Below are 144,179 nucleotides of genomic sequence, written 5' to 3'. Positions count from 1 at the left end.
AACAGAGAGTCAGGGGAGGCTAGGAGAGCCATCCCACCTTGACGAAGGACTGATCTCTGCAGGAGAAAGGGGTAAGGAAAGAGAGTTGGGTAGGAAAAGTCTTAGATTCTCTTTCTCTGCTGTGGTTCTAAGAGAGTTTTAGCAAGGCAAATGGGGAGTCTTTAAGGCCCATTTTAAAGAAATGTGCCTGCCTTAATATCCCCGCCATGCTTAATGACTGGCTACAGCAAATAATTGGGAAACAAGAGCCTCATGCAAATGCAGTACTCGATTTGCAATGCAGTTCAGGCAGGCCATCAATTATGTCCCCCATGGTAGAAAATCTGAGCATATTTACATAGATGCCATAGATATATGGGCCCTGACTTAGGAACGTGGGATGCTACTTCAGTGGCACACCACTGCCCTTCAAGCATTCTGTAATAAGAGTCGGACATAACTGAGAGACTTCACTTTCACTTTTCACTTTCATGTACTGGAGAAGGAAATGGAAACCCACCCCAGTGTTCTTGCCTGGAGAATCCCAGGGATGGGGGAGCCTGGTGGGCTGCCGTCTCTGGGGTCACACAGAGTCGGACACGACTGAAGTGACTTAGCAGCAGCAGCAGCAGCAGTGTGCTTCCACCTCTATCTCCACAGGCTTGGCTCCCAAACTCAAAACTAGTCTATCATCACTGTGCATGCTTAGTCGCTCAGTTGTATCCAACGCTTTGCGACCCCATGGACTTTAGCCCACCAGGCTCCTCTATCCATGTGATTTTCCAGGTGAGAACACTCGAGTGGGTTGCCATTTCCTCTTCCAGGGGATCTTCCCAGTCCAGGGATCAAACCTGTACCTCCTGTGTGTCCTGCACTGCGGGCAGATTCTTTACCCACTGAGCCATGAGGGAAGCCCTTCTTCCATGGGTTGAGAACAGTGAGACAAACTAAGCTTGTATCCAGCACTAGACTCGTGTGATCTTCCCAACCCAGGGATCAAACCCAGGTCTCCCACACTGCAGGTGGATTCTTTACCAGCTGAGCCACAAGGGAAGCCCAAGAATACTGGGGTGGGTAGCCTATCCCTTCTCCAGCAGATCTTCCTGACCCAGGAATCGAACTGGGGTCTCCTGCATTGCAGGCAAATTTTTTACCAACTGACCTATCAGGGAAGCCATGTCAAATAAGTACTGACACACTTGATAAATTAAAACAGACTGCTATGTCAAGTAGTATAACTTACATAAATATAAACCTACATTGGAGCGAATCTAACATCCTCATTTACATTCATCATAAAACTTTATGCAACATAAACTGCAGTGTAAACAAGTAAATGTCTCATTTTACAATGATTTAAATTGTATTAACCAAAATTTGAAGCTTTACCCAAGAATTTAGCAGCCAGAACATTTGCCCAGTACACTCCAAAGAAGTTGCACGACCCTCCCTGCTAGGGGACCTTTGGATACTGCATGGCAGGCAGGGCCCATTTATTCAGGCAATGTGTCCTTCAATTAGAAGCAGGTGGATTTGGTAAAGACGCAACAACCCTAGGCTGTTCTAGTCTCATGAAGTAGTTAACTTATAACACCATGAATTATTTTACAACCCTTACATCTTGAACCACCTCATGAGAATTCTGTATTATTACCACTCTATAATGCCATTGTAAGAGAAATGAGGAAGCTCACCCTCTCAGTACACTCAAAAAAATGCACATCACTGTTATGATCCTGGATTAAAAAAGGGGATCTTTACCTCAGGGGTAAAGCAACAGTTAGAACTGTACATGGAACAACATACTGGTTCCAAATAGGGAAAGGAGTACGTCAAGGCTGTATATTGTCACCCTGCTTATTTAACTTATATGCAGAGTACATCATGAGAAATGCCAGGCTGGATGAAGCACAAGCTGGAATCAAGATGGCTAGGAGAAATATCAATAACCTCAGATATGTACATGACACCACCCTTATGGCAGAAAGTGAAGAACTAAAGAGCCTCTTGATGAAAGTGAAAGAGAAGAGTGAAAAAGTTGGCTTAAAGTTCAACATTCAGAAATCTAAGATCATGGCATCCAGTCCCATCACTTCATGGCAAATAGATGGGGAAACAGTGGAAACAGAGACAGACTTTATTTTGGGGGGCTCCAAAATCACTGCAGATGGTGACTGCAGCCATGAAATTAAAAGACACTTGGTCATTGGAAGAAAAGTTATGACCAACCTAGACAGCATATTCAAAAGCAGAGCCATTACTTTGCCAACAAAGGTCCATCTAGTCAAGGCTATGGTTTTTCCAGTGGTCACATACAGATGTGAGAGTTGGACTATAAAGATGAGCGCCAAAGAATTGATGCTTTTGAACTGTGGTGTTGGAGAAGACTCTTGAGAGTCTCCTGGACTTCAAGGAGATCAAGCCAGTCCATCCTAAAGGAAATCAGCCCTGAATAGTCATTGGAAGGACTGACGGTGAAGCTGAAACTCCAATATTTTGGCCACCTGATGGGAAGAACTGACTCACTGGAAAAGACCCTGATGCTGGGAAAGATCAAAGGCGGGAGGAGAAGGTGATGACAGAGGATGAGATGGTTGGATGGCATCAGCGACTCAATGGACATGAGATTGAGCAAGCTCTGGGAGTTGCTGACGGACAGGGAACCCTGGTGTGCTGTAGTCCATGGGGTTGCAAAGAGTCAGAAACGACTGAGTGACTGAACTGAACTGAAATTACTCAGGGAAAGAAGCAAGGAGTGCACATGGAGCTTGATGATGAGAAAACATCTTTTTGTCTCCTCCCCCCTACATTTTTAGCTCCAGTCTTTGATACAATTTAGGGAGAGAGACTACATCAGCAAAAAGCAGAACTGCTGTAGGCACTAGAAGATTACTATTAACATTGAATAGAAAAACAGGGACTTCACTGAAAAACACTTCTAAATTATTTTCAAAGTTCTAAATCTCTCATTTATCCACTTAAAAATGTATCTAATTAGGAGCCTAGAAAGGAGAAGAATGTCTTTGATCTCCATCCAACATTTCTCCAAAATACTCCACATTATAATATAGAATTTGCATAAATTTACTAATTTTCCCTCAGATAAAAAGATGGCTTAAATAACTATTAAACACCTCAAACAATTTCTATGTAAATGGTAGGTTTTTATCATAATTGAGAAATTTAGAAAAATTGAGGAAGCCAAAAATAATTTAAGTGAATCCAAATTTAACTTAATTAAATCGATATGAAGAAAAATAAAACAGCGGCTGCAGATTCATTATTAAAAGGGAAAGTTGGCAATTTTAAATGCATGCAATTATACTGAAATGCTAATTTAAATTTTATGTAAAATATTAATTTTAATGAGTATGGAATAAGTATTAATTCTCAAAATAATACCTGTATGCATATAACAACATTTAAAATTTTTATTAATTTTCAAAGAAACACTAATTGATAAAAAGCGTAGTTTCTTCTGCTCAACTGTTAAAGTTCTAATTCCAACAAACCATATAATTATGACAAGTTAAAATTCCATCTTTAAACTCTTCATAATCTTCTTTGGTAAACAGATCCAGAAATAGGTTAAACCTAAATACAAGATGACAAAATTGAATTCTTGTTAATATAAAATGTCGTAATTAGTAGTTACTGAAAAATTGTAACGTTTCTAATACAGCAAAGCAACAGTTAGCCACTCCCTGCACTTATTGTTTTGATAGCTTTTACCTTCTCTATGTGGGCTAATTTGCTCAGCAGTGTCCAACTCTCTGCGACCCCATGGACTGCAGTCTTCCAGGCTCCTTTCTGTCCATGGGGCTAACCCAGCAGGAATACTGGAGTGGGTATTCTCACCAAGGGATCTTCCCGACCTAGGGATCAAACCCAGGTCTCCTGCATTGCAGGCAGATTCTTTACCATCTGAGCCACCAGGGAAGCCCCCTTTTCTAGTTGACCATAAAAAGCTTCTGATGGGCTCAACTCATATTTTCTTCCCCTCCCCAGTTCCTGTCAATACCCTTGGTGACTTCAACAGTCCCAATTATAAGAACTGTGCCACAAAACACTATACCACAGGCCTTTATCACCAGGCCACTCCAGCCACTCACAAGCAAAGTCATTGCAAGGATGGCCACTGTCAACACTTGGAATTTTTGCTTTACTTCTAAGTGTTGGAACTCTGAACAGCATTTCATACCCCTATACTGTCACTGAACAAGGTCAATGCCCTCCTTGGAACTCAGCCCCTTTGAGATCAGTCCCTCGATCTCCTGCAAGCTTCATTTGTATCCCCTCTCTCAATCATTTCTCTCATCACTCCTAATTATGCCCCTAGGATCCCTCTTCGAGAGCCTGAGACTTCCTCTTCATCCTAGGCACTGCCCGACACTGTGTTCTCAGTCCTCTCCTCTCCCTCCACCCCCACAATGAGGTTTCATCTGCACCTACTGCCAGAACCGCATACACTTATTGCAGTGTAGGTATCACATGGGCTCCGACACTTCCAAATGCTTACAGTTTTCACCTGAGTACCTACTGCTTGAAATCCTACATGCCAAAATAAAACTAAGTAGGTTCATAAAACCAACTCTTTCAATTTATTTCTTACCTACTCATTGTCAAACCTTAGTATCATCTACATATTTCCCTACATCTAGTCATCTGTGTCCTCTCCACTTTTCAAGTGCATTTTACTTTTCCCTTGGTCTGCTATTACAATCCCTAGATTTTCTTTTTCACCTTCTGTCTTGCCTCCATTCCACGTTTTCACAAAATGACATCAGATTCTTTTTAAAATGCACACCTGATTAACCCACTGCTTTGAAATGTCCTATACTGACAATGTACAAGATATCTGCATAATTTCTTATTATCTTTCCATAAAACACTTACTAATTATAAAAGGAAGAACAGTAACTGTGTATAGTAGAGTTCTGGACATCTTAACCAACAGATCAAAGTTAACATCCTCAACAAGAGATAAATGAAAACCTCATCACTCCTGATGTGAAGTTCTGAGAAGAAAGTAACATTATTTATATAATGTACCAACCAAAAATGCAAAATGTGAATCAAATCAGGAGAATTATCAGCAAGTCCAGATGGATAGACTGAAAAATAATTGGCCTACACTCTTCAAAACTGTCAATATCATACAAGACAAAGAAAGACTGAAGAGTTGTTACAGATAAAGAATACTAATCTGCCTGCAGTTCAGGAGACCTGGGTTTGATTCCTGGGTTGAGAAGATCCCCTGGAGAAGGGAATGGCTACGCACTCCAAGAAACTTATGGACAGAGCAGTCTAATGGGCTATAGTCCATGGGGTTGCAAAGAGTTGGACACAACTGAGTGACTAATACATTACATTAAAGAGACATTACAATTAATATGATACATGACCTTTGATTCAGATCTTCTGTAACAAAAAAATCCCATTAAGGACATTAATGGCACAAGAAAAAATTGGAATACAGACTATAGATTTTATAAAAATTTTATATCAGTGTTAAATGCTCTGAATTTGATATTTCTAGTGTGGTTGTAAAAATAAAGATATCCTGGCTCTTAGGATATACACACTAAAGTATTAAGGGGCAAGGCTTTACACACATACACAGAGAAAGAGGAATGGGGAGCAGGATAATGACAAAGCACATGTGGCAAGATGTAAAAACTGGTGAACCCAAGCAAAGTGTATTCTGAAGGTCTTTGCATTCTTCTTGCAATTTGTATATACATTTGAAATCATTTAGAATAAATCTTTTAGAATTCATTAAGAAAACATTCCATGTTTCTTCATTGCCTACTGAATTAAGTACAGATCCTTGGCCAAGTATCCAGGTAAGTCCATTTGAAACAAAGTTTCAGTATACTGTATACCCTTCTTTACTATGACTACTTTCAATAAGTTTAATAAAACTGTACATTTATAAACACTTTCTTGGACTCCATGAATTTGCTGATGTCCATATACTCCCTTCTCCCACATTCTCACTTATAAAAGTCTAATTTCTCTTCACCAAAGCCCATCTTACTTACTTTTTCTACTACTTCCCAAACCCTACCAAACTGGGTGTAACCTATCCCTAAGAATTAAGAGTCCAGACGATAAGTAAACCAGGGCACAACTGGGAAAAAAAAAAAAAAACACTAAGGGGGATGACATGATCAGTTTAAGCCATGTAGCATTTAAAGTAAATGTAGAACAACCTAAATAAATTCAGAGGTACTTGACCAGCGGTCAGAAGTGAAATAGATATTTAAGGGTCATACACCCAGAAAGAGTAATTGAGCCACAAAACAGGTGAATTATCTCAGAATATGTATGTAAAGAGAGAATGTGAGTGCTTAGTCACTTCAGTCATGTTCAGCTCTGTGCAACCCCAGATGGATAGACTGAAAAATAATTGGCCTGCACTCTTCAAAATTGTCAATATCATAAAAGACAAAGAAAGACTGAAGAGGTGTTACAGATTAAAGAATACTAATCTGCCTGCAGTACCAGAGACCTGGGTTCCATTCCTGGGACTGTAGACCGCCAGGCTCCTCTCTCCATGGGATTCTCCAGGCAAGAACGCTGGAGTGGGTTTCTGTGCCGTTCTCCAGGAGATCTTCCTGACCCGGGACTGAGCCTGTGTCTCTTATGCCTCCCGCACTGGCAAGCAGGTTCTTTACCGCTGCCTAGTGCCACCCGAGAAGCCCATGAAGAGAGAAGAGGACCAACAGTTACTCCAAGGGCAGCATTTGTTATTAGATGGAAGCAAAAAGGACAAGTAAAAGATACACAGAAAATATAGTCAGAAAGGTAGAAAGAGAACCATGACACAGTCTTTAATGTCATAAGTAAGAAAAAAATTTTGAAGGAATAGTAGTAAGATAACATTAAATGTGACAGCATGTTCAAAAATAAAAGAGAACTAAGCAGATACATGAACAAAAATAAAAAACAAAAAAAGTTGGACCATGGTGAGAGCAGTTTCAATAGCACTATGAATATGAGGCCTGAATGAAGCTTATTAAATTTCAATCAACATTTAATGAATGCCTTCTAGGTGTCAAACACTGGATTTAAAAAAGAAAACAGGTTGGAATTAGGCAACTAAAGGTTGGAGATGGTAGAATGTAAAAGGCGAAGGGAAAAGTCTATACCTTTTAATTTTTATCTAAGTGTATTCTTACCAGAAGATGACAAGAAGATTCATTTTGTATCTTTTGAATCTAGGAACAAGATAAAGTATAAGGAAAATTCAAGTTGGTCTCTGGCACTGGTTTTTCCTTAATAAACATATATTAAGGAATAAGAATTATAATACATTTAAAAATATAATTATTAGCTTCTATAATCTTATTTAAAATTGTAATAAAATAATGAATTATAAAGATACTTTTCATTTATAACATGCAGCTTCTGGAAAACACAGCATATCAATTTAAGTTGCTAAATAATCTTTACAAGATCATTAAATCATCTGATGTTTAGTTGAGGGCCTATTGTTGTTTAGACCCTCAGTCATGTCTGACTCCTTTGTGACCCCATGGACTGTAGCCCACTGATCATGGGATTATCCAGACAAGAAATACTGGAGTGAGTTGCCATTTCCTTCTCCAGGAGATCTTCCCAACCTAGGGATCAAACCCACGTCTTCTGCTTGGCAGGTGGATTCTTTACCACTGAGCCACCTGGGCTCAGAAGGCCTACTGCTGAGGCACAAAAGAATTTAACGAATTCAAGGTAATGGCCAGAGCAAAATTAGATGTAATCTAGTGTATTTATTAGAGTAACTGGATCTGGATTAACAGAACAATGTCGATATTTTTGCACATTTCTCTGCCTATACAAGCATCCTTGTCACCTAAGAAACCACTGACAGCTTTTTCCTAATTCCCTCTCCTGCCTCATTCTCTTTTTTAACTGGATAAGCAAAGCAAAGCAGAGTATCAGTAATGTGAACATTAGTATAAATACCATTATTGCAAACAATTCATGCTATTATGAATGCAATATTACAAGAACAGTAATGAGTCTCCAGTGTTATATTGCTTACAACATTCTGTTTTAATTATTATCTTATGAAAATACTTTTCACAAAATCAAATTCTGCAGATTTACAGACTGTCAAAATAAAAGTTGTCACTGAGTAACTATACTAAAAACCTACAGAAACATTCAGCATGGTAATATATGTATTAGGACATGCATGTGAAGGAAAGAAAATCACTTATGATTAAGCAATTCATGTGGCATTGTTACATAAATTGTATCCAGCTTAACTGTTTGAGAATCCAGAACTTCCAATTACTTTAATAAACATACTAGATTACATCTAATTTTGCTTTGACCACAACATCAACTGATGTAGTTTTAAATATGGTTTAAATTATGAATTGTTTTCCAGGAATGAAATAATGACATCAAGGCTATAACTCAAGGGAAGAGTTTGCTAAATGCATTAAATTGGACTGCAGCATCATGAAAACGAAGTGACTGTATGAAGTAACACAGAATGTACACTATAATATAGTTAAAATGCTTTTCTCCATCTATATGGATGAGTTTTGTGACCCGGCTTTCCTGGAGGCTCAGACAGTAAAGAATCCATCTGCAATGCAGGATACCTGGGTTTGATCTCTGAGTTGGGAAGATCCCCTGGAAAAGGGAAGATCCCCTGGAGAAGGGAAGATCACCTGGAGGAGGAAATGGATACCCACTCCAGTATTCTGACCTGGAGAATTCCATGGACAGAGGAGCCTGGCAGGCTACAGTCCATGGAGTATCGAAGAGTTGGACAAGACTGAACAACTTTCACTCACTTACTCGCTCATTCAAATTCAGATTTAACAAAAATATTTCAGATTTAAGAGACAAACATGTTTCCTTGGCTCAGGAAGCTCAGTCAACATTCACTTTCTGCACTCCTCACTCAGTGCTTTACAATGCTCTGTACTTTTAATTATGATGAACAGTGATACAATGGTAGCCTCGAATCTACAGTGCTATGCACTGAATGTGACAATGAGGAAAACTACTGATCTAATGTGATCCAAGAGAAATAAAGTATTAGAGAAGCCAGCTCTCTTTAATACAATGAAAATTGTGTTTACTTACTTTCTCTAGACAACTGTTGGCATTTCAGCCTAAGTCTGTATTTCTCATTTTCTTCAAGCATTTTTGAAATGATTTTGTACACTCCATTCCATACTAAAACCTTCAAAAGATAAGCACAGTTAAGGAACACTGAGCAGAGAATGTGGACTACAGTGTGATGCAGACAACTAGAAGTAAGTCAACCGTGATGACTGAAAGTCACTCAGTCGTGTCCGACTCTTTGCAACCCCATGGACTATACAGTCCATGGAATTCTCTAGGCCAGAATACTGGAGTGGGTAGCCTTTCCCTTCTCCAGGGGATCTTCCCAACACAGGGATCGAACCCAGGTCTCCCGCATTGCAGGTGGATTCTTTATCAGCTGAGCCACAAGGGAAGCCCCAAGTCAACTGTGGTGCATGTCAATTTGATATCATTACAAAGCACTCAGAGATCTAAAAATTAAACAAAATTGCTTTCCCATATTCACTGAATTCTCTGGTATCTTTTTCTAACTTCTTAGTATTTCCTCTCTGTAGTATTTAAACTAACTGTCCTGGGGACTTCCCTGGTGGTCTAATGGTTAAGACTCCACAGGAGGCGGTTTGTTCCTTGGTTGGGGAACTAAGATCATACATGCTGCATGGCATAGCCAAAAAATTAAAAATAAATAATTGGGGAAATTTATAATAAATAAATAAACTTTCCTGGATGAAGGCAAGGTCTTTCAAAGGCAATGTCCAGTAAGTCCTATGGTTTCAACATACTCAATTTTGTTTTGAAAGGTAGTAAAAATAATAATTTCTATTCCTATGTATAAACCACTGGGCCATGATATGATTTTTTAGTGTATTTTATTATTCTAGTTAATACTTAAACATTTCTCCTAGGACATACCAAAGCAAACTTACCAGAGAGCATGAATATACTAGAATAGGAAGAATGGAGACCACAGAAGCAAACAGAGAAATCTAGGCTCAAATTCCAGCTTAACCACTTAACCAGTTGCTTAATATCAGGCAAGCGTTTTAATCTCATCTAGGAGTAACTTCATACATTGGATTATTAGAAATCATGAAAAATATACATACAGCATTTACACCTAGTGTCTGGCCCACAGTAGTTATAGGTAAACATTGGCTATTGTCCAAGAGGAATTGGTTCTTGGAAGAAAAACTTCTCAGTATACTGGGAAGATTAAATGCTCATTCAAAATACACTTGCTGAAAGAGTCAGTCACTTTGAATGCTATTCTATACCATATATGGATTAGAAATCAAAAAAACTTAAAACTCAGAAATAATATAATTTATGTGTCATTATCAACTAATGATTTCTTTAAAATGAAGTGTAAAACATACGGTGGTAAACAAAGATTAGTAGAATAACTGATCTTGAATATGTTTAAAACACTGAAGTCACCATGACATGTGGACAACTAGACAAGAAAAGGGTTCAGCATAAAGGTCCTTGCTTGTCAGATTTCCTGCTAGAAACAATGTATATCCCTTGTCCTTAAAAGAGCACTGTGACAACAACATAGATACCTTGTACTTTCCTGTGAAATCCATGTTATATTCTATAGAATATGTATTTTCATGCTTTGAAAAAGCTCACAGTTATACTTTGGTTAAAATATATTTTATATCTTCAAACACAGGAAGAGATATTCTTCATGGTTAATAAATATTTTCAAACCCAGTTTCATTTCTGATCATTAATTCTAGTTTTCTCATTTCATTAAACTTAATTTTTCAAAAGATGGAACTATTTTCAATGTCTTGAGTTTCTTCACACATTTGTATTTAAACAGGTTAATCTAAAATTCAAAATATCACTCATTCCCTGTGCAAAAATATACCTTTTTGTTCTTCTTCTTCATTATTTTGGAAGTTTCACTCAAAGGTATGGGGAAGTCAAACTCTTTAGCTAAATTCTTCTGGGTTAAACCTAATTTTTAAAAAAACAGAGAGAGAGAAACAAGGTAAAATATCAAGTCAGCACATACTTTACAAAATTCACTATCCTGATAATTAACAACTATAAATGTCTCAAGCTTTCTTTGGGGATTTTTACACTTGTTGATATATTTCAGATGACTAGATAATAGCAGTTTACCAATTAACTAATACTATACTGGAAAAAAATAAAACAAGAAAACTAAGGGTAAACTATCTAATGGTGCCTAGATCTCCTTCCCTTTCCAACTTGAAAGGTGAGCCCCAGAAGGGTTAGCAACAGAGTAAACAAATACCAGAAAACCACACCTTGCCCTAGGCATGCTCTCTCTCTCTCACACACACACACACACCAGTGAGGCAAATATCTACCTGCTTTCAAAACTCAGCTCATAGGTTTCTACAGCCTCTCCCCTCAAACACCCACAGCCCTTGCTTCCAGAAACACTTTGCTCAAGGTACTCAGCACAGTAGCATATATTTATAGTTTCCTTCACCATGCTGTGACCTTCTGGTGGGGCAGTGTCCCTGTGTGTAGCATTCATCTATCTATCCTACCAGACACACAGTAGGTTCTAATAAAGGTCTGTCAGAGTTATAAGCTTCCGGACTCTACTCAATAAACCATACTGCCTTCCCAAATATTAACCGTGAGAAGAAAGCCTAAGGGTTTGCGTATCCAAAGACAAAATCAAAGCACAATGAGCATGTGTTCCCTGAAAGTGCTTATGTTTGTTCTTTTGCCTGCAACACCCTGTATGTACCCCAACATTTCCCCGCTGTATTCCTGCCAGACCACCGCTCTCTACTTGGCCTTCTTCGACTCATCCAGTATTTAGCTTTCCAGGGGCAGAGGGCCTTCTCTGATTTCACAAAGCACCCTATGCTCAGTTACCACAGGATTTATCATGCTGTTTGCTTGAGAAATGTGTTCTATTCATTAGAAGTCCAGCAGTATAGAAATTAGATACACAATCAATATTCCATTTGTTGAGTGAAACAGAGTATGTTCTAAACTGGCATGCCCCATTTGTGAGGAACAGACCACTGATCCTGAGCCAGGCACAGATACAGCACTAATGAATATGAACTCACATGAAAAGAAACTCATTCCCTTTTGAATTCTTTTCCAATCTTCTGATTATATCAAGGAGAAAGTCAGAGTTTGGAACTGGTATGTCATTTAAACTTTTCTAAGACTTGCTCATCTCTCTTTATGACTGCAGCAACTTCCAGAAGACAACCTATTTGGCTAGAATTTAATAATATTGTTTTTCCTTTATTAGATTCTTTTTAGTTAATTTCTATTTATGGAAAATGATACATGCTTTCCACTGAGGTAATGATGTAAACTGTTCTAAAAAGAAATTCAGTTGAGAGGGAAAAATGCACCTATTTAAATAAATATATTAAGTAAATTATAGTACAGATGTACAGATATAACAGGAAAATAACAAGTTTGGGAAACTCTGCTCTTCATATACCCACATGTATCCTTCCCTCTAAGCACCTACATCCTTTGGAATACTGTACTTGTGTCTTTTCCAAACATTTTCTGTTTGTAAGCCTTACCTAACCTAGATATATATACTCCTTGAGGTCAAGATAGGCACCCTCATATCTATCTGTATTAGTTAGAAATATAAAATATGTCAAGGAGCATAGAGAAGAGAAAAAGAAAAAAAGGCAAAATCATTTCTTCTACTTATTTTGGGCACTTTACTGAGGCTATGGCTCCCCTGTATACCTAGATTTTATGCTTCAAATTTGAAGCTTCAACTTGTGCTTCAAATCTGTCTCTACTCTTTGAAAACACTCTGATCCAGTCTAAATATATTTTCCTCCTTCTCTAATCATTATCCATCACTGATCCTTATGGTACTTTGCTTACATGTTTTCCCCACCTATAATCCCCTATTATCTCAGGAACATGTGTAAATCTCACAGAGCCACATCCACCACCAAGAAACTTTCCTTAATTCCTTCATCCCCCAATTATTCACCACCTCCACAGCATTTATTTGTACCTCCACAATAACATTCATCACTCTCTACTATATATAAGTGAAAGTCAGTTGGGTCTGACTCTTTGAGACTCCATGGACTATAGAGTCCATGGAATTCTCCAGGCCAGAACACTGGAATGGGTAGCCTTTCCCTTTTCTAGGGGATCTTCCCAACCCAGGCATCGAACCCAGGTCTCCCCCACTGCAGGCAGATTCTTTACCAGCTGAGCTACCAGGGAAGCTCTACTATATAAAAATTATGGTTGTATCTCCCAAGTTCTGGATAATATAGAACCAGCTTGACTTATGAGTCTTGCCCGAAACATTAAGAAGAGTTACTGACTTGCCAGCCCCTGGATTTCTAAGAGGCTTCCCAAGTGGCACAGTGGTAAAAAAACCCACCTGCCAGTGCAGGAGACAGGAGACACGGTTTGATTCCTGTGTCAGGAAGATCCCCTGGAGGAGGAAATGGCAACCCACTCCAGAACTCTTGCCTGGAAAATTCCATGGACAGAGGAGCCGGGCAGGCTACAGTCCATGGGGTCGCAAAGAGTGGGACATGACTGAGCACACATGCCCGGATTTCTAAACTACAATACATCTCACACACAGCTTATACTGGAGAAGGCAATGGCAACCCACTCCAGTACTCTTGCCTGGAGAATCCCATGGACAGAGGAGCCTGGTGGGCTGCTGTTCATAGGGTCGCAGAGTCGGATATGACTGAAGTGACTTAGCATGCGTGCATGCATTGGAGAAGGCAATGGCAACCCACTCCAGTACGCTTGCCTGGAGAATCCCATGGACAGAGGAGCCTGGTGGGCTGTCATCTGTGGGGTTGCACAGAGTCGGACACGACTGAAGCAACTTAGGAGCAGCAACAGCTTATAAGCTTATCTTCCAGAAGTATATGTGTGTGTGTGTTAGTCGCTCAGTCATGTCCAACTCTTTGAGACCCCATGGACTGTATCCCACCAGGCTCCTCTGACCGTGGAATTCTCCAGGCAAGAATACCAGAGAGGGTAGACATTCTCATCTCTAGGGGCTCTTCCTGACCCAGGGATCAAACTCAAGTCTCCCCCATTGCATGCAGATTCTTTACCATCTGAGCCACAGGGAAGCCTATGTGTTTCTGATAACTTGACTCCACCATTCAAAAATCTTCAGTAATCATAAAATGAGTCTCCAAGGCATTCCACAATGTGGTACAAAATTTATTTCTCACTCATTCAATAAATATTTAGTGTCCAGACCCTGGGACAATCACCCTCTCTTTCCCCAAGCTACTTCTGCTGAGTGTGCCAACATTACTGGCATGTTACTCTCTCTGCCAAACCCTGTGCTATGCATTTTGCACGCATTACTTCACTTAATCTTCACAGTAACTCATTGAGGTAGGAACTATTATCCTGATTTTATAGAAAAAGAAACTGAACATCAGAACAGTTAACTAACTTAGCTAATATTACACTGCTAGTAAATGAGAGAACCAAGATTATGGCTTTCTGACTTCAAAGTCAATGCTCTTGAAGATACCTACCAACCCACTCACAATTTCTCCATTCATATACCTTGATTTCTTCTTTGTCTCCATTTTCCTGAACTATCAAAGACCTTCCAAGATGTCTCTCTCACAGCACTGATGCCTGCTAGCTTGTATTTCCATTATTCATGTAAAAGTCCCTTGAGAGTAAAACATTTGCCTGAGTCCTCTGTGTCACTAGCACCTAACCTAGTGTCTACAATATGGCAGATGTTAAATAAATGTTACTGAATAAAGCATTTACCTTTGTTCCTTGCAGAGAGCCAGGCCTAAGTATTCAATGAAGGCACACTTAATGTTAATATTAAAGACACCCAAGAATGAGTAAGACTTAAAACACTTAAGCACTCTCTGGCTTGACTGAAATATAAGTCTACCTCCTTCCCTTGATACTACTCTTGGTTTCAAAAGCACAGCAGAGTGGTCACCAAAGTTAGTGGCTTGATCATCGCCTCAGCTGCACAGCACGGAAACTTCAGACTTGGCCTTTTCCCTCTTCCAGCCAGGCATCAATCCTGCTCACTCCCCCTCCACTGCTACTGTCTTCGTTCAGGCCTTTTATACTTCCTTTTATCACCGCCTCAAAACTGGTCTCTGGCTTCCAATCTCTCCCACTCTCACTCACTCCCAGTTATCTTTCCCCCAGCTCTGACCATGTCATTCCTGCCACAAAGGAACAGCAAAAAATTTCAAAATTTCAGAACCAAACTTCAAAACAAAACCGAATTATCGTCATCTCCTACTCCAGCAGGGCAGCCAACTAGAGGAAAGCTATTCTAGCTCAGCACAAAGTTAAAAAAGCAGAGAGTTGGTTCCACAATCTGAGCTCTTTGCCATCCTGTCGTTTCTACCTAACTTATGTGGGGATCTCCAGTACTCATTCATGCATCCTTTCCCTTCTCCCATGAGCTTCTTCATCTGTTTTTCAATATTCTTCATTTCTAATCTACTACCTTACTGCTGGACTATTGTTTTTCTCTTTGATCTGCTGGTGCTAATGCAATACTGGATCCATTTTATTCTTTCCTCTCTTCCTGCTCTCTCCTTTTTAAAGTTGAAGAGCTCACCACTACCACCATACTCGTAATTTCTAGAATGAGTCTTTTGTCTGTTTCTATTATTCAAAGGAACTGGAAACCTAATGCTAAAATGTCTTACACTATTCCTAATTTTTTAGATCACCAGTTCAGGGGCCAAAAAATAAAACTCCAAAACAAAAAACCTGAGCACCTTTTAACAACGGGACCTTTGGAGGGATATGAAGTCTAAAATAGTGCCCCTGATGAAGAATCTCTGAAGGTTTCCCACCACAGCTGATTCTCAGGAGTCAATCAAGTTACATACAGTACAGTTTTATACTTCTAAATTATCAAAATTAATTTAGGTAAATTAAATTAGCAAAGTAAAATTAAGTCCTGAAAAAGGATAGCAAACAAATTATTCATGTATTTTTCAACTTGGGCTTTATTCTTGCCTGCCTTCAACTCTCCTCTAAACAGCATGAAATAAGTAAAGCTGTTCCTACTATTTCTCTTGTTCAAAACCTTTCAGTGCAGAACTTCTGGTAGCTACAGTGAATAGCAGGGGTAGGGGAGAGAGAGACAGGGTACAGTAATAAACATGCCAAAATTTCTCCCCAAAAAACTTGACAAGGATTCTTCACAAAACCATACCCCCAGCATTACTTGAAGAGAGAGAATGCTGAAAATACAAAATTAATATAAGTAAAATGAGAAAAAGCATTAAATCACAGCACTACGATCCTATTTGCTTAAACCTCACCCTAAGCAAGGCTTTGTGGCCAACAATGAAGAGAAAGGAGGGACACTAGAAGAGGCGCCTGCAAGAGAGCTGGAGCAAACAGATGAAATGCACCCTAAATCTCGAAATACTATTACAGAAGATAACCAGGCAGATCACAGCACAGACTACAGGAAAGAATTTCAATGTGTGATTTAAAAGGCCAGACACCACATAAAGGACCAAAAGCCTGCAATTTAATGGAACTGATTTGGTTAAAGCAGCAAGCATGAATTTAAAGGAAGAAACACAACTTAAAAGGCCAGTCCTCTCTCTTGGCTTTTGGAGAAAAAGAACCAGAAGCAGAGTTCATGAACTGGGTCACAAAATAAACATCAATAACATTCATAAAGTGGAGACATTACAAACAACATTCTGATCACAATGCAATAAAACTAGAGCTTACTAGGAGAAAAGAAAGAAAGAAAAAAAGAATAAGTCCTGGAAACTTTTAAAATCAAATCTATTAAGCAACTCTAGAGTGAAAGTGGTAATACAAACTGAAATTACAAAAATGAAAAATTTTTAAGTGACAATAAAAACATTATATATTAGAATCTATGGGATTTAAAGCAGTAATTAATTCCTGTCAAATAGGAAGTCTGGTTGTGGCTAAGTCATGTCCAGTTCTTACAACCCCATAGACTGTAGCCTGCCGGGCTCCTCTGTCCATGGGATTCTCCAGGCAAGAATACTGGAGTGGGTTGCCATTTCCTTCTCCAAGGGATCTTCCCAACCCAGGAATTGAACCTGGGTCTCCTGCATTGCACACAGATTCTTTATCAACTGAACTATGAGGGAAGCCCATTTATTAGAATCTATGGGATTTAAAGTAGTTAGAAAGAAAATTCAGGTGCTAAATACTTTTATTGACAAAAAGGAAGGAAAAATTAAATTTTTTGCTCAAAACAAAAGCATAAGGACAAAGTAAACCAAGAGAAAGTACACATAAGGAAATAATGAAGTTTTATCTTTATTGTTTATCTTTATTATTGAGAAAGAAATTAGAAAAATAAAACACCTAATTAACAAATCAAAATCCTCTGTTTTAAAAAATTAACAAAATAAAACACTGGTGAACTTGATCAAGAAAAAAAAAAACATATACATCAAAAAATGAAAAGGGGGAACTAACCATTGAAACACAAATAATTTTTAAAAATCAAAAGACGCTACTGAGCAGACCTCTATGCAAAGAAATAAAACAACGAAAGCAATAATCTCCTAGAAAAATACAGATTAGCAAAATTGGCCCAATCCAATTAGAAAATGTAAAGGCACTAATTTCCATAGAAGATACAGAGAAAATTATTAAGGAATTATCCCATAAAAACTAGACCTAGATGTTTTCACAAAAGAATTCTACCAAATCTTCAAATACCAAATATTCTCAGTGCTCTATAAACTATTCCAGAGCATTGAAAATAAAGGGAAAGTTCCTAATTCCTTTTATGAACTAAGTTTAACTATGATACCTAAACCAAATGAAATAAAGAAAGAAAAACTGTCTCAAATTCCAAAACAAAAATCCTAAACAAATTATTAGCAAACAGAATCCAACATCATATTAAGAAAAAAAATACATTATAACCAAGTGGGATTTATTTCAGGAAGACAAAGTTCGTTCAATCTTATGAAATCTATTATCACATACCATATTAATAAGTCTAAGGAAAAAATATTATCTCCAAAAATCTAAGAAAGTCTTCGACAAAATTCAACATTCATTCCTGGTAAAAACAATGAAGAAAATAAAAACTGAAGAATACATTTTAATGTTTTAAACATACAGGCCTTAGTCTTAAAGACAAGACTTCATTTAATGGGGAAAAACTAGAGGCATTTCCCCTAAGATCAGGAACAAGACAAGGATGCTTACTATCCCTACTACTATTCAACATTCTATTCATGGTATCAGCCAGAGCAATTAAACAATAATAATTTAATAATCAACTGCAGGCATAAAAATAGGTTAAAAATAAAGCTATATCTATTTACAAATAATATAATAGCATACCCAGAAAATCATTAAGCATTAATGACAAAACTAATTCAAATAATAAAAGAATTCAGTGAAGTACTTGGATCAAAAATTAACATACAAAAATCCACAGGCTCTGGCCTGGAAAATCCCATGGATGGAGGAGTCTGGTAGGCTGCAGTCCATGGAATCGCTAGGAGTCGGACACGACTGAGCGACTTCACTTTCACTTTTCACTTTCATGCATTAGAGAAGGAAATGGCAACCCACTCCAGTACTCTTTCCTGGAAAATCCCATGGATGGAGGAGCCTGGTAGGCTGCAGTCCATGGGGTCGCTAGGAGTCGGACACAACCGAGCGACTTTTCACTTTTCACTTTTATGCACTGGAGAAGGAAATGGCAACCCACTCCAGTGTTCTTGCCTGGAGAATCCCAGGGACAGGGGAGCCTGGTGGGCTACCGTCTATGGGGTCGTACAGAGTCCGACACGACTGAAGCGACTTAGCAGCAGCAGCAGCAGGGACTTCCCTGGTGGTACAGTGGATAGGAATCCACCTGCCAATGCAGGGGACACAGGTTTGACCCTTGATCCGGGAAGGTTCCACATGCTAAGCCCACAACTCCTGAAGCCTGAGTGCCTAGAGCCTGTGCTCCACAAGAGAAGCCGCCACAACGAGAAGCCCATACACTGCAAAGAAGAGTCCTCTCCACTCTCTGCAACTAGTGAAAGCCTGTGTGTAGCAACCGAAAAATTAAAAATCAATTAAAATCAATAGGTTACTTGAAAGAAGCAAATCACAAAAGTGCCCGTACTGCATGATTTCATATATACAAAATGCCCGGAATAGGTAAATCTGTGGAGACAGTAAATAGTTGAGTGCTCGCTTGGGGCTGGGGTTAGGTGCAGTGAGAAGAAATGGTGAGTGACAGTAAAGGGTACAGGGTTTGTTTGGGGGGAGGTAATAAAAATGTTCTAAATTGATTGTGATGATGGTAGCACAACACTATTTTAAAAATCACTGAATTACAGACTTTAAATGAGCAAACTCAGTCTACTGTGAATTATATCTCAATAAACTATTAATTTTTTTAAGTACAGCTAGAGGGATGGGCTGTCAAAAGAGACGCAGGACTTTTTGAGGTGATGTGCATGTTCTAGATTCTGACTATGGTGGTATACTACCCAGTGTATAACTCTCAACTCTCCTGAAACTTTTTGTTTTTTAATCAAGAGGCCTTATATACACAAACAACATTCAGAGGACATTATGGAAGAGGAAATCACATTCACGACCGAATATAAGATCAAATACCTAGGAAAAAATTTAACAAGATATATGAAAAACCTAAAGAAGAAAAAACGTTCGAATATAAAACACTCCTGAAGGACACAAAGTGAAGAGTAAGTTGCCCAATTACGTCTGATTCTTTGTAACCCCATGGACTATAGAGGCCATAGAATAATCCAGGCCAGCATACCGGAGAGGGTAGCCTTTCCCTTCTCCAGGGGATCTTCCCAACCCAGGGGTCGAATCCAGGTCTCCTGCATTGCAGGCAGATTCATTACCAGCTGAACCACAAGGTAAGCCCAAGAATACTGGAGTGGGTAGGCTTTCCCTTCTCCAAGGGATCTCCCCGACCCAGGAATCCAACCCAGGTCTCCTGCTTTTCAGGCGGATTCTTTACCAACTGAGCTATGAGGGAAGTCAGGTAGAATGAAAATATAAAGACATCCTCTCCTCTGCTTTCAAGGAGTAAGAGACAGCATTTTAAAGGTGTCGGTTCTCCTTCGGCTAACTCATAAATTCAATGAGTCCTAAAAGGAATACGGACACTTAGGCCAAGGCCCCCATCATCCTGAGAGACACTAGTAGCTCCTTCCAATAGCCTCCCCTCTCGGATTCGGATCTCAGGCTTATCTCAAATGACCTTCATTGCGCTTCTGCGGCTTCTCGGGGCAATCCCGAAGCGCAGTTCGGACTCGTCTCTTCGTCCCCAGACCGACAGGAGGGCTGTCCATGGCGAGTGGCCCACTGCCTGTGGTCTAACGGCCGCTAAGCAAAGCGACTAACCCGGAGCCGCCCACGGAGGGGCGGTGGGGGTGTGGCGGCGGCGGTGGGGGTGTGGCGGCGGGGGAGAGACTGAGAAGGCGACCGTTCAACTGACTCGAGCCCCTGGTAAGATGGCTGCTGAGACGGATGGAGAGGTCAGCTGACCCGCTGGCCCCGCCCGCCCAGCCAGCCGCTCTGCCGCCTCGCGCCGCCGGCATGCGCCTGCTCGGCTCGCTCGAGGAGGGCGCGGGGGAGGAGGCCGCGAGGGCCCCGGACCGGAAGCCAAGGGGCAGCTCCCCAGCACCTGGACTCCCTGGCGCTGCCGCCCGCGGCTTCTCCTGGCTGTGGCCGTGCTTGAGCCCGGCGTTCTTCGGGCCCTGAGCCCTGCGGCCGCCCAGCGCAAGGACGCCGCCACACTGGTGCGAGCCGAAGCGGGTCACGTAGACGAAGCGCGCCCGGTCCCGCTCCAGCTCCCGGCCTACCGCTGCCATCTCTGCCTTCGTCTCGCCTCAGGGTCCTCAGAGACCAGCCCTGCGAGTCTGGGGGTTGGACCACTGGGTGTATGAAGGAGGGGGAGCAGACCTGTTGGAACGGACCACTGTGTGTGCGGGGGTGGGGGGTGGTGTGAAGCGCTAGATCACTGTGCACCACACAGGAGAGGAGAGGCGAGCTTCGGAGCAGGACCCTGTTGAGTGACGGCACGTGGGTTGCGGAGGGATCAGGGAAGAGGAAGGGAGTGAAGAGAAACCAGAGAGCCTGGTCACTGGATGGGTAGCGGGAAAAGGGACGTTTGGAGCACTGTGCTGGGACAGGGGCCCAGGAGGGTCTTTGGTTGGGGGGTGATGGTATACCACTCATCTGAAAAGTGGTGTTAAGAGTTTGGAGACCACATCACTTGGGAGTGGGGAGCAGACCAGGCAGAGCGGACTTCTCTGAGGAAAAGAACTGAATCAAAAGTAGGGTTGGGGAAAGGAAAGTTACTAAATCAATGGGGCACCCCTCCCCATGGTCCGGTGTCGGGCAGATTTCAGAGTGAGGAGCTAGCCCTGGAGTTAACTGGTCTGGACTGTCAGCCAGATGAAGATGGGAGTCTTGGGGGAAGGGTGGAGCGGGGAGAGAATACTCTTTGATGCCAAAGGATTCTAGTGTGACCTTGGTCTGGCATGTGTTCTACTGGGCCATGAGCTTCAGGGGACCCTGTGCAGAGAGGTGATGGGCCTGAGGCCAGCATCTTAACTCAGGTAGTCCTGAGGCCCATCAGGGTTTAGCTTCTTCTGACCAGCTGGGTTATTTAGGCAAGCCACTTTCCCTGTCTGAGCTTCTGGTTTCCTCAGATGTAACTCAGGAAATCTGGTAAAGATATACCAAAATAAGGCATACTAAGCACCTGGCACATAGTAAGAGGTAATTCCTTTAATATAACAGTTCACATTTATTGCAGACATTTATTGGGACTTCCCTGGTGGCCCAGATGTTAAAGCATCTGCCTACAATGCGGGAGACCCGGGTTAATCCCTGGGTCGGGAAGATCCCCTGGAGAAGGAAATGACAACCCACTCCAGTATTCTTGCCTGGAAAATCCCATGAACAGAGGAGCCTGGTAGGCTACATTCCATGGGGTCGCAGAGAGTCGAACACAACTGAGCAACTTCACTTTCTTTCTTTCTTTCTTTCACATTTATTGAGTACATACCCTCTGAAGTATCAGTTCAGTCGTCAGTTGTGTCCTATCTTTGAGACCCCATGGACTGCAGCACACCAGGCATCCCTGTCCATCACCAAGTCCCAGAGCTTGCTCAAACTCCTGTCCATCGAGTCGGTGATGCCATCCAAACCATCTCATCATCTATCGTCGTCTTCTCCTCCTGCCTTCAATCTTTCCCAGCATCAGAGTCTTTTCCAAGGAGTCAGTTCTTCACATCAAGTGGCCACAGTATTGGAGTTTCAGCTTTAGCATCAGTCCGTCCAATGAATATTCAGGACTGATTTCCTTTAGGATGGATCTCCTTGCAGTCCAAGGGACTCTCAAGAGTCTTCTCCAACACCACAATTCAAAATCATCAATTCTTTGGCGCTCAGCTTTCTTTATAGTCCAATTCTCACATCCATACATGATTACTGGAAAAATCATACCTTTGACTAGATGGAACTTTGTTGGCAAAGTAACGTCTCTGCTTTTAATGTGCTGTCTAGGTTGGTCATAGCTTTTCTTCCAAGGAGCAAGCATCTTTTAGTTTCATGGATGCAAGCACCATCTGCAGTGATTTTGGAGCCCAAGAAAATAAAGTCTGTTACTGTTTCCATTGTTTTCCCATCTATTTGCCATGACGTCATGAGACCAGATGCCATGATCTTAGTTTTCTGAATGTTGAGTTTTAAGCCAACTTTTTCACTCTCCTGTTTCACTTTCATCAAGAGGCTCTTTAGTTCTTCTTCACTTTCTGCCATAAATGTGGTGTCATCTGCATATCTGAGGTTATTGATCTCTCTCCAGACAATCTTGATTCCAGCTTGTGTTTCTTCCAGCCCAGCATTTCTCATGATGTACTCTGCATATAAGTTAAATAAGCAGGAGACAATATACAGCCTTGTCGTACTCCTTTCCTGATTTGGAACCAGTCTGTTATTCCATGTCCAGTTCTAACTGTTGCCTCTTGACCTGCATACCGATTTCTAAGGAAGCAAGTCAGGTGGTCTGGTATTCCCATCTCTTTCAGAATTTTCCAGTTTGTTGTGATCCACACAGTCAAAGGCTTTGGCATAGTCAATAAGCAGAAGTAGATGTTTTTCTGGAACTCTCTTGCTTTTTCAATGATCTAATGGGTGTTGGCAATTTGATCTCTGGTTCCTCTGTCTTTTCTAAATTCAGCTTGAATCTGGAAGTTCACGGTTCACATACTGTTGAAGCCTGGCTTGGAGAACTTTGGGCATTACCTTGCTAGTGTGTGAGATGAGTGCAATTGTGCAGTAGTTTGAGCATTCTTTGGCATTGCCTTTCTTTGGGATTAGAATGAAAACTGGCCTTTTTCAGTCCTGTGGCCACTGCTGAGTTTTCCAAATTTGCTGGCATATTGAGTGCAGCACTTTCACAGCATCATCTTTTAGGATTTGAAATAGCTCACCTGGAATTCCATCACCTCCACTAGCTTTGTTCATAGTGATGCTTCCTGAGGCCCACTTGACTTTGCGTTCCAGGTTGTCTGTCTCTAGGTGAGTGATCACACCATCGTGGTTATCTGGGTCATGAAGATCCTTTTTGTATGGTTCTTCTGAGTAGTCTTGCCACCTCTTCTTAATATCTTCTGCTTCTGTTGAGTCCATACCATTTCTGTCCTTTATTGTGCCCATCTTTGCATGAAAAATTCCCTTGGTATCTTATTTTCTTGAAGAGATCTCTAGTCTTTCCCATTTTATTGTTTTCCTCTATTTCTTTGCATTGACCACTGAGGAAGTCTTTCTTATCTCTCCTTGCTATTCTTTGGAACTCTGCATTCAAATAGGTATATCTTTCCTTTTCTCCTTTGCTTTTCACTTTTCTTTTCAAGCTATTTGTAAGGCCTCCTCAGACACCATTTTGCCTTTTTGCATTTCTTTTTCTTGGGGATGGTCTTGATCCTTGCCTCCTGTACAATGTCACAAACCTCCATCCATAGTTCTTCAGGCAGTCTGTCTATCAGATTTAATCCTTTGAAACTATTTGTCACTGCCACTGTATAATCATAAGAGATTTGATTTAGGTCATACCTGAATGTTCTAGTGGGTTTCCCTACTTTTCTTCAGTTTAAGAAGAAAATGGTCTACTGGAGAAGGGAATGGCAAATCACTTTAGTATTCTCGCCTTGAGAACCCCATGAGCAATATGAAAAGGCAAAAAGATAGGAGACTAAAAGATGAACTCCCCAGGTCAGTAGGTGCCCAATATGCTACTGTAGATCAGTAGAGAAATAACTCCAGGAAGAATGAAGAGATGGAGCCAAAGCAAAAACAACACCCAGTTGTGGATGTGACTGGTGATGGAAGTAAAGTCCAATGCTGTAAAGAGCAATATTGCATAAGAACCGGGAATGTTAGGTCTATGAATTAAGGCAAATTGGAAGTGGTCAAACAGGAGATGGCAAGAGTGAACATTGACATTTTAGGAATCAGTGAACTAAAATGGACTGGAATGGGTGAATTTAACTCAGATGACCATTAAATCTACTACTGTGGGCAAGAATCCCTTAGAAGAAATGGAGTAACCATCATAGTCAACAAAAGAGTCCAAAATGCAGTACTTGGATGCAATCTCAAAAACAACAAAATGATCTCTGTTCGTTTCCAAGGCAAACCATTCAGTATCACAGTAATCCAAGTCTATGCCCCAGCCAGCAATGCTGAAGAAGCTGAAGTTGAACTTGTAGGTTCTATGAAGACCTACAAGAACTTCTAGAGCTAACACCCAAGAAAAGATGTCCTCTTCATTATAGGGGACTGGAATGCAAAAGTAGGAAGTCAAGAAATACCTGAAGTAGCAGGCAAATTTGGCCTTGGAGTACAGAATAAAGCAGGGCAATGGCTCATAGAATTTTGCCAAGAGAATGCACTGGTCATAGCAAACACCCTCTTCCAACAACATAAGAGAAGACTCTACACATGGACATCACCCAATGGTCAACACTGAAATCAGATTGATTATATTCTTTGCAGCCAAAGATGGAGAAGCTGTATACAGTCAGCAAAATCAAGACTGGGAGATGACTGTGGCTCAGATCATGAACTCCTTATTGCCAAATTCAGACTTATATTGAAGAAAGTAGGGAAAACCACTAGACCATTCAAGTGAAGTGAAGTGAAGTTGCTCAGTCGTGTCCGACTCTTTGCAACCCCATGGACTGTAGCCTACTACGCTCCGCTGTCCATGGGATTTTCCAGGCAAGAGTACTGGAGTGGGTTGCCATTTCCTTTTCCAGAGGATCTTCCTGACCCAGGGATAGAACCCAGGTCTCCCGCACTGTAGGCAGATGCTTTAACCCTCTGAGCCACCAGGGAAGTCCATTCAGGTATGACCTAAATCAAATCCTCTTATGTATACATGATAATAATTAATTTAAACTTTAAAAATAGCTTTACCATGAATCATCTCTTTAAATCCATGCAGCATTTTACAGCAGAGGAATGCGGGGGTTGGGGGGGGGTCCAAAATGTAGAGTGACTTCCCCAAAGTAAGAGACAGAGACATATACAATTTAACTTTTAAAAACTGGTTTATAAATATGTACAGAAAAAATCACCAGTCATCAGTAGATAAAATAGATAGATCTATAATCTATAGATAGATTTTCACATAGTGAATACACCTACATAATATCCACTGAGGTTCAGAAATGATGCACAGCAGAAACACTTCTTATCCTTACCCAGTCCCAGTAAGGACTTCTTTCTTGACTTCAGACAGCATCAATTAGGTTTGCCCATTGTGTTTGACTTCTTTCACTCGTTATGTTTATGAGATACAAGTTATTGCATAAGTTTATATGTCATTTTAATATACTATCATTGATTCATTCATTCCACTGTCGATGGACATTTGGTTGTTTCCAATTTAGGGTCATCATCAATTGTGCTGCTGGGAACATTATATATTGATATATATATAGTAGAATATATGTTATAGGATATATCTTAGTGTGGAATTGCTTAGTGTATTCATATGTTCAGCTTTAGCAGCTACTGACAGAGAGGAATCTGAAGTGGTTGTACCAATTTTCACTCCCACCAGCCAAGTTTGAGAATTCCAATTGCTCCACATGTTCATCATCCCTTGGGGTTGTCTATTTCATTTTAGCCATTCTAATGGATGTGTGTATTAGGACTCTGCAGAGGCAGAACCAATAGGGTGTGCATGTACATGTGTGTATGTGTGCAGACAAGTCCAAAATCTTCACGACAGGTCAACAGGCTGGAGACCCAGGGAATAGTTGATGCTGTAGTTCAAGCCTGAAGGCCATCTGCTAACAGAATCCTCCATTCTTCAAGAAAATTCATTCTTTTTCTATTTTTTCTATTAAGGCTTTCAACCGAGGCAATAATGAGTACCATCCATATTATGGAGAGTAATCTGTTTTACTCCAAATCTACTGGTTTAAAGAACTTCCCAGGTGGTGCTAGTGGTAAAGAACCTGCCTGCCAATGCAGAAGACATTAAGAGATTCGGGTTGGATCCTTAGGTCAGGAAGACCCCTGGAGGAGGGCATGGCAACCTTGCATTCCAGTATTCTTGCCTAGAGAATCCCATGGACAGAGGAGCCTGAAGGGCTTCAGTCCACAGGTCACAAAGGGTCCGACACAACTGAAGCAACTTATCATGCACTGGTTTAAATGTTGATCTCATCTAAAAAAATACCTTCACAGACACATCCAGAATGTTTGACCAAATATCTGGGTACTGTGGACTAGGCAAGTTGAGACATAAAATGAACCATTACAATGTGATATTGCTTTCTTGTAATTTGCATTTCCCTAATGATGTATGAAGCTGAGCTTATTGGCCCTTTGGGTATTATCTTTTGCATTTTAGTTTCTTGTCTATTTCTATATGGGGTTCTCATTCTCATTCGGGAGAAGGCAATGGCACCCCACTCCAGTACTGTTGCCCAGAGAATCCCATGGATGGAGAGGCCTGGTGGGCTGCAGTCCATGGGGTCGCTAAGAGTCAACACGACTGAGTGACTTCGCTTTCACTTTCCACTTTCATGCATTGGAGAAGGAAATGGCAACCCACTCCAGTGTTCTTGCCTGGAGAATCCCATGGACGGAGAAGCCTGGTAGGCTGCAGTACATGGGGTCACTAGGAGTCGGACACGACTGAAGCGACTTAGCAGCAGCATTCTCATTCATTAAGAGGAGTTCCTTATATATTCCATATATTTACTATTTGTTAGTTGTGTGTATCGGAGAAGGCAATGGCACCCCACTCCAGTACTCTTGCCTGACAAATCCCATGGACGGAGGAGCCTGGTAGGCTGCAGTCCATGGGGTCACTAGGAGTCGGACACAACTGAGCGACTTCACTTTCACCTTTCACTTTCACGCACTGGAGAAGGAAATGGCAACCCACTCCAGTGTTCTTGCCTGGAGAATCCCAAGGACAGAGGAGCCTTGTGGGCTGCCGTCTATGGGGTCGCACAGAGTCAGACATGACTGAAGCAACTTAGCAGCAGCAGCAGCAGTTGTATGTATTGCAAATTTCCTTCTCTTCTGTGCTTCACCTTTTTATTCTCTTTATATTATTTTCTTCCATAGAGAATTTACTTGTTTCTGGCATGCAGTTAAGGTAGGGGAAGTTCATCTTAATCCTATCAGGAATTGAATTTTCTATAGCTTGGCTTCAGTCTTTATACAGGTAAATGTATGTCTTGAAAGTGAAAGTGTTAGTTGCTCAGTCGTGTCTGACTCTTTGTGACCTCATGGACGATAGCCCCCTGGGCTCCTCTGTCTATGGAATTCTCCAGGCAAGAATACTGGAGTGGGTTGCCATTTCCTTCTCCAGGGGATCTTCCCAACCCACGGATCAAACCTGGGTCTCCTGCATTGCAGGCGGATTCTTTGCCATCTGAGCCACCAGGGAAGCCCCAAATGTATGTCTTATTTGGTCTTATTCTTTAGAATAAAGCTCTTCAGGTGTCCCAACTTAAAATCTAGTGCATTTACTAGGACCCTAGAGCTGACTGGCCCTGGACTCCAGATTTTATTCCTTTAGGCCATTAGACTGCCTGTAGTTCTGCTCAGCATCTTAGCCTCTAGGCTGCCACTCATAAACCAGCAACATCTGTTGCAGGAAAGCTATGCTGAATATGGAGTCATTGCAGTGCTTTTTTGTCCCTGGAACCTTGGGTCCTCAAAATCTTAGCACCTCACTAGCTTCCCAATTCTTTTGAACAGATTTGTTTCCTTTTTTCATTCAGTGTTTGATCTTTTTCTTGGTGGAAGAGACAACAAATCTAACACAAATCATTTCCCCCTGGCCAGAACAGGGGTGGGACAACTACAGGGAAGTCTGAAGTCACCGTGCCTTGTGAAGCTAACCACATGAAGCAGTCACGGAGCTCACGGTCACCGTCTCTGTCACCTGAGGCCTTCCCAGTGATCCGCTAGAGCTCAGCATGAGTGGACACTGATGAGACGACCAGCAGGATGACAGGAGTGCCGATGGGTGAAAGGGGTTTATACAGTCAGAACCTTCTCACCATTCAGCTCTCAGCCTACAGGCCCATTCTGAAAGAACCCACCCTGGGACCCTCTCTCCAAAGCAGTCCCTTTCCCCAGTCTCTGCCTTATACATGGTCTCTACCATTACCTGAAATTACCTTTTTCATATAGTGTTTACTTGTTTATTGAGTACCATACCCAAAATTGCTACACGACAATGAGAACCTTGGCCCCTTTCTTCCCGCATCGTGTTCTCAGGTGTGTAACAGTGCCTGCTGGGCACAGGCATTCCACATCCATTGGTTGTATTAATAAAGAATTCAGGCAGACCTTGGAGGTATTGTGGATTCGGTTCCAGACCAGACCACCGCAATAAAGCAAATACAGTGATAAAGTGAATCACATGAGTTTCCCAGCACATATGAAAGTTATGTTTACACTAAACTGTGGCTTATTAAGTATGCAATAGTCTTATATCTGAAAAAAAAAATGTGCATTAAAAATACTGTCTGAGATTTTCTTTTTTTTTTTAATTTTATTTTATTTTTAAACTTTACATAATTGTATTAGTTTTGCCAAATCTCAACAAGTTTTAGTAGTAATATCAAAGATCACTGATCACCATAACAAACACAGTAGTCATGAAAAAGTTTTAAATATGACGAGAATTACCCAAATGTGACACAGAGACAGGAAGTGAGCTAACGCTGTTGGCAAAAAGGGCATTGACAGACTTGTCTGAGCAGGGTTGCCACAGACCTTCGATTTGTAAAAAACGCAATGTCTGTGAAGTGCAATGAAATGAATTGGAATAAAATGACGTGCTTCTATAACCAAATGAATGGCCGGACAAATTATAAAACGACAAGAGCAGAAGGAATGAAAGGCAAAAAGTCCCGTGAGAACCATCTCTTTCACAAAAGACCTTTGCAAAGAGCACGTTTCCTCCTTTCCTGGCTTTTGCTCTTTCCCAGCCCCACCCCACTTGCATGCAGCTGCCTCTGTTTCTCCCGGAACTCACCTCCCTCAGAAAACCTCACCCTGCCCAAGAGGGGCTCATCCCTCTTTCTCTTCTTGTGTCTTTGATGTCCACCAGGCAGGTGATGGCCTTCTCTGCTCTGTCCACCTGATAGAGATGGTGGTGGTGGTGGGACTTGAGTCCTAAGAAGGAAGGTGGATTCCTTCCTTCCTGGGATTGGGAATGTCCCAATCCCAGTTGGGTCTCTCAGCACAGCAGTTTCTCTTTACTAAGTTACTTAGTGAAGATAAACCTTCATTTGCTGTGACTACATACAGGTCAAAACTCTGTGGAGGAGGTACTTCCCTGGCAGTGTAGTGGTTAAGACTGCACTTCCAGTGCAGGGAATGTGGGTTCAATCCCTGGCTGGGGAACTAAGATCCCAAGTGCCTCATGGCCAGAAAACAAAACTCAGTTGAGGAAAAGCTGGATGTTTCTCCTGCTAGCCTTAGAGGCCAGACCTCTAATTCTCTCCTGTTCACCATCACACCTTGTTGGCGCCATTTCAAAAGAAGCCATCCCTGATGTTATCCACTGGGTTTCCGAGGGCTGGCCCCAGTTTTCCATCAGTTCCGCTGGCTTTCTTTGACTTTAGTCTTCTGATAGCAGGTAGGGAGGGCGTGCTGACTTATCCCACTGATTACGTAGGCACATATCCTCCGACATACAGCTAGTAGTCAGCCCTCTGTACCAGGGTGTTCGCCTCTGCCATTCCACTGCCATGAAGGCACCTTACAAAGTGCAGTCCCTGTCATGGGTCCTTGGGGAGCTGACTCTTGCTTGCATTTTCATCCTCAGCTCCAGCCCTACCCAACCTCTGTCAGTTCCTCAAAGGCATTGAGTCTGATTTCTCTATGAGCCATTGCAAGCAGCGTTTGAACTGTTCAAATTCTCTTCTTCTTGCCTCAGTTGGCTACTCTTTCTCATCCTTCAGAACTCATCTTATAGGTTCCTTCTTCACAAAACATCCCCCTCAGCAGGTGACTTAGTTGCCCCTTATGTTCTCCTATGGCACTGAGGACCATTGTGGAATAAGGTTATTACAAATTAGAATCACCAGTTTACAGGTCTAACTCCCTAGCTAGACCCTGGACAGGGACCATATCTATTTGCTCTTCGAGCGGCTGTTAGTTGGCTCGTGCCTGTCTCCCTCCAGACAATGAACTTGATGAGACTAAGGCAGTGTTTCTGTTCACCTTCCTGCACCGCCGCATGCCCAGCATGTAGTAGGTGTGGTCAGTCCAAAGGTGCCCACAGCCCCACGTTTTCCTCCATACCAGCAACTAACTTTTACTGAATGTTTTCTATGTACCAGACTTCTGGTAAACATTTGCATGGGGTAACAGTTTATTTCTCACAGTCACTCTGTAAGATAGGATTATCAGGCCCACTTCACAGTTGAGGAAATGTAGACACAGGAGAGGTTTAGCAACTCAGCCAAACTGACAATATTAAAGTCCTAGTGAGTGAGTGACTGAAGTTGCTCAGTTATGTCCAACTCTTTGCAACCCCCATGGACTACAGCCCTCCAGGCTCCTCCGACCATAGGATTTTCCAGGCAAGAATACTGGAATGAGTTGCCATTTCCTTCTCCAGGGGATCTTCCCAACCCAGGGATGGAACCCAGGTCTCCCACACTGCAGGAAGACTCTACCGTCTGAGCCACCAGGGAATCCCATTAAAGTCCTACAGCAGAGATCAAACCTGGGCCATGTGGCTCCAGCACCCACGCCCTTTACCCCTCCTCAGGACTCTCCCTATCACGACTTCTCTCTGTGTGATGGCTGGCCTCTCCTCCACTCCAACACCTACCCCCCGCCCGTCCCCCACCCCCCACATCCCCAGAGCTTCTTCCCATGAAGACAACAACAGGAGAGGAACCAAATGGATGAAGGGCTAACTTTTAAAAGTAAGCAGCCTTTTTAGCTGCTCAGCTAACATTATCCACCAGGTGGCAGTCGCACCTCCCAGATAAAATCGTCTTTCCCTTTACTTCCCTCCACTTTGAGAAATAAAGAACTCCATTTTTATTTTTTGCCAAGGAATGAGTAGTCTGAATTCAAACCTCGACTCTTCTCAGTTGAGCTTTTTGAAAATGGCACTTGGAGAAAGTGTGTTTCCCATCCCTAGGCACCCTAGGGTGCATGGCCAGCACTGCTCAGCCAGGGCAGGAGGAGAAGTTCAGCACCTGCTTGGGGGGGGTGCCCTGCATAGGGAAGCCGGGAGCAATTGTGCAAGATGTCATTTCAGCACGAAAAAGAGATGATTTGCTCTTCCCTCCGCCACCTCTCATCAAACAGCTGCAGGAGCAGAAAACCAAAGGATGCATATTCCTAGTCATGAATTTCATTTGGCCAGCAGCAGGCACGGGGACATATGGTCCCCTGAGGAGATAACCGCAGATGACTGTCAGAAAAGGGCCTTTCCACCTGGTCTGTGCCTGAAATGTTCCTTTGCTCTCCAGGCTCTGCTGTGTGCTTCTGGCAGCTTCCACTGTGTTCCTGAGAGTGGGATGGGCTTGGGGGCTGGAATGGTCCTTGATGCCAAACCCGCCCTGACTTTCGAAAAGCTAACCACAGGACTTCAAGAAACAAAGAAACCCAGGCCAATACTATGGCAAGAGGAGGGATGCAAGAGAAAATATTTTTTTAAATGAAGAAATTGTGATATGTTTAAAATGTTTACATCAAACCAATAAATGGCATTAACCCCCAAAATACAATGTAACAGAATTATCCTTTTCTCCAGGAAATTCCAGGAATTATTTTTAAGACTGAATTCTTTGTGTGTTGTAAGCAGCAGGTATGATCATGGCACTCAAGCTTAAAGGTGTGTGATGGCTTGACCTGTTCCCATACCTGTCGCTGGATCTCTGCGGCCACTGTTTAATGTCAACTGTCTCCATTTGGAGCCCTCTGTGTCTGAAAGGACTTGGATCCCTGGGGGCCTAGACTAACATTGAATTTGTTGGGACAGAATGGATGGGAGGACCTCACCTTATAGGGAGAGGAGAGAGAAACTCTAGACTTGATAGTAGGGAAATTGAGCCTTTTCCCTTCCCTTGCCGCCTCACCACACTAACCCAATACACACACACACACACACACACACACACACACACCCCTCAGCTCCTGGTTTTTGAGCCCAATCCCTAAGATTAATTGAATTGCCTACGTCCTCCATCTATCTCATCTTCCTTTCATATACCCTCTCTGAATCAAAATAACGCTTAATCAGAATTAGAGCCTGTTCAATGCTGCTAAGTGCCACTCAGTACTTGTTAAAGCAGGATCTCCGTGCCCTTTCGAACAAGCCAAGCATTTCAATGAGACTTCAGAGGACAAGGAGGGGACTGGGGTAAAGATCATCCTTTGTAATCGATACCCTCTTTCTGAAGCTTCTGTGTCTCCCGGTAGGATTAGGACAGGTCTTGCTTCCCTCTCCTTTCATGAAGGTTTTATCTTTGCTGCTGTGTGGCCCAAGGAAATGGGGTTAGCACTGCAGGGTAAATTGTGTCTCCTCCCAAAAGAGTGCAGCATGTGGGGTTTTGCCAAAGCCCAAGTCCTCGTCTATCTTCCTCCCCACGTTTCCCCACACACACAGCCCTAACATGCCCCGCTCTGTCCCTTCTCCTGCGCTCATCCTAGCTCAAGCTGTTGTAGGGAAGAAAGTGGAGCCAGGGAGGATGGTCACACCCCAAGTCTCCGGCGAGTCCCTGGAATGGCCACTGAGCGTGGGTTCTTGGCTTCGCACAGGAAAGAATTCAGGAGTGAGCCAGAGTAATGCGAAAGGTTTATTTAGGGAGGTACACACTCCACAGAGTGGGGGCCATCTCAGGTGAGAGGCACCAGGGTATGGGGTTGTCAGCTTTTATAGGGTGGATAATTTCATAGGCTAAAGACTGGGAGGATTATCCCAACTATTTTGGGGAAGGATGGACACTTTCAGGAACTGGGCCAGCGCCCACTATTTGGCCTTTTATGGTCAGCCTCGGGACTGGCAAGGCACCTGTGGGTGTGTCACTTAGCTTGCTAATATGTTACAAAGAGTATACTGAGGCTTCAAGGCCTAGTGGAAGTCAGCTGTTTGCCCTCCTGGAGCAAGTTGGTTCTAACCAGTTTATGTAGTGTTCTTGATGGCTGTCATTCTTTTTAAAGGTTGTGCCCTATCACTGTCCTGTCTCAAAGGCTTTGTCACCCACCAACATCATTCACAGGCCCGCTGCCATCCCCTCCTAAATGGTTCTTCTGCTCCCATGCTTCCTCCCCTACAATCTGTTCTCCATGCAATTGCCAGTTCAGTTCAGTTGCTCAGTCATGTCCAACTCTTTGCGACCCCATGGACTGCAGCACACCAGGCCTCCCTGTCCATCACCAACTGCCGGAGTCCACCCAAACTCATGTCCATTGAGTCAGTGATGCCATCCAGCCATCTCATCCTCTGTCGTCCCCTTCTCCTCCTCCCCTCAATCTTTCCCAGCATCAGGGTCTTTTCCAAAGAGTCAGCTCTTCTCATCAGGTGGCCAAAGTATTGGAGTTTCAGCTTCAACATCAGTCCTTCCAATGAACACCCAGGACTGATCTCCTTTAGGATGGACTGGTTGGATCTCCTTGCAGTCCAAGGGACTCTCAAGAGTCTTCTCCAACACCACAGTTCAAAAGCAAGAATTCTTCGGCACTCAGGTTTCTTTATAGTCCAACTCTCACATCTATACATGACCACTGGAAAAACCAGAGCCTTGACTAGACACAGAGTGGTCACAAAATCAGTTCCTATCCCTCTACTTCAGCTACTCTTCAGTGGCTCTCCATTTAATTTAAAGATAAAATCCAAAGCCTGCGCCCTTGCTAGGAATGCCTTTCCTTATCTGGCCCCTTGACATCTCTGAACTCATCTCCTGACCCTTTTTCTCTTGTCACTAAGCCCAGCTGCACTACTCTGCCTTGGATATATCAAACCCAGTATTGCCTCAGGACCTTCGCATATGCTGTTTCCTTTGCCTAGAATATGTTTCCCTCAGATTTTGGCATGGTTTGTTTTTTCTTTCACTATTCACATCTCAGCTTAAATCTCACCTGTCAGAGATAACTTCTCTAATCTCCCAGTTCAAGTAGCCCCATTCTCAGTCTCCACCATATTATCATTTTGTTTTTCTCGTAGCACTAACAGCACTATTTTTTTCTGGTTTATGTATGCGTCTGCTTGTGGATTGTCTGATTTCATCTTCTGAACTATAACTGCCAACAGACAGGGACTTTGCTGGCTTTGCCTCTCCAATACTTTTAGAGCCTAGGACAGGGCAAACACTTGTATAAATGATTGAATGAATAAGAAAATTCCTTGATATGATTCTTCTTTGCAAATTTCCACCTTTGGTTAACAGAATGCAAGTTCAAAACTCAGGTTAGTGATTCTGTGAACAATAATAATCCCTTATCTTCGTAAGGCATTCTCTCTTAAGATCCACCCAACAACTTCCAACACTAGGTGTGGGCATCACATTTCACTAGGGCTCAGATCGCTGAAATGAGTCACCAAAATCACACAGACACACACACACACACACACACACAAACAGCTGAGGCCTCAAAATGTAGGTCTTTGTCTCTAGGATGTAAATGCCAAGAGGACAGAGATTTTGTGTCTTATCCCCAGGTGGTGCAGTGGTAAAGAATCCACCTGCCAATGCAGGAGACATGGGTTCCATCTCTGGGTTGGGAAGATCCCCTGGAGGAGGGCATGGCAACCCCCTCCAGTATTCTTGCCTGGAGAATCTCAGGGACAGAGGAGCCTGGCGGGCTACAGTCCATGGGGTTGCAAGGAGTCGGACACAACTGAGCACACATACACACATCCCCACAGTATCCTTAGAATAAATAATATGAAAATAATTGTTGAAGAAATAAATGAATGAACAAACTCATGGATAGCACTCTCTCTCTGGGGCTAAAGCAGATTCTCAGACACAGCAGCTCCCCTCCTCTCGCGGTATCTGAGTCGTCTGCTCTGGCATCAGAGGAGGCCAGGTCTTTCTTGTCCTCTACCCTCCCTTCCAGGTCCTGGATGCCCCCACTTCCAATCCGGGAGCTGCACCCACAACCCAGTCAGACTCTCTTCTGGCGCCCACACTCTCCCAGTCCTTGTTTCTCCCAGGTTTCTGCAGGGACTCGGTGTTGGCTTCTCCAGCGTGTTCAGAGAAGCTTGTTAGAAATGCAGTCTCGGGCTCTCTCGGGGCAGAACTAAAACCCGCATTTGAACAATATCCCCAGTTGAACCTGGCACCCACTGGCATTTGAGGACTCTGAGCTGCCTTTATCAAGCATTCCCATCTCTATCCTGCTTGGGAAATACCTGAGCCTTGAGGCCCCGCTGCAGCCCAGCCATCCTCTTGGCGGCAGTTTTGAGAGCTAGCCTTGGAAAGAGAACGAATGTCAGGATCCTATGAGTCACCCACTCGGCAAACATTTAACAAGCACTTACGGTATGGAAGGCTCAGACAAGTCCTGAGGACGCAAATAGGATTCGGGCAGCACTTGTCTGCCTCGCCTGAAAAAGCAAGTACACAAACTATATATCGAGATAATTAGACACTGTAATGAATGCCAGTCAGGAGAGCTTCTGACAACAAATCAAGTGTGATGACGATGAGTGCAGGAACACAGGGCGTTTAGAAAGAGTGATTCAGGAATTTATCTCAGAGGAGGTGATGTTTAATCTAAGCCCCAAAGGGTGAAGGAGGAACCAGTTCTGTTCTGAGCTGAGCTGAAGACAGGGAGAGGGTGGAGCAGGGCAGGCAGATAATTTCTTACTGGAGGTAAAAAGGAGTGGGAAGACCTGCCCCATGAAAGGTGGCTTGCCCTGGAGGAAAGAGAGGGGTCTGTCCTGTGCCGGGAAGGTGTGATGGAGAAGGGTTAGGAGAGGAAGTTGGGGTGGGAGTGGGGCTAGATCATTCAGGTCACCCACACCTGGGAAAATGTGCTGATTTTATTTCCAGGGCCTTGGGAAGCTGTTGGAAGGGTTTATCAAGGCTTGGCGAGGCCAGATTTCTGTTGTACTCTAGTTGCATCAGGCAGAGCACTAGGCTTTCACGGCACTTGATCCAGTCATTGTAGCTGAGGATCACTGTCCCCTCTGGGTGGGGTTGGGTGTAATATCACAGAGGGGAACGGACTTCCCCAAGATAGTTACTGGCCACAATGTCAATATCTATGACAATAACGGTCATGATAATAAGAGTCACTCATGTTTATAGTTTGTGGGTTTCTTTTTTTTTTTTTTTCATGATTGCCTCATTTAATCCTCACTTCAGTCTAATGATGGAGATGTTATTTGCCCCTTCTGATGGATGAGATGACCAATACTCAGAGGTTACCTAGTGTGGCTGAAATCACTCAGCCAGACGTGGCAAAGGGACAGAAATCCTGGGCTGGGGTGGGGTCTCACCGTTAATCTCACCCAAAGCCACACCATTAACCCTACGGATCCCAAGTGGTCTCTACTATCCCACACCGTGCCTGGGTCACATTTGCCTGAGATTTGCTATTTGTGGGGGCAAAAGGGAAATAACTGAGGAACTGAAAATCATATTTCCTCAAAGGCAGGATAATGGAGCAGTCACCTGGGAGACAAAAGGCCTACTTTCTAGCTCCCACTCCTCTTTTCCTGCTTCTTTCCCTAAACTGAAAGATTCCAGAAAACAAGTCCCAGCTCATGGCCCCTTGGAGTTTTGCTCACATTGGTAGCATAGGCTCAGCCCCTCTGCTACAGAGTATGGATTCCCCAACCCCCACCCAGTAGGAGGAAGAAAGCAGGAACTAGGCGATGTGGTGCTGGGCCTGGAGTCTCTGCTTTCTCCGTCACCATGGCAACTCTGTCAGGCTAGATCCTGTGGAAATGTGAGAATAAGCAGGAGGTGGGAAGACAGCATCAGAGGGTTCCCCCTGCTGCCAGTGACCCTGCCGCCCACTCCTGCCTCCCACCCAGCACAGGGACCTGCAATCTGTAACAGTGTAGATAGTCATTATTATGATACTACTAATCATACGTCATTATGTTGCTACTAATAACAGGTAAATGCATTGAGTACTTACTCTGTGATAGCACGGCAGTAACTCTTATCAGAAACAGACATGTATAACCCCAACTTTTGAGAATTATGGCGCTCCACTCTCCATATGTATTAATAATTTAAAGAAGAAACTATAATGATATAAAACAAGTATGTGTGCACTCTTAGTCACTCAGTCGTGTCTGACTTTCTGTGACCCTTAGGGCTGTAGTCTGCCAGGCTCCTCTGTCCCTGGGATTTTTCAGGCAAGAATACTGGAGTGGGTTGCTGTTTCCCCCTCCAGGACTGTGTGGATTGTGTTAGTCGCTCAGTCGTGTCCAACTCTTTGCAACCCCATGGACTGTAGCCCACCAGGCTTCTCTGTCCATAGAATCCTCCAGGCAAGAATACTGGAGTGGATTGCTATTCCCTTCTCCAGAGGAACTCCCCAACCCAGGGATCAAACCCTAGTCTCCTGCCTCACGGGCAGATTCTTTACCGTTTGAGCTACAGGGAAGTCTCCTCCTCCAGGGGATCTTCCCAACCCAGGGATTGAACCCAAGCCTCCTGTGTCTCCTGCATTGCAAGCACATTCTTTACTCGCTGAGCCATTGAGGAAAACAAGTATAAGGAAAGTCAAACAAGATTCCAATTTCCCCCCTTTATGGGTGACTACACTACAAAATTGCCTCACCCTAGGAAAAAGATGAGATTTTCATCAGGAGTGTGGGAGGCTGAATCCTGGTTAGGGTGTGGTGTGTGTTGAGGAGGTGCCATTGGCTTCTGGACACTACATTGCACTTGACAGCTGAATTCCGCTGTCCTTCTCTTCCTGTCCTTTCCTTCCATACCCTGTATGCGCCCCTTCACGTACCCGCTTCCCCACCACCTTCTGCTGCCCCTTGTAGGGGACTGTTGATCCTGTTTCAAGTAGGACACTTCAGGGCACTAAATTTGAGTCCCCATTTGCATCCCTTCCAATTGCAGAATTTTGCTTCTGGTCTTTGTTAGATTTGAAGACTTTGGGTGGCAAGTGAAAAGGAAGTTGCTGATGACTGTATTTGACTATTGCCTTAATGTCTCCCTCAGAAGGACCTTTTTGCCGCAAACCTATGTTCCAGAATTCTAAGTTGATTCTTCCAGGCTCCACAGCATCACATCTGTTCAGGAACAGCTGTTCAGGCTGCAGTAATGATCAAAGCTCTGCATTCCAGAGCTCTGGTGCTCTAAAAATGGCAAACACTTCTTCTTTCTTTCTTTCTATATATATATATATATATATATATATATATATATATATATATGAAACATAAATTCTCAGTAGAAATCTATTTTAATGATTCTGACATCTCAGCCCAGCCCAGAAGCAAAATATTCAAGTGCTGTTTTGAAATTTGACAGGACGCAGCAGTAAGAAAGCCTCTCCCTCTCTCCTTTGGATTTTCAAGACTATTTTGGTTCTGATGACAGAGATGGTGCAGAGTCTCAAAGGAAAAGATTCACAAGGAGGCTTGATTTCTATATAGAATGTGTTCAATTATAGCTCTATAGAAAGAAGTGAAACCCTTTCATTTTGGTGGAATTTTCTTTGAATTTGAAAAAATGATTTATAAATATATACAAGTATATCTTATCTGTGTTTGTCTGTCTGCGTACTTACCTATCCATTTATCCATTCATCCTTCATCCATTCATCCATGTGCCCCTCCATCCATCTACCCATTGAATCCATCCAGCCAGCCAGCTAACTAGAGATCCTTCCTTAGCACCCATGTGATTATGATTGGCTGGACCACTTCTTAGGCCCATGACAATTTAGCAGACAATGTAACAACCATAAAGAATAGCCATCACCTTATTGTTAAAGACATCCCTGTCAAACAAAATAAAATAACTTTTTTCATAGGAAGGACTGATGCTGAAGCTGAAGCTCCAATACTTTGGCTACCCGAAGTGGAAGAACTGACTCACTGGAAAAGATCCTGATGCCGGGAAAGACTGGGGGCAGGAGAAGGGGATGACAGAGGATGAGATGGTTGGATGGCATCACCGACTCACCAGACATGAGTTTGAGCAAGCTCCAGGAGTTGGTGATGGACAGGGAAGCTTGGTGTGCTGCAGTCCGTGGGGTTGCAGAGTTTGACACCACTGAGCGACTGAACTGAACTGATGTATCCTTTTAGTATAACTTCTTGGTGACTTCTTAGTCAACGCAGTGGGGAAGGTGGAGGATAAAGGTTTAATAAAATTTTTCTTGTTAGAAACTTACAGAGGGTGAAGTGAAACAGCATGTGTGTGTGAACCCTAACTTTGCAAACCGACTACCCTTTCTGAATGTTGGCCACCTTTAAAATGAGCATGCCAACAGCAGTTGCCTCGTCGGGCTGTGGGGGCAGGCAGGGAGGCATGATGCCTGCATCTGGTGAGCTCTCCATCTGTGTTAGTAGATGTTGTTATCGGTACATGACTATTATTCTCACACCTACGGATTGCTTGTGTTTCTGGGATTGGGACTTCACTGTGCTAGAGAAAAGGTCCTTCCCTTTTCCTTCTTTCCTGCCTTCAAACTGATATTTGTCTTTTCCTGGTAGTGAAGTCAAAGAGAAAAGATATGCTCTAAGGAATCTGGAGTTCTCTGACATAAAAGAAATGACAAGGTTTCAATTCCTTTGCCCCTACTCCTAGAAATGTATAACCCAGTCTGACTGCTGAATCAGACACACTTTTAAGGAAGGCCAGTGGGGCAGGCAAGAATTGTACATGGAGTCACCCATGCTTGACAGAAGAGATCTGGCTTCCTTCCCTGGCCTCTGCTACTCACCTATATGACCTTAAGCAGATCCTTTAACCAAGAAGTAGTGCTTGAGGAGCAAGTGGCCTCATGTCTGGATTCACAATCAAAACTCACCTTCTCTCTAGAGAACTGATTCATCATCCTCTCTATATACTTTCAAATATGAGAGCTTGCACCCAGATTATGTTTAGGAATGAAATTTTTTGTCTTAAAAACAAACCTAACAACAACAACAAAAAATTCTGTACATCGCTATTCTAGGAGCAATGAGCATTCAGTTGAGTTCAGTCGTTCAGTCATGTCTGACTCTGTGTGACCGCATGGACTGCAGCACACCAGGCTTCCCTGTCCATCACTAACTCTCAGAGCTTGCTCAAACTCATGTCCATTGAGTTGGTGATGCCATCCAACCATCTCATCATCCTCTGTTGTCCCCTTCTCCTCCCGCCTTCAATCTTTCCCAGCATCAGAGTCTTTTCTAAGGAGTCAGTTCTTCCCACATCAGGTGGCCAAAATATTGGAGCTTCAGCTTTAGCATCAGTCCTTCCAATGAATATTTAAAGACTGATTTCCTTTAAGATTGACTAATTTGATCTCTTAGCAGTCCAAGGGACTCTCAAGAGTCTTCTCCAACACCACAGTTCAAAAGCATCAATTTTTTGGTGCTCAGCTTTCTTTATAGTCCAACTCTCACATGCATACATGATCACTGGAAAAACCATAGCTTTGACTAGATAGACCTTTGTAGGCAAAGTAATGTCTCTGCTTTTTAATAAGCTGTCTAGGTTGGTCATAGCTTTTCTTCCAAGGAGCAAGCATCTTTTAATTTCATGGCTGTAGTCACCATCTGCAGTGATTTTGGAGCCCAAGAAAATAAAGTCTGTCACTGTTTCCATTGTTTCCCCATCTATTTGCCATGAAGTGATGGGACCAGATGAGGGTTACAGGGGAAGAACTGAGGATGTGGTAGGTGGGAACTGGAGTCCAGGCTTTACCACACACTAGCTGTGTAAGCTTCTAGGTCACCCAACCATTACAGGACAGAGTTTTCAGTATTTTGTTCAGTACCTCATGGGCGAGAAGTGGAAGTGTGTAACCTGCCAACATATGTAAGTGCCTGACCCATCACAATTGATGAGCAATTGCTAGTTTCCTCTTCCCAGAACCAACCATCATTGTTGTAGTCATGAGCCATTCCACATCCATTCCCCACCCATGCAGTTAGACACACAAGGGGCCACTTGACTTTTCCCTCCAATGAGAGGTGAATTATGCCTCGATTCGGTAAAATAAGAGGGCTCAGGTCTTTCCTGGATTCTATCTAAAACCTTATACTGCTTCACTGACGTATCACTGCCAGTTCTCTTCCTGGTAACAAGTTAAAGACGCTTGAGTTTGGTGGGGATCCTTCGTGGATATGTTTGGTTCTTTTCTTGTGTCTTTTGGTGTTGGGGGTGGGGCTAGAGAAATGTTGAAAATAGTCTTTTTAAAAATGGTGACATCTGCTTGACTGCATTGACATTTTGATGGTGTTAAGGCCCTGCTTACTGAAATAGAACGCCAATGAAAAGGATGAAGCAGGCGGAGGCTGAATTTCTGGCATGGTATTCACTGACTCACCACACTCTACCTCCCACCTATCCACAAGCAGGTTTTTACTGACACTTAGTCAGATTGTATGCAATAGAAAATACTGTGTGTTTGGGCACACACTGCATTTCGATGCTGCTGTTCATTTTTAACTTCTTTGAGACAAACTGTACTTGTCCAACTCTGGTCACCATAATGAATCACAGTGACACTTTTTTTCCCCCAGCCAGCCAACGACACCTGATTTGACTAGAAAAAGATTCGAAGTTAAAAAACACCAAAAAAGACTCAGGCATGCCAAAACAAAATGTTCTCTAATAAAAGAGGCTGGATGAGTGCTGCCAGATAAGGAGGTCATAGTGGGGCACAAATGTGCGTGTTCTGATTTCTCATTTATCTGAAGCTTGTGGTCCCTATTCTGAGCATGGGGTGGGAGTATGTGCTGACGGAAGTTGGCAAAGGACATTTTTAAAGGAGAGAAGTGATAGGCTTTCCCAGAAAGGCAGACAGCATCCCACAGAAGGCCGATTCAGAGCACAGGTTTTGTGGGTGACATGGTATTTGTGGCACTCATGAGACATAAGACTTGATCTGAGCCAGAGAGGAGCATAATCAAAATAGCTTTGCAAGCTGATAGTTCATGCTGCAGACTAATCTCCTCTTTTTCTCCTGGGGTGGGAACAGGGGGAGAAGGGGAGAAGGAGCTCAACTGGGAATGGGACAGGGGTTAGAGGTTAGGCAAGTACGTCGAGTCCCAGTTAAGTTCAGTGCAGAACGTGGTAACAGGCGAGGATAAGACTCGGCCAGGGCAGGAACAGGAGCCCTTGTAGAACGCCAAAGTGGGGTTCGAAGGCTGATGCCAGCAAACATAATAACATGTAAAGCAGGGTACCCCCAAATACCCAAGTGCCACGGGATCCTGTATTACCTGGAGACAGTGTTCCACAGTCTGAGCAATTTTAGGGGAAAAACATTTGAAACAAAGCAAATAGGTTTTCTTCACTGCAGAACTTCTGAAAGCCAACCCAACTGCCTATTTTCTAAGAAACAGGATGCTTTACTTTCTAAGCTAATTTAATAATTTTTTTTTTTTTGTCCTTTTCTCATGGTAAGGACTATCTTAGTGCTCTGAAGATCAGAATTTGGGAAACAAATATTAAAAGTTTTTTATTTTTCTATCAGTACATACTTCAGAAAAATAATCCCTGAAATGTGTTTGACTCACTTCATTGACATCTTCAATGCTCCTTAATTTTTATCATCAGGGATTTACTTTCGCAGACTTTTGAGCCAACTTTTAAGTATTTCTCAAACTTGAAAACAAAAATCCTAACAAAATGACTTATTTTCCTTCTGGACTGGGTGTGACTATAAACCTGTTACCAAAGAAGTTATGAAATAACTTCATTGTTAAGAACAGTTAAGAATGGAATAGAGCTTTCCTTGTTGGCTGGATTTAGGTAAGTGACCAGTGAATAATATAAGAAAATGCAACCCTTATAACCTTGCTCTTTCCAGATTCACCATTCTGAGACTTAGGACACCAGAAGTATTTCACCTATATATTATCTCAAGATATAGTTGTTACATAACTTATAGTTGATATAGCACTTGCCTAAGTTAAGTATTTCCTGAAATAAAGAAGCTAAATCTACCTATGTCTTCCCCCCTACCCCTACAGTGCTGACACCATGCCAGAAAGTCCAGGGATATTGCAGAGGTGGCAACCAAATGTCACCCACATTCTCCTACGTCGCTGGGGCTGTCTCAAGGGCACGTCACTGAATTCTGAACATACTGTCAGCCAAAGCTTCTGTGACCCAGTATTCTTGGGGGGTCCTACACACTGCTGGGTTTGGTTACTACTATCAAAAACCCCTATAGTTGAAAGAGTTGCATACTGGGAATATTTAGGCAATTTAGAAGCAAAAGACTCCCCGAGTCCATTTGTCTAAGGACAAGAACTGCTTCTTCCAGTCTTAAGAATACTATGCTCCAAGTAAGAAGGAGTAGAAATTAAATTTTACACAATGGGATATATTTTAGTATTAGGTTCTAGGTATGTGGGTTCAATCCCTTGGTCGGGAAGATCCCCTGGAGAAGGAAATGGCAACCCACTCAAGTATTCTAGCTGGGAAATCCCATGGTCAGAGGAGTCTGGTGGGCTACCAACCATGGGGTCACAAAGAGTCAGTGACTAAACAACAAAAACAAAACCTTTAAAAGCTTGAAAACGCAGTCTAACATATAAATGACTAAAACACCACAGTACTCAATGGTCCACATGATTTATGGACCAACCCAAAGATAATATTTTCAATTCACATGCTGTAGAGAATATAATCCCAGAGGCCACATCCTGTGGTGTGAGGATATACGGAGGAACTGGAGGGTTAACATTCAAGAGAGACTTGTTAACCCAGATCCTCTTGCTGGCATGGCCAGAAATCGAGGCTCTTCACTGACAAAGACTCAAAACTGACCCTCTCAGATACTGACTTTCCCTGTTAAGTAAACATGTGTTCCCCTACTTTCATCAGACAGTTGGCCTTAAGCAGATGACTGAACACTGGGGTCGCGGGCTCAGGCCTCACACACACACTGAAGACCACAGACAAAAAGACCTCTGCAGGGCAGCATGTGAAGTAACTGTGCAGGCCAAAGACAACAACCACTGCCATTCAGGTGTCTGCATAAGCAAGGCACATCTGCCAGGAGCACTTACATGACCAACATCTTTTCATTTCAGTTTCTTCTGCTTTGGCCAAAGAATATGTTCCAAATATTTTTTAAATGTTATATTCCCAACCCTGGAAGCACAATCTACTTATGTTGAAAATAAATAAGTATATTAAAAGAAAGCTGAGTTAAAAGTTTTATTCATTCAACATCTCACATTACAAATATTTAAAAATTATACGCATACTGGTATAAATAGTCATTTGCAAACTATTTAATAACATTAATTTTCCACTAGCACTTCAACAAATGAACTCTTTTAAAAAAGGAACTGTGTTATATAACTTAAGAGTAGAACATACAAAAATAGGAACTTAACGTGAAAATGACTTTAATAAAAAATGAATTACCCTTATTTAAAATGCTATAATAAATACTACAACCTCCCCATACACAGTAAAAACTATATGGAAATTCAGCCAAGTAGTACAATTAACTGACATACTTAAATAACTTTTCCTTCTGATAATATGAGCAATACACTGGAAAAAAAACATTAGGGATTAGTAAAAACTAGACACCCACTTGCTAAAAGTTTCACTTCCAAAAAATATAACAAAAATCTGATGAAAATTATAAAAACTAATTATACTTTAAATTTTAAAAATATAAAAAATAAAACAGTTGAATACAATATTGTCCCAATTCTTACAATGCTATCAATCACAGTAGCTTTAAAATAAGATAATAAAATAAAGCAAATGACCAAAACCTCTTTTATTCCATTTTTAAAAATAATCTCAAATTTACATTAGTAGAAAGATTGATTTCTGATTCTTTTCTTTAGAAACACCAGCAAGAAAGAGGATTACTCTTAACAGTAGAAAATGACATTTTTAAATGTCTGCAATTAAAAACAAAGAATTACACTGCAAAGATCTTTCAAAAGTTTGAAATAAGTATTGCACATAACTTGAAGTTAACTTGCCACAATTCATCACATTCAAGTTTTAAATCACCTTTTAACAGAAGATTCAACTCTTCAAAACAAAAAGGGTGAATTATCAAGTCTTTCCAACAGCACTCTCATAAAATGCTAAATTCATTCACTGCAAGTTTTATTTTGCATTCTGCAGAGGTCTGTGTATGGAGAAGTATATATATTATACCAAAGCGTGGGGACCAGAAGAGGAAGGGAGAGGGTTCCTTTACATAGAAAATAATCAGAAACACTTTATTTTACATTGCAAAAATAACCATGTAATTACTCTGTAACTACATTGTAAGTACATGGCTGGTGCCATGCTAGTGCGCTAGAACTACATGCTTGGTAAATTGAAGTGATACCCTAAAATCTGTAAACTAATTACATGTTAATTATGTTTTGAGTTACATGGTAACTCCCAACTACAATCCCATGTAATCTGAAGGACATGTAATCAATAAAGTTCAGAGTAATAGATAATAATTGTTTATGCCCTGTAAATTGAAGTGTAACCAAATAATCTGTAAACACGCTTGTCACACAATCACAAGTAAATATTAGTAGAATAACAATTTCTTACATTAGTCATGCATACTAACATTACACACCTGTCCCACGGCAGGCTATTTTTTTTCTTTATATATAATTTAAAAGAGCAGACATCTCTGAATCAAACACTTAACATCAATTTATTAATATTAAAAATGGCTAAACATTCACCAAAAATGTCTGCATTATGAATAATTTTAAAAACTTAGTAAGAAGCTGTAGACAATTTTGTTATTTTAAATTTCTACCCTATGCTTATGCATTTAATCTTTTTTTTTAGGAACTACAGTGTTATCTGTCATTTTCATGCGAATTTTTTTTCATTAATTTGTTACTTTACATAGACTATCTCTTAAATTATAGGTACACCAATAGCTGGTGTTGGGGAAGGATGTTTAAGCAACATGCTTTCTCTTCTCTGCAGACTCTAAAATAGCATTGCCAGTGCACAACATTCATAATTTAAAATGTATGCAGAGCACTGAAATGTATAAAAAGCAGAATATAAGAAAATAAAATTTATTAAAATTATTTATATTAAAAAATGAAGTATATGAAGATCTCTCAGTAATAAAAGTACAAAAAGCTACTCTTTGCAATATGAAAAATTGAGGTATTGCATAAAGAGATATCCCGTCAGTGAAAAGTGTGCCTAAAAATGTTCACTGTTGGAAAAACAAGATATACAAAAGTAGTGCATAACAAATATACATTATGTGCATGACAAAATAAGTTAGCTACAAAAACACTGTACCGAAATTCAGCAGGTCATGTACAAAGGGAAAAATTATTATTCAAAGCTAGTTCTCAAACAGTGTTATTTCTTGTTAGCTCATCACACCTGTTTACTGAGTAGGAACAGCACGACAGCACACCCCAAGCCACCTACAAGCATTGGAAAGAAGAAGAAGAGGCAAATGAGCATTCCAATTAGAATTATGTCACTCAGGAGAAAAGAAAAAGTCCCTGACCAGCTACACAAGAGCACCCTCCGTTCACATGACCGCTTTCAATATTTGCAGGGGATTCTTTAATAAGCAGCTCCCTTTCTTGTGTCTGACTGTTAGACAGCAAATGCCTCCATTTTGACCTTTGGAACTTAACAGGTATACAGTTCATTAAAGCCTGGATTAAAAATAAAGGATTGCTTTTCCTAAACATGATCAGTAGGGGTCATCAGTCAGGTGGTTTCACCGCAGTGCTAGGGCAAGTCTTTGGTTTTGAAGGATCCAAGATGGTACTGATAGGTAGCACAACTAGCAAGATTGCCATTAGATTTTTGTTTTTAATGTTTTGCACACTGATGATAATAATCCTTTTCATGGTGGATAGGGCATTTCATAAGAAAATGTCCATTAAAATAAAAGTTACTTCCAATGACCAGGGCTTCAAGAGACTATTTTTCAATTTACCCCTGAAGCATACTGTTCAACACATAATAACGCCTTTCAAAAGCTAGAGTTTTATTTATAATAAAGCATGCATTACTTGATGAAATTGGCACTTCAAACACTGACTATGTCCCATGCTAAATTCTGAAACTGTAATGTTATTTTATTTTATAGGAAGAGTAAGATAAACATACGTACCTTTGCACAGATTTACACAGTTACTTAGTTCAACAGTGCAAAACACTTTGCAACTACTTTTTGTTTTCATTTTCTATGTTACAACTAAATTACAGGATATCCAAAGTAACTTTAAATCTAAAAGTAAGCCAATCAGGAGCCAATTTGAATATTGGTTTTGTCTTCCAGTTTTGGCTACACATGGTAGTCTAACAAAATCAAAAATGATATCCTTGAGGTATCTCTTGATCTGTTTGCTTGCTTTTTTTTAATGTCAAAATGGAGAGCAAAGGCTGACACCTGATGAGTGTTAGGAAATTAGGATATAGAGTTTATATATAACATCAAAAATAAAATTTATACATTTGTTCTTTAGGAGAGGAAATGCTAGTTTTCCCACCAGTTGTCGTTAACTCTAGCTTTGGTAGGTTTCCTGGGGCTGTGACCGGATAAGTAAAAGTTTAAAAATAAATAAGTGCACTCCCCTCAGAAATAAATGTACCCAACTTTTACATTCTAAATTTAAAAACCTGTTTAAAAGAAAATAAATCTAGCTCTGCCTACTTTACTTTTTTTTTCTGATGTGGTAGTAACTTTGAGGCATAATGAAATGATATTCTGCCTCTAAACCCTTAAAATTAGTTATAATGCTGCTTCAATCTTGCTCATGCATTTGTGTTTGCTTTAACATGCTCTTTCCTGTTAATAATTGTTAACTTCCTCCACTGCTGTTGAAAGAACAGAAAGGGGATGGGAAAAAAAGGCAAAAAAGATGAAAGAAAAGAAAGAGAAAGGCAAAAGCACTTCCCTGGGGGAAACCCCGCATCAGGAGAGACTGATAGTGTTATTGTTACGTGGTTATTTTAATAAAAGTATTCTTATCTGTTATATTATCAACAATAATTTAATTAAAAACCCAAAATACTCTATTGTTTCATTTTTCTTTTAATAATTCTCTCTCTCCTCTAAGAAAATGCTGCAGGAAGTTTGGATCCTCTTAGTCTCCAGTGAAACAAGAGAATGAAACTTCCATGCAACATGATGGCAATACAAAAAAGGAGTTCATACATCTTGTTTTCAGTGACACGGGAATCTACAAAACACCTATATTATAGGTCATTCTCTCTGTTAGACTACTGTTAAGTTACAGACTGCACAAAAGGACATGCCAGCGTGAAGAGGTTGAGGAAGGGGGCAGAATTAACAGAAGAGTGCACTTATTCTGAGGCCTGAAAATGAGCACTGTAGTTATCCTTTAGTTCCAGCGGAATGAAATATGTCGAGGACGGTCACCACCTTCCTTCACCAGGGGCTTGTGGAATTCCCTGCCAGCACGAGAATGAATAGCAGCCCAGCAATATTCACAGTAATACTGCAGACAGGTAACATTAGCACAGAAAAATGGAGCAAATTTTCCCCCACAACGGGCCCCCTGACATTCATCACACAGCTGATCATCCAAGACATATGGCTTAACTTCCACCTGCAATCAAAAATAAAAGAAAGGCGTTGAACACTTCTCAGTGAATGGACCTAGCAACTCAGACTGTGTGTGTACATTTCCATCCACTGTCTGAATGAATCTGTGCCAAGGTGTCCAAAAGGAAGGGTCAATAACTACTCTACTGAAATTAAATTATCATCTTTTAAGCAACTAGCAAGTTTTTTATGCCCATTATTTTACATTTTTGTCTTATTAATTAAAGAGTTTTCAAATGAAAGACAAGGTTCCAGCATAAATTTAAAAGTGAAGCCAACTTAATGTTTAAGAACATTACAAGGTTAAACCCACGGGAGAGTTTTCATAGACACAAACCATCACTTTAATTAGTGGATCTGGATTCTCGTCATACGTGGAATTATAATTTGCACAAGACCAACTAAGAGATTCCCAGAGCCACAAAATACCACTTCAATGTACAAATCAGAGGGAAGCTGCCTGACTTCTACACCGTAAGCCTCTGAGCTGTAAGAAGGTCATGGTTTCTATTTACAGTGTACACATCTTGGGTTATAATCACAAACCTCCAACTCCAGGAAAACAAGACACAGCCATAGTACTCATAATCTAAAACCTTGCTTTGTTCTTTGTCAGGAAGAATGGTTTACTTCAGTCTAAAAGTCAGAGGTAAATTTATAAAACTGGGTCTGTTCCAGTGTTCAATAGGCCGATCTGTCATTTGAGCCTCTCAAGCATTAAAAATAACCTGGCTCTTAATTCTCCAGTGAGAAAAAGAGTTGGTTATTTTTAGTCTTGGAGAGACTCACGATTGAAACTCCCTTACACCAGGCTATCACTACCACTGCTGCCATCCATTTCTGACAAGGAATCCTGATGAAGGCAGACCATGAACAAAAAGAGGAGTGACACAGAAGGCCCGAAGAGCAGATGTAACAAGAAGATTAGGCTTCTGGCCCCGAGGCCATTCCATAACATCTACAGTGTGGCCAAAGAACTGGAGATCCTAGCGGAATACAAATTAAGTCTGAATTTCTAATGGCTAAACTTACAACTCCTAAACTGATGATGGAATGAAGCAATGAGGTGGGAGACACTGTTTACTCAAATGTACATATTTTTTAGTGCAAATAAAAATCAAGGAGGTATGTTAATACATACAGCAACTAATCCTGCCCCCTTCCTCCATGTTTATTAACAGATCTATACCTTTCCCTTTAACATGTTCACAGTATGATGACCACTAGGATGAGAAATTTTCAGCTACCACTTATGTGGAATGTACATGAAATGGATAATAAGCAGTAAACGTAAACCACTGCTGCTGCTGCTGCTGCTGCTGCTAAGTCGCTTCAGTCGTGTCCGACTCTGTGCGACCCTATGGACGGCAGCCCACCAGGCTCCTCTGTCCACAGGATTCTCCAGACAAGAATACTGGAGTGGGTTGCCATTTCCTTCTCCCATGTAAACCACTAGCGACTGACAGTTTTTACGTACTAAATTGAGAAAGTCACAATATGGTCAATCACTAAAGACTTTTGAGCATAGGGCTTTGGAGCGCTGGATATCTCAGTCAGCCCTAACCAAAGTACCAGTCTGGCATGAAATAAGGAGCTGACACCAGAATGAAAATCAACGCACTGCTTTCTTCAAGAAGGTCTTTCTGTGAAAAAGTCTCAAATGAACTAAACACTGTGCTCCCTAGTGCAGTGGATTTTTATCTCAACACAAACTCACAGCAAACCATTTACTGACAAGCAGTCGATTCACAGGCCACACTCCGTCCACCAGAACATAAACCCATGAGTACAGAGACTTCTTACCCTAGGCACTAAAGTATTTGTTGAATGAATGAAACACAAAGCTAAGAAATTTGTGAATGCAAAGAAGACATATAGGGAACACAGAGTCTCAAATACAATACATTAAAAAACAGAAGAGTTCTCTCTGAGGTTTTCTCCAGCTTTCTGATGCAGAGGATAAACACAACAAAGAGGAATTTAAAGTGTGAAAATAATTCTAATGAACTACCACCAAATTTCAGGTGGTAAAAGAGATTACAAATGGAAGAGATTACAAATTACTCCATTCTGAGTTCTTCTAATTAATCTGTTATAATGAAATATTATTTCTTAGACACAGTCCTTGAAGTGAATTATTCAATCATTTGTTACATAGTGAATAGGAAAATAGGGCTTGTTGAGGTATTCTTGATATCCCAGGTTTAAAAAAAAAAAGGTGAGGAGATGTCAAAGGCATTCAAGTCTATATACTTAATATAATGAAGTACAAAGGATCTGTTAAATATTTATTGAGTGACTAACTGAGTAAATGAATGGATGGAGGTGATAGCTTAGGAAAGATTAAGTAGACTCAAGCAAAGTGACTTTAGTATTTTGTTAGGCTACTCAGAACACTAAGAGACGAAAAAAATCCACAGGAAATTCTTAGATACGCTCTAGAACTTGCATCTAGTGGACCCAATGGGCGTAAGTCAGCTGTCACTTCACTGTCATGTAAAATTCACCCATTCCGAGCTTGGCAATGACACGGAGGGCCCTTCTGAGAACTCCCCAGAATGCAGTCCAGGACTTACCCGTTTATCTATCTCTCCATGCTGCAGCTGCACGAAGCGGGCACTGATAGCAGCTATGTAACTCTGTTGATTAGAGAATGCGACTCGCCCAGCTCCTTTGGGGTATTTCAGCTCAGGGTCGGTATCAATCCCAGCATAGCACACACCTCCGTACAGCCGGTCCATTATCATGGCGAGCTCCACTACATATGGAAGGAGTAGAGAGGACATTTGAGACCAGGAAACATCATTTTGCTCACCAAAGGTTTCATCGAAAGAAGCTCATCTATTCATCATTATAGTAATTATTAAAATGAAACTAGTTATTATAATCAGTTGTCCGTTGTGTTCATTTTAATCTACTGTGACTAAGGACAGGGACTCTGCTGAGTGTTTCACATATAATCTAAACAACCGTATGACGTACGTAGTGATTTCCTGGAGAAACTGAGGCACAGAGAGGATGATCAACCTAAGCAAGGTCACGGCAAGTAAAGTGGTTGTGCTGGACTCGGTACCCTGGTCTATCTGCTCCATACCACAATGCCACCGTAAATTTACCAGTTAACAATGTAATGCTTAATAATCATTTAACACTAGAAAGCTAACTGGTAGACTCTCTGGGAGTCCTTTGAGAAGATTTCCATTAAAACCCTTTACCTTTCCCTATAGTCTAGCTATTTGCCAAATTTAAATTTGAAGTAATAAATGAATCTTATTCTCCACGAAATGTTACAACTTTGAAATGGCATTCTTGTTCATTTTATGTTCTTCATCTCTCTGATAATATTAAAACTCATATTATTTGAAGTTAAGGATGAAATTTCTTCTGTGAGTACTGCTCTAAAAACATGATGCACTGCTGAGAACCTTGTTGTAAAGTTCAGTGCTCAGCAAGTAGCTGTTGAGCACATGGGGTCATGGGAACAAACAGTGAACATCTCGATACCTAGCCCATCCCGGAAGGGCTTTCTCTCTTGGATGATGATGAGAGTGATGAGCATGAGCATGACGGGACCCTGCACTAAGCACCGGGCATCTGCTACCTCATTTAATCCTCAGAACAACTCTACATAAAGGACATACTTTTAATTTCATTTGACAGATGAGGAAACTGAGAATTAGAGAAATCAATTTGTCCAAAGTTACTCAGCTGTTAAACTGGAACAGAACACATGAATTCAAGCTAAGACACTTGGAGTCCAGGACTCTCACTATTAAGACATTAACTCAAATGTTTATGGAAAACTTATCCTAAAAAAATCTTTATAAGCTATTTCTTATGCTAAAGGATAAACAGAGTTTTTGTTGCTCTGTTGAATCATACCAGCTCGCAATGGTCGGGGAACACCACCAACAAATATAGTTTTTCGTGGGTCAAGAGGCTGTGAACCATCCATCACGAAGTCACTGTCACTGAGATTCCAAGGTCGAATCTGTACCTAGGGAGCGTGCAAACCAAAGTGTCTCAGTCTCAACACAGGCAATTTATGTGGAAATCAAGTTTACAATTATTACAGAATATTTTACTTTACAAAGCTGTAATTTATATAATTAAAAATCAATAAAACTGGAAAACCAAAGAAGATTTAAAAGCATATCCCAACACTTCATTTACTTTTTAAAAGTAATCTAACCAAGGCTGGAAAGTTCAATTTAATTGCCTATTATAAACCAAACTGCTTAACAGTAATACGACCTTAATTATCTGTAAGTTAATTAACTATTTTACAGCTTATTTGGGCTTCTATCCTACCCAACCCCTCAGCAGCCATATAATTTAAATTTAGCATGGTATTTGATGTTGATTAGTATACAGTGCTAAGAAACTAGGGTTGTGTGTCCAAACCTATGTCCAGGAAATGCAAACTACTCCTGATATTAACAAATCTAGTGCATTGTAAAGCATTTCAAAATAAAAATATGGATACCTACAGTAAATGTTTTATGATAAAACACTTCAGTGTGTCCATTAAAACTAACCAATACTCTGGTTTCTCTTCAGGTCATATAAATCTTTTGCCTTTTTCAACACCAAGAATCAAGTACCTCTATTTAACTGTTTGCATTTATATAACCATTACAAATGCCCACACCAAAGGCTAAGGGGTTAACATCAGGGTATTCTCAACAGGTATACCAACCAGGTCCCAAGGCCCAAAGTTTTCAAAATTAAATACCTATGGGGACCAGCAGGGGACAAAAAAGTCAAATAGAGTCTAGCCACACAGAAAATTGGGGACAACCCCAAGACACCAAGAGGAGCTCCACAAATTACTGCTTGAGCTAAGCCTACTGGAGCCTCCATCCCAAAATGGACCCTACCACTAGGTACTGGTCAAGGGATAAAAGATTGTGGTTTGTCAGATTTGTCAAAATAGGCCAATTGCTATTGCTACTATTCCTAAAGACTGTGTGAGCATGTGCTCAAGTCATATCCAACTCTGTGACCCCATGGACAGTAGGCTGTCAGGCTCCTCTGTCCATGGCATTTTCTAGGCAAGAATACTGGAGTGGGTTGCCATTTCCTCCTCCAGGGGATCTTCCCAAAAGACTAAATTTTATAATAAAAACTCTTTCAAAAAGAAACAACATGTAATGTACATTTACGTATATACATAATTTATTTTATTAATACTTGGCAAGAGTACCATAGGCAGCAAGTTATTTGTATAACATAACTTGCTGCATATGGTACTGGGTAAAATCTTGACCAAAGAGAGGAAGGAGAAAGACAGGTATATTTGTGATTCTGAGTTCTATTATTCAGAGGAAATTCAGCTACTTTATATTTATCAAATGCATACTAGATGACATCTTTTAATAGAAAGATTCACCAATACTTTAGTTAACCAAAAACTCAATGTCAGAATAATGTGCACAAATATATAGAATGTCAAGGTTAGGAAAATGACAACAACAAAACTTTTTCATTTTGATTCTACTTACAAATGTTTCAATTAACAGATACATTAAGATGTCTGTGTATTTTTCGGGAAAAATGAACAGAGGCAAAAATGAGAAGCTATTTTCATACTAGACTGCACTTACTGGCTTGTCCTTGATAGTGGGACTTGATACACACAGGTAGAGTTTTCCATCTTCTTCAATACACGCATCAATGAGAGCCTGAACAGAGCTTTCATCTTGAAATAGCAGGAATGCATAGCCTAATAAAAACAATTTTGAAAGACTTTTATTTTTCCCATTTTTTTCATAATTCTTCAAGTGAAAGGAAGCATAAAAGTAAGGAAAAGGTTAGAAAAAAATTAAACAAATAAACAAAAACCCCTAAAACTTAATCTCACCCAAAGTCTGACAGTATCAACATTAAGTTCAATTTGGTATTATCTTGAAACCTCTTTTAGAGTAAAATCAAATTTGAATTAAAAGTATATATTAAGTAGAAATTTTAAAAACACATTTGGGAAAATGTTAGTTTAGCAACAAACAGTTGTACACTGAAGGCAAACACTTATGAAAAAAATATAAGGATAAACTACACATGTATTTGAATCCTTAGAAATTACCTTTAGGAGGAAAATAGGATTTGCTCTCTGCTTTATGAGGCCAATCCACAATCAAAGGGCCAAAGCGACGAAAACTGGCTGTGATCTCATCTAATGAACAACAAACCAAAAAAGTAGATGTAAATATTCTTATGACCATTTTGGGAAATAGTTTAGAAAAAACAGTCTCAAATCTACTATTTACAAGAACAGTACACCAAGAACCCCTGCATCTCTTCATCTGGATCCCCCCACTGTTAACATCTGTGCATTTGTCTTCCCCCTCTTCCCTTTTCTCCTTCTACTGATGCACGAGTCTACCAACTGGTCTACCATCTTTTTCTGATGTGATGCTCTAGTACCACAAAATACAACTACTGGTACCTGCTCAAAGCAAGGTCACTCCCTTATGTACCAACATACAACTCCCCTCCAATAAGGAAATCAACAGTGATACAACATTCTCCCAATTCACAGACTCCATCCAAATTTTTAACTGTCACAGTAATACTTCTCTTTTCCTTTCTGATCCAGAATCCTATCTAGAACCATGCTACATTTAGATGTCATGTTCTGAGGGTATCTATTTTTTTCAGTTTACAATAGTTCTTCATTCTTTCCTGTCTTTTCTATAACTGATAGCTTCAAAATATACAGGTCATTCCTTCTGTAGGATGGCTCTCAACCTAGGTCTGTACTTGTTTCCTCATGACCTATGTATTCCAACCAGGAATACTATCATAATGATGCTATGTCATCCTGTCCTTTCACAAGATATGTTAATCTTGATCTGCTAGTCGAGTTGATAAGTGTCTGTATTTTTCCACCAAAAGGAAACCATTTCCCTTTGGATATGATCAATATTTTGTGGGGGAATACTGTGTTAACCATCAATATCCTGTTCCCTCATTAGGCCTGGCATTTACTGAAGATTCCTGCCTATATCAACTACCACAATGATAACTGCCAAATGCTGGTTATCTATTTCTATCAACCCTTCTACATTTACTAGTTAGTATAATTCAGTAAGGAAGAGTGTTCCCCTCTCCTCCATTTATTTAGTCATGCATTTATTTATATCAGTGTGGACCTATTTTATTCAATGGACTATAACCTGATTCTGGAGAAGGAAGTGGCACCCCACTCCAGTACTCTTGCCTGGAAAATCCCATGGACAGAGGAGCCTGGTAGGCTACAGTCTATGGCGTCGCGAAGAGTCAGACACGACTGAGCGACTTCACGTTCCCTTTTCACTTTCATGCACTGGAGAAGGAAATGGCAACCCACTCCAGTGTTCTTGCCTGGAGGATCCCAGGGACAGGGGAGCCTGGTGGGCTGCCGTCTATGGGGTTGCACAGAGTTGGACACGACTGACGCGACTCAGAAGCAGCAGCAGCAGAACTTGATTCTCTTTCATTTATTCAGTTTGTCCTCAAAACTGCCCCTGATTCAGCCAGTGGAGGGGTTCCTGTGTCCTTTGACTTACCCCCTCCCCCCATCATTCTTCAAGTGCTTCCATACTATCTGACCCAAGAAGATACCCCAGGCTTTCATCTTGTTCTTTCTCTGGCCTAGCCCCAGAATCAGCCTTTTTCCCCCTCCAAGATATCCTGGTTCCTTTCAGTGACAAAAGATACTTAGAAACTCCGATTTGGGTATTCCCTATAGTCATTGTTAGCGGGTATTTATTATTTCTAAGTCTTCTCAGAGGACAAAGCTAGGAAATACATGAACATACACAGACATATTTATAACTGTTTCTGTATCTGTGTACATTTATAAAAATGAGTTCATATTGGTACTTGTAAGTCCATTCCAACATCTCATGTCATCTTCTAGCCTTTCCCCTTCTCCTGTTTGTAAATTCCCTTCTTACTATGAGAAACCAAGCTCTCACTATCCTCAATTTTTTGCTTCCTTGATCAACGTAGCCCATCTTTCAGCGAGCTGCCCTGGCAGACTCCTCTGCCCTCCACCTCTGCACATAGCCCGTGCTGCCCTGATCTACTGGTCCCACACACACTGCTGCCACGGCCTCGGCACAGGCCCCCTCCACGTGTATGTCTATGACACACCTCCACTTGGCACCCTCTTCCTGCTCACCAACCATCCTCCTTGGACATCAACACCTCTGAGTCTTACAAGGAAGGAAAAGGAAGGGGACATGGGATGGACGGAAGACTTAATCATATTTTACTATTAATGTAAATGACACCAGTCATGCTGTACTATATATGTGGACAATCAATGAACAGACTTTGCTGCTAAGTCACTTCATAGGAAAATAAATTTCCAAGGAACTTCTAAGAAAGAGTAGGTGAGCTGTGCAGAGAAGATCTGGGAGTAGGGTGGGACAGGGGAACAGAGAAGAGAGATGAGAAGCATTTTGAAATTCCAGTCTGCTAGGACTGTCTTCCCCTCCTCCAGATTGTGACGAAGTTGTCTGTATGAACTGCTACAGTGCCTGTGTCTACATTCAGCCCTGTGAGACCACTAAATAAGGGAGTGATATCAGTGTAACCTAGACATACTGGGTTCACAAATGACTCTTTGTAAGCAAGGTGGGCCAGCCTAGTAGGAGAACCATAATCTTCAGCAGAAGGGAAAAAGCCTCCAGCCTATGTGATGTGCAGGCAGGAACCTCCTCAGCTCTATTACAAGAAAATTAAAATGAGCACAGCAAGCAAGGCTCTCTAGTCAGAGGTGTCCCTGCAAGCTTTCAGGGCTAGCTCCCAAGAATTTGCACTCCTCAGGGCCCAGAGGTCCACTTTCATCTGTGTCGTCTCCAAGCTCGGAAGCCAGAATTTCTGCTCTATTGGTTTTGTGCTTTTCAATATTCTTTGAGGCAGCCTCTAGTAGGTCATATAGTAAGCTACTTGCCTAACTGTCCAAGTTATTTTTCAAAGTATTAATTCTCTTTTTGTTAGTGCTTCTGGTACAAAATTCATTAGGTTCTAAGTGATCTGCCTCTAGCCCCATCTGCCCCATAAACTCTGTGATTCTTAGCATATAATTCTACAGAACATAGTATTTTTCATAAATACATATTTCACATTTTAATATAAAGGCCTGTCCACCTAAACTGCTACTGACTTATCGACATATGTGGTATGAGGCTAAAACAGGATGACTAACACAATCCCCATTAATTCTGCTCAGTTTAAACCACTTCCTGTGATGATTTCTTGGTAATTTTCCAAAAAGATATAGGCTATCTGGGCAAGAGGAGAAGTTTATCCTAAGCAACGTCAGATAAAATTCAGTCTTCTTTTTTTTGTATAAAGCATATAGTTTCCTCACTGAAGTCCATCCAGGGCTCAAGTGTTAAGGATTTGACCTCTAAAGGGTCATAAAACCTAGAATCCATTATACTAAGGAAAGTGAGGATTCCAGCTAGAGAATGAGGAGGCTGCATCTGGGAGCTTACTGGACAACACCATGATGAACTGTTTAGCCCCAGATGAACACTCTGAACAGAAGATATGCTTTCTGAGGAGAGAATGGAGACTGAGTCAGCCTGGCCTGAAATCTCAGCACAGCTTCCTCCAGGACACTTTATTAAAGATTAAAAAATAAAATTCTGGTGTTTATTTCAATCTTTAGTTGTTTGGAAGCCATTTTGCCTCAACCTTCCAAAAGACTGAGCATTTTAAGGAAAATGTAGTGTCACAGTAAATTAAATCTCAATCTAAATGGGACATTATTAAACCTCATTATTAGACCTTGTAGGTTTTTAGAGAAAACTTTTCTATCCTCCATAACGTTTCTATTTCCATTCAGGAAACCAAGACAAAATAGATAAGGGAAAAAAGCAAGCAAGGATATATGGTTGCTATATGGTCTGCTACTTTGATTTCTGTCAGGGTCACTTAGACCCACAGTTAAATGAAATACTTCTGGATAACTAGTTCTCTGTCTTTTTGCACGATTGGCTTCTTATTCAGCCATCAGAGCTCAAGTATTACATCTGCAAAGAGGATTTATTTAGCCAACAAATATCACAAGTCTCTCTTTTGAGATTTTGACTATCACATCAATCTGCTTTCTTTTCAGGACTTATTCACTAATATTTTCACACTTATCTCCCTTCGCCCACTAGAATATCAACTCTGTGTGAGCAGGGGCTTTCTTTCACAATCTTATTTACTAAATAATCCTAAGTACAGTGCACAGCATTCAGAAAGCATTTGATGAGTGAAAAAATATTCAGAAAATGACACAATTCTTCAAGATTCCCTACAACTCTAGTTATATTTTTCAAAAATTCAGACTTAATCTAAGATTTTAAACTTTTAAATAATTAACTATACACTATATAGTTCATGGAATTCTCCAGGCCAAACTACTGGAGTAAGTAGCCTTTCCCTTCTCCAGGGGCTCTTCCCAACCCAGGGGTCGAACCCAGGTCTCCTGCATTGCAGGCAGATTCTTTACTAGCTGAGCCACAAGGAAAGCCCAAGAATACTGGAGTGGGTAGCCTAATCCTTTCTCCAGAGGGTCTTCCTGACCCAAAAATTGAACTGGGGTCTCCTGTGTTGCAGGCAGATTCTTTACCAACTGAGCTATGAGGGAAGCAGCAGTCATAAAAGGTAGGAAACAGGAAAATGTATAACTGAATTTAGCCAAGGCAGGACACACAGACAGTGCACTTAGCAGCTGTTTGCCCACAACAGAATCCTAGAGTTTTCCAAATAGGGTTTACGCTCTTTGATTTAGTCCAACCACTTGCCTCAGCTAGTTTCCAAAGTCCTACTCCCCTTCCTTTCGAGAACTGATTTTATACACTGTACTAGGAAGACAGGACAAGGGAACGATGTAATCACAACTGAACACCTGGAGCCAGATAATATTAGTATTATACTAACAGCAACATTACCTATGCATTACCTACTATGTGCCAGTCTGGGCACTGTGCTATGAACAGCTCTTTCTAAACATACCTTCATCGATGTCAGGAGGCAAGCCACCCACAAACACCTTGCGAGAGTATCGCTCCACTCTTTCTCCATTCTGGTGAGTGAAGCAGTGAGGCGAACCCAGACCACTGTGAAGAGGCTGATCCCCACGGCCATCATCCAAGAATCCATCTTCCATTGGAAATAGCGAGGACTGACCTGGAAGAGAAAGCAGGAAGAAAAAAAAAAAAGCTAACAGAAAATGCTCCTTGCCACTGATTATCTTAGACAAGAAACAAGGGAAACAGCAGATCCAGTATCGCTGCTGCTTTTGTATTTCTCACTGAATAATAAATCACTTAGATATGCTCTTGAATTTCCATCACCTTAAGGTCCCAACTGAGTCAGAGAGAAAGTACATGGTTAAATAGAGGGCTGCTCAACCATCCCACTGGGATCCAGAAACTTGAGAGAGGTGAAATGGAAGTACAGTAGAAGAGAGCAGTCTTTTGAAAGGCGTTGGCAGAGACTGCACTGCCTTGGCAGGGCCCCATGGCCACTGGCAATCTAGATACATACACTAAGTATTAAGTTTGACCATCAGATGCTAGATGACTTAAATTTCTTTAAGACATCATACAATATAGCCTGCCCAATTTCCTTTAAGACCGCCCCTAAAATGAACAAGTTGATTTTTAAAGTAAGCACTCATCTTGGTTTACCTTAACTAATGGAAGGTCATGAAAACCCATTTATGCTGTTTCCTAACTTCACTGGCTACTCTGACAGAATTTAAGATTTTTAGGTATGCTGAAGATAAATTTTCTTTTAGTTGAGTAATCATCAGCTGGTAAAGGTAGTATCTAATTCTAAAAACTAGTCATTAAATTTGCTGTTAGAAAATCCTATTATATAGAACATAAAAGCAGAAAAGATCAGAGATGCCAGTTGTGGTTAATATTCTTGCCATACTTACCTGCCAGCAAAATACAAACTTATAAATCATAAGCAAAACAGAGAGCTACAAAGAACTGTAGAATCTCTCAAAAACTGTTTTGCCACTTTTCAGGCTGCCAATTTACTTCTAGGTTCTGCATAAGGAATTTGTTAATGGATCCTGCAGAAATATATCTTAAGTGCTCTTCCTTCACTGAAACATTCCAATGTCTTTCTGTCACACCTGCCTTCCTTAACAGTATATTTATTACGAATTTACCCTATAAAATCACAGTTCAAAAGTTATATAATAAAGATAAAAAATGACTCTAAAATTGGATGTTATTTCTGGATTTTCAAAAGTCACTTTTATTTTAAAGCTACCTTATTTAACTGACTTTCTTATAAAAAGGCAAAACTAATACAGGAGGCAAAAATAAAGTTTATTCACGTACCTCTAAGAAATGATTCTTCAAAAAATTCTCTAAAATGTCTAGAGCTTTCCCCCCTAATGTTTGAAATTTATAGGATTAGGTGTCTACTTAATCTAATTTTAAACAAAACACAGAACTATGCTTAGTAATAAATAAATAAATTAAAAAATCTGAAAGTTGATATAAGGTATTCAAGCATAACTTGTACCTCCAATATAATCAGGTGTTTTGAGACTAGTTATACCATATTTTCCTTTTTAAATATTCTTAATTTTATTCTAAGATATTCCTTTCAGAAAGGAAAACAGAGAAACAAATCTTCAGATATAAATGAGTTTGAAATTATTTCAATTCAAATCCAAATCCTACCATTCCAACTCCCTCAAATTAGAATGTCTATGATGCTAACTATAACACATAAAGTATATATCGATCACAGCTACATATCACTCCCCCTCCCCGCTTCCCAATAAGGGTTAGAAATTGAGCAAACTTGGGTCCTCTCCAAATACAACTGATACATTCAAAAGTTAGAAATAATAATGTTACCTCTCCTCCGCCCATATGTCCTTGCTGCATGTCAAATGAGAAAACAAAAAAACAAAAAAAAAACCTTTCAAACATTGTCAAAAGAATCAACTGTGATTTCATCTACCAGCTTAAGAAACTGAAAAAACAAAACAAAACAAAAAAACAAAAAAACTGGCTATATTCCTTGTTTCCTGGTAAATATCTCAAAAAAATATGGAATTTTGATGCCGAGAGGTCAATGCATTCTTTAAGTTCTTCAAGGACACTGTAAAAATCTATCGAGCATTACTTGTATTAAGGGGAAGCCTTCTGCTGTAACTGTCACCCAAGGTCCAAACTAGTATGAAACTAAAGGAGTATATAACATAGTTTAAATCAAGTTCCACCATATTGATCTTAATTTCTCTCAGAATTTCCTGCTAACTAGCCATTTAATTCGTGACTTTTTTTTTTTATCACGACAGGATAAACAGCAATTCTGTACTATTTCTCAATTATTCCCTAATGAAGAAACTTATAACAAATGAAATCTTTAGGCAATTTATAAACTTCCTTTTAGCCAGTTTCTTGTCCCTAATTAAATCTTCCACCATGGCCCAGAAGTTGAAAAGTATTAAAAAGTTTGGCATTTTATCATGAAGTAGATTCCAACTAAGAAGAGAAGAAAAAGAATACAAAATAATATAGACATATGACTATAAGTATATATCTGAATACTTGGAAAATGGCAGCATAAATTTCAAATCAGGAAACTTGAGAAAATGTTTTCCTCAAATGAACTGAACTTGTATGTGTAGTTACTCTTAATTCCATTCAACATACACTTCCTGAATGCGTGACCTTGCTAAGCACTATAACACACTGCTCTGACTGCAGGGAACTTATAGGCTATTCAGCCAGATAAGCAAATAATGATAATCTGACTATTACAGCAATAAGCCTGTTAAGTGTTAGGTGCAATGGGAGCAGAGGAGGAGGAGAAACTGGTTCTGATTAAAGAGTCAGAGAGGAGTGGGTATGGCTCTGAGATAGATCTTAAAGGTAAAATAGAGAAAAGGCACTGCAGACCTGGCAATGGCACTTAGGGGTGCTATAATACTCAGGGAAAGATGCCCAGAACAGAAGCATATGGAACAAGTGAGGTCTTGGCTAGAGAGAAAATTTAAACAGGAAGCTGGGATAGGTTTTCCAGTTAGAAACTGTTTAAGAGATCATTATATAAACTGGTCAAGGTTTTCACTCTTAGCTCTCTAGATAAATGCTAAGTACAACTCAGTTATAACTGAGTTACAAATATAACTTAGAAGTACCATGTGCCTATTTTCCAAAATGAAATCATGTCTCATACTAAAATAATTTCTAACATTATTAGATAATATTGAATTTTACCAAAGTACTTGGACAAATGGATTAAAACCAATAAAATCTCCCTCTGCAGTTAGGTTTTTCACTTTAGTAATTCTTAAATTTGGGGTGAGGGTGGAGGTATTTTCTTCCTTAGTGAACTTGACAGAGGTTAGGAAGAGAAAGATATCACAGAAGTAGATGTTTGTTTAAGAATATTCTATTCATATGACTACTTCAAAGACAATGGAGTTTGGGGAAACGAATGATTTGAAAATCTTGGTTCTGTCAATCTTAAAAAGTTGATTGATACTGCTTGGATTTCTGAGAAAACGGTTATTTGAAAAAGAGTAGGCATTTAGAAGCTACAAAATGAACATTAAAAATTCTCACGGGCATGTTGCGTGCTAAGTTGTTTCAGTTGAATCCAACATTTTGGAACCGCGTGGACTGTAGCCCACCAGACTCCTCTGTCCATGGGATTTTCCAGGCAGGAATACTGGAGTGGGTTGCCATTTCCTTCTCCAGGGGATCTTCCTGACCCAGGGACCGAACCCATGTCTCTTACGTCTCCTGCATTGACAGGCGGGTTCCTTACCACTGGCCCCACCTGGGAAGTCCAAATAGTTTTCACTATTTCAAAAGTAAGTTTCAAGAACAGTAAAGCCTATACATCAAAAGCAAAAATTGAAGAATCTTAAAGTCTTCAAATGTATACTTTCAAACTTTCATTCTATACTACAAAATTAAGCTGGTTAACACAAAAGAATTCACTATTAAATTCAGAGATTAAATGCCAAAAACTATTTAGAAACATTTTCCCACATTTAGGATACAGGCATATAATGCTTAAAGCAACAAAAACTGCCCAATTAAATAAGCAAATCAATATAAACTAGTACCAAAAAATAAAAACAATGACATTCTGGAGCAAAGAAAATAAGAATGCTTAAATTTTTTATTTCCAATGATATACATTATTTTAATATATATTTGGATGTATGATATATATATATATATATTTGTGTACTTTCCTATATGTATATATAGGAAATCATAAGCGTATACTTCAATGAACTTTCCATAACATAAACACACCTATGTAACCAGAACTCAGGTACGAAAGGAACGGTAAGTGATGCCACTTCCTCTATGTATGAAAGAGGTACTAAAGCATTGTTTTCTCACTAGTTTCAAATTACACTTGGTGCAAACAGTATTATGATGAAATGCTTGTAACACATATCTTCATCAGTTTCCTGAGGAAAATGTCAGACAGATTTCCAATCTCAAGACTATCAAGCATTGCACATTATTTGACACTTTACAAACACTAGAGGTAGTGGCAGTTTAAAAAATCACTTAAATAGAACAGTCTTTTGGACTCTGTAGGAGAGGGAGAGGGTGGGATGATTTGAGAGAATGGCATTGAAACATGTATAATATCATATAAGAAACGAATCACCAGTCTAGGTTCGATGCAGGATACAGGATGCTTGGGGCTGGTGCACTTGGATGACCGAGAGGGATGGTACGGGGAGGGAGGTGGGAGGAGGGTTCAGGATGGGGAACACGTGTACACCTGTGGCGGATTCATGTTGATGTATGGCAAAACCAATACAATATTGTAAAGTAATTAGCCTCCAATTAAAATAAATAAATTTAAATTAAAAAAAACAATGTTTAAAGAAACCTGTATTTTGGAAAACTTCTAGCTAAGTCAGCAGAAATAAACTCTGCTTAGAATTTTCCTGTAATTACCAAAGAATATGCACTGTTAAGACTTCCTGACAGCTCAGCTAGTAAAAAATCCACCAGCAATGCAGGAGACCCAGGTTCGATCCCTGCGTTTGGAAGATCCCCTGGAGAAGGGAAAGGCTACCCACTCCAGTATTCTGGTCTGGAGAATCCCATGGAAAGAGAAGCCTGGCGATCTACAATCCATGGGGTCCAAAAGAGCTGGACACGACTGAGTGACTAGGCACAGCACAGCACATACACTGTGAGTTTTTAAAAGATCTATATTAGTATTGAATAAAAACCCTCTGGTTCCCATGAGAGTTAAGGTGAATACTATTTATATGTTTATCATTTATATTACTTGGTTTGATCTATATAATTTGGTGTTCAGTACTAAAATAATTCAAGAATGTTCTAAATGGGCTGGAAACATTATAGCTATAAATTTTTATAACTTTTGGGTGAATATTGCTATTAGATGTATTGATAAATACATTATTTCCAAAATATCTTTACAAGATTGCTTACAAATGCCCTATATTCATCAGTAAATTTTCTCTAGTAAAATATTTCAGTAGTCTGGCATTCTAGACTTGCAAAAATGTACAGAAAGACTCTTATGAGGTCTTTTTCAACACACATTTACTTATATATATATATATATATATAAAATAAAAAATGAAAATATTTATCTCTTAAAAAGTATCTTTTTCTTATTTGGTTGTAACATTTGTTAGAAAAGGAACAAATTAGATATAATAGTGGTATATTTACAAAATATATCACAAAAAATAGTTATTTTAAAAATACGGTACATATTCATGTGCTGATACTAAACATCTCTAAAATGTAGCTTGCATGAGGTACCTAAGTGTATATTGTATGATTCTTATTGTGTGAACTTAACAATAAAGGAAATAGAAATAGATACATGGGAATGTACTCAAATATTTTTTCTAGAAACCACCACAAGAACCTTTGGGGACAGGAACTAGAATGATAAAAGAAAAACTGATTCCACTTCTTATTTTATCCTTTTCTGTTGTATTCAAATTTACAATCTTATGTGCACTGAATTACCATATTTGTTAATGGATCCTTTTGAGTTTTCTTCTTGGTACTTATATTAAAAACAAGACTTAAACAGACATTTCTCCAAATTAGACATACAGATGGCTAATAAACATATGAAGAGATGGTCAACATCACTACTTCAACGCAAATTAAAACTACAGTGAGGTATCTCCTTCACCCCAGACAGGATGGCCATAATCAAAAAATCTACAAACAAGTGCTGGAGAGGGTGTGAAGAAAAGGGAACCCGCCTACACTGCTGGTAGAAATGTAAATTGATACAGCCACTATGCAAAACAGTATGGAAATTCCTTAAAAAACTAGGAATAAAACCACCATATCACCCAGCAATACCACTTCTAGGTATATGCCCTGAAGAAATCAAAACTGAAAAAGACACATGTACCCCAATGTTCACTGCAGCACTATTTACAATAGCCAAGACATAGAAGCAACCTAGATGTCCATCAACAAATGAATAGATAAAGAAATTCTGGTACATATACACAATATAATACTGCTCAGCCATCAAAACGAATACATTTGAGTCAGTTGTAATGAAGTGGATGAGCCTAGAGCCTATCATACAGAGTAAAGTAGTCAGAAAGAGAAAAACAAATATTGTATATTAACACATATACATGGAATCTAGAAGGATGGTACTAATGAATCTGTTTGCAGAGCAGCAATGGAGACACAGACATAGTGAAGAGACTTATGGACAAGGGTGGAGGAGAAGAGGGAGAGGGTGAGATGAATAGAAAGAGTACCATGGATGCATATACACCAACATATGTAAACATACAGCCAATGAGAATTTGCTGTATGGCTCAGGGGACTCACACGGGGGCTCTGTAGTAACCTAGAGGGGTGGGCATGGGTGGAAGCTGGGAGGGAGATTCAAGAGGGAGGGCACATATGTACACTATGGTTAATTCATGTTGATACATGACAGAAATCAAACCAATACTGCAAACCAAACATCAAGTAAAAATAAATAATTAAAAAAAAACAAATGATATATTAAAAGCATCCTTTCCTACATCTAATTCTGTAAATAGGACTTTAATAAAAAGGAAAGAATTTGAGCCAGTTGAACTGAGGTAACTGAACCTAGAGCCTGTTACACAGAGTGAAGTAAAAACAAATACCGTGTATTAATGCACATTTATGGAGTCTACAAATATGTTACTGATGAATCTATCTGCAGGGCAGGATAGAGACACAGATGTAGAGAACAGACTTGCGGACACAGCAGGGGAAGGAGAGGGCAGGACGAATTGAGAGTAGCATTGAAAGCGCACACATTACCATGTGTAAAACAGAGAGCTGGTGGGGAGCTGCTGATGCAGCACAGGCGCTCAGCTCAGTGCCCTGTGATGGCCTAGGTGGGTGGGATGGAATGCTGGTGGGGGCAGGCTCAAGACAGAGGAGATGTGTGCATACTTACGGCTGGCTGACGTTGTATGGCAGAAACCAACACAACATTGTAAAGCAATTTTCCTCCAATTAAAAATAAATTTAAAAAAAAGAATAGGACTTTAGGCTGTAAAGAATAAAATACGACTAGCTTTTGGTGGGCAGTGAAAGACCTGTGCTACTTATGCGGCCTCAGGCTGGTCTACCTCCATCTACCTCTCTCTGCCCGCTGTGAGAAGGCGGACAGCAGTGCTACTTGGAAAAACAAGGGGAGGTGGGTCGGATTCGAAGATGTTATCAACTAACTTGTTTTTCCAGTAGGACCAAAAAAAAAAAAAAAAGAGTATGGGGGAGAATCAGTCAGATTAGTAAGCCAGTTAAAGACAGAAATCAAAGACTGGATGCTGAGTCCATCTGTAAACAAGAGAATAAAGGTGCCAGAACCAAAAAGCAGACAATCATCACAAAGGCCAAAGTATATAATCCAACAAAGACGCAAAGAATCATTTCAAACGATTTTATAGATCATCCCCTAATTTCTTAATGGGTTCACTGTCACAAAATTATTTTAGATATATGCTTTATGGGCTTCCCTGGTAGCTCAGCTGGTAAAGAATCCGCCTGCAATTCCAGAGACCCCAGTTCGATTCCTGGGTCGGGAAGATCCCCTGGAGAAGGAATAGGCTACCCACTCCAGTATTCTTGGGCTTCAGTAGTGGCTCAGCTGGTAACGAATCCACCTGCAATGCAGGAGACCTGGGTTCGATCCCTGGGTTGGGAAGATCCCCTGGAGAAGGGAACGGCTACCCACTCCAGTATTCTGGCCTGGAGAATTTCATGGACTATACAGTCTATGGGGTCGCAAAGAGTCGGACACAACTGAGCAACTTTCACTTTCATACGATTTATAGAATTTCCTATGTCACATTGGCTTGTGTTTATACTAGCTTGCTATACTAATTCAAAGAATGTTGACAAGATATAATACAGATATGAGAGGATTGTTTAAATTGCCTTACAGAAGGGCAGAGATTGAATGTAATTCAGTTTCTGTATTTCACAAACCCTGTTTATTATTTATAAAAATGCAAAAATGAATAACAAAAGATACCACACATATATATGATGGTCTGACAGGTGCTCAGTAAATAATAATTTTCTTCCTTCCTCAAAAGTAACCTCATATGTATATATTCTTAGGCTGATCTTCAACAGTTACTTTCAGCTCTTCATTACTACTCCCAGGATAACAACTGTAGACCACTTTATAGAGTTTACAATAGGTTTTCATATTGTCTTTTTCATGAAAGGATCTTTCAACATGCTCTTTCCTGTAGCAACTATGAACCATATTACATACATTTTCAGCAAGTGACTATAATCTACATTTCTCCTGGGTAAATTATGCCCTCCCTTTTCATAGATTTCTGTCCCCTACCCTCCTTAAGCAAACAATCTTCTCCCTTTAAAAGAACTATAATTAAGAGGTATTTTTCTATGCTAACTTTTAAAAGATTTCTTACTAATCTCTTCTGAGACAAACAAGTACTTTAGCTAATGCTTCTATATGAGAGACATCCACAGAGGAAAGGAAATACATAGATACATGCATCTGTTCAAAACAAGTACTTTTTGAACTAAATACCAAACTAAATACTAAAGCTGTAAAGTGGGAGGTTGAAGAAAAAAGTACCACACACAAGCACTTTTATACAGAGGTGGTGGTAGTGGTTAAATGTTAGTTTTCTTGGATAAAATAAAATTTCAAGTTGGATAAAAGGAAAACTAATCATTCAATCTAATATCTAGCTCAGAGCTAAACCAAAACACACCAGAGAAATATGAGATGAATCGGCCTATGCTTAGCACTGCTTTCTGACTTAGCTGAGAAACTGTTTTAGGGTTGCTTTTCATAACTATAAAATGGATATTCTAACTATATTCCTACTACATAAGATTAACTAGGAAATGGTTATCTGTTAAGGGATGAATAGTGTTTCCTCCTCAAAATCCATATGCTAAAGTCCTGATCCTCAGAACCTCAGAATGTGGCTATTTGAAACAGGGGCTTTAAAGAGGTGGTTAAAGTTAAAAGAGGTCACCAGGCTGGCCGGGATCCAATATGACCAGTGTCCTTATAAGAGATTAGGACACAGACTTTCACAGAGGGGAAAACCATGTAAAGACAAGGAAAAGACAGCTCTCTACAAGCCAAGGAGGGGAGCCTCAGAAGAAACCAACCTTGCTCACCCTTTGATGTCAGACTTCAAGCTTCGAAGACTAGAAATAAATTTCAGTTTAAGCCATCCAGTCAGTGGTACCTGTTATGGCAGTCCTAGAGAACTAATTACAATATCCAAAATGTAGCCAGAAAGTTGCTTTGTTTTTTTAGTACATTTAAAATCCAAGAATCTCCCCCTAAGGATTCCCCTCAAAAAAAAATCTCTACAACTAGTAATACAACAATAGTAATTCCCTAGAATACACAATTAATATTGTTGAATTATACTGGCAATGTCTTTTAAAAGTCTTGAATGGTAATATGAAGGTAACTGCAATCTGAAAACTGATGATTGAGTATAGCCAGGGGAAAAAAGAAAGCAATCTGATCTGCTGGGTAAGCGAGCCCTTTTTTATCTTTGTACATGTAAATGCTGATATTATTCCAATATAACTGCTGAAGCTAGTAGACTAAGTATTTAGAATCTTTTCCTTTTTATTTATTTAGAATTTAAACCGCACTTCTTCCCCCAAACCTCTGATTGCTTGAAAATTTCAAAACAAGTTATACAATAAAAGTCACATTGAAATTCAAAAGTACATTTAAGAGAGGAAACAATTCTTTCATATTTTTATTCAAATAAAGCAAGAAATGGTTCTCAATTCAACAGAGGCTTGGAAGAAAAAGCTCTGAAAGTTATTAATTGAAGCAAAGTAAAGTAGCTATATAATCACCTTTCTAAAGGTTTTTAAAAGCCTGAATAGACTACTTGTGATGGACAGAAAAGAACAGCTCCTGCTGGTTCATTTAAGTTTCAACGTTGAATAATGAATACAAAACAACACAACATATTAGGCTTATTTTCAGCTTTAAGAAAAGGCTGAATGGATGTAAGATGTAAAGAGACTGCATTTAAAAGTAAATAAATTAAGTTTCAGGCTATCTATCCTAATAAGAGACAAATAAAGCATGTTCAATATTAGATAATTTTTTCAACTAATCATAATCTCTTGGTTTGTGTTTCTTTTTCCCCTTACAAATCTTTAGCACTAATATTCCCATAATGATCTTCTAATTAATTTAGTTTGACTACATGCCAGGTGCTATGCTAAATTATTTTACATGTACTCAATCTCCACCACAATCCTACAAGATGGGTATCATTTGTGATTTTTGAGTTTCTCTTCATTAAACACAAGTAATGCATTAAACTAGCTCTGCAATACAGGAGCCCCCAAAACCTGAGCTATAGTGAGAACAAAGTGCTACTAAGAATTATCATACGAATGCGACCACTTTATCTATAGAAGCAATCCACCATGGAAGATGTTTCAAAAATTTGACTGAAGAGAATGGGCAATTTATTACTGTGGTTTAGTTGCCCAGTCATATCCAACTCTTCTGCAACCCTGCCAGGTTCCTCTGACCGTGGGACTTCCCAAGCAAGAATACTGGAGTAGGTTGCCACTTCCTTCTCCAGGGGATCTTCCCGACCCAGGGATCAAACTCGAGTCTCCTGCATGCCTAAATCAAGGTGACTCAAGAACTGTCTTAACATCCCTCCACCTCCACCCTGCATTAATTTCAAGATTTTTAAACAACCTTCTATAATCTGGACTCTGCTGTCAGAGAGGGAATGGGTCTATCAGTAAACTCCAGTATCTAGAGATACTGGAAGCATTGCCAGATCATGAATGTATAAATTGGCATCCATACAAGTCAGCTTGTTATTAAGAACTAACACTTGCTCATACTGACAAAATCAAGTTCTGGGACCCTGCAAAGCTGAATACTGGATCCGAGACCATGGCAGCCACAGCCCCATACTCTGGGTCTTGCCTGAGGAGGCAGCAAGTTTCCCCTCTTTGACATCTCTTTGTTCTTTATCTTCCTATCTTTCAGTTTGAGCTAGTGCTAACCTCAGTCCGTTTACTTCTAGAATAAAATCTCCATGTATACAACAGTAAAAACCATCTAGTCTACTTCTAGAGGGTGTGGGCAGTAAAATTCAAAACATAAATATTTATTTTTCCTTTGCCAAGTGAGGGTCATTAAAAAATAATCTAATCTTGAAAGAAAGGATATTAAGGGGGGTGGGGGGTATAAAAGGAAAAAAATCTTATACTAGACTCTAAAAAATTAAGTGAATTTGGCTTCAAGGAAAACCCACCAGAGAATGTTTCTTTTTCTCAACTCAACAAAGATACCCCAGGGGCAAGTGACCTATTAATAATTTAGCAGGAATGAAACAATTGGGAGAACGAAGAGTTGATCCCTTTGCCTAGGACAGAACAACAGTATCTCAGATCTTGGTTGCCTGCAATTTCTAGCACCTGCCTCTGGAACTCATTCCACAGGAGAAGATGAAACCACACTACGAGGGCACCTCTTACATTACTCCGCCTTATCCTGACGCCACTCACCAGCTTTGGATTTCAGTCTATACACATTTATGCTAAAATACTGTATTTTGGCATTATTTCTGGCACTGTAGCATGTAAAGACCAAAGACTGATGAACAAGGGAGGTTTTTACAAGCCACATGGTCTCCAGAGGATTTAATGCATGCAGCAACTCTCATAAATCAAATCTCCTTCTAACTTTTCTTGGCTCTATAATCCTATAGTCTACAGAACACTGATTTTTAAACACTACAGAAAAAGAAATCCAGTTAAAAAAGTAAGTTTCAACTCCTCATTCATACTAGACCATGGACAAGGAGGAGGATTTTTTTTTTTTAGTTTTGCTTTGTTTAGGGAATGTGGAGAATATGGTTATTTGGTCAAGAATATTTCATAGAAGTGGTGGGACTTAAAATGAGTTTTAGCAACTCATTTAGCAACTCATTCATAGTGATGGCACTATGAATAACAAATTTGAAATCCATATACAATAGGAAAAGAGTGAAAAAGAAGTAAACAAGACTTCTGTATCCCACCCAATTAAACTATTGTCTTATAAAAAAGACTTTTTAAAAATTCTTTAATTCCTTTAATTCTTTAATTCCTTCTGTGAGTAGATGGCCCCTCCTTCCTTAATAAATATAGTCTGCTTCAGAATACACATATAAAAAGAGAACAGCTCAGTGGTAATATTTAGAATAGGCAAGGAGAATTTACTGAAGGCACTGCAAAGGCTAATAAAACTTCATTTTTCTTGTTGTCATTAGATAGCAAATAGTGAATGACCTTGTCCTTTGCAAAGTCAAGCCCTGTGGTCTTAGGCTGTTTTTTCTGATTTTAGATCTCTGATTACCTTCCCTTTCCTTTTCCAACTACACAGAAATGGTTTTCGTGTTGACATTTCAAAGGTCACGCTACAGAAGCAAACACTTGAATTAAGCCATTCTTTATGTGTCGTTATGGGATCCTCATTTATTTTCATTGTCACCAGTTTTAAGACAGCAAATTAGTTGGCTCTCATAGTTTAAAAAAAGTTTCTGCTCTAATTTGGAGGAACAGTAATTATTCACAAAATATCTGACAGATTAATAGCAACTTGCAGTTATCACTGCAGAGCAAACTAATGTCGTTTCTCCACCTGCTGAAGCACAGCTACTACATTTTCTAACCAGTACTAACTTGTTTCAATTCTCTGAATTTCACTAGGGTGAATCAATTATTATCACTTACCATTAATAAGCAGAGAGCTATCGGATCCTGGATATGAATAGTTTAGACGACCTAAGGGTAGAAGAAGGCCGTTACTATACTTTATTCATAGATGATTTAAATGTATTCAACAACAAAGCTGAATTAATTGCTTAATAGGTATTTTAAAAACCATATTATGGGAATAAAACTTAGCTGTGCTAATAAACACAAAGAGTTAGAGGACATATCAAACAGCATGTTCACAAACATTAAAAAAGGGAAAGCCTGAAAGTGGGAAAATAAAATATCCCTTATATTTCACTATTCAGTTATTCTAATTTCCAAATCCCCATCCAAAGTAATCTTTACACCATTATGTTCTCATATCAACTCCTAATAACAATCTTCATGTTTTTTCCCCATCAGTGTTCAAGTTTTCTTTCATGTGTAGTTCTTTACTGCTATTTAAAAGTATGTAGCTAGCAGTAGTATTTTTTATATGAATCATACCAAAGGTGCCAGTTTTATGCCCACATGTACAGCCATGCCAGTAGGTTTAAATTCCTATCTGGGGGAATAAGTACAGAAAGTAAAGGAACACATTTCACTGCACTTACACATGAAAAAAACAGCAAAGCACACAGCAAAACGCACAGAGGCAGAAGAGCATTCAATAAATGCTGGGTTAATTTTCTCTGAATTTGAACCTAAAATGGGCACGCAAGATACCCATGAGAAAAGGGCTTATGAAAGTCTAAAATTTGTGGAGGATGCACCATCTTCCACAAATAAAGGGCGGAATGCATTTCTACTCTGGAAGAGTTTCTACATGTAAGTTGAGGTATCCAGACTGCACATACTTAAGCCTAGATCTATGCTATAAATTATAAAACTCATTATTACAACATTTTTATGTCTCCATATTCCACATGCCCTTCGTAAGAATGGTAAAGAACCCTCAAGTCTTGTTCATTTAAGCAATGGAAAGGGGAACTTAACAGTTAATTACCTACCAGAGTTCAGCACTCTATGCATCAGGAGTAGTGTGAGAATATAAAATTGACTCAGAATTACAAACATTCCAATTAGGAAACAGCAGTTTAAACTCTGACCCCACAGAACCATAACAGACTCTCCAAGACAATAAAAACGGTGGGTAAGCAGAGCTTCTCCCATGACTGGAGCAAGCCTTTCAGGATGCCGGGAAGACTCCAGACCCCACCTAGTTCCGATGAACACTATGGGAGCCAGGGCTAGTATGTGGTCCTATCCACCACCAGCCACACATTTAAAATTATTTAGAAAGGAACTTTAGACCACAGCTATCCTTCAATCTCTCAAAATCCTCTTTCAAATAGTCTCCACAGAAATAAACTCATGCCATGAAAAGAGAAAAGTGTTGTCTGTTGCTAATAGCTTTAATTAATCCACATGTGAAACTTGGGAGTCTAATATGAAACAAAATCTGAAAATTTTTCTACAATTTAAAACCAAATACAAGGATTTTTTAAATTGTAAATTGCTTCACTTAAAATTTCAGTGTGTTCCTGTTTAGGGAAGAAAGGTAGGGATGGAGACCGGCAAGGAGGAGGTGAAAATTAACTTTGATATTTCAATTTCTTCCTAAAAATTGGCTTTGTTACTTAATGTTTATATACACAACCAAGGAGCTAAATCCAGTGAATTCCAGCTTAACTGCTTTAACTGCAAGCCCAGATCATATGACCTGTCACAAGAATATCTTTAAAAAAGCATAGACTTGAGATGCTGGAACAAGAACATGACCTTAACTGTTAAAAACTTGGGAGGGAGGGAATAGTGTTTCTAAATCACTTAACTCAGAGTAGCAGCTGATTTTCTGTGATGGAACACTTGGATTACTTTTGTAGCTGTAAAACCTTATAGTCAGTGAACTAATAGTTTTCACTTATACCATTTTTATCATAAAACACATTTTAAAAAGATGTTATAAATCAACACAGGAACAAAAATATTTAATGATATTAACTGAAGTTAAGTTTCTGCTATTTCGAAGAAGATATTGTTAATTTTTTTAAAAGGTAACATTAATGAAACCAAGGCTGTTCTATATGAACTATAATGCCTCTTATTCGATACTAAAAAAGGATAAATAACAATGAGAATCCAAAGATAAATTCCCAAACTAGCTGGCCCAATTTAACTAGTCAAGTTCCACCTTATCAGAAACTGACTTTTGGGGTACCTTTTAAGGAGAAAGAGATAAGAACAGTTCAACAAAACAGGCACAAAAACACCCCCTCACTCAGTTCTCTCAGTCTGCCTCGACACACACGTCCTGAGATGCCACCCTGCACTCACAAAGTAGGTATCCTTTGAGACTTTTTCTGTTCCTCAGACTTCTAAATACTGTAATTCTATCCTTTAGCTAAGACAATAGGGCACTGACAAAATTTGCAGTTTAACTCTGAAAGTGATACTTGACCTGTTCTTATGATAAGTCCTGTTGGTCTGAAATCCGTTATGCCCTCTGTATGGTAAATACACCTGCTAAATATTTTGTTAAACAAATAGCAATGCTTTCTATTTCAATTTTAAAATATTAGCAGTGACATGAGAAAACTTTTGGAAAAAACTTTCATAATGCTTCCCCACCCTACCTGCCCTATCCTATAAATTCTTTCTATAATTAAAATATTTAGAGTCATCCATTCATGACATCTAATATGAAGAACACAGACTCCTTCCTTTCTGCAAGTCCTCTGAAAACTCCCGTTATAAGTTCCATGTTACTCTAAAGTCTTCTACAAGCCTTTCACATTCTCCTTGTGCCCCTTTTATTTCTGCTCTACAGATGCCAATTTTCACCAGGAGTTTTGCGTTTTCTAGTCCATGGCTAGATTACTGACAACCCCCTCCGTCCCTTCAAGACCTCTTTGTTTCCACTGGAGAATATTTTCAAATCTTGTTTGTTTGTTTACTTGTCTTTTTTTCAATTATTTTCCCTAGGGCACCTTTCCCAAAAAAGAACCCCCCTTTTTAGATTAACTCACCAAATTTTATTTCTATCTATACTGCAATAGACAACCATCTTAGGTAATCATCTCAGCTACTTGCTAACTGTCTTATCTCTTAAGTAACAGCCCCCCTCTTTAAGATCTAAAGCTTCATTGCTGTTGTTGCTGCCATTGAACCTAGGTATCTTGAGTTTCCTGTTTGGGCACCAAATAAGTATTCAATGAGTTTACTCCACTGAACTTAAAACACCATCATTTCACAAATGAATACACTGAAGTAAAATAAAAATCACTGAGATATCTAAATATGAATATAACCCAGTGTTTTTGAGTTTTGTTTTTTGCTTTTTGATAACTCATTTACCTATAAACATAACCCAGGCTTTGGTACATTTAGAATTGAATTCCTCAAGGGAGAAGGAGAGCATTAGGACTTCTGGCAAGTGAATCTATTTCGTGGATAAAATTCAGTCTTTGAGGGTCTTAGTATTGATTATGTTATAAACACAAAGAAATACTGCCAGATCAGCAGTCCTAACCTTAAGGGACGCTATGACAGGAAAAGTAGTTGTCCCTGGAGGCCAGCTGTGGCATTTGGAGCCAGAAGCCTGGCATGCATCTTGCAGAAGGCATAGACTATATTTGGTGACATGACTCAACCTAGCCAAATATAGGCAACTGATACAGTGTGACTCTGGGGAACTACACTACCAAATTCTACAGCCTAGAAAAGATTCAGATTCCAAGTAGGCATTTGCGAGTTGGAAAGAACCAATATTTACCAACCAGAATGACTAAGAATTACTGGGGGGAGGAGGTGCTCAAAAGAACAGTATGCACTATCATAACTCTCATATTAAGACACTAGCTAAAGTAACCGAGTTAATAAGATCAAAGGAGGGAAAAAACTAGAAGGAAATACTCTAATAAATTAGTATCTCTTACTTTCAGAATTAGGTAAAATAAGTTATTTTCTAAAAACTAACCCAGATAGTATTGCTACTGATGACTCAGCAGGAAATGATATAATAAATGCTGCCATTTCAAACACACAAGCAATAAAAAATATCAAATGTTCTCTAGTGCTATTAGATTTCATGCTATGGCCTTCTCTTTCTCAGTCATGCAGCATTGTTGGGGGCATGGTAGGGCAAGGAATGATAACAGGGGACAGCTCTGCAAGGCTGTGTAAAATATAGCCATGCTGACCAAAAGAGTGACAAGCAGCCTGAAATGCTGAGTTAATTTTGTTAGATACTAACAAAAAGGGAGAGGTTTTCAGTGGACAGGCTTCCCTGATGGCTCAGATGGTAAAGTGTCTCCTTGCAATGTGGGAGACCTGGGTTCGATCCCTGGTTTGGGAAGATCCCCTGGAGAAGGAAATGGCAATCTACTCCAGAACTCTTGCCTAGAAAATCCCAGAGACGGAGGAGCTTGGTAGGCTACAGTCCATGGGGTTGCAAAGAGTCAGACATGACTTAGTGACTTCAAGTTTCTTTCTTTTCATTGAACATCATTAAAAATTTCTCACAGGGAAAGGATAAGCATGGACTTAGGTCCATTTCTAAGATAGATAAAAAGGTTTATGAACACAGCACAACACTCATACATATAAATACACATTATTTGTTGTTGTTTAACTAGAGATGTTTCTCCTGGTTCTGCTCTTACTGCCATAAATAATTGTTTAAAGGAGGTGCTGTTCCTGCCTTTCTACATTTGCTGTTTCTACCAATATTGTCAGATTTGCAGCAAGATGGCACTGTGGGGGCCTGCATGATGTAAGCAAGGTCCAAGAAATGATAAATTCAGTTTCTGAATACTAACTTTATACTAAAACAAATGCAGAATACATATAAATATGAACTAATAAAAATGTGCTCATTATGTTTTATCACTTAATGATACAAAGATCATTTTGTACTTTATTGTTGATATGTGGGAATCTTAATTCCCCGACCAGGGATTAGACCCGCTGTGATCCCCGGCATTTGAAATTTAGAGTTTTAACCACCAGATCCCCAGGCAAGTCCCCAGAGATGATCATTTTTAATAATTTCTTCCACTGACCTAAAAGTAACTCCACAAAGCATAATCAGTAACCTTATTCTACCCCATGACCTATCTGTGATACAATCAACTGCCAGTAAAGATGTTTCCGTGCAAAATTATGAAGGAGACACCAGCTGGGACTGACATCAACTGGATGGAGAGTCTTGCCCCCCTCCCCAAAAAGCCATTTAAACTACACACACACACACACACACACACACGCATACACGTAGAATCTAGACTACACAAAACCCCTTTCCAGGATAGATTTGACTTTCAGTTTAAAGGCTGGAGCTTGTAAAAAATACTTGAATTCTCTTAACTCACTGCCATTTCCCTTCTAGATACTCTAGATATTCAGAGCTACTGGCCCATTAACTTTCTCATCTGGGTCCCTTCCTCTGTCTGGAATGCCTTCCTTTCTCTCTGTCTCCAGTGTTTCACCACTCAAGCCCCCTCCCTTTTACCCAGGTGGCTTCTTTCTTAGGCCTCACATCCTATGGAAAGTACTTGCCCAAAGCCACCTGCTCCTTGGTTCAGACAGCCCTACTGGCTCCATGCAACACTCTTTACACTTACTATGCTATGCTATGCTAAGTCACTTCAGTTGTGTCCGACTCTGTGTGACCCCATAGACAGCAGCCCACCAGGCTCCCCCATCCCTGGGATTCTCCAGGCAAGAACACTGGAGTGGGTTGCCATTTCCTTCTCCAATGCAGGAAAGTGAAAAGTGAAAGTGAAGTCACTCAGTCGTGTCCAACTCTCAACGACCCCATGGACTGCAGCCCACCAGGCTCCTCCGTCCATGGGATTTTCCAGGCAAGAGTACTGGAGTAGGGTGCCATTGCCTTCTCTGTACACTTATTATAAACTGTATTTAAATCACCTATTTCTAAACTCTCTTCCTCTAGGACAACAAAATCTTTGAGGACAGGTTTTGGGTCTCACATCCCAGAGCTTAGAGCAGAGAAAGGCACTCGATAAATAGCTGTTGAATAAATAAAACAAAGCTAGCAGCTAGTGGTCTCTCTGGCATGAAACACGCAGTGCAAAGTGTGGAGCTGGACCAATCTCATCTAGTGAGGTAGGTTCAAGTTACTTAGTTCCTCTGAAGTAAAAACAGAGCTATTTCCACATACATGTGAGAAATTCATAATTTTTGCAAAATGCCCAGAAAAGTCCCCCTGGATAGAGTATGTGTTCAATTAACAGTAATTCCTTTCCCTTCAGTAACTTAAAAGCCAGAGACAACTAACAGTTTCCCACTTGTGAGAGAAACAAAGAGGAAGGATTCCTCCTTGCCAAGTAAGACCCAAACTGGAACCCTGAAGAAAGGAGTGGCCATCTGGGGGATTTTTCAGCTTCAGAGAAATGAGTTTGCTAATGTTCTAAGTTACAAACAGGGATATAATTCTTCTTTCAGGAGTTAAGAGAAAAAAAAGCTAACTCTTTTCTTTCATGATAGCCAAACTGGTAAAGTAGCATCAGTATTTTAGGAAATGAAAACTTTGGAAATTCAACTTAAAAATATTATTTTCAATAAAAGCCAAAGAGGAACTTCTTTTTGCACCAATAGCTCAGATTTCATTTTTCAATTGTGATATGGTAGCTGAAAATCAGAATACAGAGTGGCAAAAAAAAAGAGAGAAAATAACATTTTATCTTTAAGATAAGTAAAGTCAATGGGCTATGTTTCTACAGATTGAGGAAGGTTTCATAAGGATTGCTGTAACTCTAACTGAGGGCAGGGATAAAGGTGGAAGATCTAAAAGCATCTAAGAATTTCAGGCAGACGGGGATGTCTAGAGGCACCAGCAAAGAGCGGACCCAATTAAGGAATTCAAAAGATTTCCTACTGCCAGTAAACCTAACAACAAACCAGCAAGCAGGAAGGCTATTTTTATCCTTGCCAGAGGCCTTCTGACTCTGGATGCTACATTTAGAGGACAGAGCAACAAGATAACTTGCCTTAAGAGGATGTTATGATACCAGCGATTAATGGCAACTTTTCAAGCTTTAAAATATTAGGCATAGTTTTTATTCAAAGTAAATGAGCCAAAGCCAGTTAAAAAAAGAAAAGATAATATAATGGAAGGAAAAGTGGGAAAACAGACCAATGGGTATTAAAAAAGTTTTAAGCAATCTAGAAACAAAGCCAAGGCAGTTAAAATTAAAATTTAATTAATTAAAATTCTCCTATCTTGTAAAAATGTTGATTAAAACAAGCATGTGCTATAAGAGACCTATTTTAAAAGAACCAGTGGATTAAAATAAATAATTGTAGAACTGACCTGAAGGTAAAGATTTTGAGAAGTGGCTCTCTGCACTAACATGAAGATCAAGACAAATTTATGGAGTTCCTAGGAACTATAAAGTAAGTTGCTTGCAAATGATTGAGAACTTCAGAGACAAGCCACTCTTAACATTGGTTGCATGTGTGCTAAGTCACTTCAGTTGTGTTCGACTCTGTGACACTATGGTCTGCAGCCTGCAAGCTCCTCTGTCCGTGGGATTCTCCAGATAAGAATACTGGAGTGGGTTTTCATGCCCTCCTCCAGGGGATCTTCCCGATCCAGGGATCAAACCCAAGTCTCTTATGTCTTCTGCATTCGCAGGTGGGCTCTTTATCACTAGTGCTACCTGGGAAGCCCCTTAACACTGGTTACTGAAGTCCAAACCCCAAAAGCAATCAGCAAAGTCAGTAATTGGCATTCTGCATACACACCTATCAACAACACTAATCACTTACTTAATATAAATTCTGATGACTTGATTGAACTTTAACATTCACTTGAATTTCATATCTAATTTCATTTGTTATTTCTCAAAAGGCCCCGTTCTTATTTTCCTTTATTAATACTAAAGGCACTTAGTCTTCCTCTTATTCATTAGTCTTCAAAACTAAATAACAAACAGGCTGTTCGAAGATGTCTGCAAATTATCTGGAGGATAAGCTGCACGAGGTCAAGAGTCTTATTTTTTATTTCCTTATATACCCCAACAGGCTAAAATAGTGCTTGGCACTATCTGCTTGATAATATATTTGTTTTATGAACAGCCTCCCATAACTTTAGACTTTACATATATATTCTGAGTGATTCTCAAAGCCGTATGAGGGTGGGGTGAGGAGGGAAAGCCGTCTATCTGAATCACTTCTGGAATACACATGCTTAAGTCTCACGACAGACCTGGTGAATCAGAATGAGGAAAAAGAAAAAGCCAGCTTGGAAAAGTTCGCTCAGTGATTCCAGATCTTCACCCTCTGAAAGGTACCCTCCAATAAGAAATCAGTAGGTGTGCAAAATCTGAATCTTTTACAGAAGATTATGATAAAATACCAGAGAAGGCAATGGCACCCCACTCCAGTACTCTTGCCTGGAAAATCCCATGGACAGAGGAGCCTGGTGGGCTGCAGTCCATGGGATCGCTAAGAGTCGGACACGACTGAGCGACTTCACTTTCACTTTTCACTTTCCTGCATTGGAGAAGGAAATGGCAACCCACTCCAGTGTTCTTGCCTGGAGAATCCCAGGGAAGGGGGAGCCTGGTGGGCTGCTGTCTATGGGGTCGCACAGAGTCGGACACGACTGAAGTGACTTAGCAGCAGCAGCAGCAGCATGATAAAATACAGATTCTAAACTCTGTCCCCAGTTCCCTACATTAAGACACCTGAATGCCTAAAGTGTACTAAAATAAACATTTCTAATGTTTGTCTCCTCATAAATGCTGCACATAAATATCTATTGTGTGGCTACTGGACCATCAGCCAGAGGCTCTGTGTCCCATCCTGATTCTCCAGGCACCAGTTAGTCGACTGACTTCCAAAGCTATTATATCTCTCGGAACTATAGTCTCTTCAACCATAAATTGGAGACCACAAAACTCACGTGGAAGGTTATCTCAAGGATTTAAATTAGAGATAATTTTCAGAAGGGGCAAAGCATAAAAGTCAGAGAAATGATATCAGAAGTAATTACCCTTTCACTTGAAAGTTGTTGTTAACACTGCTTCCTATACAGAATGTCCAGGTCCACGTCAAAAGAGAAATATATAGACCAGCATCAAATGTGCACTGTGACCTACTACTACCCAATACACGGAATATGCTCAAATGTGTGTGGAGCTGGAATTTAAGCTGAAGCTAAAACGTAAAGTACTACGTGGCTTGAAGAAGGCCATCTCCCCCTCCTACAAGAGCTGCTGTGTTACCCCACACCAGGGGGCACCCCTATTGTGACAGGGCTCCCCATGACCCTGGCACTGTGCCAGTTGTAATCTGAACAGTCCACACCCCCAGCTATGCTTCAAAAAGCAAAAAGATGGTTACAGATGCCCCCAGAGTCAACATTCCAAAATGCTATTAATACTTGGTGGAGATGATAAGCTAGGATAAGGTAAGTGACTCCTCACTCCCCCTTTGTCCTCATCCTCACCATTTTCCTCTATGGAATTCCTTTTTTAGTTATGTTCTTTTTGGTAATGGGGAACATTCTAATGGCAGGAGTTTAAAGCTGAACAATTAGAGAAGTTCTCCACAGCAGTGTTTCATAACATTTCATAATTATTAAGACCTACACTAATCAAAATATTTCGCAGAGGCTCCCCACCATAACTGAAGCCCTCAAGCCCCACTCCAGTGGATATTACAAGTAAAACAACTACAAGAAAACCCTTTAATAATAAAAGGCTACTATGAATTCAGCAACACCTTTAAATGTATTTTCATTGTGTTACATCAGCATCTGCATGCTTTAAAAGATAATCATGCAACACACACATGACAAATCTATCATCTAACTGGAATGTTTGGTCCTAATAGGTTTCTGCTGCTGCTGCTACTGCTGCTAAGTCACTTCAGTCGTGTCCGACTCTGTGCGACCCCATAGACGGCAGCCCACCAGGCTCCCCCATCCCTGGGATTCTCCAGGCAAGAAGACTCGAGTGGGTTGCCATTTCCTTCTCCAATGCTGGATCCCATCAAATAATTACCATGTCTGAAGAGGCCCATGATCCACAAATTAAGAACAGAAACATTACATAAAGCCAAGTTTAAACAATTGCTTCCGAGACATAGCATTTTTAGGCCTATCTCAAAAAGAAAAAATGCACTCTAGAAACAAAGCCTCGACTCAACTGAGCAGATCTGACTGATTTCTGGTTATATCCTTTCTTACAAGCTGCTGCTGCTGCTGCTGCTGCTGCTGCGTGTCCGACTCTGTGCAACCCCACAGACGGGAGCCCACAAGGCTCCCCCGTCCCTGGGATTCTCCAGGCAAGAACACTGGAGTGGGTTACCATTTCCTTCTCCAATGCATGAAAGTGAAAAGTGAAAGTGAAGTCGCTCAGTCGTGTCCGACTCTTAGCGACCCCATGGACGGCAGCCTACCAGGCTCCTCTGCCCATGGGATTTTCCAGGCAAGAGTACTGGAGTGGGGTGCCATTGCCTTCTTACAAGCTACTCAATATTAAATGCTCACATGAAACCCATATGCTACTTTCAGTCATTAAACCTTCAACCTTGACATTTAGGAATACCATGCCAGAGACTGTGTGGAATTGCTGATAGTAACTTAAAGTTTACTAAGTTCAATCCCTGCACTTCCTCTTTTAAATGAAGACAGCAAGATCTAGAGAGAAGTGACCAACTTAAGCCATGTAACTGCTAATGGCAAAACCAGGTCTTAATACACTCCTCAATGCTTCTCTTTATTTCTTACACTTTGGGAAAGTCTATTATAAGCTAACAACTTCTGATCTTTTACAATAAAGACATCAAGTGGCCAATTTAAGTATCTCCATTTAATTAACCATGACAGACATTTATTATTTGGCATATTATAGCCAGTAGAAGTTAAGACTTTTTTTTAGATTCTTTATACAAATTAAGAGTAATTAATCATGGCTGCTCTTCAGAAGATCTGCACTTCAGTGCTGGTTCTCAAGAATTAAAAAAGGTTCCTCTAATTGGTTGATTCCTCCTTCTCTTTCCCAAAGTACAGCAACTGGCATCAGCTCAACCGGATACCAAAGAGATTATGGAACTACTTTCTGTTCAGAGTTTCACTAATGTTCTTAATTTAATGGTTACCAGGTAATAAGCAGAATGAAAAAGAGCCCTGCTTTTAGAACGGAGTGCACTGATGTGGGACTGAGCTCAGACTAAGTCTGTCAGACAAATCAGACAAAATAATGAAGCCCAGAGGCAGCCAGGCCATCTCCATACCTGACTTGAAAAGTAGTAACTAGTTTAAAAGTGAAAGAGGAAAGTGAAAGAGGAGAGTGAAAAAGTTGGCTTAAAACTCAACATTCAGAAAACTAAGATCATGGCATCTGGTCTCATCACTTCATGGCAAATAGATGGGGAAACAGTGGAAACAGTGACAGACTATTTTGTGTGGCTCCAAAATCACTGCAGATGGTGACTGAGGCCATGAAATTAAAAGATGCTTGCTCCTTGGAAGAAAAGCTATGACCAACCTAGACAGCATATTAGAAAACAGAGACATTACTTTGCCAACAAAGGTCTGTCTCAAGGCTATGGTTTTTCCAATAGTCATGTATGAATGTGAGAGTTGGACCATAAAGAAAGCTGAGCACCAAAGAATTGATGCTTTTGAACTGTGGTGTTGGAGAAGACTCTTGAGAGTCACTTGGACTGCAAGGAGATCCAACCAGTCCATCCTAAAGGAGATCAGTCCTGAATATTCATTGGAAGGACAGATGCTGAAGCTGAAACTCCAATATTTTGGCCACCTGATGTGAAGAACTGACTCATTTGAAAAGATCCTGAAGCTGGGAAAGGTTGAAAGCAGGAGGAGCAGGGGACAACAGAGGATGAGATGGTGGGATGGCATCACCGACTCAATGGACATGAGTTTGAATAAACTCCGGGAATCAGTGATGGACAGGGAGGCCTGGCGTGCTGCAGTCCATGGGGTTGCAGAGCCGGTCACTACTGAGCGACTGAACGTAACTGAACTAGTTTAAAACTAGTTTAAAGTTACTCCTTTTGCAAATTTTTACTGCAGAACAGCAACAAGTTCATCAACGCTTTTCTCTTTTCTTTCTTTTAAATTTGGTAGTGAGGAGAGTGGCAACATGAGGGGAAACAATAAGGATCAGCAAATAAAGAAATTCACAAATCAGGTATACACAACTGATAAATGAATCAACTGCCTACAATATTTAGGTTGAGATTCCATACGTGTCAGGAAGAAATTCCAACGTGGCACAGTTGTGCAACTGTTCTGCTTCCTGTTGTTAAATTGAATGCAAAGAGAATCTTGGATATTCTTATGAGAGCTATGAATCAAGTGGCATGGCCTCCCCTCCCTCAATGTCAGCAAATAACATATTCTAGGATTATATAACAGGATTAAGGAAAGTCTTAAACCTTCACAGACAACTCACCATTGTATTACTCCATAATCAAAAGGGCTTTCATTATGCAGATTTATAGCACATAGGGCTGTTCTAGTAGCTATCAGGAAATGAAATAGCAAGTCACCTCTCTATAGAATTTTACCATATAGAAGGAAAAAATAGAAAAATAGTAAGTGATACTATCAAAAGGTACAATATACTATTGTTAATTTAGACATGGTGCATGAACAAAATGGATCTCTATAAATGTTCTGGACCTCCTTCTACTTTTTATACTGTAGGGAGATCCCTAATATTTTGACAATGACAACCTGCTGACAAAGTCTGAAAACCTTACTACTTAAATGCTATTCAGATTTCACTTCTGAATGGAAAATAATATTATTATCTGTCCATATTGTAATATCTATATTTATTACGTTGTACATAGACGGAGGAGCCTGGTAGGCTACAGTCCATGGGGTCGCAAAGAGTCAGACACGACTGAGCACTTACTTACAAAATACTTAATGTGAAAATGTACAAGATTTTAGAAAAGCACTCATAAATTTGCTACCTGATTGCTGCTTGGGTTTTGATATGGTATTTCTAACTGTAAATTGTCACATATATTTATTTCTTTACCAATAAATATTACCAATTTATCAAGAAATTTACCAATTTCTTTACCAATAAATACTACCGATGTTTATTTCTTTACCAATCCCTGCCCTGAATGTGAGTCTAACAAAAGTAAATCACAACAGTCATAAAATATGTGAGCTTTAATACAGCTGCAAAGAAAAGAAAAAGCTGTATGAGTTAAAAGCATCTTTAGAAACAGTTAGGCTTTTTAACCTTTTAAATAACATAAAAAGTTTACTGTCACTTTCCCCTCTGGCCCCCTTTACCCTCACTTCTCATCCAGGTAAAAACAGAGTTACAATAATGTTTTAAGATGCCTACTCAATTTTCCTGGACTCAAATAAGATTCTTTGTATTCAGTATTCAGGATTAAGATATGGAGATTGCTTGAGTAATTATGGACCGATCATGGATGACATAAGACAAATTCCCCTTTTGTGACAACTACTTATATGATTTTCAGAACAAATAAGAACAAGGGTCAATATTTCATCACCAACACGTGTAGGGCAAAGGATCACTACTTTGTATTTACCAGCACATGTTATATAAAAAGTCCGGCAGATGAGAATCTGGCCAAGGAACAAGGGGCATTTAGTATGAACCAGGTTGGTTTCAGTTCAGAGCTTAGAATAAGGAAGACTTCAGTCTCAGGCTACCATCACATCAGTGTTCACAGACATCCCATTCTGTTCTCCCAGGCATTTCCCTTTCCCCTCCTTCCCTTGAAAATTTTAAAACAAAACAAACCTGAAACAACAGCAATCCTCCAACCTGGAAAAGTACGGTCACACAGTTTGAAACCCACACCTTTGTAAACTCTGCCTACACAGTGCTATGAGGAATCAAAAGAATCCTGAGCAACAGTGAACCAGAAAGGAGTGGGTCTGAAGTCAGAACTCAGCCTGCACCAGCGACAGACAATCATGGTCCACCACTCTAGTCCCCTCCTTCCTCACAAAGGAAGTTACCTCAACGCAGAAGCCCAGGTCCCATCCTTCAGCACAACTAAGCAAAAGAAAAAGACTGTTTAGGATGTTCCATTTCAGCAGTCAGGAACGGGAGGGTGTGGAAGGAAAGGAAATCACTTCGCTTCTCAACAGCCACACGCAAAGTTCATTATAACCAAGTTTATAAACTGCACTCTCTGCTGTGTGCCTTACTCCATTACTCATGAGGCTTCTAAGAGTAAGGAATTTTCTCCTCCCTAGGGCCCTCCACTACTCACTCCCCTGCTACGCTGCTTTGAATCATTTGGTATCATCCAAACAGAGCAAGAAAGAACCAGCCAGGTTTGCAGGGCAGCTGCCTGGAAGACTCTTGAGTCTTCAAGGCTTGTAGTATTTAAAGATGCTCCAATTCACCAGAAGACATTTGATACCACACAGTGGTAATTTGCTAGGAAAGAGAAATTTGACTATGAATCCAAACATAATTTAGTTGCTTTGCATTATCCGTGTCTTCTCTATGGTACTTTGTATCAAGGACCATTAAATATCCCTTGAAGAAAAATGTCCACCTAATCCTTTAAAAATGTGACTGGGGATTGGGTTGCATAGTAGTACATAGCTGTCTTTCCACAAATTGCCACTGATTTAAACAGAAAAAGATGAAATACTATAAGAAATTATATCCCTACACCACTATTTCAAATAAATCATTTTAATAGTATAGCAATAGAAATTACTTTGTAAAAGTCCCTTTTATATTTAAAACTATGTACTCTGAAACTCACATTTATAACTGAATATAAAATTTAGTCCTATTTTCAGAAACTCTGATGAAAGGTTCTAGAGCTTTCTCAGTGTACATAAAGTCATATACAATATCTGTTCAAAACATCTGTATCAGTATATAACACCTGTTCTTGAAAATACAGAACTACGTGACTGCAATTTTACGTATAGGAATATGAAAAGAACTGCTGATCCAAGGAAAATTTAAGGTTTTCTGGTTATTATTTATGATATCTTTTTAAAGTAGACTAACGTTACTCCTTCCACTGTTGTAGAGATACAGAATCTAAGTAATTATTCCAACAGTCACTCTCTCTCTCACAGTGACACAGAAAACCTTACTCAAAATTAGCAAAACTGGCTTTGTATACTAAACTTTCAACTGATTTTCATGATTTTCTCCTAGAGAGATTATTATAAATGGCTTTTCTTAGCAACAAAGAAAAGAGGCACAGATGGAATCATCACTTGCGCACTCGTTTAAGCATTTGTTTCAAACAAGTTCACACATATGAAAAATAGTTGGGGAAGAGCCCTCTAATTTAATGTGCAGATAAAGAAAACAATTCCCAAAAGTTATTTTAAAATGCAAGGTCACAATACCTTAAGCAGTCAGGAATTAAATACATAGCATTTGGGGGATAGGTCCAGCTCTTCAAATAAGTTCTTATTAAATGAAAACATGAAGCACGTAAGGCACGAAGGTTTAACTGTACAACACACTCCCACACTTACTCAACATATGCAATAGGTTTCTTGGGCACCATGGGAATATGTAAAAGACTGGCACTTTAAACAACTTGCATTTCTGAATTCGATCATCATTGCCCACATGCAAATTAAGTATTTTAAAATGCCTGAAACTCAGAGAGACTGGTTTAGATAACACTGAGCTCCCCCTTCCAAAACCTGGAAGCAAGATGCATTCTATAACAACATGAAGAGTAAAAGACTCTAATTTCATAATATATTGAGGAAAATTAAAACAGTATTCTGATTATAACTTAATTAATATCTGAAGAACAACTATATAATGTTTTGACAATTTACAGATTGCCTTTGTTCACTCAATAATTTTGCTGTTTCATTAGGCTTTCCAATGAAATGAAGCAAATTGGATATTAAGTTGTTTTAATATATAGGATTTAAAACACTCAACCACTAATATGAAACTATGGATTGTTCAACTGTGTGATATCTGGTAATTTTATTTCTGATAATTTGTCTCTTTATTCCAGTGCTGTCTCCCTCTGATTCCATTCCATAAACTGGTTTATGCATATATTCCTTTATTCCATTCATATACAGAAAAGAAAAAAAAAAAAGGCCCCTTAATTTTTAGAGGACTCTTCTACGTATACTGAAAATAATACCACTTCATGAATCTTTATTTCAAGCTATGCTTGAGAGACTGAAAGCAGATGCACTGGCACGTGATTTTAATCTATTTCATGCTGCTCCATTTCTAAACAGTAAGTACCAATTTCACAGGCAAGAGAAAACACAAATAGCACTAAGATACAATATTTCCCAAGGAAACATCTCAGCATCTACAATGGTAAAAGATTTTCCTGTCCAGGTGAAGGAATTACTTGATAAGCCTAATAATTATTGTAGCAATGCACAAGCTGCCATCTCGGAGATAACTCAAGAATTGGTGTACAGCACAGGCTCTTAGCTTATGAGACTGGGTGTACAACGAGGAAAATGAAATCGGTCTCCAGGGAAGAACTGTTACAGATTGTCACTGGTGTTAGTTATGGAGAAGGCAATACATAATTTCATGGGTAAAAATAACATACAGACATGCCAGCTGATCAGTGAAAGGACCTAGAGATAAGGCAGAGGGAGGACCTTTTCCTCTCAAAGAGGTAAACCTCTGTACATGGAGAAGATGATAAGAAGCCTTAAAATTCTTAGAAAAACTATTTTTAAATAAACCATAAAATTAAAAAAAAACAATGTAAATTATGAAATGAAAGCTAGCTATTCCATTTGCACATTTCTTTTATCTTTTTAAAGGCTGCTAAACAAGCCAACTGGAATCAACAGCATATTCATAAAAAACTGAAAAATTATATTTGAAAGTTGAAAGTTTTGAGACATAGACATATTAACATCTTGTCTGTTGATGGCAAAAATAAAATTTTGGACCCACTTTATTAAGGGAGTTTCTTTTTCCCCCAAAAAAATAAGCAAATTTAATTTTTATGTAAATAAATAATACAGCCTTACAAATTCATTCAGTTGACAGATCTTGTATCAATTTAGGCTCTATTATTTAAACATATACACACAAACCACATTTCTATGTGGGATTGCAAATGAAAATAAAAATAAATGAAGTCATTCAACATACATTTTATAAAATCATTTTAAAATAAAATGAACCCAAATATAAAATCTGCCTCCACATGATAGTTTTTTAAAAATAATTTTCAAATTAATTCTTTTAATTGCATCTTTATACCACTTTTCTGAAAGCCATATTGTTCTATACTAATCTCACAGAAATAATGCCTATTTTCTGTTTACTCTATTTCTAAGGAAGCAGAGCCCATGAAGAGGCCACTTATTCAAAATGGATAGGCATTATTACTTTAAAAGGAGAGAGGAGAGTCTGACAAGAAATAAAGTATTCCCATGAGCAAAACTGCATTACAATGGACTACAATGGTACAAAGTTCATCATCTTGGTTTTAAAAAAAAAAAAAGCATAACTACTGTCTGACATTTTAGGACCATGAACTCATCTATGAAGTACTTACTGCTCTTAAAAGGAAAAAATACACAAATTCATTTAATATGCTTAAGTCACCTTGGCACCTTATATTGAAACTGGTTTTCTCATTTGATAAGCATGAAAACAAATAGATGTTTAGCAATAAAAATCGATACCATGTATTGAGTGTTTTCTCAATGAACTGGGCAGTATGCTGGATTTTATAGACACATCATATCATACCACAAATTAGTGGCAGAATGGCAATTTAAATCCCAGTCCATCTGACTTGAAAACCCATGGTCTTTCATTCTGGCATATTTCCTCTTATAAATCACAATTTTACAAAATCTTTGTGTTCCCGTATTAGGTCAATCAGGTTTAATTCTGTCACCAGACTTATCTTTTAATTATCTCTAGAAAATTAGTCTAGGTAATTATTTACGTAAATATTGGTAAGAAGAAATTAAAAAGGGAATATGGTGACTCAGATAGTAAAGATTACCTGCCTGCAGTGGAGAAGACCCATGTTCAATCCCTGGATCAGGAAGATCTCCTCAGAAGGGAATGGCTAACCACTCCAGTATTCTTGCCTGGAGAATCACATGGACAGAGAAGCCTGATGGGCTGCAGTCCATGAGGTAGGTGGCAGAGAGTCAGACATGACTGAGCGACTAACACTTTCTTTTCATACAATAAAGGCAGAAGTTTATACAATAAGCCACTTAGTGAACTAGAAAAGAAAAAATAAATCTGAGTTGTCCTGACTATATCTGATAAACCAAGCAAATGTTGTTAATCCTATTGGAAAAATGTGTACAAACTCTTATAAAAATACTAGAGGCTTACTTCTTAGAAGTGAAGTGACGGTCACTCAGTCGTGTCTGACTCTTTGCGACCCCATGGACTATACAGTCCATGGAATTTTCCAGGCCAGAACACCGGAGTGGGTATTCTGAAAGGAATACTGGAGCCTTTCTCTTCTCTAGGGGATCTTCCCAGCCCAGGGATGAAACTCAGGTCTCCCACATTACAGGTGTATTCTTTACCAGGTGAGCCACAAGGGAAGCCCTACTTCTTAGAAGCATGACATAATAAAGGGTTTATGACTGCTGCCATTTGTAAACGGTTTTCTCTGATAAAAGACACAGGCACTTATCATGAAAATGAGTTCTAATTATTATCCCTAGTATCTACTACATAAGAGAAGAGGCTCTTAAAAGAAGTTGCTGATTAAATCAATATAAATCAATTAAGGAAACAACCACAGATTCACAGCAAGTTACAAACAGTAGTACAGAGAGATTCTGTGTACCCTTTATTCAGTGTCCCCAATTGGGAACGTCTTATGTAACTATACTACAAAACCAGGAAAGTGAGACTGTACAATCCACAAACTATATTCCTATTTCTCCTTTAGCTACTTCAAAGTGTGCAGTTTTTCTGGTGCTTCATTTTTCTGTTGGGAAAACAAAGGGTCAAAGAGGCTGAAAGACTAGCCAAAGTCAGAGCGCTAAGAAGTGACAAAATAAAAAGCCAATTCTGAAAGACCATCTTTCCTCAGAAACAAAGTATACGACCCCATTAGAAGCCATCAGAAGTCCATGAGGAATTCAGTAAAGACATTCAAAATAATCCTATTTCAAACTTTGTTCATCAGAGAGATACATATTTTTTCACATATTAGTTTTCATCTTTCCAGACTTAAAAAAAATCCTCATTAAAAAATTTTCTGTTATAGGTCTGCTGAAAAACAGTTTTACTGCATCAGTAATATGGTAAACCAAACACAAAGAAAACTAGGCCAAGATAGTTACCACTTAAAGTCATATAGGCTCCTTGCCACCTTTGATCCCAGTACAAAGCTGTCTTGGCAAAAAGCAGGCTCATAAACAGTGAATGAATGAACAACTTAAGTGACAGGACCAAATATACCAAACAACCCAAATGTTTTTAAAAACAAACAGGAAAACTCTGCAGTATAGTAAAATGAGATTTTTTGCAGAAAAATATTTATTTTGTGGGGTAGTTTTCATAACATCAGAGATAGAATGGCCCTTAAAGAACACCTAATCTGGTCATTCTCATCTCTGGCTACACATGAACATCACCTGAGATATTAAAAAAAATCATAAGCTTCACCCCACACCTGGAATGGGGCCCAGGCATCTGTGTTTTTCAAGTTCCCCATTATTAAGTCCCTTATTATAAGAGTGGTTCTAAGTACTTTATTAAAAATGAAGAAATTGAGGCCTAGTCAAACTGCAATATCTTATTCAGTACAAGAATTTATACCAGAATCCAAGTGGGAATAGCATGACTTTTTTAACATAATATATAAAAAGGATTTCAAGAACTACAAAGCTTCATTTTAACTTTGAAACTGTTAGCAATTAAAAAAAAAAATGTGAAACTAGGCTGAAAGCTCTATCAACATTTGAACTCTTCCTAGTGTATGGTTATTGTCATTGGTGAGCAGACATACAGGTGAGCAATACTAAGCAGGTTTTGCCTGAAAGATTAAAAAAAAATGAGAAGTATGGTTCCCATCTTTCCAGTTAACTGCCCTCCCTTAGCAATCAGTACTCTTGTAGTTCCCTTAATTGGTACTGTAAAGGGCTTACAGTGGATGTCTATCAAGTAAGTTTGATTTTTGAACAAAATGAGATACATGTATAAAATAGATGGAACTGGATACAAAATGTGAACCTATAATATTCGCCATATTGCTCATCAAGTTACTCAGATAATAATACACATTTTACACTATTTACTAAAATCAAACAGTTATATTTGGAAAATTACCTTTAATTGAATCATTTTCAGCTCTCATTATGTCAATGAGTGAACTCTCCAATGAGTGCATGTCAAAAGTCCTGGGGCGATCCTGTAAACACAAACAGCCACAAACCACTTTTAAAATAGCATATAATTATAAAAGAAAATAATAAGCTGCATCTGATGAGACACAGATCAAAAAGCAGGAATTTTCTTCCCTCTCCATGTAAGGCACATTATTACTACATTTTATTTTTAACACTTGCAAAATATCAAAATCACAAGTACCCAGGGCTCAGCAAAGACTGACTTGATTTCCAATAATAATTTTCAATAAAAGCATTACTTTCAAAAACAAAGCAAAAACTAATTTCCATATGGTTAAGAATATTAAACATATATAAAAACAGAATTCATAATCTTTTTCTGTCACTTAAGATTTCAGTAATGTGGCAAAGCTTCCCAAACTTGTTTCAGCAGTATTCTGTTAAGGTGACATCTACATGTTCTATTCAGAATAGCTATATTTACTTATAAGCCAAGATCTGAAAATAGTCATCAAATGTCTACAAGACCACTAAGTAGCAAAGTAGTCTTGATTTTTCTGCCATTAGAATAAAAGGAAGACAGGATATGGAGAACACTGCTGGTCTCAACCCTGGCTTAACAAAATGGACTTCATGAATGGGTGAGGAATCTGAAAATACACAACCATGCTGATGCTGCGGCATTCTTCAGGGTATTAGACATCATTAAAACCAAAGTTTAGCTCGACAGTGAAAAGGAAATGAAAACATTTTCAAATTAAATACTAAAGGGAAAGCAGTGTAATACCTGTTTCTGACCCATCTTGAGAATAAATATATACTTACAAAGACCACAGCAAGGTTATTAAAGAAAAGGGGGAGGTGAAGAGCGAGCGAGAACCGAGTTCTGTGTAGTTGTTTCCGAGGGGCAGCAAGGGGGAAGGGTTAACCATGTTGTCTTTGGTCAGAAAGATAATCAGCACCACGAAAGCCCCCGCGGCCACTGGTCCCTACAGTCAGGCTGTGTTAGTCGACAGGACCATTTACATTTCAGCACAGCTAGGCATGGACCCTGCAAGTGGACAGCTTGTGCCAGGAGGGGTGGCAGAAGAGGCTAAACAGGCTCTTACAAACATAGGTGAAATTCTGAAAGCAGCAGGCTATGACTTCACGAATGTGGTAAAAGCAACTGTTTTGCTGGCTGACATAAATGACTTCAGTACTGTCAATGATGTCTACAAACAATATTTTCAGAGTAGTTTTCCTGCAAGAGCTGCTTACCAGGTTGCTGCTTTGCCCAAAGGAGGCTGTGTTGAGACCGAAGCAATAGCTGTGCAAGGACCTCTCACGACAGCATCGCTCTAAGTGGGCCAAGTGTTATTTAGTCTGGAAATTTAATAGTATTTTTAAACTAATGGCTTAATCCTTGTTGGAAAGTGTAAGACTGAAATATCTAGAAATATGGAAATACCATATAATAAGGGAAACAACATGAAGATTAATGATGAATCTAGTTACTAATGTTACAAATTATACTTCTATAACACTTGTATTGCTGGATGTGGGAAAACAGACATGCCTTACTGAGTTAACTCAGAAGAATAAAAGTAGAGAAATAACATAGGAAAAATGAGCACACCTAATTCAACTAAACCCTATTAATTTAATGACGTGAAGTATTTTATTATGTCAGATATGTGATTTTTGCTTGAATAAAATTAAAGCATTTAAATTTGAATGGCAGAGATAAAGGAGAAGAAACGGAACCAAATTTTATATAGATAAAATTTTTCTAGTGGAAATAGTATGCAGATTTTCCTTGGTGTGATTCCATTTACTGATTTTTTTTTTAACAGTTTAATGTATGCATTAAATTACGTTACCTAAATAAAAGTGAAGAAACCAAAAAAAAATAAAGAAAGAAAGAAAGGGGGGCTTCCAAAGGAATTTCAGAAGCGTGATTTCAGAACTCTCTCTTCAATGATATTTTTCTCTCATTACTTTTTAATTCAAAGCTTTGGCTTTTTAAAAGAATTTGCCTAATTTTATCCACCCCCGCCCCTTTTCTTTCAGACTTGCTGGGCTCTCATTTTCCACATTTCAGCTAACTTAGAACTTTATGTTTGATAGAGTATGTCCCCCATCTTTCGATCATTCTGACATTTCTCCTCTGTCCTTCCCTAAGACTACTCACCCTGCTGCTAAGTCGCTTCAGTCATGTCTGACCCTGTGCGACCCCACAGACGGCAGCTGCACTCTTACTCTTCTTCCCTGAAACAGGGACCACTCCTTCTGACCCCACCCACCAAACAGATATCCAAAAATGTTCACTCTTATGGGTGGAACACAAACTTTTTTTTTTAAGTTCCACAACCTGAAGGGTCCAAGGGTAGTTATATTGGGATATCATCTATATTTAAAGTAGAGAATGTTACAGGTTTTTTCCCCTAGGACGGCATGGGATAAAAATGGGAAGGGGAGTAGATGTCTTAACATGCTCTTCTGCTCTAAACTAGTATGGCTCCTCCAGAATATCTTTCCCACTTTTCCTCCTGATTCTTTCCTCATTGTCCTCATCTTCTCAATATGGTCAATAGAAAGAGGCAAGAGGACAGGTGGCCAGAATGAGAATTTCTAAGAGTAAATGTTCACAAAAAGGAGAAACTCTTCTGTTTTTATCCTTCCTCATCTCAAGCACTGAATTAAATCAAAACTTTAATGCGTATTCTTTTGGAAGTCAAGTGGATTTGAGGCATAACTGGAGAAAGAAGTTAAGAACAAATTCCACTATCTCATTCTGCAGTCACTGGATCTGTCCTCCCTTCAACAATCTAAAATCCACACTCAAAATCAGGCCAGCCACTATCTCTATTTCCACAACAAAGCCAGTCTTGGAGACACTAATGCTCAGAGTCTTCACTTGCCTATGTCCTCTGACTGTGGGTTTCCCAAGGGTAGAAAGTATGTCTTACATCAAATGTTCCCCATGTGTACAATTCCCAAAGGGTGATGGTATGTTGAGATGTTCATCTCCTCAACACACAGGACTGTCCATAGGGCCTGGTGTGGCAGGAACTCCCTGGCAGATGATTTCTGCTTCTGTATTTTCATTTTCTATGTATGCCATGATGTGAAACAGGCTGAAAAGCCTTGTTCCACGTATCTGTATCACTGTACCTCACACAGGGTCTGGCAGCTTAGAAAGCACACACGTTTCCTCAATTGATGAATGAAGGCGTTTCTTTGAGTAATTTTTATTAAGTGTTGAAAGCATTTTTTCTCTCCTATTTCCTTATCTTGAGGTTTGTTTTTTAAATCCCCTTTCAGAGCTGGGCGGGGTGGGGGGTAGGTAAGCAAAATGAAACTGTGATGGCTACGGGGGAGATGTAACAGGAGACCTCAGCCTGTTTTTTTAATGCAACTACAGTAGTGAGCAGCCTGTGAACCTTCAGGACTTGCGTTTTGCCAATCACGGAATGACAAAAGCACCCAAGAGAATGAGTTGGTAAAAAAAAAAATCAGTGTTTTTGTTTGGTTTGTTTTATGACAGCTGCTTCTGGTAAGTAAAGAAGCATCCTTTTCACCTAGAGGTTTCCAAATGTAGTGGAATTCAGCAAAGCCACTTCATACCGCCTTGCCCCAGGACTCTCCAGACTATTGTCTAAAACATAAAGGTTTTTGCTAAACTAACCACCACTGACTTATGATTGGTAGAGTACATTAAAACTAAAACCCTAAATGAATATCTAAATTTTCAGTAGTGCTTGGTGGAATTAAAAAACAAAAAACTCTCTATCCTTTTTATACTTTTACTAGTTTTCATTTGTCACAATATAAATCTGATAAATAAACACCAATATACAAACTCTGACTCTCAGATGCAATGTGTTAAGAAGAATTTTCAGGCTCTGAATGGATTTAGAAGAAAACAGTGTCTCAAAAGACACGTATGTGTAAATGCAAGATACAAGTCCCACTGGCACAAGTACCACATTTTTGCCAACCCTGGTCTAATATGTTCGCTCTCTTTGTAGGTCAGTGGGTAAACAATCCGCCTGCAATGCAGGAGGCCTGGGTTCGATTCCCTGGGTGGTAAAGATCCCCTGGAGAAGAAAATGGCAACCCATTCCAGTATTCTTGCCTAATATGTCTAACACGTACTTCTCCCCACAATTCAATCTTATTTGAAATTATAATTATTACAACTACTTTACATTTATATAACACTTTGTTTCTTATGATGCTATAGTAATTCAAGCCACATATTTTGCCAAGCAAATGTTCTGTTCTCAGGCAGGGTCCAAAGTTTATCATTTTTGATTACTCTCTCACTGATTTTTTTCTATTTTAAATACCCAATTTTACCAAAAGGACTAAAGTGTAAACATCTGTGCCATTAAGAAGTAGATGGAGGGGAACAGACACCAATAAACCCAAGAAATAAGAGCAGACAAACAATGCTGGTTTTTCTGCCCAAAAACCAGGGTGTCAAATCAAGAGTGTTCTGATTTCTACGTTTCATCCTTTGATTTTGCCTTTTTGGCTTACTAATTAACCCAAACATCATAATCATTTATTTATTTTCTAGAATTCATTTCCCAGAAAGTAAACTAACTATAAAATAGAAATTCTGTTAAGTAATAGCTCTTCTTAATTTAACTTGAGATGGTGACCAAAATATGAACATCAGCCTAAATCCGCGGAGCATTAGACATTAGGAAGTGTGACATGTCATGTGAGCTTGAGCACTTTCATCCTCTAGACCTCATTCCTGATCTGAAATAGGAAAGAGTCTAATTAAACCTCTAAGGTTCCTTTCCCAGCAACAAAATACATCTGTATTTTAGCTTTCCCATATCCTAAAACAGTCTGTGCTCTTTCAAGATTTGCAGTTTAAATTATAATGAGTTTGGCAGGAATCTAAGATGTGAACGAGGATGACTGATGAAAGTTTATAACTTCTTGCCCACAAAAAGGTGGGAGTTAATTAATCTTATTAACAAGAAAATGAACTCTTGTAAGTCTTAAAAGGACAGTCACTATGTTTTCATTATGCTATACATAATGCAAAATAACAAGCTTTATCAAAAAAGTAAAAAAAACAATTTGTTAAAGGGGGAATGTCCTGATTTCCAATAAAAGCTCAAACAAAACAAAAACACTGACAACTCTATTTGCTTCAACCCGCCACTGCCAGTTTATCTTGGCAGCCCACAGAGAAAAGCAGATCTAGTCTTTATTGAGAATCTACTAAGTATCTGACAATATTCTAGGTAGTTTTTAAATACTGTCATTAGTAATCTTCAAACCTCCTTATAATTTAGATTGTATTATTCTCAATTTTGGAGAAGGAAATGGCAACCCACTTCAGTATTCTTGCCTGGAGAATCCCATGGACAGGAGTCTGAGGGGCTACAATCTATGGGGTCACAAAAGAGTCGGACACAACTGAGCAATTAAACAACAATTCTCAATTTAATGATAAAAACTAAGACCAGGGAAAAACACAGTTTATTGCACAGATAGATTACTGCTTAGTTCAGCAGCTTAGTCTGGATTCAAGAGCCCAAGTTTCACTCCAAAGCAGGTGGCGCTACCTTGGGTAAAATAATGGTCATGGCAGTCAAAAGACCACACTAATTAAGATACGTATTAGAATAAATGAGACACTCTGCCTGCCTTAAGGGTTCTGGGGTGAGGGACATGCTGGCTGCTGCTGCTGCTGCTAAGTCGCTTCAGTCGTGTCCGACTCTGTGCGACCCCACAGACGCAGCCCACCAGGCTCCCCCGTCCCTGGGATTCTCCAGGCAAGAACACTGGAGTGGGTCGCCATTTCCTTCTCCAATGCATGAAAGGGAAAAGTGAAAGTGAAGTTGCTCAGTCATGTCCGACTCTTAGCGACCCTATGGACTGCAGCCTACCAGGCTCCTCTGTGGGATTTTCCAGGCAAGAGTACTGGAGTGGGGTGCCATTGCTAGTACCTAGCAAACAGGAGGCACTCAAGTATGACTCAATAAATGAAAAAAAAACAACAAAATGTACATAGGTAATATAGGATAATATCAGAGCCACTAAAAACATGAGAGAGAGAGAAGCCTTATCTTCCTTCTTCCTGTTGAGATGACAGATCGATGTGGTCCACAAATTAAGAGACCTAACTTGCATCTCTAGGTTAACTACAGCCAACCACAGGAGCAGAAATGGTAGTAACAGTAATAGTATCAGGTAACATTTATCAAGATCTAATGCAGTATGAGTGAACTCCAGGAGCTGGTGATGGACAGGGAGGCCTGGCATGCTGTGATTCATGGAGTCACAAAGAGTCGGACACGACTGAGCGACTGAACTGAACTGAATGCTTTACATGCATAATCTCATTTAGTCCTCACAAAAATTCTATACAGTAAGTGTTCAGTTATTATCCCATTTCACAGATAAGACGGCGTAGCTTAGCATGATTAACTAACTTTATCAGTGTCAGGTTAAGCAGAGAATGCAGAATTTGAACCACCAGCCTGACTTTAGAAATGTGAGCTTAACAACCACGAATGAAAATAAAAGACCACCAATTATTTTCAAGGCTCAGCAAAGCAAACTTAATTACAATGCAGAGATCTTTTTTTTTTTCTTTTTTTTGGTAACCTGAGTTGTTGTATTTAATACATTGAGTTGCATCGCAACTGGTTGGTTTCAATTTATGTCATCTCTACTTCACAGGGCAATTTCTAAAGGAAAAACCACAAAAGCCACTATGAAAATCAAAGTTGATAAAAATAACCTTCTGACAAAACAAATTAGCATTTCAAAGAGCAAGATCTGTCCTTTTAATATACACCTGAATAATCCTGACTGCCACAGCAAAATAGGAAGATTTACATCAGCAAGTAACTGATGACATGGCTTTTTGTAACTTCCCAGAAGTAGCCACAAGAAGCACATGAACCTGTGGGTCTATTACTACCAGGATGAACAACCTGACTGCAACTGTGCCACAAACCAAAATTACTATTTCGTAGACTTCAAAAAATATATCCAGATGAACAATAAAAGCCAGTGTTTCTCATATTTAAGAGTATATCAAAATCATTTGGAGGTCCTATTGAAACACAGCCTACTGAGGCAACACCCAAAGTTTTTCATTCAGTAGGTCTCAGTAGGTCCAAGAATTTACATTTCTACTAAATTTCCAAGTGAAGATGGGGACCACGCTTTGAGAACTACTGAGTTAAGCAATTCCATTCCACAGGTTAATTTCATTAGATACTTTGGGATGTGATTTATAGCTTACATCCTGTTTAACAATTATGATGCAGTCCAGCTTAAATATCAACTATTTTACAGTTTACTTTTGAAGAGAAAGGTTTTGCTCTCAAAATCAAAGTCCTCTCTTCCAAGCTCTAAGATGCATAAATTGGCAAAAAATTACAATTCAGTTCAATTTCAACAGAACCACCACTATAACCACTCCATTACTGGTTCTTGTCTTGTCATACTTGAGTTAGTATGTTTTAGCATTACTAGACCTGACTAAAGCACGAGTCCCTTGGACTGCAAGGAGATCCAACCAATCCATCCTAAAGGAAATAAATCCTGAACATTCATTGGAAGGACTGATGCTGAAGCTGAAATTCCAATACTTCGGCCACCTGATTCGAAGAACTGACTCACTGGAAAAGACCCTGATGCTGAGAAAGACTGAAGGCAAGAGGAGAAGGGGACGACAGAGGATGAGATGGTTGGATGGCATCACCGACTCAATGGACATGAGTTTGAGTAAACTCCAGGAGTTGGTGATGGATAGGGAGGCCCGGCATGCTACAGTCCATGGGGTCGCAAAGAGTCAGACACAACTGAGCAATTGAAGTGAACTGACATTCTTAAGAACCAGAGCCAAAATTCAGCTACACCCTTTACTCACTGTCTTCCCATAAAGACATACATGACTGTGAGCATCATTCTCAGATTGCTATGTATCTGTACTAGCTTATGGAAGTTTCTCTTTCTGGCTTACTCTCGAAGTTTCTCCCTGGTGAAGAAGGGAAAGGAAAACATTTTGGTCTGAAAGGCAAAGTCTGTGCCAGTATAACAGCTGCCAAAAAAAATATGAAATTTGAGATGCCAGGAGAGCCCATAATTAATCAAAGGCAACTATGACAGTTTTAATCCAAAATTTGCCAAAACGTAAATATTTTCTTGGATTAAATATTTAAGGCCACAGACATCAAAAGTTGACAATATAGTCAGCTTTCAAGATTCCACTGTCAGATGACCCTTCCATCCCTATGCAAACACAAGTCCCCTTTTCCCGTATCTGCCAAGCACACTGACAGCCCATATTTATGAACAAAGTCTATGATGACTACCCACTCCCTCCTTCCCTGGACTGTGAGCTCCACTCATCCCCAAAGCCACAGACTGCAGCAACTGTGCAGGGCAAAGTAAGTTCCTCATCATTGCCGCCATCATTATTAAAATGGCTAACATCTCTTCTGGCTCTGTGTCTCAGATAAAAGATGCATGATTTCTGTACACTAGTTCCTCACAACCATCATGTAAAGTGGGTACAATTATCGCCCCCATTTTAGGCTTCTCATGAAGCTATGAGATGTTAACTACTTACACTCAAAGTCACCAAGTAAGTGGTGGAGTCTACTTCATAGCAGAAGCTCAGAAAAGTGGTCCGTTATTAAATGAACTTTGTCACAACCTATGATATCCTTCACTTGTATACAGGGTCTGAATGCAGAGAACAAGTGTCAGAGGTTAAAGTGAAAGAAGTAATTATCTCAAGTAGGAAAAAACTACAGTTACTAGCATCTCATATTTCTTAGCAGGGTCCCTCTTCAGTCAGTGTTTTCTCGTTATGAACACTTTATAATGAGGCAAACAGTCTTACAGATCTTAGGCTACCAAGTGTTTCCTAATAGAATAATAAACTATAACAAAACGGATCAATGTCTTTAGTATATTACCCTGATTGAATCAATAGCTCCATTTTCTCCCATGTGAACTGATGAATCAGATCTCTCCAGAAAGCCCTTGAGAAAATTTGCTTTTATTCCACCTTCACTAAATAAACCACATTCATGTTCAGTATTAGAAATCCTTAAAGTGATAAATATTTCTTGTCACCACTTGACTATATTAAAAAAACAACTTGGCATTCTAGACTTGATTAGTCAGTTCCTAAATCAATAGACCCCTTCTTCTTGTTAACCATTTGTTCATTTCCACTTTACCTGGCAGACGAAAATAACTAAAATCTATTCTAAGACTTGTGTTTAAATCACCACTTACTAGACAAATGGTCTTGACATCATATCTCTGAACCTTGATTTCATCAGTGAAATAAGGATCTCCCTTACTTCACACATGTCCCTTATAAAAACTGGGTTGAGGAGAAATGAAATAAAGTCCATAATAGATCATGCACAATACCCACCAGTTAGGAGATCCACTCAATAAACATTCCCTCTGCTCCTTCTCTCTCCAGTGCAATAGCAGAAGAGCCCCAAACCAACATATTAAATTAGGTATTGTTTGTATCTTAATAATTCAGCTGTTCCGTGCTACTTCCTATGGCTCATTTTCATAGAGAAACAAAAAAGGGGGGGGGAAAGATCTTTCCTACTTAATATACTATTTGGGGCAAGAGATCATTAATTCAGGAAAGTGAGTAAGTTCTATTAAAACTCAGGCCATTCCTCTATCTTTGGCTGCTTACTGGCAATCAGCATTCCTCTGCTATGTATCTGCTGGGTGTGATCAGGGTCCGGAGTCATCAGAGAGAATGGTCACCCAAATACACAATCTTTATTCCTAAAGTGAGGTTTGTATCCTGTAACCCACACAATCCATAACATTTCTCTCTTCCATGAGCCTTGACCATAACATCAAAAGGCAGCCTGTACCCACTGTCAGCCTCTGGGCTCTCATAGCTACCACCCTCAGATCCTTAGCTCTCCAGTGTCTCCTGAGAAGGCAGCACTTCTCAATATTCAGGCACAAAGCAAGATGTCACCGACACCTCAGTTCATGAGGAGGAGAGTGTCTACCTTGGTCATGCACTCCCACCATACGGTCCATAGAAGGCATAAAACATTTGTGGGTTGAAAAACAAGAGATGAAAAAGTGTGATGCAGTCCAAAGGCCTGGAAAAGATCACAAACCTTTAAATTCCCCTTAAAAACAAACAAAAATATAGCCCAAAAGCTCTGAGTCCTTCCTGTTCTCTCTCCTTTTGGAGAAGCTTCTCACAAATTCACAGAAATATAAACCCAGGAGAAAGCTGAGATGGCGTAGAGAAAACTGGACAATCTCCTCCCGAGTGTCTGGTCATCAGCTGATATTCTAGTGTTTTGTTGGATCTCTCTCCCTTTTCTTTGACAGACATGTGACCACCAGCACTCTTCTTGTCTGAGAAGGGAGATGTGGCCAATAGTGGCTTTTTTAGAGATTAGCATCAGGTTGGGCAGTAAAACAGGCTGGGCAGGTACAACAAAAATATGGGCCTTGCCTCAGTTTCTCACTGTCTTTTTTTAAAAAAACAACTAGAAGATATATTTGTGTGTTTTTAAGAGGGAAAAAAAGACTATCTTTTAGAAACACATACCAAACCATTTACAGATGAAATGATACAGTACCTAGGAAATGTTTCAAAATAACATGAAAGCAGGAAGAGAGGGTTAGGAAGATAGATGAAAGAGGACTGTCAAGGAGCTGATCATTGTTGGAAGCCAGGTGACATGTACATGGGATTTTGCTATATATTCTATTATTGAATATGTTTAAATTTTTCCATAGTAAGAAATTTAAAAGACTTGGGGGTCAGGGGAGAGACTTTACCCAAAGAAGAAACAAACAAAAAAACCAGTTGGTCACCAAATTTTCCAGCAGTGTTCAAGAAAATGAGAGCATCATCTGGGCTGATTCCCTAGTGCACTGAGTTTACTAAACAAAATTATAGTTCAGCTTATAAAATTCTTCTTTAAAGTTAAGCACATATTACCACACAACAGTTAAACAACAGTTTTCACATTTTGAATGTGTGCAATTTCCAACTTTTGAATTAATATTTCTAGTTGATGACCTTCTCTCTTATACCAGCAGAATCTTTTGGAAGCCAAATATTAGAAATACTTCATCTTATTTCTAAAAGACAAGACAAAGAAATGAGAAAATGAAGGATTAGGAAAGCTGAGTAGCTTACCTTAGGTCACACAGCTAGCAAGTGGCACAGCCATAGTTGAAACTCAGATCTGACTTCCATACAATAATTAATAGCTTTTTCTGAGTAGCAATGTTCTTACATCAACTTTTTTTGTTTGGTTCTTTTTAAAGTTCTTATAGACAGTTTGCACTCATCTCACACGCTAGTAAAGTAATGCTCAAAATTCTCCAAGCCAGGCTTCAGCAATATGTGAACCATGAACTTCCTGATGTTCAAGCTGGTTTTAGAAAAGGAAGAGGAACCAGAGATCAAATTGCCAACATCTGCTGGATCATGGAAAAAGCAAGAAATTTCCAGAAAAACATCTACTTCTGCTTTATTGACTATGCCAAAGCCTTTGACTGTGTGGATCACAATAAACTGTGGAAAATTCTGAAAGACATGGGAATACCAGACCACCTGACCTGCCTCTTGAGAAATTTGTATGCAGGTCAGGAAGCAACAGTTAGAACTGGACATGGAACAACAGAATGGTTCCAAATAGGGAAAGAAGTACGTCAAGGCTGTATATTTTCATCCTGTTTACTTAACTTCTATGCAGAGTACAATATGAGAAACGCTGGACTGGAAGAAGCACAAGCTGGAATCAAGATTGCCGGGAAAAATATCAATAACCTCAGATATGCAGATGACACCACCCTTATGGCAGAAAGTGAAGAGGAACTCAAAAGCCTCTTGATGAAAGTGAAAGTGGAGAGTGAAAAACTTGGCTTAAAGCTCGACATTCAGAAAACGAAGATCATGGCATCCGGTCCCATCACTTCATGGGAAATAGATGGGAAAACAGTGGAAACAGTGTCAGACTTTATTTTTCTGCTGCAGATGGTGACTGCAGCCATGAAATTAAAAGACACTTACTCCTTGGAAAGAAAGTTATGACCAACCTAGATAGCATATTCAAAAGCAGAGACATTACTTTGCCAACAAAGGTCCGTCTAGTCGAGGCTATGGTTTTTCCTGTGGTCATGTATGGATGTGAGAGTTGGACTGTGAAGAAGGCTGAGTGCCGAAGAATTGACGCGTTTGAACTGTGGTGTTGGAGAAGACTTGAGAGTCCCTTGGACTGCAAGGAGATCCAACCAGTCCATTCTAAAGGAGATCAGCCCTGGGATTTCTCTGGAAGGAATGATGCTAAAGCTGAAACTCCAGTACTTTGGCCACCTCATGCGAAGAGTTGACTCATTGGAAAAGACCCTGATGCTGGGAGGCATTGCGGGCAGGAGGAGAAGGGGACAACAGAGGATGAGATGGCTGGATGGCATCACTGACTCGATGGATGTGAGTCTGAGTGAATTCCGGGAGTTGGTGATGGACAGGGAGGCCTGATGTGCTGCGATTCATGGGGTTGCAAACAGTCGGACACGACTGAGCGACTGATCTGATCTGATAGACAGTAAGGCTACAGCAACTATTTTACTGACCAGCAGCAGATGCATTCCTTGAAAACATCTGGAAGATCTATTATTAAAAGTATGTTGTATAATGGGGCTACCCTGGTGGCTCAGACAGTAAAGAATCCATCTGCAGTGCGGGAGACCTGGGTTTAATCCATGGGTTGGGAAGATCCCCTTGAGGAGGGCACAGCAACCCATTCCAGTATTGTTGTCTGGAGAACTCCCATGGACAGAGGAGCCTGGCAGCCTACAATCCATAGGGTCACAAAGAGTTGGACACAACAGAGCGACTAAGCACAGCACAGCACATGCTGCATAATATTTAAACATAAACATGGCTTTAAAATGTATAATACTGAGGGATTAACTATAACTCATTACAGATCTGCAAGAAAACAATGATTGGGATACGTGTGTGTGTGTTAGTCATTCAGTCATGTCCGACTCTTTGCAACTCCACGGACTGCAGCCCGCCAGGTTTCTCTGTCCATGGGATTCTCCAGGCAAGAATACTGGAGTGGGTTGCCACGCCCTCCTCCAGGGGATCTCCCGACCCAGGGGTCAAACGGTCTTCTGCATCGCAGGTAACGGTTTCTTTACCGACTAAGCCACCAGGAAAGCCTGATGGGGATATACCTGGCAACTATTCAGCAAACAGTAACTACCCAATCTAAATATTCTACAATATGAAAAATACGTGTTTAGCTTAAGACTTTAAAAATTCAGTTTACAAACATGAGAGAGGACCTGTAAGTGGTCCTTGACATATAATGAGACCTGAATTCTGTGACTCACAGGTTAAAGTTTGCCTTTTGTGGTACCATTTTATCACAGAATTTTAAAAAAGCACATGTGTATGTGTATATTTATAAATGTAACCATCAATAAAATATTTTAAAATGCCATTTATACATTTTTTCTGTTATACCTAAAGCTTAACCTGTTAGTTTTCCTTAAAGTTTAAACAACCCATGGATTAAGATGAAATATAACTATTGGGCTAGTTGTTAATATTTTTATAATGAGAAAAAAAGCAGGTTTAGTATCATTCCAGTACTCTTGCCTAGAAAATCCCATGGATAGAGGAGCCTGGTAGGCTGCAGTCCATGGGGTCGCTAGAGTCGGACACGGCTGAGTGACTTCACTTTCACTTTTCACTTTCATGCATTGGAGAAGGAAATGGCAATCCACTCCAGTGTTCTTGCCTGGAGAATCCCCAGGACGGGAAAGCCTGGTGGGCTGCCGTCTATGGGGTAGCAAAGAGTCGGACATGACTGAAGCGACTTAGCAAAGATCATCCTAAAGGAGATCAGTCCTGGGTGTTCACTGGAAGGACTGATGCTGAAGCTGAAACTCCAATACTTTGGCCACCTGATGCAAAGAACTGACTCATTGGAAAAGACCCTGATGCTGGGAAAGATTGAAGGCGGGAAGAGAAGGGATCAATAGAGGATGAGATGGTTGGATGGCATCACCGACTCAATGGACATGAGTTTGGGTGAACTCCAGGAGTTGGTGATGGACAGGGAGGCCTGGCATGCTGCAGTTCATGGGGTTGCAAAGAGTTGGACATGACTGGGGGATTGAACTGATTGAACTAAAAGATTAGAACAGATCAGAAATAATTACAAATCAAATCAAAACCATTTTTATGAGATATCCAGTCCTGTGCCTAGCTCATAACATAGAAAGTTCTCAATAAATGTGTTATATTTGCTCAGTTGCATCCGACACTTTTGTGACCCCATGGGCTATACACTCCATGGAATTCTCCAGGCCAGAATACTGAAGTGGATAGCCTTTCCCTCCTCCAGGATATTTTCCCAACCCAGGGATCAAATCCAGGTCTCCCACATTGCAGGCAGATTCTTCACCAGCTGAGCCACCAGGGAAGCCCATTATACAAATTAATTAAAATATATATTTAAAAAAAAAAACTTAATTCCAGGATAAAAGTTAAAACATATCTAATTTAAATCTATAATACCTTTCCTGTCTCTTAACCAACCCCATCAAAGTACAGTATCCTCTAATGTATACAGAAATAATCAAATGTTGTAAATTTCTTAAAAATAGGCAAAATCTTTTAGACTACTGAAAAATGCAGACTGCTATTGCTAATAAAAGTTTAGGTATATAAACAATTTAAACTCTTCAAGGAAACTGATAATTCTGCTAAATGTTTTATCTGTCCTGGGTTGCATCTAGCTTATTTAAAAGGAGTATTCTGATGAAATTTCCTGACAGTTTAGTAGTTAGGACTCTTCCCTTCCCTTGTAGGAGGTATGGTTCGATCCCTGGTCAGGGAACAAAGTTCTTGCATGCCAGGTGGAATGGCCAAAAAGAAAAAAAAAAAAGACATATTCTGAGAAGTGTAGAATATATGATAAGATACAACATTAAGAACTGCTCAAAAATCTGTCACAGATACCAAAGCTTTTTGTAATTACTTTAATTTCAAGATTGTACTCAATATTAGAGATTTTAATTTTAAATTAAACAAAAAAATCTAAGCTACTTAATATGGCCACATAAAGTACCTCACAATAACCCTTCACTTATAGGTACTAATATTTGATGAGGTACTGTCTTCCCAAATTTAAGTGACTTGTTCAAGGTCAAGCTATTATAGAGATCAGAGTCAAATTTAAATCTGTTTGGATCCAGAACCTGTGCTTCAGTATACTGTATTTTTGGCCTCACACAATGGCCTTTCTCGGTAATTATCCAAGTGTCAGTTTCAAAAACTGATTAAAAATAGGATCTATACCTATATATTTCCATATACTAAGAATTTTCTAAAAACTTGAAAGTGGAACTCCTTCTAATATTATAAAGTATTATAATATTATAAACACCTTCTGATGTATAGATCAGTCTTATGGACTCTGTGGGAGAGGGAGAGGGTGGGGAGATTTGGGAGAATGGCATTGAAACATGTATAATATCATGTATGAAACGAGTCGCCAGTCCAGGTTCGATGCACAATACTGGATGCTTGGGGCTGGTGCACTGGGACGACCCAGAGGGAGGGTATGGGGCGGGGAGGAAGGAGGAGGGTTCAGGATGGGGAACACAGGTATACCTGGGGCGGATTCATTTCGATATTTGGCAAAACTAATACAATATTGTAAAGTTTAAAAATAAAATAAAATTAAAAAAAAAAAAAAACAGAGAAACATGAAAAAAAACCTTCTAAAAAATTATACATTACTATAAATTTATCATGGCAAAAATACACTTTAATTTCTACAAGAACGATTTTCTTTGAACAATATAAAATGACTTCTGTCAGGAAAAATGAAAATGAATGCTCATGTTACAAGCTCCCTGAGAAATGCATTTTATATATATTATCTATGTTGGGACCAAAAACTAAAGTACAATGTAGTGCTGAAAAAAAATGTGATAATGGTACTTCAAGCTTATTTTCCTTATAGCAAGAGAGAAAAGTCATACGGAAAATAAATTTAGACTGCAAAATTCAAAACAGGCATATGTTAACTTTAAGCCTACTTTTCCATTTCTTTCTTATGAATACCAACAAAAACTACTCTCAAAAACATAAACTCATAAACAGCATCTTTCCAACTGCAACTAGCAACACAACCACATTCACTAGGCTTGAAATAAAGAGGCATTTCCTGAAAGATGTTGAACAGTATGTTGATGATATTCCATGGCTTTTCTGAAGACACAACAGAAAATAAAAATTTTCAAAACTACCCTGCCCAAGTTTTGATTTCATCATAAAAGCAATTAAACCTAGTTAAAAGCCTTTCTACAAAAAGGAGTAAAATTGCATCTGATAGATTTTTCCCAAAGTTTCGCCAATATATCAATTCTGCTGGAGCCAGAACCATCCAACCCATGCTTTACATTTAAAAATAATGAGTTTCCCCTCTTCTAATATAAATAGATATAATAAGTCAAAGAAAATGTTTCCTATGCAAAGATCTCTCTTGGGACTACATGAAAAATATGTAATGTAATAAAGTTGCACTTTAGATAATTTTAATAATTCACCATGACTTTTGGACAAAGCAATGCAGTAACTCTGTTTTCAAATATAAGATGCCATGTAGAATTTTGTAGATCAATAAACTGACAACACAAGGAGAGTTATTAAAGTGACATGAATTATTTTGCCTGGTTAAGACAACTTAACAAATCCATGGTGACCAAAGCAAATGGACTCTAAATCCTAAAATGCTTCCCTAACAACCCAGTTTTAAGATCATCTTTGCGACAGATTTTGTCTCCCCTCTTTCATTTTGTTTTCTTTTTCTTTTTTGGCCTACTTCTTGGTTCTTAGCTAACAGAGATGGGGACGTAACTGAGCTGAATGTAAGAGAATACTAGAATCTATAGCACACAATTCTCATTTACTTCCTGTAAGGACAGAAAATCTAGGCACACCTCCTAAACATCAGAAGGTGTTTATAATATAGCACCCCTCACGTGCTATATTCAAATATAATTATTGGCAGGTGCCCCAATACATTATTTGGTTTGGACATCAGCATTACACGATGTGTTCAGCAGGACAGGTAGGATTCTTTTCCTCTTGAAGTAAGGGTCAAATCATGTCTTTTCACAAGATATGGACCTTGTTTCTTCATTTTGAAATTAAGACAATAAAATTAAACCTCATAGGGTTGAAAAATCCTATATAGGAAGTGAGATAACAAATGTGAAAGCACCTAGCTCAGTGCCTGATATCTAGCATGTACTAAAAACAAACAAAAAAAAAAACCACTGATTTGAGGATTATTCTCTAAGTTTAATATTTTGAAGTTGACAAATATATTCTACTACTTTCCACTTTCAAAACTTTATAATTAGCTTTTGATCATCAGATATCAATTATTCACTGTAAAAATTTTCTTCTTACCTACATGCTTCTGGTAGGCATTTCTTACCCCCACCCCCCAACTCCTCATCTGCATCATGTCTATGTGAAAAGATACTGTAGTATAATGGTTAAAAGCCTAATCTCATGTGTGAATAGTAATAATAACAATAATATTTACTTCATAGGATTATTGAGTGAAATGAATTAATACATGTAAAAACATTATCATAAGCATGCAATTATTAAATATACATTAGTTATCTGAAAACTGGATTTGAGGCACGTTATCTGAATTCACGTAATGAGAACTTTAACTCGCTTCAGCAGCACATATACTAATACGAAGAAAATGCTAGGATATGCCTGTCATATCACTTATTTAGAAGATAATTCAATATTTTCAATCTTTGCTCCTGGTTTCATAAACATGGATAAAAGAGAAGATTAAGACTGGCCCCCCAAAAATTAATTTAAAATGTCATAATGAATTTTAATTCACTGTATGTGCTCAAACCTGTATTAAACAAATGTAAAAACCATTCTGATTCATTTCAAACTAAAATAAACACTGCCCAGTATTAGTTACATTTCAGGTAAATTATTTCCTTTTTATATAATAATTCAATGCTAGACTTTGAATACCAATATTATAATATAACCATATAAATTCTATCCTGTAATTTCTGCAGTAAATTTTAAGATCTCTCTATAATAAATAAGGAATTCTTTTCAATAGCGACTGAAATTGAATTACTAATGTCTAAAACATCTTTCCTAAAATTAATAGTTTAAGTTAATAAAGTTAAATAAGATAGCAGTGTTTAGAAAAAAGTATGGACTGTGATTGCAGCAATTTAAATTTCACAGTAGCTTGCTTTAGGATTATAAGGAACTTAGAAATCACCTAGGTCATCCCCCACTCCAATTTTATGAAGAAATTGAGGCCCCCAGATGCTATGACTTTGATAGGGCAAAGACCGCAAACTAGGTGTCTGAGCTCCCAGTCAAATAAACATTCCTTCAAATGTTTTCATATCAAATTTAACCAAGTAATCGTATCAACTCAAAATGGCAGTTTTTTTGGCCAAAAATTTTTTCTAAAGAATAATTCTTTAAACACACACACATACACACCTCTGCATTCATTTAAGTAAGCACCAAGGTACTCAGTTTACTAATTTCTTATATTTTCAAAACTCAATTAGGAATTTTTTTCATAAAGAATTTTTTCATATCACTTATATTTATTGTGACTTTCAAATCACCATTCTCTCAGCTCCCCACCTTCCAACCTCTCTCTCTCCTCTTCTCTCACACACACAAATACACACATTCTCCTAAAAATGGTGGGGATGGTAAACAGAAATCTACAACTTAGTTTCTAATCCTACCATATTTGAACCAGGTATATTGACTCTTCCTTTTTTCCACCCTCAGCATAACAGACAACAATTCTAAGAGAAGAGCTGGTTTCTAACAATATCTTTTAGTATCAATCTTAGTCTACTACATTATTATTTCATACATCAGCTTAATCTCTTAAGAAATCATCTGACCGAAAAAATTTCACATGTTAAACACATCTCATCAGCCCCATAAAAATATTAATGTGCATATACGTATAATTTAGTCACTTTGAAATTAATTTCCCAAATCAAATCTTTATCAAAAGTCAGTAAACTGAGAATGGAAAACAAACTATGCAGTCACATAAATCCATTCTGTCACTTGATTAGTAGCAAAATAAAAAAGAAAAGTATTTGCAATTGTGAGCTAATCTTAACCCAGTTAAAATGTTGAGAATGCCATCTTGGATTTTTTTTAATTTGGAATATATGAATAATTTGCAAAAGTTACCTTTGCATTAAACTTCCCTTAAATTTATGTTCAAAAGACTATCAAAACCAACTTTTTAAAAACAGACTTCATGGAATTGCCAATGTATTAAACAGCCTTTTACCTGATCACTAAAGCATGAAAATTGCTCTCTTCAGTTTGAGTAAAAACCCTTTCTAAAAACAAAAGCCAACATCTTTTTTCAACCTGGGCAAAAAAAATATTAAAAAAAAATTCAAAACCAGGTTTCACCAAACATTTTGATACATCCTAACTATTATACCTGAATCCTTAGAGAATGGATATTTAATTCCTGGGAATGACACAGGGTTCTCTTAGCAAATTTCCCTCCCTCTGAGCAAATTATTAATTAAAACAGATAATTCCACTTGTGCTGACATCATGTCTGGATACAGTATCACTATTTTGAAATCTGTTTTAACCTTTGCAGAAAGATCTCTCAAATAACTTTTTAGATATAGCACAGTATGTTTTAATCTTTGCTTTTTAGCCTAGAGTTTGTATATCAGCTGTGTGCTCTAGGGCAAGTTATTGTATCTTGCTGATGCTCCATTTTCTCACCTCTAAAATGGGGGTAATAATAAAACTTACCTTGTGGGGTTCACTGTGAGGACTGATTCAATGTTAGCTTATAACCCATATAAATTTCCTAAACACTTATAAATGATCATACCCCCCAAAAAAAAACAAATTTAGTAGGGCATCTGATGCTCAATTAACTCTGAAATTCCCTTTATATCTATCAACTAGACTGGCTGCTCATTAATTCAAAAACATCAAACAATGTGACTGTTGGAGAATAAGAATACACTGGTGGCAAAAAAGACAAGTAATCTTTGTCTGGACCTATTTTTAGGAATGGTTTAATTATCTACAACCCTAGTGTTAACACTGGGAAATAAACAAATGGGTGAAAAGGCATCATAAGAGTCACTCAGAGACCAACAGTTTCATAGTATTCAAAAATAATTGGGGATCGAGAAAATATTTACATCATTTCTCTAGCAGTCCTTACTGACACAAGGCAAGCCAGAATTTGCAAAAAGGTTTAATAGGAATTTCCAAATTGATAATTGCAAACTGTTCAGACTGCATGGTTCAGAGAGGTTTCAAGTTTAAAATATGACCACAGAGAAAACTATACTTCAGTAGTTGGTTTTCAGCAAATCAGTGGTGAAAAACAAATTTGGGAGGGTATATAGTTATGCATATGGGCAGAAAATGCTAATCAGTTTCCATAATGAAATATATTTATATTATTTATTCTCACTTAAATAAGTAGGGAAAAACCTACCACGATTTTCTTGTCAGGCTAGAAAGGTACTGCAGTTAATAATCATGACATCACTAGCTACCTGGTATTCACAATTATGCTAATTTATATGGTTATCTATGGAAAGATAACAATTAGAAAATTACAAAAAAAGAACAGCTGAATATTTTGTTCCAAATTACACTGCTCTCCTGCCAAAATAATGTCTTGACAATGAATTCTTTTTCTAAGAGCTCTGATATGAATACAGACAATTCAAACTCTCTTAGTTACATAGATATTACACCATGCCGTTTCCTTATTTCACCTTAGTCTATTAATGGAACATAATCTTACCGGAAAAGGAAAAATGTTGTCAGCCCTGTTCAAGCTATCTTCCATCCAGGATTTAGGAGCAAAGGCAGAGCTGGGGCGAGCATACTTCTGGAGCTGAATATGATTGCTTGCAAAATTTTTCTTCAAAGGCGAGATGGAGTTCAGGGGCGTTATGCCTCCATTCAGCCCCCTACGGTGATCTCGGCCTTGGGAACCTCCCCAGCCACCGTATCCTCCACCTCCTGGGCTCCAGGAAGAAGACGGTGTAGGAGAGGGACTCTGGTAGCTGCTCCACGGAGAAGGGGGCTTGTTAAGATTATTCGCCAAATGAGGCAGCTGGTTAAAAGCAGCATTTCTATGTGTGAAAGGTGGGGGATGGGGACTGGCAGGAGACCTCCTTTGCTGCTGATGCTGGCTGTGATGATGTTGGAAATGAGGGTGATGAGGGTGGTGCTGTGAGAGAGGCCCAATCTGAGGAGAGAAGCTGCCTCCGAAGCCAGGGCTGACATGATGGGGGAAATTTTGAAACAACAGAGCACCGTTATTAGCCGAAGCAGCCGGGACCCCTCCCTGGTGAAAGAAACTTGCATCTTCATTGATGATTGTAGAGGAGGAAGGCGCTATCGCTGCTGACCAGTTACTGAAACCAGTGAGAGACGATGCGCTTGATGTCAAGGGTTGGGTCGAAGTACCTAGCCCCGTGGCTTCTTGATAATCAAACCCTGTCAACACTGGTGATTCGATTCTTATTTTCTCCTTCCCGTTGCCATTTTCTGAAGAATTGTCCCCTTGATTTTCTTCAGATTTAGCCTTCTCAGTTTCAGGCAGTATTCCAGCTTCCTGACCTGGACTGGGGGAGAGCTGCTGCTTTTCCAAAGGGTCTTGCGGTTCCTGTTGCTGACTTTTTGCTTTTTCTGATCCCAAGATCTCATCCTGAATGTTATGGGTAGCCGGAGCAGGAAAGAGCCAAGCTGACCCGGCACTGCTGCCATTGGCAGCTGTGTTATTATTTATAAAAGCAGCAGGGCTGGGGGTGGCATTTTGGTGATGGTGTGGAGGCTGCAGATGTGGATGGAATCTGACTGGAAAAGCAGATTTATTCCCAGTATTGCTTTGCACTAGCACTCCAAACCCGTAATCCCCCATTTATTATTTTTAGGCTCAGAATCTTAAGATAAAAAACAACAAACTAGTATCTCAAGCCTTTGTATCCTCTACTCCAAATGTAAGTTGCTTGTTTGAAACGTCTTATTTTTACCTAGCTCAAAGATGCAGCTTATCACCCTAAATAGTTCAGATTTGGAATTCTGGTCTCTGAAAGAAAAAAAAAAAAAAAACTAAAAAAAAACCTTAAAACACTGACATGAATCCAACTAGGCTTATTTCTAGAAGGGAATAAAAACGAAGAGGGTAAAAATCAAGTCTTTGGTTAGTAAAATAGGCGCTTTCTTTTTCCAAAGGAAAACGTACATGAATGACAAAAACACAGCTTCTCAAGCATCTATGGATGTAGAAGAATAAGCATTATGAGGAGTAAAAATATATATATATATATAATTTAACAATCACATATGGTCTTCTTCAGCAGTTTAGATTCACTCACATAAAAATTAGAATAGGGTATGAGGAGAATAGGTTCTTTTCTTGGCAGCTTGGTTAAAAAAAATCAGGAATAATTTAAGAACATTATATATTATATATTTATATATATAGATTATATTAGGTTATCTGGGGTGGGGGGCAAATTCCTGGTTGCCGGAGAGGAAATCAGCATTGACTAATGGAAAGATGATTGCAGGGAGGTTTCTGCTCTTCCTGATCCTGTTTCTGCTCTTTCACGGGGTGCAGTTTTGGCCTCTGGGGCTGTTCCTGAAGCTCTGGGTGCAGATCTTGCTGCGGTCGCTGTTCCTGGGCTCCCCCTGGCCTCCTCTCCCCCATGAAATGGTTTGGAAACACACCCGTTTCTCCCTCGTGGGGGTGTCGCGATCAGGATGGATTAGGGACACTCGACGAGGACGAGCTGGCGGCCCGGGGGTGCGGGGACCAAGGAGGCGACCTGGAAGGTCCTGCGGTTTCGGCCTCTTCCCCTCTCTGCGGCTCCGGGGTTTTTTTCCCTCATGGGACCCAGGGGCGGTTTGTTCAGTTCTCTCAGTTCGATTCTCCGCGGAGGGGGTGGGGGTGGGGGGTGCGGGGAGGGGGAGGGAGAGGGGAAAAAAGAAAACCCCACTAGCTTAGTTGTTCTAAAGGAGAAGGGCCTCCCTACTTTGCTCTCTCTCTTTTTGCCCCCAGATTTTTTTTAAAACTATAATTTAGAAGGCTTTTGTTTCTCCTCACGGTTGCTGGGCCGTCGTCGTCGCCGCCGCTTTACCCCGGTCCCGCAGTCCCCGCTGTCGTAGCTGCGAACTCCGCCTGGCTCTTCTTCTTCTCTCCTTCTTCCTCCTCTTCCTCTTCTGCTGTCGCCGCCGCCGCCGCCGCCGCCGCTGCTGCTGCTGCTGCCGCCCGCCGCCTCCCGGTGCCCGGGTCCAGCAGCCGCGGCTGAGTCCTTCTCCTCAGGACCTAGCCGAGTGAAATGACAACCAGCTGGAAAGACCGAGAGACACTTCCGGTTCGAAAAGGGAGGGGTGGGTTAGGGCAGACACCCCGCCCACCTGCCTAAAGGCCAATAAGCTGCTAGAATTCAGATAAGGCCACGCCCACAACCCAGGTCCCCTCCCAGGAAGGTCGAAAAGTTACGTCGAGAGACGCCCCTTCCGTCTGCGCCTCGCCCAGTGAGGCCTGGAGCCTGGAACTCGCTCTACTACCCAGAGGGAGCCCAGCGAGTCGCCATCTTTAGTGTGGGCAAAGGACTACTGCGCTGTTTATTTCGCTTAACCACGCTCTGCAGGTGGAGCGTACAGGGACGCGCGGAAGAAAACGGACTTCCCTAGCACTGTGAAAAAGAGTCCAGGAGTAGGAGATCGGAGTGGCTACCCATGAAACCGCGGATGAACAGGAGGACTGCCCAGAGTAAACGTGGTTCCCCAGGCATCTCGTGCTTTGGCTCGAGCTCCGCCCCAGAGGGATCTGGAAGAGGAGGCGGGTTTTACTAGCTGCTGTAAGGTGTCTGGAATTGCGTATGTGCTTGTCCTGAAAATGGATCTTAAACGGGACTCTCCCTTCACCTTCCATCCCCCCCCCTCCTCCTGCTTGGTTTAGGCTCCCGTCCGGTGCAGTGTTTCAGGCACAAAAATACAGCTCCTGTCGGCGTCCGTGGCCGAGCCCTCCTTGTCCCTATCCGCTCTAATGTACCCTACCCGCTTATTAGGGGGACATTTCCGAAACGAAGAATCTTAACCAGGATCCTCACCTGTTCTGCTCTCTCTACGACTGCCCACTACCTCCTTGAAAAAGACCAAACTTTTTATCCTGATATTCAAGGGTTTTGCACTCTGGGGGCAGTATATCTTAACATCTCATCTCCTCCAAACGTCCCACACCAAGCTCCTCCAAATATAATCTCAGGTCCTTTTTACCTTCCGTTTCCTCTCTCCTCCACCAGGTAAACTCTTATTTAGTTTTAGGAATCGGTTCAAAAGCTACCAACTCTGTCTTCTGAAATTCCTCTTGAATGAATATCCATGGCCCAGTATATTTCTCATGCTTGTCACCCTCTTTGTAATGGTAACTTATGTCTCCTGGACCTGTGGTCACCTGTGGGCTCTTTGAGGAGAGGACCTTGTATTGATAGATAGGAATCATTAGCGAATGGATGCTGAAAAAAAAGAGTGAACAAACCAACCAGAATGATATCTTTCCTGAATCCTCTTTTCAGGTCTGCCATTTGGTTTGGGGCTAATGTCTCTCAAACTTTCATCATTTAGGTTATTCCTTTGCTACTCAAGGGTTCCTTGTCTTGTTCATATTTGTACATGACCACCATCAGGACCTAGATTAACGCCTTGCTCTCAGCAAAGGTTCTAAATATTTTGAATAGTGAGTGTTTTCCTTTAGTAGAAAATGAAAAATGAAGAAATCAGAGTAGATCCACAAGTGACTATGGCAAAAGTAGTGAGTAAAAAGGAGAGATTACAGACTTTTAAGAAAGATCTCATGAAAAGAAATGACTTCCACTTCCTTTCCCTAGCCTTTCCTCAATGGCCCCAACTTCTGCTGCCTCAGTTTATCAATCCTCCCATACTTCCATGTAGAACACCCGTTTGGGATCTTAGTCAGTGATTTTATTTATTTATTTATTGTCTTATGTCCTGAACATGAGTCTTTGTAACTCTTCTTTGAGTTCCTTGAGTGATAGGGATTGGGTCTTACTCTGTTGTTTATTCCCCATAATTGGTCATACCTTGAGACTGAGCTGGTTTAATTAGGTGTCCTTTCCTCCAGAATGGTTTCCCTGACTCTCCTTTTTGTAGCATCTTGTAGATTCTTCTCATTTGGTTACTGCTGGTTGTCAGTTAGTTTCTTTTCACAGGCAGAGATTTTGTCTGGTTTATCTGTGTGTCTCTAGTGGCCATCAGAGGATTTGGCACAGAGTGGACTCAGAATACGTTTATTGAATGAATGAATGAATGTTCAGTGTTCAGTAGATGGTTGAGAATCTTTTGGGGCTGCCAATTCTTAGTGGCTGAAATGGCTGCCATGCTTGAAGGAAAGAGGGTTATCTTTAGAACCAAACTGATATTTGAATCCCAGATCTTCTACTGCCTAATTGTAGAGCTCTGGGCAGGAATCACCTCTACAATACCCTGGTTCCTTATCAATAAAATATGAATGATAGTTCCTCCCTGGCTAGAAAGTAGTAAATTACAGTGAAGTGCTGGGCTCATAGGAGGTTTTCAAAAATGTCAGTTCCTTATTGACATGTTAAGCATAGAGAACTACTTCAATAGTGTCTTTTTCCCAGAAGCTGCATGCATGAGTGAACTACAGAGTGATCTAGGAACTTAGGTCACTTTGTAGAGGGAGGAGGCACACCAGCACCATAGTCAGGATGCTGGTTGGTCAGCCTGATCTTTTAAAGCTAAATCAGGGTTTGGGCTGGGCTGAAGCTAAGATGATCTCTGGAGACATCAGACTTCTGGGTAGCAATTAAGAGCATGGGAGAAGGAAGAGGGAAACAATTCTCTTGAGTCAGTTGACTACTCAGAAACCCAGGATACCGAGCTCAGGGCTGCCTTCCTTGAGAACATTCTGGCTCAGAAACTGCCCCAGGTAACCATGACAACAATTCAGCAGCTCTATTTAGGATTTCCAAAGAGATCAACAGTTGCAGATAAGTGCTGGCTTGAAAACTGTTAGCAGAAGAGAGCCCCTCCCATGAAACATGCTCACTGGGAAGCTTTCAGGTTGCAGAGAAAGGGAGCTATCCCTGAACATTAAGGAGCTACCAGATTATTTTTTATTAAAACTTAAAAAAAAACAAACTCTCCCTTCCTGTCCACTGAGAGCCAACACACTTTCCAAGAAGTTGTAGGCTAGTGAATGGACTCTGCTGGCCCAGCCCCCTTTGGGGTTTGAGGTCAACCTGACCCAAACTCAGAGCCCCCTAATATTTCCTTCACCAGTCTCTTTTAAACTTGACAAGTAGTATAAACCTCACCCCATAATCACACAGCGTGAACTCTGCCCCATGCTAGCTAATGTCTTCCACCACTGCCCTTGAAGCAGACATGGTCTTCTCCCAACAGCACACACCCAAGCTCCTCAGGGGCCTGTCTTGATGACTAGCAATCAGAGCCACCACCCAAGGTTGCCTAGGTTGTGCACTGTGCAACTCCATAAAGCACCACAGACTATGATGTGAATGCCGCTCCCCTGGAGTTGCACAATGCGGTCTGCTTTGGTTCATTTCCATGAGACACCAAGGCACATTATGGAAATATGACACATACACAAGGCCAACAGATACTACCATATATTACATGAACATGTGCTCATCACATGCGGAAATATGTAAAGCAGTTGATCTTTTTAGATTTGGTGGCCCAGTTCTGTAATGGAACTGAAGGACACGGTGTCCTTGGTGTCGTCCTGGGTGGGGAGCTGTAATGAGAAGACAAGTCCGGGCAAGTATATGGTCCAGTCCCCTAAGAGATTAATACCTAGCAGTTATTTTGCCTAGCAGCATTAATAAGCTTTCTAATGTAGTAGAGGAATATATATGTTATTGAAACAAAAATATATATAATAATTACATTCTAAAGCAGGTCCTGTGAAGTTAGGGGAAGAGAAAAAGATGAAATTACTTGTGGAATATCCTCTTTTCCAAGAGTAGAAGCTCACTACCAGAAGGCAACCTAGACAGAAATAGAACCAGGTCCTGAAAGCAAATTTTATTAAACTCACCTCTGATCTTCACCTTGTTTCAGTATTGGAAAGTGGGTATATTTACTTGGAAAGCACCATTATTATTTTTTTTTTTTGCAGTCAATTGCTAGGTTACATTTTCTCCTTTTGTTTATTGTTTTATAACCCTGCACAAGCCCTCTGCTTTTTAAATACTATTTCTTCCTACTTTCCCATTTCTGATATTATCATTAATATGAAGTCCATAGTTAACAACCCATTGTGTGGTGACTGATGAAGCCAGTTCTTCCAGTGCACTGTTACTGAACGAAAGATTTGGAAAGGTCTAGGACAGAGACATGCTTCACTTGAAATCACCAAATCCTGGCAGAGATTTAGAGGTTGACCTTCCAAACTGTGACTTGTATCACATGGAATGACTTGGATTCTTTTGTGGCTCCAGTCACCTATGTGGATGGGCAGTTGACCTAGATTACCCCTGGCTGTTTTGATTGGACACATTTCATTTCCCTGTATTAAAACCACAGCCAGGCAGCCGAACTGCTGCCATCTCACACACTGTGGCTAGACTAGAGGATTTTCACCTGCAATGCTGGAAAAAGAAGAGCTTTTTGGAGCTTGCAGAGAATGCAGAGTCCAGAGGTCAGAGATCTAGGAGTCAGAGACCAAAATTCTAGTCCCAGTATAGCCTTGAACCCAACAGGCACTGGTCCAGTTTGATGATTTCCTTTCAGCCAGAATATTTACTACCAAAGGAATTTCATATTGGAACTGGTAAGCAATAAAGTTTCAAAGAAAGTCATCTATTAATATATATTTCTAAAAAACACTAAAGATGGCCCTTTTCTTTTATGTCCAAATTTCTTGATTCTCTATTCTTGGAGTGTATGTATATGTATGTATATTTATATGTTGTGCCTGCTTAGTCATGTCCAACTCTTTGCGACCCTATGGACTGCAGCCCACTAGGCTCCTCTGTCCATGGAATTTTCCAGACAAGAATACTGGAGTAGGTTGCCATTTCCTCTCCAGGGGATCTTCCTGAATCAGGGATTAAACCCTCATCTCTTGTGTCTCCTGCATTGGCAAGTGGATTCTTTACCACTCCACCACCTGGGAAGGGAAGCCAGATTCGTAATCATCCAACCTTAAAGTATAGTCAGTCCCCATATTGCTGCTACTGCTGCTAAGTTGCTTCAGTCGTGTCCAACTCTGTACGACCCCATAGATGACAGCCCATAGGCTCCCCCGTCCCTGGGATTCTCCAGGCAAGAACACTGGAGTGGGTTGCCATTTCCTTCTCCAATGCATGGAAGTGAGAAGTGAAAGTGAAGTCACTCAGTCATGTCCGACTCTTAGCGACCCCATGGACTGCAGCCCACCAGGCTCCTCCATCCATGGGATTTTCCAGGCAAGAGTACTGGAGTGGGGTGCCATTGCCTTCTCCAATCAGTCCCCATAAGAGCCCATCAAATGCAAATTCTCAGGTCCTGCCCCCACAATGTTCTGATTAAGTTTTTTCATAGTATTTTCTCATAAAGTACAAAAGATTTTCTCATAATCATGTAAGAGCACAGAAAATCTAAAAGAAGAATAACACAAAAAGTGCCTTTCTCACATAAAAGAAGTTTGCAAGAGTCAATAATAGGGCTGGTGAAGTAGTTTTAAGAAATCATCAGAACCAGCGTTCCTTTTATTTCGTTGCTCTTCCTTGCTTGGAATTCTGCCTGGGATGTAAGATAGTTGATCAAGCTTCCGCCATCACATCTGTTCAGTTCAGTCGCTCAGTCGTGTCTGACTCTTTGCGACCCCATGAATCGCAGCACGCCAGGCCTCCCTGTCCATCACCAACTCCCGGAGTTCACTCAGACTCACGTCCATCGAGTCGGTGATGCCATCCAGCCATCTCATCCTCTGTCGTCCCCTTCTCCTGCCCCCAATCACATCTGTATTCCAGACCAAAGGAAAAAAGAAGAACGACACAATGCTTCTCTTTGAGGAAACTTTTCAAAAGACATGCACATCACTTTCATTCTCTTCTCACTGGGCAGGATTTGGCATATGGCTACAGCTAATGGCAAAAGAGGTTGGGAAATATAGTCTTTTATTTCATGCTGTATGCATTATGTTAAAAAGTGATATTTTATTACCAAAGAAGCAAAGGGAGGCAGATATCAGGGGTTGGGTATGTAGGCCCAGAGAGGTTTCATGACTTGCTTTTGGTCTTAGAGCCAAATCAATGACCTCATTCTGCAGTTGAGGAAACAGGTCCAGGGGAGGGCCTTGTCTAAAATAATTAGGTTATTTTGCCCAGGTATCTTGACTCAAAACTCCGCCCTCTATTCAATGGTCCTCAGATTTTAATAAGCATTAGAATCACTTGGAAAACAAGTTAAATCAGAATTTCTGATTGAATAGATACGGGGTAAAACCTATTCCTTTTGGGGTAAAGCCACAAATCTGCCTTTCTAACGACTCTTCAGGTGATGCTAATACTGTTGGTGTCTTGAAATCACTTTGAGAGCCCCTGGTCCACAGGCCATCTCCATTTGAATTTAACAAGCTCCTTCCATTGAATGTGACCAACCGAACCCTTCACTTTACTCCCCTACCCCGCCCCACCGCCCCAGCCCTGGTGCTCTTTCCATTTTCTCTAGCTCACTCAATGGTGCCATGATCATTCTCTGGGTTACCTCAGCCAGACTTAGGAGTCATTCTAAGCTCCTCCTACTTCTCCATCAGCTAATAATTGGTCCCATGTTTTCTTCATTTTGCTACATCAGCATCTCCCTTTTCTCCCCACCTTATGCTTTGGTTCAAACCTGATTATTTCTCACCAGGATTTTTCTTTTTTCTTTTTTTCTTTTTGCAGAAGCCAGGTTTAATACCTGGCCTTGCTCACTGGATTTTTCTAAATAGTCTACTGACCTTACTCTATTGCTTAAATCTTTCAGTAGCTTCCTGATGTATTCAATTCTGTTCTTCAAACTTCAATGTTTTTCATCCCAGCCTTCCAGTTCTTGCCATATGGATGTAGTTCCTACGTTGTCATTCCTTTAACATGTTTATAAACTGGCTTTAAAAAGCAAAGAAATATACAGTCTAGGCAACTTGATTTGCCACCCAAAATGCTATAATCAAAAGGTAATTATCACATTTAAAACAATGAAAACAAAATAATGGTATTGAATTGGTCCTAGATCCTGTATATATATCAAAGGCCATAAGTCTGAGACTTTCTTTCTCTTTGTTAAAAGGGAAGATTAATAAGGTTAGAGAGAGGTGCTAAAGACTCGCCAACCCAATCTGGAAAGGTCTTTACTTGTGAAGGCCTGAAAAAGAATGGAAAAGGAACTAAATTTCTCATTGTGTGATTCAAGATTATATACTGTCTTGTCTGTGTACCACTTACGACCATCTCATGTGCGCCAGTGGGAAGGGAGCCATTGTCTGAAAAGCACTGCCAGGTCCCTGAAGGTGGTACCCCAGGCACCTGGTGAACTAGTACCTGCATGACATTTCAGCAGCATCACCTGCAACTCTCTGAGAGCACTGTTCCAGCCATTCTGAAAAATCTGAGGTTCCGTGAACTTAATGTCAGGAATACTATTTGCTGAAAGTAACAGAATGTATGAATAAGACGGACAATAAGAGGTGATTTTCCTTGCACATGAAGAAGTCTAGAGGTGAGCAGTTGCCGATGCTGGCTGGTCAAGTGTGACAAGGCTGTAGGCTGGAATCTCTGGATGTTCTTGCCCTTGCCTTCAGGGTCTTAAGATGTCTTCCACAGCCCCAGTCATCACACCATGGCATTCAGAAGCAAGACACAGGGCTTCAAAGAGCTGAGCATTTCTGGTCAAGAGCTGTCCTCTGATCAGGGAGGAAAGGTCTTTCTCAAGGACCCTCCAAGCACACTTCCTGTTATATCTTTATGCTCAAGATGGGGTCACATGCTTTGATCTAAACCAGACCTGGGCCCACCTTCCCTGAGATCCAAGGACCCCAATGTGAAATAAACAAATCAGAATTCTCCTAGAAAAAGAGTAGGAAAGTTTCTGGAGGAATCAACAAATGTATCCTATGCTCACCATACAACTTCCTTAAGCAGACACCTACCAGGGAAGCTTGGACTCAAGCAGCCCCACTTCCTTCCCTGAGCCCGCCTCCCCGCCCCAGCAGAGGTGGGTGTCTTCTCCTAGGTTGGCACAGACACTTGGTCACATAACTGAATATTATTTAATTGGCTAGATCACACCCACTGGAGTTGCTCTTCCAAGTCAGGAACTTCTCTCTTTTGTGTCCCCTGAGCCTGGCATTATGCCCAGCACACAGTAGGCCTTTAATGAGTGCTTGTTGAATTAAGGTTTAATTAATCGATTTTCTTTCTTCTTGATATATGAGTCATAACAAAGTTCAATGTAATGAACGTTAGGTCGACTTTTAACAACAACCCTTGGAAAATTTGGGAAATTTCCTAATAATGTACATCAAGTTTCTATTGACATAAAACTTCTAAAATGCTGCTCATCTTACAGCAAATCCATCACTGTAAATCCTGGCGGGTGATTTTCATAAACTTAGTAAACCATTTCAGTCTCGTGTAAAGCACATTATACAGGGTAATAGCTTCATTTGGCCGAGTCATCTTAGGTGCAGTTCCATGATTGCATTAAGCTAGTCTTTATTGATATACCTTAGTGTTAAACCGCCTCTTAATGAAGCAAATTGCCTAGAAGCCATTGAATAGTGCACATACACACATGTACACATATACAAAGTTATCACCTGAGAACAACAGCTGAGGTGGTAATTCTGTAATATTAACGAGCAATATCTCATACAATTGAATGTGCCAGTTTCTAATGTAGCTGAGTTGATTCTCAGTAATGGGTTTCTTGAAATGACCTGGCCCCCGCAGAAGTACCTTCAGGTTCAACAGCCCATGTGAAATATAATAAATGCATAAATAATTTAGCAAGGGAAATAGGTAGCATTATGGCTGTACTTCTGTGCTGCTGTTATTTAAAAGCCTGGCAGCTTGGTAGTTAGAAACCACTATGTCCAGGGGTGTTGTAATTCACCATTTGCTCAGAGTTGAAATGAGGCAGAGGAGAGCTCCAGGCCCCTAGCTCATTTTTTATTTAGAGGCAGTTTTTTTTCATCCATTTGGCTATTTAAGTTCCAAAAATAGAAAGAGGAAAAAGAAATAAACACGCTTCAAATTTAGAACTTTAGAGGCTAGTTGGAGTCTTCTTAGGTAGGCTCTGGGATGTGTTTTTTAAGCAACATTCTGCAAACTTGAAAGTGCATGGTGTGAGTTTAAAAGTTAGTTTCATTGTGTGTGTGTTTCATCCATTTGTGCCAGTTTATGAGGCGTGCTTTTCAAATTTTAGTCTTTATATAAACTCAAGACATATAATTTCTGCTTTATTGTTATATGATCCATCTTACTTATTATCATTTGTAAATGGACTCAATTTTTTTAGAACTTAATAAATTTAAAAGGAAAATCCTGTATCACTAACGTAAAGAGAAAAATCAATACACCATGCCATAAACAGATGCTGTCCTTTATTTTTTTTTTCTAACACACACTAAATACATATTTGAGTCCGAAAATGCCGAGTAATTGAAATAAGAGTTCCTCTGTGCTGTCTAAAAACATCTTGAGAATGGTCAGTGGCACTTTTAAGGAAGCCTGGCTTACTGGTTGAGTAATAGTACTGCTAAGGAGGATAACCTGTACCCAAGGGGTGGCCAAAACAAAGCTGGGGGAAGGGTAGGGGCTAAAGCTTGAATGCACAGGTCCCAGGGTCCATCCACCCGCACAAAGTTCATTTCAAATCAGGCAAGATTGGTTCAAGTCAACTTCTGACGTTTGTCAGCTGAATGTCCATCTTATTTGTTATTCACCCAACATCATTTGTAAATGGACTCAATTTTTTTTTATCTGTTTATTTTTTCATCTCTCTGAGCCACAATTTCTGTATCTGGAAAATGGAGAAGAAAAATTAGTTGAGAGGATTATATGAGGTAATACGTGTAAAGCTCTTAGCATGGTGCCTACCTATAGCAAGGAACCAAGAAATGTCACCTATGATGATTATTCATTTGTGATTGGGGAGATGTGGGTCATCACAAAGAACCAACCACCAATGAATTCAGTCCAGAACCAACAAATGTGCTAGGTATATACCATATGACGGGCTCTGTGGTAGGCCCTAGGGACATGGAGGTAACTCTGGAAGTGACAGATGTATATAGAGCTAATGACAGTGAGAGGTATATGTGCAGGTTATGATGGCATGCCAGAGGATAACGTGATGAAAGTCAGTGTCAGGAAAAAAAAAAAAAGTAGAGATCCAAAAATCAGGCCTTTCCTGATAGCTTAAGGGGACATACATTCATCAGTTCTAGGAGGTACCAAGTAAATTAGATTTCTGCTGGGGAACAGAAAGTACATGAAATTCAAACATATATATGGTGATGGAGGCATATGATTTACTTATGGGCTAAAGTGACATTAATGAATTGGTGTGTATCATTTTCAAAACCAAATGGTGGTCAAGCAACTTGTGAATGGAATTTTAATTTTCTTTCCTTTCATAGAGGTCACAGTGGCTCACAGATATTTTTAATTTGACCGGCAGAATGATTTTTGTGTTTTTTTAAAATTATTATCATTACTTGGTAATGTAAAACTTAGGCAGTTTCATAAGAAAACCCAGATTGGTGGTCTGTCTTTTAACAAAGTGGAAGAGGCAGCCATCTGAATCCATTCCCCACATATGGCAGTTTAGGGCTAGCGTTGAACAGCTGCTGCTGTTGGGACTTTTGCTCTATAGCACAACACAGTCCCAACCTTCCCAAGGCAGAGGTGCTGCCCTAAGGCTCAGGCACGCGGGGCCCCTGCCCTTGGCCCCATGTAGCCAAGGGATCCCTGCACTACCCCTTCTAGACCTGGGATTCCCTGCCCACGTGACCCAAGCCCGCTTCCAGAGCCTGCAGAGATCTCTTCCTCAGTTACTTCTCCCAAGGGGTGGCCAAGACTAAGTTGGGTGGAGGCAAGGGACCGAAGCTTGAATGCACAGGTCCCAGGGTCCATCCACCTGTACACAGTTCCTAGCTGTGGCGGATGAAGTCAGGCCTGAGACAAGAAGAAGAGCAGACACGCTGTGTTGAGCGGGCTTGGGGAGGCCTTTGGCATGGGTACCAGTGTTCGCCATCATCTTCAGGTAAGGAACTCTGAGGAGTCTGAGAATTCTACATTTGAACTTGGCCTTCCAGGTCATTATAAAGGTACATTTGTCAAGGGAGGAGGCTAGAAGTTATTTAAATTTGTTAACTTAATTTCTAACTTAAGTATTGAGTTATCTGGTAAATGGACTTCCATTTAAACTTTTTCCCAGGGCCTGTAAATGTTAGCAAATATTAGAAGTGGGTCTGCTGGTGGACTTCACTTTGTTCTCCTTGCTGCCTGGCCCCCATCCCTGCCTGAGTTTGCAGTTCCCACTAGAACTGTGAGCTTTGTGAGGGTGGGGAGTGTACCTGATGTTGCACCTTATCCCCTCATCCCTAGCATGGTGCTCAGCTGTGGTACCCGATTCATACTGAATGAGTGACTATCTAACCTGAGAGGTTAGTTCGGGTGAGCCCTCTTGGAATTATCTTCTGTCATGTCCACACATCACAAATTATTTCAAATCGTCTCCTTACAAACTTCATTAATTGCTAGGAGTGGTTTTGGTTTTTTCTGTATTTCTGACATAAAATGTACGTACGTGATAACATAATCTGGAAGGCTTTTAAAAAAGAGTAAAAAGATGAAGAAAATAACATCACACATCATCACCCTAACTTCAGTGGTGCAGCCATTATTAACATGTTGACATATTTATTTCAGTCTTCTTTCATATGTTTCTTTTCAATGTAGAGATCTTACCCAGAGATTTATGACAATAAGCTGCCATACTCCAACTATTTGAACAGCTTTCTGGCTGCTGTTTGTCACTCCCTGTGATGCACTTTAAAAGATAAATTGCATAAGAAAACTTCTAGATTTCATGGAGAAATACTGATGTGAGGAGACTTATAAACGTTTTCCCAAGAGGTGAATGACCTGGTTCTACATTTGTGTGTAAGAGTTTGTGATTTACCCTACTTACCCACCATTCATCATTTTTATCAACATATTCACTGGTAAGGGTCAATTTCACCATCTAATTTTTTACAACCTTTTGCTGTTAAGCTTGATATGAAAAATGCTGCATACACTTGGCCCCCTCTCTTTCAAAGCCAACAGACTACCATGCATACAGGCTTTTTCTGTCAACAGTCCACAAACACTGATCAGGTGATGCCTGAATGTCATGCACCACTGAAATCCTGAGACTACCTAGTGTAACAGGGATGAGGTGACTAAATTCCATATTGCAATAAGCATGACAGGTCAATAAATAAGGGTGCCATGGGGACATGAGAGAGAAGCTGCCATGTTCAGTCAGCTCCAGGGAGAGTTTCCAAGAAGAGGGGATATTTGAGCACTGTCTGGAAAGATGAGCTGGGGATTGGCAGCTGCAGAAAGGAATCGGGTGTTGGGTTGAGGCCCCTTGAGGTGCAGAGGAAAGGACCTAACTGGTACTTATGGACTCTGCACTTACGGACTCTTCAGGGGCCATGCTGGATCCTCAGAAGACAGAGGTGGGTAGGCTAGTGAATGAATACATGAGCAGACCTTTCAGTGACATCCTACCTGATGCAACACTTCAGAACTACATCCTGATAATAAAGCCCCAATCCAAGGCATTCTGGAAGATCCTTAATGAAAATAATTTAAAATGTCCTCTACAATTTAGGAATATCTATTAAAAATAAAAAGTGTGCACATGACCCAGAAATTCTCTTCCTTCATTTCTACTATAGAGGAAAATCCTATTCAAATCACTTGTATAAAAAAGGTGTACATTGCAGTAATTTGTGTCAAAATGAAAAACTATTGGATCAACCCAAATATTTATGCATAGGTGAATGACTGTCAAAACGAGGCTGAATCTATCCCACAGAAATGTATGGAAAGTTAGAAAGAATAGGTTGATTTATATAACATATATACAGCAAAGGCTATGGAGAAAGCTGAGGAAAAGGAGTCACATAGTATACATACAGTATCATTCACATAAAAAAAAATCCACACACCAAACCACCATGTTTTGCATAGTTACAGAGATATGCAAATTTGTATTAGTTTGTAGACACACATTTTATATAAGCACATGCATTATAAATGCATATATAAAAGCATTGATTGAGGGCTTTTTTAACTGAAAACCATGGCTGCCTCTGAGGAGTTCAGGGACTAGAGGAAGTGGTGATAAGAGATCTAGGACTTACCTTTTAAAACCTTTTACAAGGAGCTTGTATTCTGTGAATGACTTCTGCAATTAAAGGTTAATTGAAATGATGAAAATGTTCTTTCAGAGTAAATCAGTACCACTTATTTACAATCAAATTGGGCAACATGAAACAAGACACTAAAATATTCCTACCCTATGACCCAGTAATTTTCGTTTCAGGAGTCCATCCAAAGGAAATAATCCCAGAGAGTTGCAAAGATTTTGATAGAGAGATGTTCAATGCAGTATTATTTACATAGTAAAAAAAAAAAATTATCTGAAATGTGCAATAATGGGTAAAAGCTTAAATGTTAAGTTTACATAATGGAATACTGAGTAGCCATCAAAACTTACTGAAGAGGAATTTTATTGATTTATAAAAATGTGACCAAAGTAATATCAATATAAAAAGTGAAGGTAGAATGATCTCAAATACGATATAAGCACAAATACACACAGGTAAGACCCATGGGGGTGAGGTAAGGGACCCAGGAGAGCGATTTGACTTGGCCTCACATTCACTGAAGGTCTCAAATTTAGATTTTTGACAGGATCTCTAAATACAGTTCTATAAATAAACACAGGGATACTCTCATAGTCACACAGTCACAGATATACTGTTGCTAATATCATGTGACTCTGATTGTTGCATATAAATATTTAAAATACAGCAATGTGTTTTTCCATCCTGCCTGAGCATTTGCTTCACAAATAGAGGAAGCCCAGACTGTTCTCACTGGCTGAAGGGACCTGTTCTGCCACAAGTACAAAAGATCAGAAGGAAATACCCCCAAATGGGAGTGTAGAAGCTCTTGGCAGTGTGATTTAGATTATTTTTTAATGGAGCATTTTCTGTTTTTCCTAAATTTTCTACAATGAGCATGGTAAATTAGGAGTTTGGGATTAACATATACATGTTAATATGTATATGTTGTATATACCATGTATAAAATAGGCAAACAACGACCCACTGTACAGCCCAGGGAACTATATTCAACATCTTGTCATAACCTATAATAAAAAACATATATATGTATAACTGAACCATCTTGCTGTACATTTTGCAACTAACACAGCATTGTAAATTAACTAACTTCAATAATAATAATAATAAGATAGCTCCTAGAGTTAAAATTTTAAACACAAACAGGAGAAAAAACAAAAACACGAAAAAACAGAAGAGGAAGTGTCCTCCTTTAAAACACAAAAGCAGTGCCTGGCTCGAGAATGGGCCACTTCAGGATGTCCCGAGGCGGAGCCCTCCGGCAGGCTGGCACCAGGGCTGGACAGAAAGAATGCGGCTGGACCCTGCTCCAGGGTGTCACGGGAAGGCCAGCGCGACGCGGGCCCGCCCCGCCCTCCCCACCTCTTCTGGGTGAGGCCAGAGCAGTTCCGCAGGCCAGAGGGGCAAGAAGATTCGGGTTCAAAGCCAGATCCGGAGGGGGTGGGGCGATTATCCCGATAACACGGGGGAACCTGCATCCCGGGTTCTAAATCAGAGTGCGCAAGAGCAGGAGGAGCAAATTTGCAGGAACAAATGGGACACTCGGGTCGGGCTGATAAATAAATCCCTTTATCAGGGGACTTCAGAACGGAGGATTTATTTGCGTGGCAGACAAGCTGCACACGAGGACAAGAATTACTATATCACAATGGAATCTCTTATTAATAGATTTGGAACCTAACTCTTGACAGGTTACGGTTCAGGGGCGGGGTGTGTGTGTGTGTGTGTGTGTGTGTGTGAACACTGCTTCCCACTGTGTGTGTGTGTGAACAGGTTGGGGTGTGTGTGTGTGTGAACAGGGCGGGGTGTGTGTGTGTACAGTGCTTCCCACTGTGCGTGTGTCTGTGTGTGTGAACACTCCTTCCCACCACCCTCCACCCCCATGCCCTAGGCCTTTTCCCCCCACTAACAAAGCAGGTATAACTGGTTCCATCAGCAGAGCAAACACAGGCTTCCAGTCCTTCCCCTGCGGCGGAAATGGCTCCCGCATCCTCATCAGAGGAACACGTGCATGCATAGGTCAGGGAGCACGTGGAGCGTCTGGTGATGAACAGCTGGGACCTGGAGCTGGCACCCTCATTAGAGGAAGCTGCTACTATTTCCAGCCTGCCTCTATTCAGTGAAAGCAGGTCATTACAAACACAGGGTGTTTTTTGCATATTAACCAAATTAAAAGAATAATATGTTCTCTGCTTTCATGTGCTATACTGATAAATCCCAATTTATGAATGAAACATGCTGATTAGTTAGTTAAAAAATAATTAGTCCCAGAATGTGTTTCAGAGTAGGGGACTTAATGAATGCACACAAATACGGCTTCCTGGGTCCTCCGCACATTAGTCTTTTAAAGAAAAATAAAAGATACATTCATGAGAGACTAATGTTGAAGTAGCCTAATTTTATTTTTATTTCTTTCTCACCATGTAGGGTAAAATTTGGATGTTATTTGGTGCCTCTCAGTCTGAGTCACTTTGGAAATGTGAGTCCAGGTGATGGCTATTAATCCTGGATTGAATTTTGATGTTCAGATTGTCAAGAGAAAGAGTGTCAGCCCAGAAGTACCTTCTTGTCCTGGAGAGGATCTTCCAATTCCATTAAGGAGACTTCATTTCTGAGGTCCGAAGGTTAATAACAAAAAGACTGGCAGTGGAGAACCAGGGGTAGCATCCAGGTGGGATTCAGTAGGTTTTCATCGTATTCCCAAGCTGGGAAAACCAATACCGGGTTTCAGACAAAATCTAAGTGTTTTGGCCACTTGGAATCAGAAGATTCCGGATACTCCAAGACAGGTAAGGATGATCATCAAGCCACGGACCTTTAACCCAGTACCAGCTGACCATTCCTAACCCAGGAGGCTGTACACAGAACAGCTGCCCCTTAACAATACGTGACAGTTCGTACTGCAGTGTGTATTGTAAAAACCACCCTAGCAAACACCTTTACTTGTGCGTAGTATGGTAAGATGGCTTAGCTTCCATTTGGGGGCCAAACCATGGTTTCTTTGATTGAGCCCCAAATGGAGTATAGGTTTTCATTTAGGAGCTTGTGTGGAAATCACACTGAACTGCTTTGGCCATGAGAGGCCTGTAGGAACAGAGATGAGTCAGGCTTCTACCCCATAGATACTCCAGGGAGCAGGCCATGGAAAATCAAAGTGTTGTTGTTGTTTTAATTTGTATAGTACAATTCACATACGTGAAACAGTCCTACTGCAGGGTATGGGCTAAGAGAATGGGATTTGATGTCAGACAGGCCCAGCTGTCCAGACTGTCATCATATTTCTCTGTTTCCACATGTGTATTTGTAACTTTGGAATGACAGTAACTAACACCGATATAACACTTACTATGTGCCAGGGACTGTTTTAGGTGTTTCATATGTATCTTCGCTCCTCTAATCTTGGCAATTCATTGCCCTCTGACAGGCAAGACAGAACACAGTAGACAACAATAAACAGCAGTTCCATTACTGTCTTGGGCTTCCCTGGTGGCTCAGACAGTAGAGAATCTGCCTGCAATGCAGGAGACCTGGGTTCAATCCCTGGGTTGGGAAGATCCTCTGGAGAAGGGAATGGCTACCTACTCCAGGATTCTTATTGTCTTATTGATGCTCTTCAGTATCATCCTCTATGCCTCCCCATCCCACTGCCTCCACTTCATTCATTCAACAAATGTCTCCTGACCACTCTGGGCCTCTAAGGGACCAGCGATAAAGAGATCTCAATAGTTCTCCTCAATCTCTCGCCATCCTCACTCTTGAAGTATGTTTGTCTAATGACCAAGCCCTCATAATACCATGAAAATCCTCCCCCCACCCTGCCCCACCCCGTCCCTCCTTCCCTTACCCTACTCTGAGCTCCCACAGAACTCTGCATGCATCTCCATCTTTACTTCATCATCCTGCATTTTCATCTTCAGTTTTTCCTCTCCTATCTCCCCTACATAACTGTGAGCCCCTGCAGGGCAAATTTGAAAGTCATGCATCTCTAAAGCTAGCCCAGGGCTGGCCACTAGAAAGTACCAGTAATGGAGAGAGAGGGAGAAGAGAGAGGGAGATGGGTAGAAGATCAGAAACCTGGGGAGAAAGGGAGCTGCTGTGGTGTGTATTTTTGGTCCATGTGCTGATCACTATGAGGAAGTGGCCACAGGCTATAAAGCTGTCTTTATAGACACCTCCCCCAGCCATCTGCCCCAAAACTCTGGTACAAGAAATCTCTGCCTTTCCTAAAAAAATGTCAGCTCACATGCAAATTGTATATGTGTTTTGTATTCTCTGAGTTTTGCATTTGGAAGGGAGAAAAAAAGTCTCTTGCTCTTGCCTGTGTCTGTTTCATTGTCCGGCCCTTTGAGGCGCTGGTCCGTGAGTATCTGTGCCAGTGTGTGTGGCTGAGAATGGACGCTTTATGTGTAAAGGAAGCAAGGCTTTTCTTTGGCTGCTTCTCTGAACCCAGCTGCCAGTCACAGAGCTGGCTGCCTCGAGCCGCTTCAAGGAAGTCTCCCGTCTGTGCTTTAGCTCTGTATCGAGGAGGCTACTGCCTCTCCAGGCAGGCCTTTAGGACATCCCTTGAGTCAGGAGTGTCCCTGGGCCATGGAAGGTCCACAGCCCAAGTGCCAGGCAGCAGAAGGCAAGGCACAGAGCCCTCACAAGCCTTCTTCCCCAGGAAGCTGTGTGCTGCAATGAAGAGGCGTCAGGCAGCACCCGTGGGCCTGACCTGTGCTCACGGAAGCCCCAGGGGCAGCAGAGAAGGGCAAGGAGGGACATGGCCCATGGCAGGTCAGAGATAAGACAAGTGGCAGCCGGGTATTGGGGCCTGGGGAGTTGTTACATTCACAACAGCAGTAGGAATGTCAGCCTGGGGACTTTGTGAAAGAGATCCTGTCCTGAAGGAAGTCCTTGAAGGCCGAGACCAAGATAGGTACTGGCCACGTGGAAAGCTTGGACTTGTCATCATAGATGGTCCAGCAGAAGCCTTTCCAGAAAACCTGGGTGCGAAACTGTCAACCTCAAACATCTGTGAGACTCAGAGAGGGGAACACCAGTCTTCAACACACCAGACCATTGAGAATTTTCCTATCCCTTCACTTTCCTTCTCTGTCCCCACGTGATCCTTACAGGGACCAGAAATCAGGTTAGTCAGCTAGGGGAGGAGCAGATAGACCTAACCCAAAAGATCCTGCTGGCACCAGGCCCTGGCAGAAAAAGGAGAGAAGTAATGAATTAAGGCAGTTGCCCTGACTTGAAGTGACCACAGGAGCTTTTTGTTACCTAACAGTGATTAGAAAACTCATAAGACTGCTCATAATCTGATTCTAGAGTGAGGAACAGATTGCATGCCCTGAATATGTTTAAAGGAAAATTGGAGACAAAAATCAAGTTACTTTTATAAGAATCCTGCTTGTTCAATGTATTAGATACATTGTTTTTACTTAGCTAGCACTAACCATGGACTAAGGACTGTGCAAAACACTTTCTATTTTCAGACTAACCCACAATGAAGTAGGTCCCATTATAATGTCCATTTTGCAGGGGAAGAAACAGGTTCAGGAAAGTTAGATAATCTGATGCAGGTTGCAGGATGGATGGGGAGGAGCCAGGGCTGGGAGCCAGGCAGTCAGGCTCTAGAGTGCCATCACGCCTTCCCACCTCCCTGTCTCAGGAGGCAGATCAGACAAAGGCTAAGGGTGTCCAAGTATCTGCAGCTAAAAATACTTCAAGAGTTCACAGGAATTTTCACAAATCCTTTTGGGGAAGGACTTCAAGGGGACGTGATGTTTGGGTTAGAATGGCTTGGTTTTAAATATCAAGACCCACTCAAGCTAGCTTAAGGAGAAAGAGGGGAGGGAAACATTGTCATAAGGATACAGGGATATATTCTGGAAGCCTGTTCCGATGCTCTCTGCCTGCATCCCTGCTTTCTGCTTCTTGCTTCTCCTCCTTTTCGCATTGCACAGTCCTCAATCCTTTTGCAGATCGTGGCTGCCTGATTCCAAGTGCAGAGAAAGATTCAGTTCAATATATACTAAGTATCTGTGCCTGGCATAATCTTAGGCACTTGGGATTTAGCAATCCACAAAATAGGAGGAAAAGAACCAAAACAAGCACTGCCCTTGTGTATGTTGGGGGGAGGGGTGTGCCTTCCAGCCAGATTCTGATTGGTCTATCTTGGTCAGCTGAACTCTCCCCACCTAGACCAATCAAACATGCCCAGGTGCGGGGTCACAGAGGACTACCTCAATGGCTGGAAGCCCAGCCAGAAAGCCGAGTTAGCTGTGGAATCCAGAGCTTCCGGTTCCTGAAGCCAACCTGGCCAGAAGATGTCCATCCTCTTTGGAGCTGGTTCCAGCAAAACTCCAGCCCTCCATAGTGGCAGCTGCCCGCTGCTGGGTCCTACTGGCATTCCTTTGCAGGAGGGCCCTTCCCTTATCAGCCTTGTCCCAGGTCTCTCATGCTGGGATTGACACACGCTGTCCCTCTTTTGTGTTGGATGAAGCCAGATCTTATTTTCCTGTTGCTTTTTGTCCATCTGTCCTCTGTGAATGAAGGCTTTTCAGGGGGACACAGGGTCATCTCCCCCTTCCCTGGTACAGGCAGCCGGTCCAGGCAGGCAGAGTGGGGTGATGACGGCACACGCAGAGGACGGACTGTATACTGGGGCCCCCTCATATGGTCCCCTCTGGGGCAGTGGCGCTGCTCTGTACAGCTGGGCCTGCCTATGGGCTCCCCGCTGAACCGGGCCTTGTCAAAGTGTCTTCATCCTTCACTGTCCTGCAGGCAGTGATGGCGATGAGCTCGGCAGTTAGGGTCCTCCCCTGCTTCCTGTTTGATGGCCATCATGCTCAGCTTGGATAATGCCAGCTGCTGCTCTGCAATTGGCTGGGTTCTGGGCCTCCTGCCTTAGTACCATTTCTACAGCCTTTCTTTTTTTTTTTAACGTGAGCTTCTGCGCATTCAGTAATGGAATAGATTACATCAGATGCTGCGTTTGCCAGCCTCAGTGCTAAGCTATGCACCTCACTGCTGCAGCAGAGGCTGATGCCAACCTTGTTTATATTAGGATCAAGTTCGCAGGGCAGAATACCCCCAGACAGGTTTCTGGAGGATCCCTGAGTTTTGTCAGTTGAGAAGCATGGTACTGTCGTTTCTTGGTTAAGAACATGACTGTCTGAGTCAAGGGAAACCATGATATCATCCTGCCAGATCTGCTTAATATGCATGACCTTACGTGTGTAATTTAACCCTCGGTGCCCCAGTTTCCTCACTTAAAATGAGGTTAATAATGGTTTCCTGGTTACATCATTGGAAGTTGAAATCAGGATAACGTATGCAAGGTCCTTGGCATAATTCCTGGCAAGCATGGTAGGGCAGCCATTGTTAATATATTCATTACATCCCTCCTAGAACTCTGTTCCCAAAGATAATCCCCACAGCCTTATAAGCAGTGTGCTATCACCAGGCTTTGGAGTCAGAGAGATCTGCAGAGCTCTGACAATCACATATACCTCTGGGGTGGCTGTGAGGATTGAATAATTGTAATAAGCCTATGTAACTTCTTCTACACACTGACTCACTGAATCCTCACCACAAATCTAAGGTTGGGACCCTTATTGTATACACTTTACACGTGAGGAGACAGGCTTTAACAGGGGCCTTAAGTAACTGGCTCAAGGTCACAAGTTGGTAAATGAGGCAGGGAGTGGGTAGAGTAAGCATGTCTAGTCACTGTCAATCCCACTCTACCACAGGAGTTCAAATAAAAGTGAATTATATTTCTACATGTTGCAGATGTAAAATGACAAGGCGACAGAGCAGAATGGATGTTTGAGACAGTATCTGTGTGAATCTGTGAGTTGTTAGGGAATAAAGTCAAGCCAGTGATACGACCAAATCGGGTTAAGAATGCCTACTGTTTACCAGGTGTTCTCCTGAGGGCTTGGCATGTATAACTGCAAATTAATTCTGAGAACCTCCATGCCTGGTAGTTGAATAGGCCCCAGTGGTTCATGTGAATTGTGTCCACACATGCATTTGAGGTTCCTAATCTCAGACGAGGCTTGAAAACCACTTTTCCTTAGAGCTGGGAAGAAAAGAGACTCTGGCTGGTCCAAACCAAAGAGCAAACAGGATGTGCAAAGATTTTGAAGGGCAGCTTCATCGAGGCCAAATTTCCAACCTTATTTTCCACTGGGCCGGAAAAATATATGCGCAGAGCAAAATGATCTCCAGGCTGAGAACCTGGAGGTGCCAGTCAGGGGCTGGCAGGAAGCAGATGGCATGCTCAAATTAGGCGACTCGAGGAGAGTTTAATAAAGGAGCCATTTACAAAGGTGTGGGGGAACCACAAAGATAGTGCAGTTCCCTGGAGGCTGGGAATAGCTGAGTGCTCTCACCTGCCCTAAGCCTGAAGGGAGAGGGGACAAAGTTGTCACCTGAACCCTGAGACAGAGTACTGTGTGGTGAGTCCCACCTGGGAGGAGCTGTGGCCTTGGATAGAGGGACTCCCCCCAACCCACACAGCCCAGCAGGGCAGAGGCAGGGGAATAAATATCCCCAACCTCAATTTCCTCCTGCCTCCCCATCTACTCTTCAGGCTCCCCATTTTTGTAGCCTAACCAGAGGATAAGGCGCTTCATTGATTCAGATCCACCAGGTCAGCCACCTGGAGCAGACATAGAGCAGGGTGAAAGAGTGCGGAGTGTGGTCTGGATGGGCAGAGGGAAGATTTCAGGAACACTAGTTCTCAATTGGAACCACATAGAGGCTGTTGCCCCTTACCACCAGGACTGGAGATTGAAAGGCAAAGAATAGTTTAGGACCTTAATGGTCTGTTCCTGGGACTGTGGAGGTGGATGGCTGGTACATCACTAGACTCCCACTGGCCAGGCTGAGGGCCTGACCTCACCTTCTGTCCGTCAGCACTTAACCAGTTCAAATTGAATCAACTATTGAACCTCATTTTTTTTTTTCTCTACAGCTATGAGCTCTTAAAAGCTAGAAGTAGCCCAAAACACAAGCGTAGGAGTGTCTCTGACTACAAACCCATTTGTGTCCTTCAAACCTGGCATAAATTTCACTTCTGTGATGTCTCTCCTGATGTTTATATGCGTGTGTCCCACTATTTAAAATATAGACCCCACGATGGCATGTTTTATTCATCTGCATATGCCTGGTACCCGACACGAAACTGACATATAGTTGGATCTCAAAAATATTCATTAAATCTGTAGGTCCTCCTTCTAGTCCTCAGTGCGTTCCAATTTAACCAGCATTTATTAAATCTCTACCACTTTCCAATTTCAGCGTTAGGTCATTTTCACATCAATTCTCTAATTTAATATTCTCTACAGCCCCCATCATCATCTCCATTTTTACACATGAGGAAGCTGAGGCTTAGGGAGATGAAACAGGTAGAGCCTGGATTCGAACAGACTTCCACTTCCCTGGCCTATGCTCTTTCCTTCCCTGCTCAGAAGATATCCTTTGATTGGGCACTGAACAGTAACTTTATGCCTATGCATGAGCAGACTGCTTGAATGAGCTCAGTGGAGCTTTTGTGTGTGTGTGTGTGTGTGTGAGCTTTGTTAAACTCTGAACATTACTGATGCTGCTGGCCTGTTCATGGTGCTCATCCCAGTTGGATGGCTGCTGCCAATTACATTACTCGTGGGTATCCTCCTGTTTAGACTCCCCAAAACCCACCCTGCAATATGATCATGAAATCAGGTCAGATGGATGCTGGATTCTGCCCCTGAACTTGGCTCTACATTGGATACAGGAGCCTGGCTGTCGCATAATTGGCTTGCTCCCATTGATTCAGAGCACACCTATTGCTGACAGTTTCCTCTGTCGAATACTAAAAATATGAAATTGTCAAGTGTCTACCCTTTAGTTGTCCTGCAATGGAGCTGCCAAAATTCTAATTGGCCAATAATATCCACCTGTCTCAGAAGAGGCCCAGGCACACCCCCACTCATCAAAACCAGAATGAAAGGTGGTCCTTGTTACGCATATTCCATATGTGCTGGACTTGCATGTAGCTCTCACAATCCTCATAGCAACCCTGTAGGTAGAGCTGTTGTTGTTAACTGTGCTTTACAGGTGATACGCCGGGGGCTTCCGGGTGCTGGGCTCTTGGTCCAACATCACACAGCAGAGTGGGGACTCAGTACAGATCTGGACTTCTGGCTCTTGCCCATGGATGACACCAGCCCAAGGGAGCTTTATGCTGCTTCTAAACCTGCTGGCCCCAATCACAGGTAGGATCACCTCGATTCCTGCTCATTACCTTCTGCCCTATTTTACAGAGGATTCAGGGCAGATTTGAATCTGGCCTAGAAAAACATCTTCCTGACCCCTCAGAGAGGGAGAGAGAGACACACACACACAGAGAGAGAAGGAATGTGTTTCTAGGCTGTTTAGAAACTGAGGCATTTCCACGAGAATGCCTGCTAGTCCTTAGGACACTTTAAGTGCCTCTTCCTAGGGCCCTTGTCACACTCCGCCTTGTTAATTTCTGCCCTGTCTCCACTTCAGGCAGGGAGCTCTTCAAGGACAGTGTCTGTGTCTGACCCTTGTGTCTCCTCTCACACCCAGTCTCAGCGTTCATCAGCACGGACTGAGAACTGGTTGCACACCACATTCCGTATCCTACATTTTCACAGTCACAACCAGCTTTCCTGTTTGCAGCAACCCATGTGGAGACAACGGTACAATGAACCCATCTTACAGATGAAGCTACTGAGGCTAGGAGCAGGGCAGCAAGGAGGGGGAGAATTTACACAAGGCCACAGAGCAGGAAAGAACTTGCCCAAGGTCGCGGGCAGAGCTGGGAGTTGAGCACTGGCTGTGTAGCCCCACTATGAGTGATCTTTGCTCAACACTGAAGCTGCTGCCAAGAAAATGCTTCATCAGTGTCTTTGGTTGAATGAGGAAGAAGGCAAGGGAGGAGGAGAAGGAGGGGTATTGAAAATAGTTGAAGAGAGCAAAATAAAGAGCAACAACAAGCTATTTCAAAGCAGTAAATTGATGGAAGGTTAGAGAAATGGGTCTGGGGTCTAACTTCCTTTCTTCTAAGGCCAGGAAAAGACAGGCACGCCCCTAAAATCAGAAAAACAAAAACAAGGAAGCAGCTGGAATTTGAGCTTCTGAGTGGATCTTTCCCTGGGCTTTCTCTGGGGATGGACACGCTCATGCGGTCCACCTCACAGCGTCAGAATGCATATCCTAGCTCTGTGTCCAAGCAGTGAGATTCTTTTCAATGAACCTGACCAATTTATAGATGCGATATCCATCTACCTATAGAAGTTAGAGGTTTCTGCCCTTGGAGTTAAATAACCAAGGCCCAAATTCTAGATCTGTTCTTTCCTAGCTGCCCAATCTTTGATAAAACCTCTTATGTCTCTTAACCTCAGTTTCCTCATCTACAAAATAGGCATGGCAAGATTCTTCATTTCACAGAGGGCTAGTAAATCAAATTAAATAGTGAATATAAGCCCCTAACAGGAGCCTAGTTAAATATTTCCCACATTGTTCTAGCTAATGAATTCCCTTTAAATGAGGAGAGGCAAAATAGTCCCCATAGCTGTGAGTTCCAGCTCCCCACCGGGGTTAGCACATGGAGACAATTGGGAGAAGTGGGGCTTTTAGGGACTCTGGAGCCAGACTGTTGGGATTTAAACCTGGCTTCGCCATTTGCAAGCCAAGTGACCTGGAACAACTTACTTAACTGCCCTTTGCCTCAACTTTTTCACCTGTAGAGTGGGAATAATTATAGGACTTCCTTCTTAGAGTTCTTAACAAATATGTGGCCCTTGGAACCCTGCCTAGCACACAGCAAGTGTTCAGAAGCTGTTAGTTATCCCAGTATTCTCACTGTTATTATTCTGTGCTGAGGGTTTCCTTGTGGCCGTTTCACTGCCTCTTCCCCCTCTACCCCTACCTTCCAACTGCAGAGCTGGAGGACCCAGATCTGCGGGGCAGAGAGGCACTACTTAAGCGAGGAGAGAGCTTCGTCATCTTTCACTGATGGCAGGAGGACTCCTTATCAATAATTGAACAGTTTTTCCAGGAACCCAATCTAGAGAGTGCAGTGCCCTGGCTGCTGCAGAGCCTGGCTGGCTGGGGCTCCCGGAAGGCTCTGGGCACCGTGAGGATGGTTATCTGCCTGCTCTGTGGGCGGACGGGTCTGGTTGCTACTGGAAGGGCTCCCAGGGCAGGGTGGGACTCAAAACTCAAGCCTCCCAGCAGGGCCCTTGATCTTCCCCCGTCCCTGCCCTCATGGTCCCATCCTGACAGCCCCAAAATAGAAGGTCTATTCCACACCCTGTATGCTTGAGCCCAGAGCCTGGAAGTCATTCTGAACACCTCCTGCTCTCTCACTGCTCACTTTCAGACCATCCCTAAGTCCTGATAATTTTGTTTTCAAGTATGACCCAAATCTGCCCCCTTCCTCCAGTCTTGTTACCACCACCCTAGTCCAGACATGCTGGGGCCCCCACAGTAGCATCTCTCTGCCTTCTCTGACACTCACCTGCAACCCCACCCCACCCCCAGCACACATGTGCATGCACGCACGCACACACACACACACACACATACACACACACACACACACACAGCAGCAGCAGCAGCAGCAGCTAAGAGTAATCTTTCTAAAATGCAAATCTGCTGATGTCACCTCCATGCCTAAAACCTTCAGTGTCTCTGTGCTGCTCATAGGACAATATCCAGCCCCTCCATATGTCCTCAAGCCCAGCTTTCACCCCAAGCCCTTCTTGTCCTCACTCATGACCTTCTGGACACACAACCTTCTATCACTCCCTGTCACAGAGCCTTCCACCTTCAGTCCCTCCCCCATCCTGTTCTCTCTCCGGTATCTGCCTCCTGCTTATCATGCCGTTCTCAGATAATGTCACCTCCTCAGAGAAGCCCTCCCTGACCTCCTGTCTAAAGCAATGACCCCACGCCCTCATCCCTTCTTCTCTCCACAGCCCCTGCATACTTCCACCGTAAGACTCATCCCAACCACAGTGATTGTCAGTTTATCAGCTTCTTTATATTTAGAGTCTCCCTCCCCTGCTAGAAGGTGAGCCCAAGAAACACAGACCCTGTCTATCTTGCTCACAGCTGCATTCTCAGGACCTCCAGTAGACCCTGATGTTTGAAAAGTGGGCAGCAAATATTTATCACATGAATGCACAGAAGCTAGGATGTCGTGTAGTGTTACGGGGTGAGTGCTGAACCCAAGACTAGAGCCCTGGGTTTGAGCCTCAGCTCCCTGTGTGCAGTGAAGCCCTGCATTGGACCCTCTGAAGCTGCAGTGGAGTCAGGAGACCTGGGGTCTGGCCTGGGCTCTGCCACTGGCTGGCTTGGTGAGATCGGACCGCTCACCTTATCTCTTTGAGCCTCCTTTTCTTCATCTGTCCAAGGGGTTGGCACTGTCTACCTCATGGGGGACTTGTCAAGATTCCTTGAAATGGTGGGTGTGGAATCTGGGCAGGCAGACAGAGACTGACACATTCTGGGAGTGATGGGAGGGGAGTCTAGGGTCTGTCAAATCAAAAGCAACTAACCATGCCAAAGCCTGGTAGATGGTGCCCACTTCAAAAGAGCCAAGACAAAGCACCCACACTCTCTGGACTTCACCGAGTTTCCCTTTGGGAATGAGCTGCTAGGGAGCTCAGAGAGACC

The 144,179-nt window shown here is 40.6% G+C and overlaps 2 protein-coding genes and 1 pseudogene across 4 annotated transcripts; 1 reads left to right on the top strand and 2 right to left on the bottom strand.

The window, feature by feature from the left end:
- Positions 1–3,396: 3,396 nt before the first annotated feature.
- On the bottom strand, positions 3,397–20,477 carry C20H5orf47 (chromosome 20 C5orf47 homolog). The gene is made up of 5 exons (XM_005899781.2): positions 20,288–20,477; positions 10,931–11,019; positions 9,091–9,190; positions 7,164–7,202; positions 3,397–3,573 (listed from the first exon to the last, which is right to left on the bottom strand). Exons 1-4 carry the CDS (start codon positions 20,376–20,378, stop codon positions 7,183–7,185), a joined length of 300 nt encoding a protein of 99 aa, XP_005899843.1. The 5' UTR covers positions 20,379–20,477; the 3' UTR covers positions 3,397–3,573; positions 7,164–7,182.
- A 24,430-nt stretch (positions 20,478–44,907) lies between these two features.
- CPEB4 (cytoplasmic polyadenylation element binding protein 4) lies at positions 44,908–117,378 on the bottom strand. 3 transcript variants are annotated; one of them, XM_070357432.1, is made up of 10 exons: positions 114,819–117,378; positions 93,875–93,956; positions 73,596–73,646; positions 62,184–62,207; positions 60,310–60,483; positions 55,391–55,480; positions 54,912–55,030; positions 53,188–53,302; positions 51,882–52,063; positions 44,908–49,309 (listed from the first exon to the last, which is right to left on the bottom strand). In XM_070357432.1, exons 1-10 carry the CDS (start codon positions 115,941–115,943, stop codon positions 49,082–49,084), a joined length of 2,190 nt encoding a protein of 729 aa, XP_070213533.1. In that variant the 5' UTR covers positions 115,944–117,378; the 3' UTR covers positions 44,908–49,081. The 3 variants fall into 3 exon arrangements, with proteins under 3 accessions (XP_070213533.1, XP_014334907.2, XP_070213534.1); XM_014479421.2 differs by lacking the exon at positions 62,184–62,207; XM_070357433.1 differs by lacking the exons at positions 62,184–62,207; positions 73,596–73,646.
- Positions 94,825–95,843, top strand: LOC102275996 (2-iminobutanoate/2-iminopropanoate deaminase pseudogene; annotated as a pseudogene).
- Positions 117,379–144,179: the final 26,801 nt, after the last annotated feature.

This window comes from Bos mutus, chromosome 20, assembly GCF_027580195.1.
Source record: "Bos mutus isolate GX-2022 chromosome 20, NWIPB_WYAK_1.1, whole genome shotgun sequence".
Classification (NCBI taxonomy): Eukaryota; Metazoa; Chordata; class Mammalia; order Artiodactyla; family Bovidae; genus Bos; species Bos mutus.
The sequence above is the reverse complement of the archived record's forward strand: the minus strand, read 5'-3'. Positions and strand labels throughout refer to the sequence as shown.

Coding starts and splice junctions, on each gene's coding strand:
- CPEB4 (XM_070357432.1), bottom strand. CDS start 115,943: ATGGGGGATTACGGGTTTGGAGTGCTAGTGCAAAGCAATACTGGGAAT. Junction 93,957..114,818: donor ACAACATTTTTCCTTTTCCG/GTAAGATTATGT, acceptor TTGTGTTTACAG/GATCGCCCCAGGACTTTTGA. Junction 55,481..60,309: donor GCCTCCTGACATCGATGAAG/GTATGTTTAGAA, acceptor GTTGTTCATTAG/ATGAGATCACAGCCAGTTTT.
- C20H5orf47 (XM_005899781.2), bottom strand. CDS start 20,378: ATGGACAGCCCTCCTGTCGGTCTGGGGACGAAGAGACGAGTCCGAACT. Junction 9,191..10,930: donor TGAAGAAGAAGAACAAAAAG/GTATATTTTTGC, acceptor TATCTTTTGAAG/GTTTTAGTATGGAATGGAGT. Junction 7,203..9,090: donor CCAACAGTTGTCTAGAGAAA/GTAAGTAAACAC, acceptor TCTTGTTCCTAG/ATTCAAAAGATACAAAATGA.